The sequence below is a fragment of the Embiotoca jacksoni genome, unplaced genomic scaffold, assembly GCF_022577435.1.
Source record: "Embiotoca jacksoni isolate LCO1_2020_lvr unplaced genomic scaffold, fEmbJac1.0.p SCAF_11, whole genome shotgun sequence".
Classification (NCBI taxonomy): domain Eukaryota; kingdom Metazoa; phylum Chordata; class Actinopteri; family Embiotocidae; genus Embiotoca; species Embiotoca jacksoni.
This window is the reverse complement of record NW_027185241.1, coordinates 3,213,912-3,323,889: the sequence shown is the minus strand read 5'-3', so window position 1 is coordinate 3,323,889 and position 109,978 is coordinate 3,213,912. Positions and strand designations below refer to the sequence as shown.

The following is a 109,978-nucleotide window of genomic DNA, read 5'->3' as shown; positions in this document are numbered from 1 at the left end:
TATTTTCTGTGACAGGAGAGCCATGCAGTGACGGATTAGGGTCTTAGTGTGTCATAGATCACGTTTACAAATTTGATTTTTAGGTCCCGGGAGCAGCCAAGGTTTTACCCCAACATTGTCTTTTTCAGTAACAGCTATCTTGCTGCGGCAGACAATATTGTCACATCTTTCAGACTGTTCTATTGCTAACCCCTCTGTGTAGTATTTCATCACAATTGTGAACTGTCAGACAAATAGCTCGATGATCCAGATTGTTCACGTCCCTGCTGCCTTTTTTGTCTTGGTTCCCTTGCTACTTTCCTACGTGCCGTTTGAAACGAACCTCTGAAGAATCTTCCGTAAATGTATCATACTAAAATTAACTGTGATCATTAAAGCTGCTGTGGGCAGCGTTTTGAAGTGTATTATCTCTGTGAAATGTTTCTATTTTATTTGCAAATGCCCCTGATTGCACACAGTACATGGTTGCAGTTATTGTTTGCACATTTTGTTTTGCTCAATTTTTATTTATTTTTTAAGTTTCCCAAATCTGCATCTATCTGTTGCAAATTATGAACACACACACAGAGGTAAAATGAAAGTATGCAATTGAAGCCTTGCGCTGTGGTGGTCATCCACTTCCTATGATAGACAATAACAGGAAGTGGTTAACAAGGTGCCAGACAGGCATCTCCAGTACTGTAAGTTCCTTCCACAACAACATAGTTGTTTCCAGCTAAGAGAGCTTAGGGTCACAACTACAGGATACTCCTACAAACATTATGGTGTACAGGATACAAACTGCGGACGGCAGGAAAAGGTGAGGTCTCGCTTTGGCCCAAGACATCCATGTGACCAACCTCTGTGCAAATACATTTTGGGGTGTGTCTGCTTTACTAAGTTTATAGGATTTAGTTAGATAAAGGTTTGCTGAGCACATATTTGCTCATTAGAAACAAATACAAAGTTCGTCTAAGGATGATGGAAATGACATTTGTTTTTTATTTAAAAAAATTAGCTGATAGTGGTGCTTCATGAAAAGTCAATAAAGTTATTGAGATTCATTGACTGGAACCATGAATGTCTGTGATAAAACTGTTTGTAATAATCCATCTGGTAGATGTTGAGGTATTTTACTGGGAAAGCAAAAACTCTGACCTAGTACTGAAGCTAGTGGAAATGCCATGCCAGCAACAGTCGAGGCCAGAAGCATTATGTTTTTAGGTTGTCCATACATATGCATGTATGTCCCATGCTTGTGAACACAATATCTTGGGGAATTTAAGGAATTTCTTAAAAAGTTGGCACAAATGTTCCCTTGGTCCCAAGAGTGAACTGATTCGATTTTGATGGTTAAAAGGTCAAATGTCAAGGTTACTGTGACTTCACACCTGTCACAATTTTTGAGCGCTATATCTCAGGAACGCCTCAAGGGAATGTCTTTAAATTTGGCACAAATGTGCACAAGATCCCAGGGATGAACTAATTAGATTTTGGTTGTCAAATGGTCAAAGTCACTGTAACTTATACCATCTGTCCTATTTAGGTGAACACAATATCTCAGGAACGCCTTGAGGGAATTTCTTCAGATCTGTCACAAACGTTCACTTGGACTCAAGGATGAACTGATCAGTTCCTGATGTCTAACAGGATAAAATGATGGTCCAGTGACATTTTATATCCAAAAGGTCAAAGGTCATTGCATCAAAATGTTCTGCAAAACCATTTTTCTGGCCATTACTCAGCACCATAAAGGAGAGATTGTGACCATATTTCTCATTTATGTTGGACACTGGATTGGTGACACTAATCTTCGTTGTCCATCCTAAAACGGTGGGGATTTTATAGATCTTCTTTGCTGTCAGGTTGAATATGTGTGTGGAGCATCCACATTTGAGAAATTATAGATTTTTTGCAGGAACATGTATACGAAGCATTGTCTACTGTTGTAGTTACAACTTTATGTTCTGTCAGAATCAATTTAGGAAGGGAACACATGATGATTCCTTCAAAGTCTTCTCTGCATATTTATTTAAGTCTGGACATACACAGATGTATACAGCAAATCACTTGTTGGCAGAGCCATACAAGCGCAAGGCATTTATTCTCGTTTCTTGATAGCTCTTTCTTTCTAACTACACTTTGTCTTTCATCCCTATAATCCACAGCTGAATGCAACAGATACGACTTTTTCTTTGTCAAGAAGCAATCTAACAAAGAAGGAAATCTTCACTGGCAGTGGAAGTGGATGAAGACGACTAAAACCTTATCTGTCACCTTACATGTGTAGCATTGATATGTCAGCCGTCCCCTGTGGTTTTAAATCATGTCTAATTTAATTAAGAATCATTCTTAAAAACAGATGTATGAGTGAACCCTCATGCTTATTAAGCTTACCACTCTGAATCCTTTGCATGATCATAAATGGTACTGGAGCAAGTAAATTATCTACCATCGTTAATAAGCATTCATATGTGCAGCTACCAGCAAAGTGATGCTGCTTCTTTCCCTTTCTCAGTCTGTAATTAATGTTCTTCAGGGGATGTGTAAATATAGTTGCTCAGTCTTTTAGCCAATTACACAGAACAAAGACGGCGGATGTCAGCAGAATCCTCAGCGCTCTGGGAGCTCCCAGCACAACCAGGACTGACCTTCAGGCTTTCACTTCTTTGCTGCTCCTTATCAGCAAGCATTACTTTGTTATTGTCATCCAGGCTCACAGCAGTCTTCCAAGGACAGTTTGGGGTGTAAATCATGCCAGACACAAACTTTAATTTTAAAGTTTTTCAGCATAATTACCTCACCAAAAAAAGTCTAGAACCAATCACATCAATCCCTTTGCAATCTTCCTACTTTTGTGTGCACTTGATGATCATTATCAAAGACAGTCATCCCCCTGCTTGTCATTAAGTCAATTCAGTTTTATTCAAATATCGTAATTTGCCTGAAGGGGCTTTCAAATCTGTACCGAATACATCACTTTTTGTCCTTAGACCTTTGATTTGGAAAAAGGACAGAGGGTTCAATATACTGGCCCAATAAACTGGAGATTTTCACTGAATCACATCAACTAATTACCAGATAAAAAGTAAATTTCATTTTCTCTGGGTGCATGCTTTCTATTTCTCTCTGCTTCTCCTTTACTCTCTCTACCAAACTTTTTTCAGTCAGTCAACCGAAGGACATTAATATGGTAGGATTGAATCTATTTTCAAATCCTGTTAGCAATGCTGGGTCACCAATGCAAGTCAGTATCTGAGCTGTGTCCATCTCTGGTCAAGAGGAGGGTTTTGAAGCAGGTTGACCAATAGATTCCATGTCACTTGTATTTCACTCTTAGCCATCCATTAACACCCTGAAATTTGCACTAGTGTACTAAGACAATCAGGTTGAGGCTTGTCACTATGTGGGGACATACAGTTCTGACAATATGGAGAGGTATTTCTTCAACAGTTAATGTATTCATTCATTACTTGTATTAAATACCTTGGAAGTGAGCATGCTGGAACAGTGCACTGACTGCTAGGATTTATAGATGACTAGCTGCCGATCCTTGTCATTTGAAAGCTTGTGGTTCTTTCACGGATGAAAATAAATATTAGTCAACTGCTTTATAGAGCAGTTCTCTAACAGTGAATGTTTGTGTATGAATACTAAGCTCTTACAGTAAAACTATCAGTGCTATCACTTAAGCAGGATTTGTGCTCCGTCCAAATTGCATGACAGATGGTTATGCTGAGTTCACACTAAATGACTGTGGCCCTGATTTTCCTCTCGCCCACAGTTTTTGGAGATAACTGACAAAAGCCCCAGGTCAGAGGCAAATTGCCATTTGCTTAGCGCTTGAAAATCAGTGTTCGATCACTATTTGTAAACGATTAAAAATACGATCTTGAAAGACTCACTGATGCATCGCACACTTATTATTGAGCAGGCTAAATATCTGGACCTGTCGGGTCAAAATCCTGCATTGTGAAAGGTTTTCTGACCAGGTTGTGACTGTCAATGGCAATGCTGACAAAGAAATAGCCAGTGAGAGCGCAAGACATGGGGTGAGGAGTCATAAGACGGACATGGTGACTTATCCAAATTGGGTCCATTACTCCGCCTCGCGTCCTGGAGTATCTCTGGTCTTGTATTTCTTGGTTGCATAATTTTTTTTTGAAGTATTTTGCTTCTTTGTATGTATTTTGGTATTTGTTTAATTTCTGGATTTGGAGCGTATTTCCCTTTATGTTTGTGCTGTCACTGCTGCTTTGTCCTCAGGGGCCGCCATAATTTACAGCTGTCTAAGTAAATGGGTTACTGTCACCAAGCAGCAGCCTCCATGCATTTGTTTTTGTGTGATATGTTGTATGTGTTTTGCATTATTTACATGGAGTATTTAATTTAATTTGCCTAATAAGGATAACCCCACCACTTTTGTCCAGATACCACAAATATTAGATTTTTTTTTTTTCCGAACAAAAATGTATTCCATATGGCTAAGCAACACTGGATGCACATGGATCAGTTAAAATAAGACCCTCCATGAGAAAAGGTCATTGCATTGAAAAGGCAAAGGACACAAGGACCTTCTACTCTCCCTGTCACGACTTTACTCTACATTGATCCATTTCCAATTTATCTTGATGACTAAAGATGATCCTACCACAATGACAAGGAGTCAATGAGCAGTGGAACAGCTTTGGTCCTCAGTGCCCATAAAACAGCGCTGTGACCTGTAATGAAAAATCACACAAAGCAGCCAGAGGTGTGGCTCATTGCCTACAGGATGTCTGAAAAATGGGTCACACGTGTGGTAGGACTGATCCTTGTGTCTGAGTTGAAGGGGGGAAAAAGTGGAATCATACTTCCTACAGTATACACAGGGAGCGTGACTCCCTCAGTGTTGATGGAATAGGAGTGGGGGCAGGGAGCTTTAGTAGCCTTGTTTAATTAGATTTGGTCTTGGTTGCATTTAGCATGAGGGGGGATGAATGGGCTGTGCAAACAAAGTGGACATTCATCAGTGTTGCCAATCACACCGGACGTGATTAAGTTACACACCCTGTGGCCACAGCGCTGGGGCTAGCGTTACACCAGTCGCCAAGGCAAACATAAGCACGCTGCTCTCACTGGCTCAAAGGTCATGAGGTGTTGGACTCTGTTTTTACATGAATACCCAAAGAGGTCACATTAACATCTAAGTATTACACTCGGAGTAAATTATCATGACCGCATGTCATGACCAAATCTATGTTAAATGGAGAAACCAGTCGACAGAAGAGCTATGTAATGGCATAGTTATTTAGAGACACGAGTTAATAATGCATCACTGCACAGTCTCTAAGCTTTCTTCTGTGTCCAGTTTAAAAAAAATAAAACACATGGATTAATTTATACTGAAATGAAACTGCCTCTTATATAGCTCAATAAATTAATGTCCTTTTATTTGTAAAGATTACGAGAATGAACAAACACTGAACTGAAAACCTGAACTGTATTAAATGTTCTCCTCAAGAAATTAATTTCCATACGATGTAATTGCTCTGTCAATTTGCATGAGAAGATGTAAGCACGCGCTGAATTCCAGTCAAGCAGAGTTTGATTCATATCATTCAGTGAAACTCAAAAGCTCAATCATTAAAATCACTACTTAGCAGTAATAAAGCAATCATGTAAGAATTAATTGCAACCGATAAGGTGTGACTTCATTGTATTTCTATCATGTCGGTTTCTTGCGGTGTATGTCTTGAGGAAATTTGAGAAGCCAACCCCAAACAAACAAAAACAGTCCTCTCCTCCCCTCTTCCAGTCTATCAAGAGTAAACAGGAAGCGTGTGGCATGTTATAGGTGGGGGAGGGGAGGCAGGAGCTCAGAGGGGAAGCAAAAATGAGGGAAGAAAGAAAGAAAGAAAGAAAGAAAGAAAGAAAGAAAGAAAGAAAGAAAGAAAGAAAGAAAGAAAGAAAGAAAGAAAGAAAGAAAGAAAGAATCATTAGCATTTAAACACCAGTTACCGATCATTTTGTGATAGCTTTGGGCACTTCTGTGTTTTAAAAATAGTGCTCTCAAGAGGAAGAGAGAAACGTGACGAGGAACATTTTGTCGCTGATAGGTCTGACACGTGACACTGAAACAGCAGCTCACTTTGAGCAGAGTAGGAACACATCAACAACCTCCTGAGGATCAATATTAAGGATAATTGGAAAGATGACTGGCCGGCTGTGTATGTCTCTTCTAACAATGATAGTTGCAGTGTCACCGACCTGTCTGCAACTTGTTGGTTCCCACTTTAATGATCAACAGCTCACATTATGCAAAAAACCTAAAGAACCCAGGCTGCCAGCCTCTCATCACTTGGCACAGACACACCATGCAAATTTCATGACCACAGCATGTTACCGCTGCCAATTCTTTGCTTTGAATCGGATTCACTGGTACACCCACAAAGGCCTAGCATTCATCTTTTATAATGCTTTTTTTTTTTTTGTCTCTATTTGACAAACTCAATAAAAGATTTAGGGAGATGCTTAATCCTATGGGTCTAGTCAGGTAGACACTGCTACTGCTGCTTTTGTGGAGATGAGACCAGCAGTGGAGGGATGGAGGGAAGCAGGGTGCAGACTGACAAGCAGACAGACAACCATGGCTGCTAATATAGCAGAGAGGGAGGTGCTGATGGCCTGTTGCCAAGGTGACACGGGCCAGCCGGGTTCTGTCTCATTTGCAGATGCAAACGAGACCTCGCAGTTCCTACAAACGCATGCTAAGTCTCCTCTGGAAACACAAACTGAACCCTCCTCCTCCCCGGAGAACAGTTCCTGCATACACCTGAGCTGAGAAGAGAGGGGATGCGCAACTATTTATTTGCTTTTCACATTTGCTTGTGATGTGCCTCCTTTGTGCCCTGTCTGTCGTGGCTCCTTTGGGAAAGAAGGATTGGTTATAGTTTCTAAGTGTCCAACAACCCCCACATTGACATGTTCCCTCCTTGTCTTCTCTCTCATTCCATTGATTCTTCTGTGTTGAATTGGCCTTTTCAGTGAGGGGGATGGATAGCAGCGTGCACTGTTGAATAACAGCCCTCAGCCGACGCAGCACTCCACCCCAGCGACAACAAAAAGGCAGACTCCTTTGTTTGGCTGGAGGTAAACAGCTGGGAACAGATGATGCTGGCCGGGCTGATTTACGTGGCCACAGCTACAGTGGTGACAAGGTTTAGATGTGATAGGGAAAAACAGACGAAGGGAGGGGGAGGGAGAAGTGAAATGCGGAGACAGAGAGAGGGAGGAGGAGAAGTCAAAAGAAGAAATACAACAAATTCGGGGAGCAGTTTGGTCATTTGTTTGTGTGGGGCTAAAATCCCCTCCAGGGAGCACTTCCCTGAACACACCTGAGAACACAGAGCACCTAACAATGGAGGTATCAGTGTGATATCGCATAGGTTTGAACACAAACATCTAAACGGCGTCAATTTACAAGAAAAACACCAAAAAAAAAACCACACTATAGTTTCCACTCTTTAGTTGTGTTTTCTCTTTTCAGGAAGCAAATCCACTTTGTGTTGAATTATAATAACCAACAACTGGTCGACAGAACAGAATTATTGTGTGCTGTCTTATAATAATTTGGAGGTACGGGATACAAAACAAGCGTAATAAAACTGCCATTAACAAGTGTGGCTGACACACACTTATGAGAAACACCACATATGCCACGCAGACCAAATCCTGAATGGTTAAATGGTCATGAATAATTAGGGCATTCTCTCACTGAGCAGATGTCTCTTTCTGCGGAGCGCTTCTTCTCACAAGAATGAACGGCAGGGCAAGATAAGCCTGGTGGAGGAACAGGAGTGGGGGTCTCATTGGATAGAAAAGGACAAGGGGAGGAAGATTGGATGCTGTGGCCTGTAATACAATATAACATGTGTGCACAATCACACGCGTGTGCATATATAATGCCATGTCTCACAGTATGCACCATATAAGCGCTGATCAATGCCTCAAGCCCCCTGACCCTCCCCCAAAACACATAAGCACACTAACATTATTTACGAGCATTGCCACTTGAAGCCCTGAAGTCTGGAGAGACTACACTGGCAAGGCTTCCCTCAGCTACTCAGTCAACATGTCAATGAACCCATAAATTACCCACCTTACCCTTTAGATATTGATAGGGTAATCACCATCTCTCCAATTCACAGGGGATATATTTTTTCACATTATTGTTAAGATCAAAACATGTTGGTTTGTTTGTTTTTTTAACAGAAGATTGCACCTCTTTCTGTAATACTTGTTCTCAATTACAAAGATATCTCAGATTATTGGCTTTGCTCGTTTCCTCATGTGTTAAATTGTTGCATCACACTATTAAAGCTGTGTGGTCGTCTTTAGAAAAGAGGGGAGTACTTTCATCCACATCACAGAAAGTGGATAAACCCTAATTAACATGGAAATTAAGTGAAATGGACTGAGAGGCTAGAACAAATGAACTGAGTGAAAGTGCTCTCAGGGAGTTTTCATGGTGCTTACTTTCCCTTTTCTTTTTTTTTTCCTGTTCCCCAACTATCTTGTCTGATTTTCCTCTCTACTCTACAGTCAGTTGTCATTTTTGTCTTCACCTGATGCTACTCATTTCCACTACTCCAGATCTAGCATTCTCCTGAATAAACAACAATAAACATTTGAGGAAATCTGCTTATTCATTTTAGTTTCTGAGAGTGAGATCAGAAAAATAACACTGTTTGCATTTGTGCGCGCAAAATAGTGTGTCTATAGGCTACAGCAAGCAGTTGATTAGATTAGTTTAGCATAAAGACTGAACAGGAGGAAACAGTTAACCTCCCTGTAACCACAGAATTAACATCTTTTGCTTGTTTAATGCATATAAAAACTGAAAAATAAAAATGGCAAGCTGTGGCCCGGTGCAAGGAAGTCAATGCACCGAGCCAAGAACCAGGCCCTTCACACTTCTTATAATGACAAATTGCTGGTTTTCAGTTGGGCATTTTTTTTTTAACTTCCAAACCGAGACACGGTTCCAGTTTTTATGCTAGGCTAAACTAATTGGCTTTAGCATGGTTTTAATTCACCCCGTGAAGGATGAAGTCTAATCACTCAGGACCTTTATATCTCCCAGCTTTCACTGTATTGCACAGTGTATAACATTTCATCATGCAAATACATTATGTGTTATACAGAGTCTAACCTTCTCTTTTCATTAATCCCCCGTAGTTTAACTGAACAACGTCTCTTAAAACTGTGCTGCATTTCCGCAGCCATGGACCAGTGGTTTTATCATGTATAAATGTATTAACAGTATCTAAAGGTCATGTCATGCGAGGCAGAAGGGAGCGTATTCAGTGGTCTGGCACACTGATTTGACTTGACTGTCAATGCACAGTTATAGCTGTCAACAGCCAGAATCATGCCCGTGATGGCCAGCAGTAGTGACTCACGCCTGTTCACAGGTATCTTTCCACCATTCCTTTGTAAACAGTTATGTATTCAACCACACACCTGTATAGGTCTGCTGAGGAGGCATCAATATATAGATTTTTCTCTTTAGAATCAAATAAGCAAGGCCGACTTAAACGCTGGGATTGAAGCAGAGGAAACAATAATTGGTTGTTATTAGGCAGATTGAATTACAGAGATTTAGATTTTTCACAATCAATGGCGAGCAAACAATTTAGCACTTGAGGCTTATTGATTTCCACAGCTTCCCATACATGCCGCAGGGATTTTGAAAAGCCTTGAAGGCTCTAGGTATGGCTGTATTATAACAGGGGACAAAGAAATGTGCCAGACGGAGACACTGACAAAGACTTATCTGCTATACTGTGAGGAGTTGTTTTTCATTTCTGTTGAATTCAGTTCAACCAAGAGAGCTGTTGCCTCATTGCTGCAAAACCTCCTACAGAAACTGAATCCTCTGTCTGTTTTGGAGAAGAAATTGTTTGTCAGTGACACAGCTTAATGTCAAAGACATTCCTGTTTGTCATAGTAGAGTTGATGTGACTACATAAAGGAAAAGCGTTTTGCAGCTTCAGATTTCATTTTGTTTTCTGTCAAATGTTGTCTTCCTGTCATCTCAGTTGAGTACTGAAACTGTCACTTGATCAGTCACATAAAGCTTGTCTGAAAAGAGCTCACACACTAACTCAGCGCTTCTACCAAATAACTCACAGGTAGCATGTGAACCTAGACAACAATCACCGATTCGGAGCTGCCTTTCTCATGTTCATGACTCATATGTATCACAAGTCAAACAGACAAGCGGTCACGCCTTGATAACTGGTGGAAAGGGAGTCACATTTGTCAGCCTTGCTGAAGTAGAATAGAAGTCCATCAAAGCCCATCCAATAGGCAGTGGTATTTGGACATGTGTTGTGCGTGAGGAAGTGTGTGTCCTGGTCACCACATTGCCAGGAAATCCCGACAGGAGGCAGCTTGTGGCACCTAATCCCATTTCAGTGATAATGCCATCATTGTCCTTTTGGTAAGAAATGGAAATGAGCTATACTCTGCTCTTATGGTTGGCTTGCTGTCATAGTCAAATGAGGATGTCTTTGTCCTCTCTGGATCACCACACCTATTGTTGATTTTCCACTTTTTTTTTTTTTATCATGTATAATGATTTTTGGCATGGCAGCATGTTCATGAAAGATTAAAAGAGAACAGCAGCATTGTAGTAGGGCTTTTTTTTTCTCTTTTTTTCACAGCTCTAAACAGCAAAACATTTCAAACGTGTTTTTGAAATTGCTCCAACACATCAACAGTGTTGTTTGATAAGTGTAGGTGTTCCAGTTCCTCATGGCAAAATGGCACATCACAACAGGGTGATCATTTTTCTTTCTTTTTTTTATTTTAACAAGGAAATTGAGTTGCTAGAGCTGACTTGGGAATGGATTCTACTTGTATTCTTCCCCTTGGCAGAAATGGCAAACTGACCTCATGTCACCATTTTTGAATAAACTTCACACCTCCCAAAATGCACACAGAGGTGTGAAGTCATTTCATCTTCAGCTCCATTTTTTTTTTTTTTTTTTTGCTGAGCCAGCTGGAACAAAAAGTAAAACCGGGAAATTGTCAAGTGGAAAGTCTTTCATGGCTAGTTGCTGATGGCTGTCCATTTTTAGCTTTCAGTTATGTTTCCAATGCTCCAATAATCCAATACAGATCTTTGAAAATACTAGTGCATTCATGAAAGTTGTAGAGTTGAAGACTACAATATTGAAAATGTAAAAATAAATCTGTTGGTGTGGAGTTTGAAAGAATTGAGTTTACCAGACCTCTGAGGCAAGATGCTCGAGCCAAGAAGCCACCTCCAACTTTAACCCATCCATATCTCAAACCAAAACGTTGCCAGTCTACTTGCATTGTGTGTAGTGTCGTTTACAAGGAACAATAGTATGTCGAATAAAAAACACAGAATCTCAGGTTCTGCTGGATTGATTTTGATACTTTTTTGGGGGGATAGATCGCAACAGCGTGACCAGCCATATAACGGCGAAAGTCACGAAATGACAGACTGATAAAGATACAACATTGGTCAGCTGATTGAATTCTGAAAATTGCTTTTATACATGCACTGCCACCCTGAACATAGCTATGTGACCTAAAGGAATATGTCAGAATGCAAATGTCCAAATCAGTTGGACTGGATATTAAATGGACCTTTTAGTTTGTCAGCTCAAGAGTACAAAGTTTGTCTGATTGAGCACATATGCAAACAGAGAAGTTCATTGTCCAGAGAATTCACAGCCAGTGGGTGGGCGTGTTGACGACGTTTCTATCACGCCTCCTGCAGGATCTACCCAGGCCAATACCAAACAGAATATTTCCAGTGGGTGAGACTGTGACTGACATGCATTATCGCCTGTTGTGTGCTACATGCCTCAGAGGGCAACTCCCGACAATGTCTGGACATGATTCTCAGGACACTGTCTGCAGTTCAAATGAGAATATGGAGGAAGTCACAAATATCACAACTTCCTGTATCAGTTTCAAATTAAAAGCCAGATAGGTTTGACCTAATCTTGATTAAAGTGCCCATTGTGGTTCCAGTAATGATGTTGGAATACAATTATAGATCAGCAAAGTACTCTTTACAGGTGTCACTACGATTCAACTTAAGAGGTTACCAGACAGTTAAACATAATGTTCATGTGTTAAGTGCCATGAAATAACCTCTGTTGTGATTTGGCGCTACATAAATAAAATTGAATTGAATTGAATTGAATTAAACACCCCCTGAAACTCCTTCACCCCATGCCTTTCTGATGTCAGAGCAAACCAACGAGCATACTCACTTCTCACAGCTACACCCAGGTGTGCAGATCTAGGAAGAAAAGAAAAGACGTGGACTTTTAACTTTACCCTGTAGTTCTTTCCTTACAAAACTACAACTTTTCATTATTACAACAAAGTACAACATCATTAACGCTTTTCAGAAAGTCTGTCCCCTTATGAGACATGCCTTTTTCAAGCCAAGGTAATGCCCCCTGCTACAACCCCCCTCCCCAACCCCCCACATGAGCTGCTTACATTTTTATTGATCATTAACAGTTTTGAGGATCAACAAATAAAAAAGACCCAAGCTGAATTTGAATGAAATAAAGCAAATGACTCAGGTGAGCATCAGACAACGCTTGTTCATATTTTCCCTTTCATAATTTGGGGGTGGGTGGTGGAGGTGGAGGTGGAGGTGGGGGTGGGGGTGGGGGGATTTCCACATCAACAGTAAAGGTGACAATACGGTGCCTTATTTTTCTTTTTCTCATCATTAAATTACTCCATGATTTAATACAGTACAGAAAGTTGTTAGTATACTGACCATTGAACTATACACAAAACTAACAGATGTCAATATATCATAGACTCTTTTTGAGAAACCACAGAATGAAAGCTTTATGAACTCTCTGTTTCTGCAAGAGGAGTGCACTGGTGAATGTTTTTAACAGTGTTCACTTGTACTCGTTCCAGTCCCATGCTGTTTTATCCCCTGACTAACACCATGCAGCAGGGTGGAGGTCAAGACAGAGGCTGCAGATAAGAGGGACAGAGGAGAGGAGGGAGAGAGGAGGAGGGAAAGAGGAGGGCGTACTCCCTGACCGCAGAGCACAATGTCTTATCTTGTCCTCTGTCCTCCCTGTCGTTATCTCCAGCACATGGACGTGGAGCCTGTACACAGCTGACAGCAGAAATGGAAATAAGACTAAGAAAGTAATGCTTTATACAAATGAAAGTGTTGCATCAGTTATACTCAAACAGTCCTGGTTTGTTTGTCAAATAAAGTCACACAAAGGTAAGCCTACATATAGGCAACAAATATTTGAGCAAGCAGCTGCTCGTAAGTGAAAATCAAGATGTTACAGTGCCTCCAAATATTCCCTCTCATCCCCAAAGTGCAAAATGTGGGATTTGTTTTGGCCAACTGCCAAGATATGGAGGTTTTTCTTTTCAAAGCCAGATCTACAGTTGTACTGAGCGATCTTGTTTGATCAAAAGAAAAAAACGTACAGCTTTAGTGACCATTACTGGAAGCTTAGTGACTATAAGTTCACTCAGTTGGTAAATTGACCATTTGCATAACTTAAAGCTACAGTGTGGGATTTTTAAATACAGTAATAAAATACAGTATAAAAGTCTGTTATATCCAAGTCTTTGCCAAACGAATTCACACAATGGTGATGAAGCCTGTCAATGCTAAAACCTCTCTGTATTTCATAGTATAAAGAAGTCTTAGGTCTTCTGTCCAGTGTCACATTTCTCCGCTAGCCAGACGAATGCAAACTGAACATGCTCTATGGGCAGAGCTTACGCACCACATGCTGCGTGCAAATGGAACTTGTGAGCTCGTGGATAACATGGGAAGCCGTGTGCACCGTATGCTTGGTTTTCAAGTGGTTAAGTTGTAAAAACAATGTTGCAATGCAACAGCAACATGGACGGCGCCTAGAAGCCACAGAGGCTAACAATTTAGCAAGCTAACAGGGGGATAAAGTAATGAAGAGCAACATTTTCCCCAGACATAGGTTATTATCTAAGTTAAGAAGACAAATGCCACATGACTAAAATTACATTACATTAGCTTAACATTCAATCAAAAATGATCTTCACCATTCCTACTGCTATTTCTGTAAACGGCAGCAAAAACGTCAACTCGTGACCTCAAAGGATTTCAGAAAATGTTGAGTTCCGACCACAAGAAGAGGCCGTTCGTATGGACTCTTCTCGAGTACACGGTAAATACAGCTCCATTTATACACAGCAAGACAATTCCACCACTTCCGGTTTAGCCCTTATGCTAAATAAAATCACTCAATCACACCCTTCTTCTTGACTTTCCAAATATTATCGGACCAAATGGTTCAAATTCTGACCTCCCTGGGAATTGTGACGCTTTTTATTTCATGTATCCACAATTGATCCACTTTTTTACAGCCGCAACAGTAGCTTGAGTAGAGCCTCTGACATAAGCACCTGTCAACGTGTTTTTTTGTAATTACTCGCACTGACAGAAGTAGAAGACAGAAGTTGCAGGTTTAACCTCACAAAATGACATCTTTGGAAAAACACTGTTGGAAGTGTAGTTGGTAAAATACACTTTCTAAAATAACTAGCTGGGCATGCTAATCTTTGCATTTTACATTAGAGCAGACGAACAGGCAGTTTACACTCTTATTCCGTTTTTAAAGCAATTATTTTTTTTAAATGCACCACCTTCCAGATTTTTGGTAATGGAGGATTGCTCTTGTTAGAGCCCAGTGCGCACTCGTTTAGCACTTGTAGGTCCAAAGCTCATCAGGCTTTGGGCCAAGTAATGTTTGTTCCATTTGCTCACAACTGATTGTCAACACTTTCTAGAAGGGGATATACTCAAGGTGCAGTATACATTTGGAAAAAGCCAATATGACAGCGTCCTCCGTTTTGGTCTTCACTCTCTTAAAGTTCAGTATTGTCAAGATGGCTTGACCAATAAGCACAAATTCAAATCGACCAAATGGGAACGCAAAACTGCAAATTTATAAAGCCACTTACGACAGCAATTCCACTGAAATTAGGCCTCTTTCTGTTTCGGACTGCCGGTGTTTTGTGTATAAATCATACTTAAATCAGAAATGCAGTTTGTATAGTATAATATTCATATTGGCGAAATGTTTGCCTCTCAGTGGATGGATGTTATTATGGATGCAGTATATCACAACGGCATTCTTGGGCTCTATTCTGTATCTTCTGTTCTTGATTCATGGTTTCAAACAGCAATATCCAGGGATGAGCCTAGAGTGGATCTTGGATAAGCCTCTAGCCCTTGGCTTAGGTCCCCACCCCCATCTCACTAGTGCTTGCTCTCCCTCTCTTACTCTATCTTCCTCTCCCTCTCTCTCTCTCTCTCTCTCTGTCTGTCTCTCAAACACACACATACAGGGACTCCAAAAGCACTGCATCTCTTTGCCAATTTAATAAAGAGAGACTTTGTCATGCGTATCTCTCCCACAGCTTCCTGGCCAGAGTGACAACAGTGTGGGTGAGTGGAAAAACAGGAAGAGGACAGGCGGACTATAGGCAGCTTTAGTGGGCAGTGGGTTGGCCTGTGTGTGTGTGTGTGTGTATGTGTGAGTGTTTGTGCTTGCGCTGAAGCCTTGTGCATGTGTATACACAGCATATTGTGTAAACCCGCTAAGACATGTGCTCACCAGGACATTGCTCAACATTTAGAGGCAATGGTGGTGTAACACAGATAGGCTTCTCAGCCTGGAAGGAGAACTCCTTTCCTGACTTCTATTCTGTCAGCTCCCCTGTAGGAGTGGGATATGGCTCTACCATTATCAGACCTCATGATGGGAAGGCTACTGGACAAAGGCCACAAGGGGAACTTAAGCCAGGCACAGAGCTTTTGGGGGAACTCAATAATGCATGATTTGTGTTTTCTTGGTAGTACAGCATGAGTCCTGAATGGGCCTCTGGAGGATGAATATCTCTGAAAATGTACAGATCTCTCAACTATTATCAAATAGACTAGGAGTTGCAACATTGTGCTTTTTAGAAACTGGTTGTACTTTTACCACCATCCCTGGAGGCAGCCCATTCTACCTTGTTTTTATCATCTAACCAGTCCACCACTGTAATTCTGCTACATATATTCCCAATTCACTTTCCCTCCTAATTAGTTTGCTGCTGTCAGAGATGTTGTAACCAACTTCTTGAATACTAACTGTGTGTCCAAACAGATTTCTGCCGTGAGTGAGTCATTTGGTAAATATAGGGAATGACAGCACTGACTTTCAATTTGGGCTCAGCTGTTTAACAGTCTAGTTGGAACACACAAACACATGAACACGATGACAGGCACACACACACACACATACACAGCTGTCAGTGTTTTGGGTGTTCAGAGAAGACATTTGAATTCTGCAGTGCATACGTGTAGGAGATTAAATTGCAGTGGGCAAACATGGCGTGACATGAAACCCTGACTTGAAAATAGGTCATTTCATAGGTTGCACGGTGTATGAACTGCCTCAAGTCTTATTGCACCAATGTATCAGTAGATGATACCAGCTTTAGCTTGACAGCTAGAGAGGCTCCCCAGATGGTAAAGAGAAAAATGAAATTATGCCCAGAACAATCCAGATTCTAAGTGTCCACAAAAAGCTGTTAGTTTCTGGTGTTGCTGTGAGGCCGAGCTACAGTCAAAACTGACTTACAGCTCACTGTCACATTTATACCTTGAGATTTGGAGAAATAAATAAAGCCCACCCTAAATTCCCCTGACTGACACAGAGACATATTTGTTTACTGAGGAGGTCTGTGTGAAAGAAACAGAAGGTTAGGCCACAGGTACCTGTGCATGCAAGTGTGCAGGCATATGCACAACCTTTCCTCCTGTGCATCTTCTTTATGGGGCGTTGTGTTTGTTTTCGAAAGGGGGAAAAAAAAAAAAAAAAAGTGTCAGTGGGTGCTTTAGCCCCAACACAAACCCAATTCCTCCTGACATCTGTGAGTCAATTAGCTGACTGAAGAGAAAACATCCCTGCCCCCTCTCTCCCACACCCTCCCTTCCCTCCACCAAACAACTCCAACCAACCAGCCAGCCAGCCAGCCAGCCAGCCAGTTAGGTAGCACAGCAGCTCCTGTCTGCCCTGGCTGGTGTGAGGCACTGGGGGAGGGGTGCTAGTCAGGGCTGGGGGTGGGAGGGTAGTGGGGGGTGATGAGGTTGGATGTCAAGAATGTGGCTCATGGTCTGCTCTTTTGTGTGCTTTGTGCAAGATGAATAGGCCCATGGCAGGCCGGGGTGCTAGCCGGCCACAGTTCCCCACAGTTGACTTGTGTGTTAGAAAAGCCTGAAGGCCCTGGCCTGCCCCTCTTGAAATGAGACAGACAGATAATGATGGCTGCTGGGTGAACAACTTAACGCCCACTATATAGACATAACTATTTCAACGTGTTATTTCCCTACATGGCTAATTCTTGTCTCCATATTGCGCATAGCTTCATTACATCCCTTCTGCTCTGTCTAACTCTGTCTCTCTGTCCATGCTTCCCAGAGCCCCCTATCAGGACAGTTATTGTTTGCTAAGCTGGTGTGGGGGCTGTTCTTTTTTTGTGCCTGGTGCATCCCATATTCCTTTCCCCCACTGGTGTCCCCAATGCCCTCCACGTCCTCAGGCTACTGCTATGGAAATATGCTTCAGTCACATTGCTAATTATTTAAGAGTCGTCACCTCATTAACAGTGCTGGGAGATAATGAATGATTAATAGGTCATTCTTCACATCATCACTGTGCTCTCCCACTCCCCCCCTTCCGTAATAGCTACTTGTTTGACAGGTTGTACTGGCTCTTGTTGTCCATTTAGTTTGCGCATCCCCCCTGCACTTCTGCGCTGTATTCCTAGAGGTAACTGGAAACATCACCAGTTGCTGTAAGGCAGGAAGTGCAGTGAAGGGGACATGATTAGTGTTTGTATCAACAATGATCCCTCAGGCTAGTGCATGCTGAAGAATGGTGCTGCCTGGAAATGTAGGCAGTGAGCTTGTGGTGCTGACTGTAAATGACTGACATTGCTTGGGAACGAGCCAAGGCTGGATACATGAAACCAGGGAGAACTCCAGTTGTATTTGCATAGCTTGCATTAAGTCATCACCGGAGAGTACGCTATCATGATTAGTAAGCTGGGAATTCTCAGCTGCAGCAGGCATATTTTTTTTTTTTTTTTTAGTCATACCTTAAAAATTCAAATCTGTCCTCTGATTCAAGGCCCGTATAAAGTCGACATGTTGTCTGACCGCATCTAAAAGCAAAAGTGTTTATACATGTTCCGAATGGTCACTCATGTTGTCAGTAAATGGCCTGCTGCCACAGAGAGGGGCTGGGATCGAGATTGGAGGATACTGAGACAAATTGGGATAAACATGCACGTCTTTGGGCAGGCTCGAGTCTGGTATTTCCAGACCCAAATTTACTTTGTGAATTGATAGGGGCTGGCCACACTCCATTGGAGATTGTTTCCACTCATTGCATTCTAATGGGTGTTGACCTCAGGTTAATTTTTAAACTGTTGAAGCAGCCTATAACCAATTGGCATATGACTTCACCACGCTGTTCACAACAGAGACCCCCCTCCACAACGTGACTCTCTGTGCACCATTACCCTTAAAAAGTGGCTGTTCTGATGACCTTTAAACACTGTTGGCAGAAACATGATCTCATGAAGATAATATTGATATTGATTTCAGTTATATTGCCCAGTCATACAGGATTGGCCTAAATAGACAAATTATGAGTCCATTCTCTTTAACCCCATTCTTGGATAATTTTTTTTTGTTTCTTTAAAGTCAGATAATCCTACTAGTGCTTTTCAAGTGGGACAAAACAAGTGTGCAATAACAGACTAATCAAGGGTGTCACCATCAAACTGTGACAGAACAAAGCTCATAGGAAGGAAGTTGGGGCCATTCTTAAAGAGAAGACATGTTCTTTTAACTTCACATGGAACAATCACCAAAGTTGTTGGAGCTCCTTTAATGTGGTATGTTCCGAATGACTCCCCCCCGCCCCACTCAATCACTACTTTCACTCAAGCCTCACCCCCACTTGTGGCCTCAGGTCTTTGAATGGCAGTTACCAGGTTTCTCCCCCTCCCTCCCTTCCAAAGTCCCTCAACCACTTCTTTGCTACAGTCAGACCTTCCCCCACTCCTTCCCCCACTCTTTCCCCCTTAGCCTTGACTGAGGCTTATTGCCCTCGCTCAGCTGCTCAGCTGAACAGTGACTGTTGATTGGTGGTTGAGAGGTAGAAGGAAGCCTTGGGAGTATTTATAGAGACTCTCTCATTTACCAGAACAATAACAACCCTCCCCCACACCAAGTGAGAGAGAGACAAACTGACTTTTGGTTTCACATCTCAAGGGAAATGTACATACTAGGACACACAACACTCCTGTTGAATTAGGTTACTGTCCATTTGTGTTAGGGCTGTGACAAGGATCACAGCACAGACTGGAATTTTGATAAACTGGCTAATAGATTATAGACTTCCTAGATCATTTATGATTTGAAATTTGATTGAAAGAGCAAACTTCATGGATGCTTTGAAAAGTGAGTTATCAATATATATTTTGTGCCTCAGGCATTCATGCCAGTCCGGCTGACTCCAGTGAGTACAACTGAAAAGCTTAAAATTATAGATTACCACAATTAGGAGCAGTAAAAATAATTGGTATAAATCATTTATATTTCCATTACATGCTAGGACCCATGTGTACATTCTTTTCAAACACTTGGTCAGTTAATTTTCGGGTATTAAAACTCACAAAAAATAATCAATTTACCAACATGAGCCAACAGATTGTTCTATTTATCAAAAATGTTCCCAAGTAGTACCAGAAATTCAGTGATGGAAGTGAAAACAATTTATTTTGAGGTTGTGGCACTGTTTCCTGGGTACTCAGCAACAGCTTTATCAATAAACCCACAGGTCTGTACCAGATACAAGGCTCTATATAATTCTAAGATTGCCAATCATTACTGGCAGAGACACTGCAGGGAGGATTAGTCAGCTGGTTTTAGATCAGTAGCTATTAGTATATGGTGACAGAGATTAAAGATGACTCGGGTGATTGGTTCAATGTCCACTGCTTGATCACTACTGTAGCTACGTGCAAATGGGATCTGTCATTAGTCTGTCCATCTAATCTTCTAGTTCTCTAAAGTGATTCTACTTCACTCATGTGAGCCTGGAAATCCCAGAAAGTGGAATCACTATGCAGAATATGTTCAGCCACTAGTCTGCATTCAAATTTAGTAATGCTATGATAAACATACAGGATGTTGTTTAAAACATCGCAAGTAATTAAAAACAGTGATTAATTTATATAATTTTTAAGTTGATTGTATTGTATGTATTCAAAGTATACATATTAAATTGAAATACTGCGCAGAAGGGTCTGCATGCAATTCAATGCAATACAGTCAGCTGGCATTGAGCAGAATATGTAGCATAACTGTGGTTTTCCTGGCAACCAGAAAATAATTTCCTCCTAATATATTTGCTAACTATAATCAAAGGTGTAGGATATTGGTGTTGGTTTGAGCAATGTTTTTGGCAATGGCTTAAGACTGATTTAGACTCTATCTGGTATTCAAGAACTTGCTGACTAAAAAGGATTTCTTATTCCATAACTCAGTACTCAGTTTCCTTTTGCCCGTCAAACATTTAGAACCATGCATTGGTAGTCGGTGCATCACTTTGCAGGAAAAACCTTTTGTGTCGTCTTCACTTCACTACACTCCATGGGTGCCTTTGCTTCAAAGAGGGGTTGGAGCAAAGGCACCCATGGAGTTTGAGGAGCTATGGACATTGGCCTCTACAGTCAGTGTAAGGCTTCTTGAAGTCTAACATGGAGGGCATGGAAGAGGCAGCTAAATACTCCGTGATCTTGTTGGCCAACTCCATAACAGTTACAAAGTTTTAGGGTTTCCAAAATACAGGACTGTCACCTTAGATACACAGAGAGTCCCGAAACAGATGAGGCCCAGGTGTTGGCAGAGCAGAGCCCTTTTCAGGCATCGTATACGTAACATTTCCTTACAACTTTGAGTCATTCAAAAACAGGTGACTTATACATGAATATTAGTCAAGGTTTCATTCAGACATGACAATGACATGATGGACAAGAGGGAGCTGGGAGAGAGAAAGAAAGCGAGAGAGCGAGAGAGAGAGAGAGAGAGAGAGAGCGGTGACTGAAAGAAGTGATGACGAGGAAAACAACTTCTGTTGTCTCTAAGGAGAGGCACACCTTGCATTAACGACCTGTCCTCTGAACGGCAGTTCAAACTTGGCATTATCAGGCGACCCCGACTGACTGCTTGAGAGCCGATCTCACTTGCCCGCTCTATATGCAAATAAACCCATATCAAGAAAATATAGAAGTAAATAAGAACATGAACACATCCAGAAACGGGAGGAGAGGCGTTAAAGCAACAAGTGTTTAATACGATGAGACATCCTTGCTCACTGAAGCCTCATTTTAGTGCTCCGTCTATTTAAAATTTATGACATATTTCATGTTTGTAAATGTCTTAACACAGTTCAGTGAGTTTGTACTTTATAACGTGAACCGTCAGGACCTGATTGGTTCAGGTCAGATTATTTAATTGTTCCTGTGGGCTCTGAGCTGCTATGGATAAATAAGTCATGAGAGGGGGGCGAGTACGTACACATAATGCACACGGACATGCATGCGCTTCTATACATACGGTTTATCAGAGGTATGCGTATGTGGATCCGTTCCATATTGTATATACGCAAAACGATAGCAAAAAGAAGAGCTTCTTTGTTAAAGGCACTTGGTTGAACAACATGAAGAAGTAAAAAAAAAAAAAAAAAAAAAAAAAAAAAAAATCTGTGTGCCAGCGCTTACACATAGATTCCCCAGTCAGCCTGTTGACTGTCCAGGCAGTCTCACTCAATAATGAAAAGGGTTGCATGCCTGAAAGGGGCTTAGGTCGACTGCTACAGCAAAGCTCGGGTAGGTGAGGCAGAGTCTTCTGACAAAGCAATTATCTGTTATGTAGTAGACTGCTGTCACTGAGGGAGAGCCATTGAGGAATGGTGAGGCCTTTTGTGCTAAGCCTATCAAAAATTTAAACACCACATTGGCTGCTGATGAGAACATGTGAGTATAAATATGTGAAGCAAAGCGACTAATCCTTGAACCAGTCTGAGGGTAGATCCTGCGCGAAATCAAGCCTTCCTGCAACCGCAGCACTTTTATTGCATGTTTTGCAGTGTGGCAGAGGGGTGTGTCAAATCACTTACAGCCTATTGCTCCTATAAACACAGCCACATGAACACTCTCTGTCGCTCTTTCTCGTCTAAACGCAGGCACGCATGCACGCTCACAAATAAGCATAGAAATCAATAAATGGCTTAAGGCAAAGTGTGTGGAGGCTCCTCCCCTAAAACCACAGACCAAAGCCGGAGATGTGAGATAAATCTGTGAAACATACACACATCACAGAAAAAAACCCATTGTATAAGGGATTGTGACTGCAGTAGATCCTCTAATTACAAACAACGTATGCTAACTTGGATGCATAATTACAATGCATATCTTCCACCACAATCACGGCTGATTGGGATTTCATGCAAATATCTTGAGTTTTTAACAGATGCAGTGATATGATTGGTGAGCTCCAGAAGGTCTGGACACATTGTCTGTGCTCTCTAATGCAAATGACACCATCAGGAACCTGTGTCCCTGAGATAAAAAAAAAAAAATAGACCATTTTAATGCCTCTTAAAAAGCTTGTTTGTATATTTATTGCTATTGCTATATTACCAAAAGCTACTGCAAGCTTGCACACAAGTGTTCTGCTCAAAGATTATCCACCACGGCACAACGGAAACTTTATGTTGATTGTGTGTTTTGTTTGCACTGACTGGCTGGGTGAGTTTCTCAGAAAGAACCCCCACCTGGGAGTGGCTCATTAATTTCAATTTTAAAGTTGCCGGACAATGTCAAACAATGACAAACACCTTCCAATCATTGAGCATTTATGGACGAATCCCCTGGACAATAGATTGGCTTGTTTTCCCAAAGTGGTGCCAACCATTTGCAGGCAGCAGGTCATTGTTCTGAAGTAGGCAATCAAGACACAAGTGCATCTGAAAAGCGGATGCACATAGTCATGTAAACACGTAGATGAGACACATCCCATGCACAGCAGTAGGTCCACTGCTGCTGGAGCCCGAGAATTGCACAATCCCCTGCCCTCCCTCCACTGCCTCACTGCTGAGGCCAACAACACACAGCAGACTGCTGGGTCACATGGACCAACAGTGATCTCAGCGATCTTGGTGTAGATACACATACCAGGGCAACCTTCTTACAACACAGAAGCTAAAGAGATAAGTTGGTGCCAAAAACATGAGAAACTACATTTTCTACACCAATGTCATGCTGTCTGACCCATGACATGCATGCTCACTCTTACATAAATGCACAAATAGAGACAAGCAAACAAAAAATATCTATCTATCTGTCTATCTGTCTATCTATCTATCTATCTATCTATCTATCTATCTATCTATCTATCTATCTATCTATCTATCTATCTATCTATCTATCTATCTATCTATCTATCTATCTATCTATCTATCTATCTATGTCTATCTATCTATCTATCTATCTATCTATCCTCTTGTATTTTCTTTGTACAAACACAAAAGCAGCAGTTACTTATAAAGACAAACAAGATGTCTAAATAATCTTTCAAAAAGAAACAGTAGGGAGGAGGGTATTTAAATTGGCTACTGTGTCACAACTCTCCAACAGCCCCTTTTTTTTTTTTCTACGCCCATGCACAATTATATTAAGTAGGGCCAATAGGAACAAAGAAGAGGCAGGACCGAGGCTCCACCTCTCCCCGACTGCCTTCCTCTGAGCTTTTTAGATGTACATAATCCCTGAGTTGACCCAGAAAATAGGCAGTCGTTTCAAGATCTGATGCGGCAGTCTTTGTGCACACCGTCCCCGCTTGAGCATGAAGCGTAACCCTGTGGAATACATGCTGTAATTCCGAGGAGCTTCGCCTTGCAAAGGAAAACTGTTTAAAAAGACGGAGCCGAGGCAAAGTCGCGCAACTTTGTGAAAACGTAGCGGATACGGGTAAGTGCTTTTTTTTTTTTATCGGATTTATTTGTTGGGAGAAATTGGGGTTTCGGTCTGTAGTGGTCTCAGGGGCTGCTGCTGCTGCTCCATTGTTTGCATTCCCTTGTTTCAAAGTCGAGATTAACAAAATGGATAATATCAGGCGATAATGGGGAAGGGAGGCGGGGGGTGGGGGGGGGAATAATCGAGCACAAACATTTAAACAAACGTATCGGTGTAATCGGAGAAAACCCGAAGCCTATGTTTAATTTTATGGCTTGTTAGAATTGTGGTGATTCAGCTGTTGGGGAGATGTTGCATGATGTCAGTGTTCTTTGTTGCAACCTTACGTGCATAAAATGTAACAAGATTTTTCTGCTTCAGATGTCATGCAACATATATTTGATTTAAGCAGAGCATTGCGGGATGCACGCATTTTCCCTCTGTTTTGTCGATTCCGTCGTGCATGAATTATCCAGCGGAAAACAAAAAAAAAAAAAAAAAAAAAAAAAATGCACCCAAACAATGTATGTTAACCTGTAATTTCAACCTGGGCGTTCGTTCCTTGGCACAAAGAGGGGAGGTTTTAGGAAGACTAAACACACCAGGAAGGTTTTCAGTGTTCGCCAATAGGAAAAACAACCGTGCATATATATATTTTTTTTTTCCCGGAAGCGATTTCGGTGGTTTAACTTGAGATGGGAATTGTGACATTACGAGGAAACGTGTATCTTTGTTACTCTTCGGTTAATGTGACGCGTGTGGTCACTATGAATGAAGTCAATTGGTTGTGTATGGAATTTGGTTTGGACCACATGGTAACATTTAACAGTAGTGTTATTGATTATCAATAGCAGTTGATCATTCATAGCAGTTTGATACTGGTTCAAATGGACAGCTGAATGCATGCATGCTATGTCAGTAGTAACCCTGCTGCAGCTCCTCCTTAATGTTTTTCCTGTTTCCAAAGGTCTTGTCTGCCCCCTTACTTTGTCCTAACAGTGTCTCCTCTCTGTCCATAGACAGGAGACATGGCAGATCATCTGATGATGCCCATGAATCACAGCTCAGCGGGCGCCAGTCTCCACGGTTACAGGATGGGCATGAATGGCGGCCTGCAGGCAGGTCACCAGCAGCATGCCAACCAGCAGGGCATGAGGGTGCTGCCCAATGGCCAGATGATGCACTATGGTGGCACCCAGGCCAACATGGAGACCGCCATGAGGCAGCGGCAGGGCATGGTGGGCGGGCCCATGAATGGACAGCTGAACGGGGCCCAGATGGGTCACCACCCAATGACCTCTGGTAACATGATGTATAATGGCCAGCCTCAGCAGCAACAGCATCACCCTCAGCAGCAGCATCACATGCATCCACAGCAGCACCAGCAACAAGCCCAGCACCCGCAGCAGCAGCACCCGCAGCAGCAGCAGCAGCAGCACCCGCAGCAGCAGCAGCAGCACCCGCAGCAGCAGCAGCACCCGCAGCAGCAGCACCCGCAGCAGCAACAGCAACAGCAGCAACAACAGTTCATGAACGGAGGGTTAACATCTCAGCAGCTCATGGCCAGCATGCAGCTGCAGAAACTCAACACCCAGTACCATGGACACCCACTGGGTCCTATGGCTGGGAACCACATGGGACCCACGGCCCAGTACCGCATGAACCCGGCTCAGCTGGCTAACATGCAGCATATGGCCGGGCCGGCACTGGCCCTGAACGGCATGGATGCGGATATGATAGACGAGGACGTCCTGACCTCGCTGGTCATGGAGCTGGGCCTGGACCGGGTCCAGGAGCTGCCAGAACTCTTCCTGGGCCAGAATGAGTTTGACTTCATCTCAGACTTTGTCAGCAAACAGCAGCCCAGCACCGTTAGTTGCTGAGAGGACGTTACTTGCAAAGGGGCACAAATGGAGACGGAACAGTGAAAATTGTCCAGGATGGATGAAGAGGGCTCATCTCCTCGCTTTTTATTTTGTGAGCACCTCCCTGTACGACTAAGCCAAGTGGCAGTGCAGGGCACACAGAAGAGAACTCTGGATATCCACAGTGATCGCACAGGGCGCGAGTCTCACGTGTGCTAATGGCCAGAGGAAGGCTGGCTTTGAGGCCTGGTTCGACTTTTCCTATTTCCTGGACATGAATGTAATAATGAAATGCTGAAATTCTTAAAAGCCACTCTGAAAAATGCTATGACACTATGTAGCCTCCTAAGTCTAGGCCTCATGACAGTTTACCAGTAAAAAGGTGTATTTATTTATTCCTATCTGACAAAACTGATATAAAGAGCGACCACCTTCTCCAGTTTTGGATTCAAGTGGTTTTAATTAGCTTTTTTTGAAAGTTGGTTGAGGGAGGAGAATACAAATTTAAGTTCTCTATTCATGATTTTTTTCCCCCCCCATTCTATTTGGTATAGTACTAAAATAAGCTTGGGATGACAATGTCATCTAAAAGAGCCTGGATTTCCAATTGAAAAAGTACAATGTTGTCTCATTTGAATGAGTGTCATCCAGACTTTAAAAATGGTTCACTTTTGGTAAAGTGCTGCCTTTTTAGATGTGATGTTCTCATAAATCTACTGCTTGTACTGTATGAAGCTGTATAACTCCAACATGTCCACACTGTTGTGTTCTATTGGAGATGTAGAACCGCCTTAATCGCGCAGATTCTTATTTATTGGTTGTTTATATTGTCCCCTTTTTTTGTGGTCAAGATGGGGGGATGGTCTTTGTGAAAGGGGTTTTGAGGATCAATAAAAATGGCCTGGATAGAAGTGTGGCCTGCTTTTCCATTCATTGCATAGCTCTTCCCCCAGGCAGCGGAGAGCTAGCTAAGTGCTTAGGTTAACCTGTGGGTGAAGGAAAACCTCAGTTTTCTCTCAAGTCGGGTATGGAAATGTTTAAATGGATACAATATTCATGGTTGAGAAGGATATCTACTCCAGGTCTCCTGGGTATCCAGTTCTCTTTAATTTACCATTTTCTTTGCGAAACACTTGGGTGTCACTGATAAGAACACAATTGTCATATGGTGATAATTATGTTTCTTTGCTGGTTGGAAAAAGAGTGGCTGTGTTATGTCAGGGCACAGCTGATATCTGACATCTCAGCTAGTGATATTTAAATTGGATCTACTATTTAACATCTTTCTTGGTAATTACATTGCCATGCCGATAACATCAGAGGTGTTAAAAATGTTTACCATGATGATGAAATAGTCCATAGGTTGTAATGTTTACAAAGCAACATTTGACTAACACTGGCTTCTCAGGAGCACTCTAAACAGTTGTTAATATGCTGTGTGTAAAGAGTGGTGTGATTGGGGGAGGTGAAAATGACTGAAGACTGCTTACGCTGATGGGGGGGTTTAACTAACTTTGTACTTGTAAACCCTGATTCTAGGACAGTGCTACCTTTTTCCAGCTCACGCGGAGAATGGTCAAAGAAACCAACTATTGGCTGTAAACAGTAACTGAACAAACTTGCGCTACGTCAAAACAGTCCCTGTCTAGTCTGTGTTACTGCCAGTTGGAGGACTAAAACAATTTTCCTAATATATTTGCAATCATTATGAAATGAGGGTAAAGCGATTTTCTGCGGTGGCTGAGTTTGTTGAATTGTTTTGTCCCTCCGCGATATGAAAATACTTGATTGAGGTCATGTTGGGAATGTCATCACCACAGTTAGCTCCGCACATTGTCAACAAAGGCATTTTTAGCGGCATCATGAGTAACAAGGAGGAAATGAGTGCACTGTTGTAAAAATAGTGTCAGCTGATTGCTCACTTTTAAAGGCAGCTCCACTTTTAAAGGAGCCTCCTCCGTTCATTTGTCCAATTGTGTTAAAGGACGATGTGCTCAATTTGAAACATGGTATCATTGGGTGATCCAAACTGAAATATCTTGGCCTAGATGCAGGGCTTGTTTCAAATAACAGAGACTCGCTTAAGGGTGCATGAGTGTATGTGTACATTTTCCTGGCTTGACACTGGCAAGAGAATGGCTCGTAAGTAGGCCAACAGCCTTGGCACAGGGCTTAGTGACGGTTGCAGGTCCTTTGCCCGGTGCCAATCTGGTGAGATGGTCTTCTGGTGTGGGGCAAGCTGGCACACTGTCAGAACTATGTCTCCTCATATATCTCATAATTGTATGGTGCTCTGTGAGTTCCTGGTTTAGCCCCAATTAAATGCAGAGGTTTTTGTTTCTTGATTGTAACTCCATAGACGAATGGCTAACTACACCAAACAGCCCTGTTTGCTCTCCCAATCCCTTGTTATGACTGCCGCCTGCCTCACAGAGGCCAGTCTAGACGCAGGCTAAGCAGGGTGGGACACTCGGAGACGTTTACAGTTACTTCTGTTTTTCTCGCTCTTTCGATTTCAGCCCACCCACAGCAACTGCTCAACACAACACTGTCTTCCTGTGGCAGCTTGTTTTCTCAATATAAGTCAGAAACTAAAAGCCACATTCTGACAGACAGCCAAAGTGAAAGAGACAAAAGATAAGGTGAATAGAAAATGTAAGGATCTTTTGAGTTTACAATTCGAAATAAGGTGGAGGGATTTTTATTTTATTCTTGCTCTTGGGGATTTTCTTAGCTGGGATTTCCCACAGCACTTGTGATGATTCCATAGAGAACCCCACAATAATTATCACACGAGCCATGCTCAGTGCAATCCACTTTACATTCCTCCCTCCAGCCCCCAGATCTGTACATTACATGCATGTCTGCATTGAGAACGGTCTAGTTTTCTATTTCCAGGCTCTGGTCCAGCTGGTGCCAAGCCTGAGCTCATGTTAATCTCTGGCCCCAGCGCCAATGACGGATAGGTGGTCATTTGGCGTTGTCACGCATGGCCAGGTCTTCTCATGCACGCACAGACACAGCATCCACACACAACCTGATCAAACAGGCGAGCAGGGATACCTGGATATCCGTGTGGAGCCGGGGAAAGATAAAGGGTTTATGTCTCATGTCTGGTCACTGTGATCCTTAAACCTTCACCTGCAGTACGTGGGTAGATTATGGTGTAAATGAGGAAAATCCCACTGGTGAAAGAACAGCCAGAAAATGTACATGGTCGTGTAATTTTGAAAGGGCGTGACTAAACTGAGAATTATCTTTCATTTCAGTTTGAATTTTGAGTTACAAAAAAAGTTGCTCTTTTCCCACCAATGCAAATAACTGTAAAGTAAAGCGTGAATTACACAATGAAATGAAACGAAATGAGAAGTAAACTTAAGATTCCCCAGATGAGAGAATGAGTTATTTATCGTCATCAAGGGGAATGTTTGTGTGTGTTGTGTGCGTGTGTGAATATTGTGTGAAGAGGGCACATGCCTGAACCTGTCTGCTTTAACAGGAGTTTGGAGGTTTGTGGCATGCTTTGTGTTAACCTTGTGTGTGTGTGTTGGCAGGGGGTAAATAAACAGCAGATCCCTCAGGACCGGGGTTAAAACAGTGGACATGTTGCTCAAGCCGAACTTCCTGATTTTGTGGCTGAGCAGTCCCCTTGTGTCTCCACTTAGCACGTTAGTCTGATTGAACACTGTTCTTCCCGCCTCTTCCTTTTAGTTCCCCTCTTTAAAAAAAAAAAAAAAGCAAACATATCACAGATATCGCAATGCAACAGGCCTTATTTGGAAGGCATCAGTTGTTGCACAGTCAACCTCTGCATTTTATGTAAGCTACAAAAAAAAGTTCCTCTTTTCTACATGAGGGAAAAGCAATATAATCACATTATGCTTTCTTTCCTGGAGCCACAGAGTTTAGTTTTCCATACGAATCCTGCTGCGGAGGCTTTTAAATGTAGCCGTGTACCTCGTGCATGCAGCCTCCTGAGGTAAGTAGCTGATTCTGGCATGTCGGGGCAGGTGACATAGAGGTTGCCTAGTGACGAGCAACTCCTCCTCCGGCCCCCCTCCCCAAATCTGGGGTTGAATGGTTTGCCAGCTCTTTGAAGTCGAGGGAAGGGGTGTAAATAATTTATTTTCCTGCACACAGCTGACACGTCTCAGTCGAGCCGGCTAAATCACATCGAGGTGTCCCAACAATGTCTTAACAGTGGTAAACATTGTGATTTAAACAGTTGACCCAAACTGAGCGGAACTGCGGTTTCACAATAGTGACAGAATGTTATCCCCAATGTCAGCGTTTAGCCAGCAGAGCTGAATTTGTCACAAAAATTTAGCCTGAACCACTTTCCAAATTGTTGTTCTGCAAATTATGAAGAAGTACATTTAAGTGGGAGTTGATAGAGAAGCAGCAATACTTGTGCAATGTAATACAATCCAAGACAAAAGCGCTGCAAATAATATTCTTTTGGGTAAATATGTCAAATCTGTAGTTGAAACTTTCAGATTCAGCGCTTCGGTGTTTGTACAGTAAGATGTGATCCAGGAACACCTCCTGTCTCAACAAAGGTTGAACATTTTCAGCTTCACAAAGGTGCTATTTTGTTGTAAAAGATTCCTCAGCGGGTTCTTTAATATTGTTGTGTTCACCTCTTTGTACTTATAGTGTTAGGTCACCTGTTTAATGTCAGCTGAGAAATGATTTGGGCCAGCTCAGGAGAGTCACATATGCATTGGCTAGAATAGGGGAACAGTCCATGTTCTGTACACAGTGTCTTTGTGAGCAGGGCTTTAAGCCTGCGTGCTAATCTGGTGACAGTGGCAAGCACATGTTACCAAAGTCCGAGTAACAGGCTATAGGCTGGGGGTGGAATTACCACAACAGAGCAGTTCTTGTCGGGCTTGTTGGCCGATATCCTGCTGGTGAAATCACCCTATAATCTTAACAGCAGTGTGTTCAATTCCAGAAGAAAGCAGAATGTGCATTTTGATTATTAACGCCAATCAATATTGCATTACATCAATATTTTCTCCCATATAATTGTTGTATTTACAAATATCTGTACGTATTTTGTGATCTGTGCTTTCTTTGCACTCATGGATAATACACGCTCTGTCATGTGACCAACATTTTCCTCGCAGTAAAATCCTGCCATCAGATGACCCGCACACTCTGCAGGCAAAAAAGATGGCAGGGTGAGTGTTGGGATTGGGGCAGTGAAGTCAGATGTCCTTGCAGATATTATCTCCTTATCAATCAGGGTTATTCATAAAAACATAAAAATGGGGTTTAATAAAAAGGCTTTGGGAATTCTCCCTCTGAGGTGTGAACACATTTTCTGTTCTGTCCCTCATAAGCTGGTTACATAAACCGTTGGACTGACCAGTCACACATTGAAGTGTGTAATACTGTAGAGTGCTTTGTAGAATGCAAGAATTTCATTTCAAAATAAAATGATGAATCTTAAACTGTTAGTTTAGGCTGATTACCGGTGGAAGTGAAGTATGATCCTCGTAATTCTTTATAGTGGATTATAAAACAAGGAGTTTGCACAATGTGAAAAACATGATTCAAAGATCAACCTAACAAAGAAATTACTTTTTTTTTCTTTTTTTCTTTTATAACCGAGGCTTCATGGTTGCACACCAGGACCCTCACTGAAAGCACTTCAACTGACAGCCCAAAGGCATGCTGGGAATCCTGGTATCAACTAGTGAGAAGGTGGTGGACTGAGCACTTTATTTCGGTTTTGTTTCTCTGCAGCTGTGCCCACACTTATCTGCAGAGTGCATCATGCTAAGCTTGTTCTGTAGAAAACATGGCATCTCTATGCCCCAACATGACACCCAAAGCAAAGATCTGCGAACGTAGTTTTTTCTCAACAGTTATGACTGATCTGCAAGCCTGCAAAATTTCCTTTTATACATACTGAAACCCTCTCTGTATATTGTAAATGACTGTTGTGGTAATGACAGTCGAGGACTGAGGATCCCAGAGCATTATTGGTAAAGCAAGATTTCCCCAAATACCACGGTGTACCGTGTCATAACAAGGACCCAGCCAGTAATTCTGGACAGTCACCATAATATTCAAAGACCTCGGCCTGCTCACTTGTCAGCAAAACAAGAATGGCAGCTGATAAAAATCTCACTGAAGTGTTAGGACCTGAAGTAAAAACTGACTTCACAACCCTCACAAACACAATGTGCACAAGGAGCTGTTATTTTTTATAAATAGCACTGGCTTCATGCACAACACATTGGCTACTATTACACATCAACAAGCACAGGCATCAGCCACGAGCTCTGAGCCTGTCACATGTGCCTGAGCATAACACACAAACACAGCACAGATTGTTTGTCATATGCTCACACATACACACATAAATGCACTTAATGTAGAGGGCTTGGTCAATGTTTTCAACCTAGGTTTTCCTGTTTTCACTGGAAGGATGTGGTTAGACATTTCTGTGATGTGCCGTGTCGCTTCAGCAGAAGTATTTTTTCACCCGCATACCTAATAATCCAGTCACGTACGGATAGAAACAATGACAGCAATATTTACCAGAAAAAGAATGAACAATAGGTTCACATAATCACACAGGAGGGCTCAAAGTCCTTGGAAAAAAAGGTCTTTGGGGAAAAAAAAAGAGCTTTTTTTCTTTCGATTGCCTATGACTCTCCAAACATTTAAAATAAATGATTTCACAATAAAATATCAGGATCAAGCAGTGCAGATTTCAAATAACTGGCCGACCCAGTTGTTTTAGCCCCAGAGCAAATTGTTCGATGAGAAATTAAATCTAAAATATTTTCATGTCAGGATCTGCGGGTAACTCTTTGAAACACTGTTTCAAAGAGGACCAAATGTTTGCGTGTTCAATAACGTCAAAAAAGCCAACAACTGCCATAGGAATTACAGATTTGGTCAACAGTCTCTCGGTGTTGGCCCTGACCTGTCTGAGTTTTACTCACCAGCCTTATTTGTGACTTCACAACCAGACAAATAGACATCTTACACAAGTGTGATGTGGAAACCTGAAACCTGCATTACACAAACACAGAGAATGGACTTTCAGCGAAGCAGGAGGTGTCTTATTATATCCGTTAGAAACCTTTGTGGAATGAAAAAGATTTAGCATATTCACGGTTTTTGCATTTTTCAGCTAGCTGGGCACAGGTCTTATTTTAAGAACTTTCAAACAAAAATGTAAACAAACCAAAATATAATATCAGACAAATTATTGTTTTATACCGTTTATCTTCAAACATGCCTTTAAGCAATGGAGACTTAATTAAATAACTTTGCAGCAAGATAGAAAATAGCGACAACCATATGAAGTGGTCTTTACGTGGTATAAAAATATCACTGAGATTAACATGCTGAGTCGAACAGATGGAGATGTGGCCACCCATGGTAGTGCATGTCAGTAAGTCCCAAGGAGAAAGAGCAAAGAGACAGGACTGATGAAAGGTGCACAGGTTTGTGCTGCCCTCTGTTGGTGAACTTCAGATAATGGATTCAGTAAATGGAACTAATTGTTATTTAAAATGACAAAAAGGAATCAATTCAAGAAAATGTAATTAATCTATATCTGTGTACAATTTTAAAGTTTCTAACTTTGCTACCCAGATAAAAGATATACTTTTACAGCATAAAAAGGCCAGGCTTCTCAACCCTACATTTGTTCGGTATTTAGTTTTTGTGGAAAGGTCAAGCAGATTAAAAGGAAGAAATATTGTAATTCTCATACATTTTACAAACTGTGAACACAGAATAATGTAAACGAGTTGCAATTGGAAATTGTTTAGACATAAAAAAAACAAAAAAAAAAACAGTTTAATTCTTATATATTTATTGAACAATGTAAAGAATGATAGGGCTTTCCATGTAGGAACTCTAATAATATAGTATAAAAAAATTAAAAAAGTACAAATAACAAAGACAAGACAAGGCATTGTAAACAACATCCAGAATAAGAGAAAACAAACACATTTCCTCATGGCAGTATTTTCAGAATAAAGTTTTTTTTCCTTTCATAAAACAAGTTTTTCTAACCATAACTGATATTGTAGTTGCAAAATCATGTCTCAAACAGAGACTAATCAGAACAATTCCCAACCTTTGGGATGAAGGTAGTGTTCTCTTTTCTTCCTTTTAGGCTTTTCTTTCTTTGAGCATATCCCAACACAATAATGGCAAAAATACAAGTCCTTAAATTTATGAAGTAGAAAATATGAAATGTACAGATTCAATGTAACAATAAAAGCAGGCCAAAAAGCCTTTTACAGTTAAAATAGCCACATATGCTTCTTCAAGTTATATTAAAATGCAAAACAGTTGACGGACAAGTGGGTGATCCTACGTATCCCATGCTGCCTTAGGGCTGGATTGTGCTACACAAAAATAAACGTTCCTCATTGGATGAGGTCAGGACAGTACGTATATAAAGATATGGTTGATGGATGTTGCTACATGTCAATGGACAGTATATGTCCATTATGAAGTGCATGTTATACTGATCCTAGAACAGGGAGGTGGGGGTGGAGTTAAGTCCTTTGGAAGGCTGCGGCTGGTTAGCTGACCTCCTCAAGCCCGTTTGAGCTTATCGATGTGGAAGGTGAGTTTGAGGGCAGGGCCGAGCTTCAAGCCCATGTATTTCATCATCATGTCGCTACGTAGCAACAAGAGGGCTTTACCATCAATCTCCTGGAGCAGACGGAGGGAGGGAAAAATTAAAGATTACGTTGGACAAAAGTACCAGACAAGACTGGAGCCAGTTTCAAAGAAAATATAAAGTTTATATTCCCTCATGTAGAATACAGTTATTTCAAGTGTATACACCACTATGAATAAATACATACATGTTTTCTGAAAAGGTCAGCATGTGGGGCCAATACTGGGTCGATATCTCTGATATACTGCATGACTTCCTCTACTGTCCACAGGTTGGGATCCTGACCGCTGGGCCTGGGACTCTCCCGGAAACTGCCTGAGACAACAAAAGCACAAACTCAGATCCATAAAGATAAAGTCAATCATTGGGTTTAGCTGGCGATACCAAAAGACATAAAAAAAAAAAATAAAAAAAAACCCACAAGATGTTGATCAAATCGCAGCGGTTGGAGCTGTCCGAGCACACGGCCCTGGGAAACAGTTTGGACACCTGTCAGTCAGGGCGCACTGTGCTGATAAGATGCACCTGCACATCCTTATTTGTACTTTTTGCCCCCACATAAGTGTAGTGGTAGGTGTGATGTCTTACATTAAAATGAATCATAATTTAACAGTTGTTTGAATTACTCCTAAAGCCATCACTGCATACATATGAAACCGTTAACACGTGAAAAAGCGCAAATGTGTTCTGATACTAGTCACATATTTGTGCATACCAAAATAATCACATTATAGAGACAGAAAAACGTCTCCAAAGTAATAACTTGATAATTCACCCATTTTCGCACTCCCACTTCTCGGTTATTAAGCCACAAAGTCCCGATTGCTTCACATCGTACCACGCGTCAAAAATAAACAGCAGAACTTACCCTTTCTGATGAAGCTAGTGGTTTCTCCCTGTGACAAATTGTTGTCGAGTAATCCGGCTTTGAAATCAAAGCAAATTTCTGCTCTGTCTCCAACAGAGGGCTGACATTCCAACCCATTTTAAAATGTTATAAAATATTGTCTTTGCTTGGTGACCCGACAGCAGAGTGGTGAGGGCACATACACCCTGAGCTGCGAGTCCCTGGTTCGGGTTCCAGCTGGCCGGACCTTTGTTGCATGTTATTACCCTACTCTCTTTCTCCTCATTTCCTGTCAATCCCTCTTGTCAATATCAAAGAAAAGCATGAAATACCTATAGAAATCATTGTTAAACAGATCAATGCATAATGTATTTGCTTTTCATGGCAATGATTCAAAGGGTGTGGTAAAAAGATGTGTAAGACTTCAGTGAATAAAATCTCACTATTGGTCTGATGTTGCAAGATTGTAGGCAATCTTCCCCGACACAGTTATGAAACGATGCCCGTGATGAGCGTAGGGTATAATATCTGTAAAATCCAACAATTTCCAAAAGGTGCAATCATTTTTTTTCTTAGATGTAAAGTGTTTTTGCATCACAGAATAAGATACAGCTTCTAATGACAGAGATCTTGAACATAAAGGTGTTAAAATTACACTGAAAACAGCCTCGGGTTCATCGGGTAAAACGCGGATGCTGCCTCAAACATTGCCTTCTAATTCATTTGAATGGGGCCGTTCCATTGAAACAGCAGAGAAAGCAACGCAGCGGTAAAAGAAATGCAGAGCTGTCATCTGTCAAAGTGCTACAATGGTCAAACAAAATTGTGAAAGGAATTACTTTGAGACAAGAACACCATATTCCCACCGTTTACCTTTGTGATACTCTCCGTCTTACCATCTTCAGAACATTTGAAAAAAAAGATTGCCTCTGTGATAACTCTGCAGAATGACACAGACTTGAGTGTTATAAGTGGCTGCGCAGCTTTTCGGTGTCTCGATAAGCCTTCAAACTCGCTCTGTTCCGAGCCGTTTTTTTTTGATACGATCATCCATTTAGGAGCTTTTACAATCACCACACGGAAGCGGTGAAATGAGCAAGTGTCGACAGTTACGACGTTTTCAGTCTCAGCGACTCTCCCAGCCCGTAGAGATCTTACCTGTAGAGTTGTTATGATGCAGCAGTTTGGAGGGAGACCTCAGGCCAGGCGTCAGTCCCGTCGAGTTCGGGCTCTTCTTTAAATGCTCTGTTGCGGCAACACCGTTCTCGATGAAGGACTCACCTGAGGACAGAGCAGAAGACTCACTGATGAGATAAAGTAATCACATAGATGATGAAACGATCCCAAAATAAAAAAAAAAAACTTAGGCTGGCAACTAAAACAAAAATCCAACATACAATGCTGAGTGTAAAAAAGCAGCACAAAAGCGACGTAACCGGCTGACTTATTCTCTTGATATAGTTCACTGATAATATGGCTGCAACCCTCAGAGAATACCACAGTGATTTGAGTGTGTGTTATGGCCTTCTGTAAAAGTACAAGGGCTTTTTAAGGGGGCATATAACCCTTTTATATAAATCTCTTCAAATATTCCATTAACTTAATTAAAATCTAAGGAAATTGAAAGATGATTAAATGATTAACTTCCTGCCCCAAAACTTAATAACACTTGCTCCTGAGCCAGGAGCGTGTCTGTTTAACTACTTCCTATTATATGATGATATGATGAAGCTTAAGTCAGAGCTGTCACTTATTTGTTAAACATTTAACTTGTAGTTAAATGTTTTATAGAAAATGTGGTGCAGCATTACAGTTGAGGGCCACCGATTCTATAAATAAAGACTATGCATAGGAGTGGAAGCCATATTTAATCAGTGGAATCCTTTAAACTAATTTCTGATACATTTTTTCACACCAAAAAAATAACAAATTAAAATACAATCCAAAGGCAATTTACACAACTGAAAAAAACTCTGGCCCTCTGCAGCACATCAGTGCAAATCTCAGGGTACACAGAAGAAGTTAATTATTACTGATAAATGTAAATAATTTATCAGGGTTGAGCAAACTGGGTGGGATCATAAGATAATAATTCCCCGATTTGAGATTACCATACTTGAGTGCTGATTTAATATTTTTTTGGCAAATTTGAACTGTTGATAATCCTACAAGTATCGCACCGGTCGAACAGAAACAGTCAGTTGTTAGCAGTTTGCAGAAAGTGAAACGGTTACAGATTAGCAGGAAAACTTCAGGATTTATGCTTTGTAGAGAAAAAAAAACAAAAACGGTGATTTTCAGCCACTGTTTGAAAAAACTAACAGCGCTCCGGTAGAATTTGTTCACGCACCAATGTTATCAGGCTACCGGTAACTGGCTAGCTCCCAGGCTAACTGTGAGCTGCTAGCATTTATCACCCTGGCTCAGTGTGAACAGAAAGTTAAATATTGATTCAGCCTATTGATAAAAAAAAAAAAAAAAGAAAAGAAAAAAAGGGGGGAACTGTGAAATTTAAGAAGAGAATTTAATGTTTTTCTTACCCATACTAAAATACCTACATCAATGATTTTTACTAGCTGTAAATATAAGCAAAAGATAGTTAAGTATTTTTTTTTTAATTCAAAAAAGAAACATGAATTATTCTATAACTTGGGATAAAAGTATGTATAAAGTAGCATACCATCAGTGGAGTGCCGGGAGATTTTTGCCAGTTTCTGAGACAGGGGACTGTTGAAGTCCTGAAGGAAGCGTTTGGTGCCTCGGCCCGGGCCTGTCGTCAGGCTGTCTCCAAAACCTCTCCTCTCTAAAAATCAACATAAATGGAGGAGAGAACAACAGTTACTACAGCTGGAGGTTTCAAAGTGAAGCAAAAAGGAAGAAACAGTGCATGACAACGGTACGGATAAGAACGTCATCGTTTAAGGTCCATAAAACATGTTGAATTGACATTGCTCAACATGAACACAATACTGCTAGAATATTTTGGGACTTGTCACTCTTCTTCTATTCACGACTCCAGCCATGCAACGTCTTGTTTCCTACATTAAAACAAAGTTATTTGCTGTTTGAACAAAAGTGTAAAACATACAGTACAGATGGGGAAACACGTGGTGCGCCTCCGTGGAGTATTTATGAGATTTGTTTCACAGAAGATTACTGCCAGCATCTCCACATGAATTAAGCAAACAGATTTCCTTCTGCTGTTTGGAGTTTTTTTTCCCCCTCCTGAACGACTTACAAAAAAACAAAAACAGGACCGATGCCAGTGCTGCCTAAATGCCCAAATTCAACTGAATGTACACATGCAATCTAACTGCGATCTAAAAATGTACATTGTGATCACAGCTTCAGGAGACAGATAGACATATCCAGGTATCAGATGTATTTCTAATAAGGACAAAGGCATGTTTCCTCACTGGACACAATATTAGAGCCTCAAAAACATTATCAAGTCCCTCCACGATTTCACGATGTTTCTTTACTTAACTTATAATTGTTGTTAAAAAAAAATACCACATCATTTTGTGGTAGCTTGTTTTCGAAAACAGTTGGGATGTAATTTACAGCGTTTGAGGGGATTTTATTTTCAGTAAAATGGAGAAAAAAAATTATGGAATTTTTTTTTGTAACTATTATCTAATAAAGAAAGAGCCGTATGTAATCACTTGCTACGATAATAAACATTCTGCACATCACAAAGAGCTGGAAATATTTCAGTTCTCGTCTTTTTTTTCTTATCTTCTGAACTCAATGAACCATCGTCTCACAGTTACTAAAGAATTCCTGAGTCATAAAGACTCATCTTTACCGAAAAAATAAGCAACATCTTCTGTAAAAGTAAGTACTTTCTGTTTTACTGGACAAATACTGTGGCGATCAGTTGAATTCGCATCAATTTTCCTAAAGGGGCTCATTATCCAACTGTAGATGTACTTGTGAACCCACGCTGAGAGAGCAGTGGCCCTGACCTGTGCTGTATGTGTGACTGTCGTAGTGTAAACCTCCTCTGGCTACGGGCTGGCTGCCAAACAGAGGATCGCAGTGAAGATTGTGGCACAGTTTTTCCAGGAAGCGGAGGACGTAGGTGACGCTGCTGACTGTAGGCAAGGTCAGGGTGCGCTGCTGCTGGTCAAAAAAGGCTGGATGAGAGAAAAAAAAAAAAAAAGGGGGGGAAAAGGATGGTAAAGGTGAACCCTGCATTCTATGTAACAATAAAATAAAATGACAGAATTTAACATTAACAAGGTCAAATCCTAATCCGTTAAAAAGCATTAAAACAGAGAGAAGAGGCATAGAGTGAGAAAGCATATTCCCTTTCAAATGTCTTTACTCCACACCTGAAATGACTTCACCCCCCTGTCCAGACTTGAGGCGGGAGAAGACCGAGCCCTGGTTGTGGGCCGAGTCCACGCACGCCTGGACACACTGCTGAAGCACTGAGGAGGCTCGGCCCGGTCCGAAGTGGTCTGGGAGCTGCTGAATACGCCGCTGGTCCAAATGGGGTCCCACCTTGCCGTACTTGTTTAGGTACACGCAAACTGCACGGCAGAAAAACAAGCCGAGGTTTATGAGGCTTATTATTCAATCCATTAGGTCCCCCACCGTGCTGCCTTTAAACCATGTCTTCATGTATTAATCTCAGAGGCAGACAATCTTGATCATTTCCAATAAATGCCAAGTTTCTCAGCATCACATAGGCAGCTCAGCAGACAGACGTGTGTGGTGTTTTGGCTCGACTTTACTGCCAATGTGAAACGAAACCAAGCTCCTTTACTTTTCAAAGGTAGCGCAGAGTCAGTGACCGTGTGTGTGACAGCATGAGACTAAAATGTACTCAACATCCCACACCCACACACGGAGAAAAAGCAGATAATAAAGTGCGTTGCGCTGAGGCCTGTGCATGTTGTGTACCTGTGGGAGCCTGTAGTGCAGAGTTGGGGATGGTGGCATTGTCCAGGGGCACAGTGCTGGTGTCTGGCTCTGGGGTGCTGCTGGTGGGAGACGTGGGGACTGGATTAGGTACCACTCGTGGTTTTCTCTGTATACAAACACACACATTCAGATTTTACATTATTTGTCTCTTCGCTCGTTAACTATCATCAGTACATCTAATGCAGAAAAGTTTTCAATGTAGCAACGAAAGTGACTCTCGTGTTGCTCTATTTTTTTTCATATTTAAAGTAAATCAAACAAACTAACTTCCTGTAAATGAAACATGATGTTACATTGGGACACAAAACAAACATCAAAAAGGTAAATTCGTGAGTCTGCCAAGTGTTTTCATTAATCTCCTCTCAGGACATTATTGGGACCTGATGAGTGCAGCTACCTGCTTTGCCAGCAGACAAACTGGATGCTGCCCAACATTTGTTGTGGACGACCACTGTGCTTTTTGTATCCATGCCTTTGAAATTGAAACCAGCTCAATCTACCACACTTGGAAAAACTGTCAACTAACAGGAGGGTATTCATTTACAAATTTTAACCCCAGACACACCTTACATGATGAAGCAAATGGCTTTTAAAAAAAATGTGGAAGTACTTAAAATGGGACAGTATCCATGTTTCCGCAGGTGCTGTCAAACACAATTGGCAGGGTAAGTAAAGACAACAGAGATGAGAGCGGGCTGTAACAGAACATACTGTTTCATTTCTGACTAATCAACTTGTCCAAGTAAAGTAGAAGAGCACTGGGCAAATCACCAATCAACAGTGTATTATGCGCTCAAAGAGACGTACTGGATAAGTTACTCATTTGAAAGATTACATCATTGTGCCTCTTGCATCCAGCTGCTGAAATGTGCCGATAATGGCAGTGTTTATACTGCATGTGTGTAGATGGTCGTCTACCTTGCTGCCAGGCTTGGGCCCCCTTTTCTTTGGGATCTTGATGGGTTCTGCCGGAGTCTGTGCCTGCTGCAGAGCTATCCTCTGTGCCCAGTTGGCAGGCAGTCTGCCCCGGGTTCGCCCTGGGCCCGACACCGGCCGTCCAGGGCCAGCCATGGCATCCTCCAGCCAGCCAGCTCTCTTTGCCCAGCCCAGCTGCAAACAAAGGGCGAAGGAGACACGGAGTCAAGGGTTTTGTCTGTGGTGATAACAGCATGGAACAAATCAGCATGTCTTTCCAGAAACACTATTCAAGTTACTCGGCAGAATCCTGAAAACTCACTGTGAAAAGAAACGGTCTCCATAAAGCCTAATAGTTGTTTCTACACCAACAGTCTGAAGGAAGATGCAGCGAAATCTTAAAAGCTGGCCGAATAAAACCAAAACTATCTAAACTTTTTGACATCTCTAGATCTAAATAAGAAAATGTGTTTTTGTCATTTGAGGGAATAAACTCCGATGGGATCTCTAAGCCACGTCATGCCTACCTTACTGCCAGGCTTGGGCCCTCGTTTCTTTGGGATCTTAATGGGCTCCAGGCCTTTGCTTGGCTGGATGCTCTGTGGTCCCAACGCTGAGCCCTTCTGACTCCAGGGCCCTGTCACTTTGGTTTTCCTGCGGCCTGGCTTACGTCCTCTCTGACCTGGAGGTCTGCCCACCGTGGGGGTGGGGTGCATGGCTGGACTCTCCACACTTCCGTCTGTGAGTGTCCCGAGGCTCTTGGGCAACACTACTGAAAGGGAAAAGATGGACAGGCACACAAGAAAAGAGGAGTTGAGGAAACAGTTGCAGCATCACAGTATAAAAGAACAAATTAAGAATTACAGCTTCTGGGTCATTTGTGCAAACATTTAGTGTTTAGTTTGAGGTTAGAAACATATTTCTCCACTGATGCACGTATTCTTTCAATATGAAATCTAGACCTCTGTATGCAGTTACATCATCTGAATGAAAGGAGCAACAGACATTTGTTCAATCAAAATCCCAAGTCAACCTCGCCACACATCTGCCATGTAACATGCACATGACATTCCCACAGAGCAGAATTATTCATGTGCCCGACATCACACACAAGCTGCAGTGTCCTCGACTGCCTCCAGCTGCAGCCAACCAAGAAGAAAATTGAGGCATAAATGTTTTACACACACAAGTGGCACATCAGGAATTTCCACCTATGCTATAAGTACATTTCTCAAATGCTTAACAACAAGTAATGTACCGCAATTCAACCATTCGGTGCAGAACAAACTCCAGCTGTTCATAACACCTCAGCAAACATTCTTCGCCGTGAAACATCTCTCAGACTGTAATGTGCTTCAAATTGAGAGTGAACACGTAGAGAGAAAAGAAAAAGGGTAAAAGGTTACATCAAAGACGTGTATGCTTCAGTTTCCTTTGTACAACTGCTCACTCAGTAAATCGGAACCTTTCAGTGAACTCTGAAGCTTCAGTTGCCTTTTTGTCTGCACAAATAAGGTCACAAGCCTCAGATTCCTGGGAAAATCACTGCAATATGACGTGTCTACATGGTAGGCAGATTAAAGGGGGGAAAAAAAATAATGGATGCTGCAATTAATCGGGATATGTTGTCTTGAAGTGTGACACAGATATGCCACCTCTGGTAGCCATGTTTTCTCTTTAGAATGAAAGCACAGCTGTGGTTATATGGAATTTTGTTTGTGGCGCTCAAGCACTGATAAAATCTATTTCAATTAATAAACAGCGACGTGCCTTCCCAGATATACAAGAGGCAATCAAAAAGTTCAGACTGTTCCTGTTGTGTGACAGGGTGCAGCATAGTGATGTGGACGAGCACGGCGGGAGCAGTAGTGTTCATGAGTAAGTACAGTATGTCAGGTTACATCACTTCATCAAATTCACATCTGCAATTTGAACATTGACCTAAAATTTCACCAAAGAACGCACATCAAATCTTTTGTAAAATCTTTGGGGAACAGATCTCTGTGTTGAGAGTATGACATCCACAGGGTTGTTTACCGGGAATTCATCCCTATGATCGAGTTGCATCATTGCTGTCGATTTTCTGAAGCTTTTCAAGGATCTTCGTTGCCGATTCCACAAGTTTGACACAAAATTTGATGTGTGCATTCTCTGCTTAAGTGCATGTTAAAATCGCAAATGCGCATTTATCAGTGGTCACATAAACACCTGTAACACAGGGGCTGATGTTGATGAAGCGACTTGGCGACTTGGAATACTTACTCACAAAGCTTCCTCCTGCTCCATGTACATCATGCGCCCTGTTCGCATGCAACAGTCTCTCTATTCTTTGTTAAGTCCCTCGTAGTAATAGTTCCTATTATTCTGCAAAATCTATAAAGCACAGCTTCTTGAATATTTCTTCAGGAGCAAGTAATTCCAGTGAAAACCCCAAATCATTTGTGCGGCAACTAAAAGTATGAGAAAAATTGTGGTTTGGGCAGAGTATATAACTACAGTATGACATCACACAAACAGGCATCACCTGCATAAACTGTGATCTATTACAAACAACACAAGATGAAGGTGAATCAGAAGAAAAACAAGGGCTGAAAGATTTAGGCAAGAGGTGAAGGAAAAAAAAAAAAAAAAAAGAGCCATAACTCTTTAAAACAAAGGACAGTTAATCAAAGGTGATTTTATTTCACTGTATCTTTCCATGCCTGCTGGCTAGAATAAAAAGAAGGAATGTGCGAACACCTTAAAAGCCAGGGGATTAAACCCAAATAAAGAAGCGAGCTGCTGACAGCTGCGAGACAGACTTAAAATTTATCTTGCGAACTCCCACCCATGAACACACACACACCCTTCATTTCTTGATGGGAAGCATTTCAGAACTCGCATAAACCACAGAGGGAACAAGCACATGGTATAAACATTAAGAGAGGGCCTATATTAAATACATAAAAACAACCAAGCAAACCGTCTACTTTACATAAGCCATCACAGTTGGCAAAACCTCAAGAATGTGTGCATGCAAAAACAACCATGGAGAAAAAAGAACCACGGTATAGTCAGGATTTCTGACTTCAAATACACCTGCAAGGCCGCCACTCACGCGCGCACACACACACATGCGCACACACACGCACACACACACACACACACACCACACGCACACCACACACACACACACACACACACACACACACACACACACACACACACACACACACACTACACAAACTAAAATGCACTGGTATTCATCCGGGATCAACCCAAGACAGATTTGCGAGAGGAGCGGCCACATTCATTAGCACAGGTCTTGGCCCGTGAGGGTCTATTTATTAAACCCACTTTCACACTTTCACACCAATCAATGCAAAACTCAATCTGCATGCTACTGCTACTTTTCAAAGGGGAGTCACAGCAGGGCAAAGGAAAAGGAAAAAAAAAAACAAGGCACCTGATTGATCCTAAACAGGCTGGACAAATCCTAGATAATATGTTTAAAGGTTAAAAGACCTCGAGGTTACAATCAATTGCACTGCTTGTAAATACAGCCAAACAAATGCGTAACAAGCAAAGCCTTGTTTTTTCTCTCTCCCCTGAGTGAGTTCATCGAGTTCACAAAGCCACCACTGCCAGCTTCATATTACAGCAACACAACTTTCTCAAGAGCTTCTAATCTATCACTCTACAACTGCATTTCTTTAATTTCATTCAGTTTACTCACCCCCTCGCTCAATCAAAAGTCAAAAGTGTGTGGTTATCTGCACAGCTGTCCTCAGATTCACCCTCTCCTCATGCCCTGTCCTCCTCTCCCACTCTTCCTCTGCGTTGCTCCTCCTCCGTCTTTCTTTTTTCCTCCCTTCTCCTCTTCTCTCCTCCCACCATCTGCTGACAATGTAAACAGTCCACCGTTCACAGCAAACGCCGGTCTTTTTCTCTTCGTTCCTGTCTCCTCTCTTAACTCCAGTCTTTCCAAGGTGTCTAATCAGACTCTGGTCGTCAGGGTGCCAACGAGAGGCCTGTGGAGGGGCCCCCATCCGGGCTTGCTCCAACCACGTCAGGGCCCGACTCTGCCAGCTGGGTGAGTGCCAGGCCTTCATAAAACACTAGCAGGCTACAAAGACATGTCCTGCCACCACATTTCCCTCCTTCCTTCCACTCCTTCAAACGCTGTGGATCCAACACACGAGGACTGTTGACCTTGTGGCTGATAACCCTTCTGTCCACTTTTTTTCTTTTATGTCTCTTGTATTAAAAAAAAAACTAAATAAAATCGCCTGCTCAGTGTCTGACTTTTATTCCTGATTTTGAAAAAGCTGAAAAATTTCTGAAATGCTTTAAGAAAGCAGTGACTACCAGTAATTTGTTTGTTGAATGGAAAAGGAAAGAAATAATGTCTCATGGAGAATTGCTAACTGTCAAGATGAGCTGTAAACACAGTCTTTTCGAAGAAAAGCAAAACCACAGGTATGCTTACTTTAACATTCTACAAAGTCGACTGGGTGTTCGTGGCTACTGGAAGCAAACTCAACCGAACGCAACATGTGATCTCGAGTACGATTTTAACCTCTACATTATGTTCTTACATCACACTGCACCAACACTCACAATCGTCACAAAAAACAAACAAAAGTACACTTAATCTCTAGCAGAGTATGTTGATGAAATTAGCTCATTTTTGAGGTAAACAATGTATTTTTCCATATCATTGCCTGGATTTAAATGCTAAAGTAAATATACAAGTATTTGTTCTTGAAATGGGTCTCAGATTCTATTAGGAGGAGTGTGAAAGTACAGCGGATGGACAATGAAAAAAAAACCTGTTATTACGTAATGTAATCTAATAGATTGATTTAGGTTTTGTTCAGATTCAGTGGTGGCAGTAGTAATTAAACTCCATATAACCTAATTATTACAATTCACTGCCCTACAAAATAACATAAAATAAATGTGTATTTCCGGCCCTGTAAAAGTTTAGGCTCTGCACAGCCACACAGATGTGTTCAGTCTTTCTCAACGATCAGACCTATGATCAGGTTGAAGATAAGACGGAGCTACGACGTGAATTTTGTGAGATCACCAATCTCGCACAATAAACTAAATTTACCTCCAGAAAAATTCACAAATAAAACTGTTGGGCTACAGATAATGTGCCGACCTTTGGTGCCAGGCGGCTGAAGGTTGTCTCCAGTGAGGGCGCACCAGCCAACAGGGAAGATGTCCCGCGAGTCGTAGCGGCAGTAGTAGTCGAAGGCTCCCCGCCAGCCATCGAAGGTGACCAGCACCTCGACACCGCGCAGTGCACCTACTGTGGCTGGGCAGATGAAGTGGGGGTTTTTCCTGTCCACCGCCTCCAGCTTCATGCCCATGTGGAAGGAGTTCTGCTCTGGGGCGGGAGGCTCCTGCTGGGGAATATGGAGAAAGAGAGAGAAATGGGGTCAGGTATGGAAGTTGGCGTGCCCGAGTGCATTCATTTGTAGGTTAGAAACACAGTAAAATGCTGATCATGTTTTGCTAAGTGATACATTTTTCTTGTTGTACCAAACAAAGTTCCCTCCTAATGTCTCGTATAAATAAGTAATTATGACTCATTTTCCATAGCATGGTGAGTTCGTGAGCTTTTTACAGGTACCTTGTGAAAAATGCGAGAAGGAGCCATCTCAGCTCCATTTAGTGTTTTCAGGAGGAACATGGGCCAGGAGGACGCATTGAGACGGAAACCTGAAAAAAAGGAGTCATTTTTGCCATAAGTACACCAGCTTTAAGAGGCGAGGGTTAAATGATGATTGTTTTAGACATTTCTGAAGCTAAAACGCCTCTTTGTCCCTTGTTTCAGCTTTTCAAATGTGAATATTTGCCTGCCTTTCTTTACTTTTGGAATAATGTGAACTGAAAATCTTGAGTTTTGGGCTGTTGGTCAGACAAAAGATGACATTTGAAGATATCACCTTCACTCTGAGCTTGAGTAGCATATTGTTTACTATTTTTTTTTTATATTTCACGGACCAGACAATGAATGATGAAATGAATCTTAAAATAAATCAATGATGAAAAGAATCACACGTTTTCAAGAATAAAAACAATCAACAACACTGTGTGGTACCAGTGAAAACAGCCAGACAACACAGTGCTCTTTCCCAACGGTCATTTAATATAAAAATGTGCTGTGTAGGTGGCTTTCTAAGCTGTGCAACAAAGTTAACAAGCCTTAATGTGACAAACTAACATTCTGTACTGTCAGTCGCTGACATCTAGTGGACAACAGTCTTTTTAAATCCTCCGAGATGCAAAGGAAAAACTGTACTCTAAAGTCGATGAGTTTTTTTTTTCTTCTTCATGACAATATGTTAAACGTTTAAGAGTTCCTGTTTTTGCGTCCTTACCAAGAGGTGGCTGCAGCATGCCTCCGTTCTTTTCACAGTTACCAATAGGCTGGATCTCCGAGGAGTCCACCAGGCGCCAGAAGTCGTTCTTGTTGTCAGACCCATCCAAGCGCAGCCGCAGCCGCGAGCCCGTCAGGCCCACCACCGTGGCGATGCAGGTGGACGTCGTGTTCCGCGGGTCCTGGGCCTCCAGCTTCATGCCCGCCTTGAACTCGTTTACCGGAGGCGTGACGCTCTACGATTTGTGAGACGAGTGTTAGTTGGAGAGTCAAAAGTCGCGAAACAACAGCAGAGGGGGGGGGGAAAGACATTTTCCCGGTGAAATGAAGATGGGTCAGAAAGAAAGCTCACTTGTCTGAAACACGAAGCAGGCGCAGCAGTAGCACCCGTCTCTTTCAGGTATTTCTCCCAACTGAAGTGCCCTGCAGAACAAGCAGCGTTACCAAATTAAGATTCAGATGTGTTTCGGCAAACCATGTATAATCTGATAAATGTTCAAGTCTCTGAAAACAGTAGGTTAAATAATATGTATGACATTTTGTTTATTGTTTTGTCAAACAAAGGCAACGGGCTGAAAAACTATTATCGACAGCAAAGTTTGTATTCACGATTAAAGAAAACCCCGAGGTAAATCCTTGGGCACCGTTTCCGCTTTAAATTGGCTAAGCGTACTTCATATATCTCTGGCTGCTGTAGGTCATTTACCTTGGTACTGTGAGGGCACCCGGGAGGGCCGTCCACTCCGGGCGTGCTTGATCCTTCGGACATCTTTCCACTCTATAGCTAGAGGAGCCAAGAGAGAAAGAATAAGCCTTCAGCTGAGGGTACTTTTCTCATCAGTCAGTAGCTTGCAATACCCGCTACAATCACCGCTCCAAACATCGGCCATGATTACATGATTATTACAGGACAATAAATGAATCTGCCTGCACGGGGAAAAACAGAGATGGGCTGGAGTTGACTGGAACTAAAATGTGTTTTATATTTCTCATTTCTAGCTTTACCTACAAGCTACTATGAAAATTACTGTTATTGTAGTGAGGATGGTAAAACAATATCGTACCTTTCTGTGGTACGGGTTTCCTCATGCTCCAACAATACTGACCAACTGACAACACAAGGGTGGCCTCCACTCTAAAGACAAGAGAACATACACACAAACTAGCTATGTTACAGTTGTGTAAACCGGGCATAGCCGTCTTAAAACTTGGTGACTCTCGTTTGTGGCAGCTGATTTGAAAATACTGATCTCTTCTTTGTTAATTGTTTTCGTCACGATAAAAACATTTTGAAAATCACCACGTAACTTTGACGTTTGGAGAAAGGTGCAGTACAGCCCTCAAAAAGCAAGCAACATATAACTTACTGAATATTTAATGCGCCATGAACCCCTTTAAACTCATTCACTGACCAGCTGGTATGTTGGTCATTGCAGGGTTGCTCTTGTACAGACAAATATTATTTATAATCTTTAAACTTTATTATTTTATCAGAAAATGTAGTGGACATCCCAAAGTTTTCCAAAATACCAAATGACTTAATTTTTGGGGTCGAAAGTTAAAACTGATGCATGAGAGAGAGAGTATTTTCCACTGGATTTATTTTGCCAGACAGTGTAAATGGCTCAAAATTTAAACCTAGTTCAGGTTATAAAAAGGAAAAGAAATGATGTTGAGTTAAAACAGGGTGATGAAGAGTACAAGACCTTTTATTAACTCAAAGAACTAATTAATACAAAATCTCAAGTACAGACAAAGGTTGGGCTACCACATATGAATTGCTGTGTTTCAAAGGCAAACCAGAGACTTGAGCTTGTTATATCTATTGCAGCTTGCTGGCTTTTTCCTCCTGATGGCAAGCAGGGGATTGTTATGCCAAATATGCATGCACTCCATGTGGATTTCATTCACTCAATTGTACAATCATTTTACAATCAGGTTACATTAGAGCTCCATGATCTACTGATTGTATACATAAGATAGTAACTGACACAAGCAGATGAGGTCAAATCAGATAATAATGCAGTAATGAATACAGCCTGCAATAAACTCAAATTGTTGCTATTGCCTTTCCTCACAACTTTAATTCAATGATTTTAAGCATTTAAAAAAAAAAAAAAAAAAAAAAAAAATACTACCTGCTGATCACAGAAAAAGGAGTATTGCCTGTGTTTACTCAATTTCTCACCATGTTCAGGAAACAGAAGTTTAGAAAAGTGTTTTGATGCTCAGTGACCCCTGTTACCCCCCCCAAAAAAACCCGGATCACAAACATTACCAGCCAGACACAACATACAGGTCAACAGGTCAGACCGATATAAACAAGTGCTTCAAGTGGCTGCTGTTTCTCCAGACCCACGGGCATCACAATCCGTTTATAACATACAATACGTTGTTGTACTAGTTTGGGATCCAGTTACACAGCATATGGATAGAAAAATAGGCAAAAGCTTCTGAAGAAACATGTCCAGACTAATATAAACGTCACGGAGTTACTTGGGAAAAAAAACAACAACAACAACAAAAAACACCATCGCTTTATTCTGAAAGTTTGTCAGAAAAAGTAAGCTTGCGTGGATAATTTAGCAAAAAGAGGACCAACAGAGGACCGAGTGGGCTGTTCGCAGAAACATGCCTACCTTAAAACTTCATAACCGTTTCGCAGCGTCTCTCCTTCGTCTCCGGATGAGTTCCCTTTCAATAGAAGTGCGCCTTTTTTTTTTTTTTTTTTTTTTCTCCTCCGCCAAAGGGGGGGGTGTAGGGGGGGAGGAGGAGGAGGAGGAGGAGGAGGAGGGGGGGAAGAGGAGGATGGCGTCCGAATTAAAGCGACCCCGCTCCTTGGTAGTTTCAGCCCTGGGGGGGGGGGGAGTGACAGGAGGAGGACAAGACAAGACAAGACTGGCATGAGATGCAGGTACATACACACTCTCTCCTCCCTGTTGCTCCGGGTCGTAACGACCACGTTTTACGCGGTGGGGGGGGGGACGGGACGGGACGGGACGGGGGGACGGGACGGGACGCTTTATGTTTCCGTTTTCCAGACGAAATTAACGCGGCTCGTGTTTTGCCGAAATTTAGTTGCGGTCCATTCAAAACACAAAGCAAACACATGGGACCCCCCTCCCCTCCACCTCCTCCTCCTCCACCCACCACCCTTTACGTGAAGCGCTACATGTTCATAAATTATGTCAATCGGGAGTTCACGCTGCAATAGCGGCGGCCGCAAACGGTATGAATCTGGCACAAAAACAACAACAACAACAACAACAACAACAACAAAAAAACGCCAAAGCGTGCAAGACGAAGCCCGTCCAGCATGCTATGCTACACGCGACAGCTACACACAAGACATGCCCGCCCGCCCCGGGGACCGCTAGCCTTTAGCGTGCTAGGTAGCTCGCTTGACCTGATTATAAATATTAGCATTAGCAAAAACGGTAGCATACCAGCGCAGTGAGATCAGCTTTGCGGTAATTTAAGGTTTCAGCGCCTTGAAGCCGAGAAGCCTGAAACGGGAGGACGTCGCTCGGTTGTATCCGAGGATGTTCACCTCGCTTTGCAACGTGTGTTATTTTGTTTCTGATGTGGGTTTTTTTTTTTTAGCGCTTGTCCGCCATTTTTTCTCTCTCTCCCTTTACACGATGAGGAGGGGGGTGTTTTGCCAACATTTCTTGTTGGGCAGTCAGTCAGACAGTCGAGGCGGGCAAGACGAGCCAAGCTGGAGGATGGTGGGGGGGGAGAGGGAGAATGACGACCACTGGCGGCCAAACGGCGGTACTTCAGGAAGGGCAGACAAATAATATTAAATGTTAAATAAAACGTATCAATTTATATTTTATGTTGTCCCAGATTAACCCCAGAGGAAACTTCACAATTATCTGTTGTTATTATTATTATTATTTTTTTAAACTGTAATATTTGACTATGATAATACAAAATGCGCAATATTAAATACGGCAGGCTTGTATGTTATATATTATTACCAATCATTTTCACTGCTGTAAATCCACGGAAAAACCATGGTAACTGATATATATTAAAAAAAAATACTGTGCATGAGTACCTATGAGAATTGTTGCTATTTAAAAGGCAAAAGGTTTACGCACCAAATATTGATATAGTTTTTTTTCTTCTTAATAAATCAAATCAGTAGTTTAAAACAACCATTTTCATGTGACTCCGTATAGATAGTAAACACACCGGTACTGTAGATACAATTTCTTGTTACATATTTCCTGGCATGAACATTGACAACATCAACCTGTGTGCAATAAGGTAATACCAATAAACGAATGTAAATATTGATACACGCACAGTTTACAGTGACACCGTCACAAAGACGTGTATGTGAACAATGTATGCAGTTCTCCAACTGTTTGCATAAAGAGTATTTATCTTTGTACACGTACCATACTAATTATATATGTATACCAATACACAGTTAATATTTATTCTAACAGTGGCAGGGCATTTCACTGCTGCATTATGTAGACTTTTAAAATCCTTTTGTGAACCATTAAATCTTTATTTTCAGAGATTTTCTGATATGCAGTAAATCTAGGTGTAAAATAATTAATAAAAATCAGTTCTTCATATGAATTTCATGAAGTGTGCGAGTAAACACTTTTACCAAAAGTACACACCAATATACTGTGGATTTACTCTTTCCAACAAACAATTTACATGCACAGCTGAGGCTGCTGTATTTCTATAAAAAAAAATGCTACAGTTTTTATGTATTTTTTTTTTGTTTGACACTGAGAATCTTATTAATAGTCAGCAGTCACTTTATCACCATGATAATTAATTGATCACAAGAATATTAAAGGAAAACAAACAAGAAAGGAATTTTAGTAAATGTTGTTGCCACAGCGGTAAAGAGCTCTGCTCTAGTTTCATTTAAACTGTGCTCTAGTTTTGCATGTTTGACTAAAAATGTGGGCTATTTGCCTTGAGCATAGCATGAATAAAATTAGATAATCAGTGCACACAAAGCTTAACTTATTAACCACTATTTGTTCCAGTTACGATTATTATAACATTCAGGAATAGATTTAATGCATCAAAATGTACTACAAATTGAGAAATTATATTTGACAAACATAACAAAAACACACACAGAATTTTGAGCAAAAATATCACTAAAATACAGTACTCCTGCAGCGGAACATCTAAAAAGATATTCCAGATAAATATGTAGGTGTGAAAATTAGAAATAACGGCCATTTGGTAACGCCATGCCCATTAGGTCTGGGTAGCGACTGTAACTATGTGATTTGAAGAAACACCCAGCAGTTCAATTGTGTGTAATGGTCACCTGGCAGCAGTGCTAATGCCCATTTCAGCCTACGCTGGGCAGGCCATGGGCTAGTGGCCCCCTGCACCCCAGGCAATTATGTTTGGTTTCACACGGTGAAAAGGGTTAATTGGCAGCGCCCACGTGCCTGATTGGACCTGTTTCACGCTTGTCAGCCTTCATTGCATCAAAGGAAGCCCGAGTCCACCAGGCACCATTATTAGAACACACAAACACGCATGCACGCACACCGCACGGACGTGCACTGTACAAAGAGTCTGTACTTAAATTGAACGCTCACACCAATGGACATTTATGGAGGAATAACCCACACACACACACACACACACACACGCATAGAAAGGCACTGATACAAAAATACTGTAGCACACATTAGTATTCACCAAGCTCATACAAAGACATAAGCGGGTCCACACTTGCATGGAATCAGGCATTATGCAAATCTCTCTGTGGCTGATCCTATCTAGCATCACTAGGGGTCAGTGTTGTTTTATACAAAGCAGGGCCTGATAATGCTGTAACTCTTGTTCCTCTTCAGCATGACGTATCTCAACTTTTCTCTGACCACAGCACGGTACCACTTTTCATTATCTTTGCCACTCATCTGTCCTTTTAGAACTCTCGAACATTCTGACAATTATGTGCATTTTTCTCTTTTCAAAAATATGTTTTCTCATTTATTTTTTTATTATTTATGATGTAAAATTCTATTTGGTTTCCGTTTCACAAAAAAAATAAAAATATCAGTATTGGCCACATTTTAAAACTCATCGTATTCTAAAATCTCGGCCTGTGTCACTGTAACGACAGACAAACCAAGCGTTGTCAAGCCTACTCTGTTCTGTGTCCTCATCTGTTTGTCAGGATCTCCATGTGGTTCTGTTTTTTTTTTAATTTATAAGGCTTCAACCACTGAGCCATCCGCAGTCTATGAAAGTCCATCAGCCATTACACAAGCTAGTTTGACTGTCAAATAACAACAGTCCCTATATTCCCCATGCAACTGTTTGCTCGCTATGAATCACAAGTTCTCGGTTTAACAAACTGGACTCACATGTCAAGCTAGTTGTGCAAAGAGGGTGAGGGGGGGGGGGGGGCTACAGGTTGTTTTTTTTAGAGTAAAGTTGACTTTGGGCAGGTTAAAATATCTTTTAAACATGAAGAACCAAAATGTACATCATTGACCTAATTACATCACTGTGAACACAAAGAAGAGCCGCATAAAAGGAAAAGACAAGGAAAACTTAAGGAGACAGTATGCGAATCAATAACCCCATGAGAAAGACAATCATTTCATGTCATCATAGGAAATTTCATCAGTAATGTCCTCTTATCCATAGTTAAATAATATTCAAAGAACCTTCACATTTATAAATTCAAGACAGACCCATTGTGTCAATGCGAATGTAAACTCTTACATTAGTCTTTGCTCTTTTCTTTTGGCAGCGGTATCAGTTTTTGGTCTGTTTAGAATATCGTACTTATGCTCTTTTCATTTTATCGCCCTAATTGAATCTGGCTCTCGTAGCTGGCAGTGTGTTTTTTTGGATTTTCAAACATGTTGCTGTAGGTGTCCGCTAGCCAATGGCATGGCTCCACCGCCGTGGTCTGTTTCTGCACCGACAGTACAGCAAGGATCTTCTCCCACTGTGCCTCCTTGTCACTTTCAGCACTCTGGCACTCTCCAACAAAGTCGCCCTCTCACACATAGACATAGACACACACACACACGCACGCACACACACGCACACACACACACACACACGCACACACACACACACACACACACACACACACACACAGAGACAGACACACACACAGTGAGAGTCAGAATGCGTGTGTTCCTTCCCAACCGTGCCTCAGAGGACTCTGCACTTTTTCCACAGACGAGGACATGCGTGCGCGCACACACACACACACACACACACACACACACACACACACACACACACATGCAGAGTTCTGATACACACTTCCCATCTCTGCTGGCATCCTGGGAGGGACGTGCAAGAGAGAGAGAGAGCATATGTTGGATAGACGTTTGTTGAGGGGGGATATTTCTCTTTGGATGTTGTCTTACAAGCTCTGACGGCGTGGCGCAGAAAGAAGGCATTTTTTCGTCCAATTTATTAATCCTTTTAGGCAATGTTCTCTGTTCAGAAATGCAAATTGAATCAATCTGAGGCTGACTTTAAGACTTTTCAAGTGGGATTTAATTAGAAGCCAGGGCCTGCAGATTTTAATGAGAGAGGGGGTGGAGAGATGGAGAAAGAGAGAGAGAGAGAGAGACAGAAAGAGAGGCATGGGGAGGGAGAGTGGGTTGCGGTTTTGATCTGGGGGTCCTGCTGGAGAAAGGAAACACAAACACCCACAACACAACACAACACACACACACACACACACACACACACACACACACACGAACGAACGCATGCACACATATGCACCCCGTAGAGCCGAGTATAAGGCGGATGCCCGCTGTTTGGTTTTTCTTCACTTCCCTCATCTCGGTCTTGTGAGAGTTCAGCCAGAGATTTAGTACAGATTTTCGTATACATCTCAAACCCTCACAAAAACCAGGCCTGTATGAGTATTGATGGAGCATAGCATCATGCTGCTGTTCTGTGTTGGAGCTGATCAATGTAAAAGTATAAGTTAATACCGGACAGCTCCCAGGTGTGACAGCATGGAAAGCCATAAATGTGAAAATTGATTTGTGCAGAAGAAACATAAAATTAATAGAATAGGTCAAAGGGTTGATAGATAGTCCAGGTTACAATACTCAGTCGTAGATTACTCATAAGGAGATACGAACCACTGTACTATTCATTATTCACCTGTAATAGTTCAAAGCAAAAAAAAACGGCACTATTACTAATCTTCATGAAGTGACATGATGTCATCATCATATTGTTTTCAGTAGAAGTTTTCAACCAACAGCAGCACCTTAAGTTACAAATGTTACTGAAAATGACAAACTATGTTGAGTGTGTGGCTGCCACAGACAAGCAGGTGGCCTTCTGTGTGTTTATGCTCATCTCATAATCCATCCACGTCATTGCTGCTGTAATTCACAACGTTTTTGGATTTTGTGACAAATATCTACTTGAAAACCCACATAAGACCGAGTTGAGAGCAAGTTAACCAAAAAGAGATTTTAGCATCTCTGATTGTTTCATTTGAGTAATTTGTTGGAGGCCTGAAGAGGTCTATGTAAAAAAGGACCACGATTTCATCTACCAGAAATGTATTTTTCTTTTTCTGTCCTGTTAATCAACCTTTCAGATTTTTCTTTTCACACATTTTAGGTTCCTGATTTACGTGTTGGGAACCAATGCTGTAGCTGATTTTCTTCTTGCCTTTAACTGTCGATCAAAGTGTGTGTGCCTGCATGCGTGTATGCACACGTGTATGTGGCTGAGCATGTACAGTATGAAGTGATGCCAGCATGAGTTATTTTTACTTCTTATGATGATTTGAAGGGTTAGAGATCATGCAGTCACTCCCTCATAAATGATTCTAGCAGACAGCACTTCCCTCCAGGGTAAAACTTTTATCAGAGATTTCACTGCCATTTGGCGATTCACATGCTCCATCTGATACATTTTGGGGAAATTTGGTGCTGTTAAAAAGGGTGAAGTCGGCCTGTGGTGTCAGGATGTGGTTTGAGAGCTCACGCTCACGCTCTCCTAAGCCTCGTTTCCTGTCAGCCGCTCAAAATTGGGGCTGGAGAGCACTGACTGGTGGGGTTTTTTTTAGGGAATGTGTGATGTCTTCACGGCCACCGTGTCTAATCTTTCTCTTACCATCACTTTTGTATTGCCAATCACCGGGACGGGGAAGGAAAGGGTTTGTTCTAAGTGTTTCTAACTTGACCGTTTTCACTTTGAGAGTTTTCTCTGTGCTGCTATCTCTGCTATATGTAGTGGTTTGTCCGTGTACTAAAAAGGAAGCTGACGATAAATGTCAAGCAGATTATGTCTAGCTTGTGAATCATAAACGTAAAATGATATGCACAAAAACAACAATTTCGGATGCCAGAGTTGATGTACAGTATTGAAGGAGCAGTGAAAGGAGGGGAAAAAAATGTAAAGAGATGACTTTTAGGCTGCCATCATGAGACATGAGTTTACCCATTAAAGCCAGAACTCTAGTGTGTCTCATAAAATGCTTGACAACTAGTTGATACTGTCAATGTTTAAATAATACTAATTAATCTCCATTATTGAAACATGTAATTAATCTCTCTCTCACCCTCTCTGGCTGTCTCTCTGTCTCCTTCTCGCTCACATTTAATGGAACATGAAAGGGAAACCCAAAGAGCAAATGCTGTGTTGTGGTCCTTGCGGGGAGCTCATTGAGGGACTCACATCAGAGAAGATAACAGGCAAAGAGACAGACGGGTGGACATGTTTTGACAAACAGACAGTTGGTCCAAAACTCCTCCCTATCTTCCCGCTCCCTGCCTGCTCTCCCCCTCTCTCTTAGTGTTGTGTGTCTTTGAACTCAGGCCTTCATTAACAATCTGCTGATTAACAGGCTTGGGATCACGGGAGGAGGGGGGGGGGGGGTAGATAGATCAGAAGTAGAGAGAGAGTAGACGGATGACAGAGAGACAGAGAGGAAGAATAAAGGGGGATACAAGTTAGAATGCGTCCACACTATATTCAGACTCCAAAAAAATTGGAAGCCCTTCATTGCCTTGAGATAATTGTGCTACCAAAGTGGGAGCAGAGGCAAATAAAAAAAACAACAACCCTGCAAAGCAAGGCAAGTGTGTCCGCCAGTATGTGTAAGCACACTTTCTCCTTTGATTATATTGAAACAAGGTGTTTCTAGTGTTTACCGATTAGAGGATAAAAATAATGTCTTGTGATGACTTTCCAGTTATGATATCCATCCTCACAGTAGTATAAACCACTGTGAAGTGTACTCCAAAGCCCTAAAACTCATCCATCTTTCACACAAACCAGGCTTCCGGGATCATACGAGGGTGGATCAAAAAATGTTGAGACTGCACAAACGAAGCGCAGCACAGTAAATGTGCATGGAGGAAGGGGAAGCGATAACTTTAAATGAGGAAATATTCCAAGTTACAGCATAGCTCGATTAACATCACCAATTGTATTGCATGCGTCTTTGGGAGCACTCGTATGTGTGCATTTAGGACTTTATCACAGCAAGAGCAGAAACTAAACATCAGACTTTGTGTCAACCTTTGGAAACCAGCAACTGAGACACTTTCAATGATTCAGGACATTTATATGGTAATGAAGCAATGAGTCAGGTGAGGTGTTTTGGAGGGGCAGAACTCCACCCCCCCCCTCCAGCACCATACTTTTTCTCACCAGCACCTAAACACAACAGCACAACTACAAATCCAGGCTGATGTGTTATTTTTGAAGAAGTTTCGGCCCTCAGTTTTGAGAATCAAACTTTACACAGACAGTCTCCAGAGTGGACAAATCTGAAAAATCTAGCCTCAAGTTTTAGTGTGGATGAAGAAAATGGAGCTTTCGGCAAAACAAATCCATACTGCATACTGATATAGGTACAACTTCAGATGGCAATCAAACTACAACATTTGACACGTCACTGAAAATACATATAGACAGCAAAATGCCTTTTCTCTCTCTTCTGGAACTGCTTTCCCAGCTGTGAGCAGTTCCTCCATTATTTAGTAGTCAATGCATACAGTCTGGTTTTATAATACTTCATTTGTCACTTTTCCAGTGAACACAATACAAAGAATACAGCTTAAATTCATGCGTGAACTCTTAATGATTTAAACATGGTTGGGGCAGTAAAGTGAAGAACAATAGTCGTGATTTAGCTGTCATCTCACCACAGCGAGACACAAACTGGTCATCAGCTTAACAGGTCGCATTTATGAGGAATAAAAGAATAAATGCTAAATGAAAACAACTGATAATGTACTGAGTTTGGCTTTATTATATAACAGTATAGAAGAGGAAAATAACTGAACTATGTTTTTGGTCAGCGGGAGATCTTCATGAAAACAACTTGAAAATGCTGGTATGGAGTTGCACACGTATCTTTTTTGGACATAATTAGTCTGCTATAGTTTGGACAAAGTCTTGTTGCAGAATAAAGGGAATTCATTGCTGGGCAACTCAGAAAGGGAGACACAGATTGACTGAGAATGCGTGAGACTGGAAAACAGAGAAGGAAAGACAGACTGACACAGAGGGGGAGACAGAGGCAGAAAGTCAGACTGATGGGCAGAGACAGAGAGCGAGAGCCCGTCTGATGGAAAGAGAGAAAGAGACAGACTGACAAAGGAAGAGAACGAGGGATGGGCCTGTTCTGAATTAATGACTGCTCTCATCAGAAGATGAATGTTCTCCCGCTCTCCCCTCGGAACAGAGCTTGCAAATAAAAAGAGAGTCGGTCCGACGAATAATGAATACACAAATAAATAAGACAATAAATAAATGACCAAACGTGAAAGACAGATTATGATCAATGCATACTCAGTCGTGTGCATTTGTGTGAGTTCTGGTGAATATATTTTTACTATTTTGTGTGTGATGCATAGCTATGTATCCACCCTGCATGATATCTGAGGACATAAACACTCATGTTATCATTGTGTGTTTCTTGCTGTGCACATATATGTAATTAATAAGTGTGTGTTTACTGGTATATCTATGCGTGTGCGTGCATATACCCGTGCATGTTCTTCGAGTGAGTTTGTGGTTTTGAGTTTTTGTTTGTGTGTGTGTGTGTGTGTGTTGGTATTTACTTGCATGTGGGTTTGTCAATGTGGCTTTGTGATGGTGTGTGTGTGTGTGTGCGCGCGTGTATTCATTTTTATGAGTGTGAGTTTGGGTGTGTGTATCTTGTGTGTGAGAGAGTGGGGGGGGGGCTCTCTGGTGAGTCTCCTTAACATCAAACAGCTGGAAGTAATAAAATATTTAGGAAGCGCTGGGAGTCTGTGAATATTAATACTGCCTTTTGCTTCTGTCTCTCAAATCTCCCTCTCTTTTTCCCTTCTTTCTGTTTCTCTTTTTTTCCTCCCAGTTTCTCCCTCCCTCCCTCCCTCCGCTCAGACTCATCCAGACTCTCTCTCTCTTGCTCCGCTGCCACATCTCAGTGCTCGCCCCCTCCGCTTTTGCTTCTTTAGTCCAAACTCTTACTCTGACTAACTCTCTGATTCCAGACTCTTTGACCTTGCTTATCAGGGAATCACAGTCCTTTAATTGGGGGTGCACTCTGCCCACTGGCACTCAGTGTGATGGAGGGAGAAGAGAGGAGTTGACCTATGCCATCCTGTCATGCTAGTGGCGTCAGCATCTCGCTGTGTGGGGGATAAGCAGTGTCACAAGTCCTCTGCGCCACAGGCAGTAGAGTTCACCACACTGCGCCCCGCCATGTCAAACATGAAAGTCGACCAACAGGCAAACGGAGGCACTGGCTCCTGAACAAGGAGGACCACTGGACCTTCTGGCCCCGTTCACAATAGATGTCTGCGGCTGTAATTTCTCCGGATTATGTTCAGTTCAAAGTTTTGCATCTTTAATGATATTTTCAGTGACACTAAATCAATGTCTTTGCATGAACTTCGGTATAATCAATAGAACAGAGTGCTAGAACAGTATAAAGGGATTTTGAAACAGTCAACTCTACGTCTGTATTTGTTCAAAATAATTTTAAATAAATCAACTTTCACCCACTAACTACTAAATATTTTAAGTGGTATGTCAAACCAGCAAAGCAATCATGAATTGGCTAAAAAGGCATCGGCAAAGGAACTGGGTGCTACAATGTGTGGCTGCCCACTGCTCCTCTTGTGTGAGTACAGGATGAGTCGAAATGCAGAGGATCAATGTCCCCTCTGGGATCAATAAAGTCTTAAAAAAAAAAAAAAAGTTAGAAAAAGATAATTAAAAAAAAAAAAGCCTGTTAATAATTCAGTTTTCTTAATTCTGCTTTTAAATGTTGGATTAAAAAAATATATAAATATAATTGAAAATATAAAAAGGCATTTTTAACTTCAATGTCTGCCTATTACTGTATATTCAATCTCATAATTAATCTTATACTTTGCAGTTAACATGACAAACAAGAAAATGTCTGTACTTTGTCTTGAATATCTATAGTATTCAATATTAAATAAAGAAGACATTATAAAATAAATAACCACATTAATGAATACAGAGAATAGAAAATTGTGAACTGAGGCCACAATAATTTTAAAACTCATTTTTCTTTCTTTCTTTGCCCTTACAACATTGCATGTTATTTTGTTCCAGCAGTTTTAAATGTAAAATGTCCTCTTCCTCAAGTGTTATTTTATGTGTATTGATTTATGAGAATAATTGTTTTATAATGTTATTTTGGATCATACAATTTTTAATACTTTGGTTCTACCTAAATGGCAGAAGGAGCTCAAATTAGCCACATTGCCTTCTTTTTTATATATTCATTTTATCCATGTTTTGCTGTTTGTTTGTTTGTTTTTTATTTTTATTTTGTAAAATTTGGAATGCTTCCCGTAATCAAAGTTCAAAGAAAACTCACAGGAAAACACTATCATGTCATTCCTGTATGTATCTTAGCACAAAGATCTATCTGTCGATATGTTGATTTAGCTTTGATTACATTGGTATTAAATCTGTCTGAAAAAAATAAATAAAAAGAATAGAAAGCCTGCCTTCGCTACAGCCTTTCTGCTAAAGCATCTGCCTTTACAATGAAGTTAAATGCCGATGATAATAATAATAAACTTTATTTGTATAGCACCTTTCATACAAGAAATGCAACTCAAAGTGTTTCACAGCGAGAGAATTACATGCAGTGTTTAAATAGTTGAACCTGAATTAATTTGTCTTTTTCTTAACTCTGACACAGACTGTGCTGGGAATGGCTAGAGCTTAGCGCCACAGGCAGACTCACAGGCAGATGTTGTAAAGAGGAAGTTTTGCGATGCACAAGGTCACTCATTACAACAGACAGTGTATTCATACAAGGTAAGACAGGAACGCAAACATAGTGACAGCAAACACACAGACAAGGAGCAGGACAAACAGACTCGAGCAGACAGTTGTGATTCGCACCAAGGTCATCTGTTCTGAGTCACCATTCCAAGGATAGTCCACTTTAGCAAAAGGCATTTGTATATGGATCACAGAGAAATGTACAGGGCCAAAATTATTTTTTTAAAGAAATTAAAAGAAACAGCTCTTAGAAAATGTTCTTTTAAACAAAATTATTCCTCCTGAGAGCCAGGCGGACAGAAGGCACGTAGCAGGAACAGAGGAACACTGAAAGGCAGAGTGAGACACCGTCCAACTGACAGTGAGACAGGCTTCGAGCAGGAGACAAAGAGATATAGTCACACTGAAGGACAGGCAGATAGGAGGGCTGGCTGTTGTCAGCATCAGTGACAACAACAGCAGCAATGTAATTATAGGCTCTCTGATTAAAATCAATCTCATTTCTGCCATTCACAACTCATTTTGTCTGCTGAAAACATCTCAGGCTCCCTGACACCTCAGCTGGTTAGAGAAAAAGAGAAGATGTCAAGGTGGACTGATGGGCTAGAACTAAGAACAGATAACATTAGTGCCCTTTAAGGTGAAGTTGCATTGCTGCAGTGAGCTGCACTTCTCGAAGATAGTTTCTTCAGTGGTACCACTATGTTTTTTTTTTACCTTGGACTATCACTTCGAAAATAGTGAGCTCAGCTAGGTGATGCTATTGTTTAGTTCAGCCATGAGGGCATTGGCTGCTCATGCTAGCTGGCAACTTAATTCTCTGTATCTAGTGCTGAGTACCAACCAAGTTGCTTTGGTATCTTCTGCTATCTATAAAAAAAAAAAAAAAAAAAAAAAAGCCTTGTCATTTTGACACATACCATAACTTTTGCTACATTTACGCAGGAGTACATCTCTACAGCTTCAGTGAGCCACAGCATTTACATAACCTCTTATTGGCCAGCCTTCCCATGAAAAAACAATCACTTAGTTTCAATTTAGGTCAGTAAATCTAACATCAGAATACCTTATTTCACTCTTTTCAAACACATTTTTGGACACATACTTGAGTTGTGTGCGATGCCCAGTTGAGGTTTCTCTGTGCACAGCTGGCTAACTAACATCTAGTGATAGAATATAAGGCTTTTAAGGGAACACTGGTAAATAGTAGCATCTAGAGATGGTGTCCATGTGAAGCATTAGGTAACATTGGTAAATTATAGGAGATATTTGTTCATTTGAGCTACAAAAAACAACCTGGAATACACTCCTCCCTTCTAAACTGCATTAAAATAAATTACAGTGACATGTAATTTAATTTAATTTTTTCTTAAAATGAATTTTAGAAAATTGGTATTGCAAAAAGTATCATTCAAGAACGGGTATCAAAGTCAAGGTATCGGTACCACTCTAGACAATTCAAATTCAGAGGATTACAGTCGCACACAAATAGTTTTCTCCAGTCTTTCCTGTTGTTCTCTATCATGACCTCTATATATTTGTACATGTAGTGGGTTCTAAAGGATTGCCTGCACATTGAGCCACTTCTTAGTAAAAGCTGCTCAAAGTAATTAAAAACTTAAATCTGTTAAATACACAGCACTGTTACTGTGTAAGTTTACATCTGAGATGCCACTTCAGTGCATTCGTCTTATTTCCTCCCGTACCTCTCTGAATTAGCCCACGAGCCCATTCTCAGAACCCAAGAGGGTTGCAAGTTGTTAACTTGATAGACTTGTGGTTTTTGAATATTTCACAAATAAAAACTCCCTTCCCCCAGCTAAGAAGACAAAGACGACATGCAAAGCAAGGGAATGAGACTACACAGAGAAACACACATACACAGTGGAGAAAAGAGAAAAGACAGAGTGATCAAGACAGACAGACAGAGAGAGAGAGACAGAGGGGGAAGGCGTCAGTGTGGAGAGGATTTACGAGTGGGGCCTGTCTCTTGGCTATGGGCCTGGTCCCTCTGTGGTCCACTCCTCTGTAATATTCACCGCTCCTCAGGCTCCCATGTGTCTGCCTGTGGGTGCAATGTACACACACGCACGCTCTTACATGCACACGTATACTGTACAAATACTGTATGTACACAGTTTGCGTGTACATACAGACCACTCGCTCCAGAGGAATCCAGTGACTACAATTACCCCTCTTCTGTGTCACTGGGCAGTTAGCATCTGTTTCCCCTTTAATCCTTACCTCATTTCCCCACCTCTTTCTATCTGTTCATCAGGGATGGTACATCATCCCAAATTTCTACCTGACCTGACACCTGACACGCAGACTTCAGTGGAAAGACATCACAAACCAAAAGTCAAAGCATTTAACCCTGAATGCATTTAACTTTCAAGATTTCAAAGACACTTGGCTTTGTTTCAGCGTGTGCTGTGATTGGCTGGAGACGATTTCAGGACAACAAAGTAGAAAAAGTATTTCACAATTCAGTCAGAGACACATTAGGAAATTGATGTTTTATAGGAAATAGATGGCTTGATGTGGCAGAGATCTCCTTGAGACATAAATATGAACGTAAGACTGGTAAAGTCAACAACTACCAAACGCTAAACAATTGAAGAGGACATTGTGGTGGAAGAGGGATCAACATGAACGCATCAGCTGAGTAATCAGGGAGAAGACTGCTGTATGCACTTCAATATGAATATTATGTATAGTAATGTGGTACCATGACAGCTTGTGTTTGAACTGCTGATTGTGAAGCACTAAAACAATTTCTGTTTAGCCACAAGTATCAACACACGTCTAAACAGGAAATGATAACTGCGGGTTATACACCTTTCAAAATTGTAGGAATGTGTTGCGTGACCTGTGCTTCAAGTAAGCCGACTGCTTGATCTAACTCTTGTTTGGAGTTAAAAACAGAAATAGCCATGAGAACAACATGCAACCATGCGAATTTTCTATCGCCCAAGACTGTATTTAAAAATGGACGTAGACTTGGGGTCTGAAAAGTGAAGCCAATGATAGAACTACCTCAAAATGCAATACCACTGAGAGGCCACTAAGGGCTGGCTCCAAAAAAACCTCTGGCTCCACAGTTTTGGCAGTTCACAAAACCTATGGGTGACATCACAGTGGGTTGCCACTTGGCTATTGTGCAGCCCAGAGGAGCAAGTTTCAGCCCTGAGGGTCTAAACCTTACGAGGCAGAGCTGAAAGCAAATCATGATTTGTATGTTTCAAAGATTTAAAATCTTGAGGTGCAGCTCGACTGCAGTTGACTTACATTGGGGTGACTGCTTGCTGTCACAGTTGCAAACACATTGTCAAAACAGAATACATAGTATTTGAAAGCTTGTATATACAGTAGAAGGTAATGCCTATGTTCACATGCTCTAAGGATAGCGCACTTGTATACATGTACACTGCCACATATGTGTACACCAATTCAAAAGAAAATCAATGGACTGTATTATATATAAATGTTTAAGTGCTGCAGACCTCCACTGCAGGAAAGACCTTGGATGTGATATTTTTCTTTTTCTTGGCTGTATGGATGTCAGAGCGAGTCAAGCTTTTGCCGTTAGTAACCGAGGCAGTATAGAGGACATGTCCATGTTGAACTGCAGAGGGAGGGGGGTGAATGGGGATTCCTCTGCTGTGACCCCGGTCAATAGACCCATAGCCCATAGCAGGCTGGAGTTAGTGAGGGACGAGGGAAAGACGTGAGCGAGGAAGAGGAGGACATAAAGATGGAAAGGACAGGCAAGTGGATGAAACCGTGTCGGGAGGAATAGGTGCATCTCAGTGGTCGTTGCAACGGCAATTAAATCAAACAATAAGGGAAAGTTGTAAATAGAAAATAAGGAAGAGATATTTTACAAAAGAGAACAAAGACAATGAACTAATGGAGGAAAGAAAAGCTGATGAATGAGAGAATGGGAAAAGACAAAGAGAAGGGGGATTCATGCAGGGGTGGGGAAGAGAAGGGGGTTTACGATGTGTGCTTGTGATTGTGAGTGCGCATCCACACATTCAAAGAGAGAGCACGAGGGATTTGTCAGTAAGAAAGACATCGGAAAAAAAGGACAAGAAATATAAAAACATTGGTGGCATCAAAGCAACCAAAAAAACGGAGCAGAGGATGAAAAACTTTGGAAAAAACCCATAAAAAAGTGTGTGTTTGTGTGTAGGCCTCAGTAATGTGTGTCCCATGCAGCTGCCAGTGCTGCAGCTCTCTCTGCCCAGGACAATTTTAGAGGACACTGAAAGACAAACAGATCATGAGCAGATTCATATAGCTGACTCATTTGTATACAAATCGGATGCAATGCAGGGTTTCCCACAGTGTCCTGTCGCCTGAAAATAGAGCCTCTACCGATAACACAAGAAAAATATACATTTCTATTAAGTGGGGAAACATTAATATTCAGGGTAAAGTACGAGATGCTTAATTGTACACAGAAAATACTGTATATTCAAGAAGCACATAATGTTTAGGCCATCATAACACGAGATTAATTAAGATTTCAGAGAGTCCATCTCCTGGAGGACACCCAGAAATTGCTGAGAGATAAATCATATTTCCAACCTCATCGCAATATGATCAAGGGTTAGGTTATATATACGATATATACACGCGATCAATAAGAAAATCTTTACACATGCCATGTATTCACACTCCGAATATAAATATTTGACCAGTTAGATGGAGCCCTGGATACATGGGTCATGCCAATAATGTTGTGTTTAATTGGTTAGGTACTCATGTGCAGGTTGTTCAATAAAAACATGCTAGAAAAAATACATTTCATCTTTTTTTTTATTCAGTGGGCAAAGGCTATTCGGTGTTTGGGGTAGCATATCAAATATTTTATGTGTTTATGAGACACATCTTTCATCACTTCATTTCTGGGTAAATGCATATATCCTGGTTAATCATGGTTTATTTGTATATCCTGCTATCCTAAGAGTTTAAATACGATCTGAGATGCATTGCAATCCTGCATGGTAAAAATAGTTAATCCTTGTAATTCCTATGCAGGAAAGTGGTCAAATATTCAGCTGCTGAATATTGGCAGGAGTAAATGCTTTAAGCCTAAATCTATCAAATATTGGTACTTCACATAATCATCACAAAACCGCTAAAGCTTCACAGAGGTGCCGTGGATGTTGTGTAGGTGTGGAGACATAGTACTTGTAATACTCGTGTTGTGGGGAAATAAATAAATTTGTATATTCACATTGTGGGGGCCCTCTTTGCTTTTGGGGACAAAAAGCAAATGATGTTCATAAAGTAAATAATGAGAGAAGACTTGTTTCAAGGTTATAAGAGTTTAGGCTTAGGCAACAATATGGTTCTGGTTAAGATACAACTAAATTAAATTAATCTAAGTAAATGAATGTAATGTCATCTCAAGTGATGGAAACAACTGTGTGTGTGTGTGTGTGTGCGTGTGTGTGTGTGTGTGTGTGTGTGTGTGTGTGTGTGTGTGTTCGTGTGCGCGCCAGTGTGTGTGTGCGTGTGTTGCAGGGTTCACTTATGTAACAGCCACAAGACACAGACAGTGGGAGGTTGAATTCAAATTCCAAATTAAGGAAGAGGGCAAAAATAAAAGAGAGACAATGAGACAAAGGGGAACCACAGACAAAGCATTTTATACTGAGACAGCTGAAGTAAGAGAAAACATGAAGATAGTCCATCATTTTAAATAATAAGCATACTTACCATTAATAAAAGAAATGACATTTGGTGCTGACAAGTACCAAATCACGAGAAAAAACGGGCGATGTTGCCTCTGATAACTGAGCTGAATTACAAGAGGTAGATTCACTCTACGCTCAGAGAGTGAGACAGACAGAGAGACCTCGCAGAGAGTCAGCGCTCAGAAGTGGCCTTCTGTGATCCCTGCCACATCCCAACAGCATCAGGACAGAGTGTTGATGCGGTCGCCAGCCGGGCTGTCGCCATAAGGACCCAATTCAAAGAACCCCCAGCCCAAACCATTTGAAAGATGTGGGAGGGGAGGATTGAAGATGCTAAGACCCAGTAGTGTGGAATCAATGCTGAAACAGCCGATGCACTGCTATCATCTGGCCAACGAATGAAAGCCCCCAGTTTCTCTTTACTTCTGAGTTTTTTTGTCTACGTCTCTTTTTCTATTATCTCTATTTCTTTCTTTCTGTTGCTGTCTTTGAAGTCGTTCAAAGTGAGCTGAGAATCCCAAATTTTCTCTTCTAGTTGACGTCCGTCTCCGTCTCTCTCTCCGTGCGTCTCGTTTCCCCCCTTTAGCTTAGAGAGAAGAATTCAAAGTGTACTCTTGATGGCTTACATGTGTTTCGATTAAGAAGCTGGCATGCACTTCCAATTTTAATGGGCTTTCTGCACTCTTAGTTCACTGCTGGCCTCGGCTATGTGGTGGGGATTTGGAGGTAACGGCTTTTATTTTGCCAGGCTATGGCAGGAATGTGGTTAGTCAGATGGCAGGAATGTGGCGGGGCACACACTATTTTTCGGACTTTCTGACACATCCGTGGGCACAGATGATCAAACAACATGGGTACCACATACAGAGCAAAACATATGCTTAACAAAATAATGTGAGGTTTAGCTAGGTAAGAGAGAATCCACGCATAGTTTAAAGTTGTGTGGTTTAATGTTATCAAGAACATAAAAAAAAAAGTCTGTCCTTCGTCGATTGAGGTGAAGGATTTTTTTAATTAGCGGGATGAGCAGTACCGCTGCTGTTATGCTGCCAAGCATTTGGACGCAGAACCTTGAGAATGAGTAGAGGCATCTTCTGAGAGGAATTCAGTACTTTCAAGCAATAAGTGACACCTGTACAGCAAGTGTACAGTCCTCAGTGTGCAAATCACACATCGCAAACCATTTATTAGACTGCTTCGATACTTGGGTGTCATTTGGATGATATCTTATTTTATGTGATTTTGTATGGTAAGAATTTTTTTTTTTTTTTATCCAAGTACAGGCTAATGTGTGCAGTGTAAGAAATATTGGAAAAGGTGTTTGAAAAGGTATTTACTTGGAAAATTCACTCATTCACTGTCACTCTGTTTTTCTCTCTCCCTCAGCAAAATACTTTGCAAGCCCAAACCACCCGGCGGTTAAAGAAAAAAGAAAAAAACCCACACAGGGTGTAAAATGATCCCAGCCCGGTAAAATTAGAAAAAGGGGAAGAAGAAAAGTGAGCGCACCCAATGTGGCGTGTGAGCTAATGACGGGTTGGTGGGGTGTTGGTTTCGGTGGAGGAGCGAGCTGAGCAGCGACGCGTTTGATGCAATAGTCACCTTTCGTCCAGCGTATGGTTAAAGAGGGCTGTGCCCCGGCAGTTTGTGGTGTGCCCACAGGGTCATGCCAGTGCATGTGTGTCGGTTGACGGACGCAGGATGAGGCCGGAACAGGGCGGAGAGAAGTTAGAGCGACGTTGAAGAGGAGGAGGACATGCGACAGGGGAAGGGACATTATTGAGATGAGTGTAAGCGCAGGTGAGATGGGGACAGACGAGATTGGACAGATAAATGGAGGGAGAAAATGGAAGGAGCTGATATGCACCTAAACACATGCGCCCAGACACACACAAACACACTCACACACTCACAACCACTTCAAGTCACCCTATTATTATCATTATGCAAGTGTGACTGCAAATGGTCCCCCTGAGCAACAACAGGACTGAGCAATGAGCCCATAAACAGATATGTGTAGCAGTGTTGGCATTTTTGATGAGGCAGCAGCCACACACAGACATTTATACACACACACACACACACACACACACACACACACACACACACACACTCCTCTTTCCCTTCGACCTCTGCTCTCTAAGGGAAGGCAATGCGAGCACACAGCCTGCCGTAGGGACTGAGCGACAGTGTGCCCAGCTGCATGCCAACTGTGCCCGCGGGCTGCCCTAACCCATGCACCCACGGGAGCAAACAGCCTCTACTACTCTCTATCACCATCCCTCCTTTTCCTTCCCTTGTCTTCCCTCGGAGCCTCTCCCTGTCCTTCTCCCCCCCCCCTACCCCCCCCCCTACCCCCCCCCCCCCCAATCGTTAATCTCTCTTCTTTCTCCGGCTGCACCATCTCCCTTTCTTTCTCTTTCTTTCTCTCTCCACCCCATCTTTTTCTTTCCCTCTCACTCTTACTTCCAGTCCTAGAGAGTGACTGACAGGCTGTGAATTGCTCTGAGGCTATACCCAGATAAAAGGCTAGGAATGCACAAGTACACACATACACAGACAAGCGCGCGCGCGCGCGCACACACACACACACACACACACACACACACACACACACACACACACACACACACACTTCATTGGGAATCACATCCACTGTCACATAGATAGACACAAGTCCTGCCATTGTAGTGTTAGTGAGAGCAATACACACTCCATATACCGAATGTGGAGTGACAATCTCTTTGTCCAGTCTCCCCCTCTGTGATGCCTGTGTGCTTGGTCATTCACTGTAATGGTACCCAGCATTCATCTGTGTGTGTGTGTGTGTGTGTGTGTGTGTGTGTGTGTGTGTGTGTGTGTGTGTGTGTGTGTGTGTGTGTGTGTGTGTGTGTGTGTGTGTGTGTGTGCGTGTGTTGTGTGTGTGTTTGTGAGAAAGAGGGAGAGAAAGCGTGGGTGTGAGACCGATCAGACAGACACGGGGAGCCAGAGAGACAGATTGAGAAAAAGAGTGTGTGTGTGTGTGTGTGTGTGTGTGTGTGTGTGTGTGTGTGTGTGTGTGTGTGTGTGCGTGCGTGCGTGCATGATGTGCATATGTGTCCTCGCATGCGTGTGAGAGGGAGAGCTATTGCGTCTCACAGTGTGCGGTGTCAGGTCTGGCTGTGTGAGCTGACACTGATTATAGTTTTCACAGCTCACTCCCATCACAGGCAACTATAGCCACGGCCAAAGCCCTATATTTCAAAAAGTTGCCTCACTGTGCAGGAGCCAGAATTGCTTTCATGCCTCGAGCTGTTTGGCCGTTGGCTTCAAGGAGTGGAAATTTAGAAGCCATACTGTCCGACTGCCTGACATCAACAGAAGGCCTTCAGACCTAATGAGACCTATATGAACTAAATGGTATATGACAAGGCTGAGCAGAGCATACAATACTGTGGAATAGACCATTATAGGCTTAATTTTAATGCTTAATTCTAAACATCAATAGCTGTCCCACAAAAAATGTGTTGTAGCATCAAGTACCAGGTGAGATTCATAAAATTGTCGATTGAAAATTGATCAGACAGTTCTGGATTTGGATGATAATTTGACCCATTTTAGACTCTTGAACTCTGAGAAGTTTCTTGTACATAGTGCCCATGAAAATAAGTAAAATCAATCAACAGTGTAAGTTTTTGTTGGTCATTTCAATTGGAATAAGGTTTCCAAAAAGCATTGATTTGGTATAAAAACTCAGATCATAGAAATTATTTACATGATTACAATCTTATAATATAAATTGGTCCAGACTGTACGTATGGATATATCTGGAGTGCTACATCCACCCAAACAGTTTTTACTTACAAAAGTTCAGGCCTGCTCTTGTTGAGAAACATGCTCCTGTCTTTTGTGCCAAATGATAGGCCATACTGCAGAGTATATAATTATTGTAACAAGCCCTCTGTCTTCCCCTGTATACACCAATGACGAGGAAGCATTCAGAAAAACAAACAGTGACACTGATGACTGATGCCTACTCTTAGATGCTCACATTTGAAGGCTACCAAACCATGAGACTCCCTTTCTCTGTGTGGACTTTTTTTTAATTTAATTTTTTTTTTTTATTAAATGTGCTCTCTTTTTTCAGTGTCATTGGCTGCTTTATGCCAGATATGAAATGCGATGCATGGCCAATGAAGCGCATAATGGGCAGATTTGACTAACATGTCAGTGCAGAGGAGTAAAGAAAAGAGGAGGGAGTGAGGGAGTCGAAGAGGGAGGAAGGTGGGAGGAGCGGGGAGACTGAGGGAGAGGTAAAAGGAGGAAAAAAAAAAAAAAAAAAAAAGAGGAAGAGAGCCAGAGCCAGAGAGGTGATGACCTGTGGTCTACCCTACAACAGAGGTAGCTGTCCCGGCATCTGCAGGCCCAGCGGGCATCAGATGACATGCTACACGACTTGCAGGCTGTGACGGAAGTAGAATGGGCGGGCACGTTCATGCTGGGTCGTGGTGGAGAGACTCTGCTGTCAGTGATACTCTGTCAAATGCAAACAGACGATAAACCGAGTGGACGTCCAGTCCCAATCACAACTGAAGCAACTATGAGCTAAATCCGGGCAGGCGCTGCGGTGAACTGGGACCAGCTTTGAGTCAAAACCCGTGCGGGCTCGACGAGAGATCGAACGGAACGAGCATTGAGAGTCCGACCATGCATCACCGTCGCAACCTGACTCACCCAGATTCGATTGAAGCTGACGTGACCGGCGCCGCGGACCCCATTGAGAATCTAATTCTCCACTCTGTCATGTGAATCACGTACACCATGAGCATAGTTGACTCCAGCTGATGTGTGCTGACATGTAAGTGCCCATAGTGTGAATGTTAAATCCAGCACTGTGCCTCCACCATCCATGTGTAAACTCCATGCTGTGTGTCTGTACAGCACATTAATCCCTACTGGAGATGATGTAACTGGAATTCAACACGGGTCAAGCGCTGTCCATTGCTAACAGGCCTCCAGATACTGTAATGAATGCATTTGTTGCATCACCAAGTCTTTACAATGTCTTCCAGATATCAACGCCTGAAGCTTGATGATGCTACAGCAGAATATGAACATCGTATACATGGTCGCTTTGATGTATTCGCATCGATCGCCATCTGTTAATAAATGCAGCTATCACCAGTTTATTAAACATGAAAAGGCTCAATATAGTAAGCTTCATAAAAGCTTAATGAAAACATGTAACAGAGGCCGTCATGGAATATCATCGAAATTATCGATAAACAGACTGCAGGAACTGAAATATTAAATCTACAGGTAACAGACGGGTAGCTCCTGTCTCTTATTATCTGTTTAATATTAAATGCAAGAGTTTTATTCAAGGTGAACAAAGAATCAGTTGGATCATATCTGTCACAGCTGTTGTTCAGAACTTGTTTCGACATTCACTCACTTTCCTCCTCATTTCTCTGAAAGTGCAACAGCCCCATTGCAGCCAACACACTAAATAAGACTGGAGCTCAGCCTAATTTCACACCTTTCCACACCTGGCCGATAACTCTGGAAAAGTGTTAAATTTTTCTGTTTTTTGAAAGTAAAATCTAGTAAAAAAAGTAGACAGTAAAAAGATTGGCCAAAAATCTTCTAAGCAATGCCTTTCTTTTTTTTGGTCCCGACATCACGTCTGAAGGACTGAATAACCAGCTTTACAGGTGTCAGGCTGATAATGAGGAAAGTCTTGTCAGGTCAGATGTCCAAAAGGCAACACGTCTGTTTCATGCAGGTGATATTTGTTCCATGAGGACAACGAATCTGTGAATGACTGAATGACTCCACTTCATCCTTTTTGGGTGAATTTAACATCGGAGTCCCTAAATCTTCCCTTTGTTGGGGTCAGCGGATCAATACTGATGAAACATTCTGATTTCCAGCTTAAAAATAATTGCTGTGTCATAATCACTGATTGGCTTTTGCCATGAGCATAATGCATCTTAATGTGTGCACTGGTATTCCCCTTTCACTGCTGAGAAACCTTTGTGGTCTCGATTGGCTCCAGATGTCTGCCTTGTTGCCGTGTTCCATGGGTGGCCACTGCCTGCGCTCCGTGAACGCGTAGTGGAGGAACACTGGTTTGTGAGCAGACAGACCTGCAAAGAGCAGGTGTATGCCTTAGTGGTGCAGTCCTAGTCCACCCCCCACCCCCCACCCCAGCCCACCCCCAGCCCTCCGCTTTTTAATGACTGTGGTACAGCCCTCCACTGTGGCTTTGCCCCACCCCTCCTGCCTTTCTGAGCGTTTGAAATGTGCCAGCCAGATGTTCGGGGCTTACACCTGTAGGAGACGCAGTCTTTGACATGGTCTCTGTGGATCCGTGATGGAACACACACACACACACACACACACACACACACACACACACACACACACACACACACACACACACACACACACACACACACACACACACACACACACGCACATATATAAGCACATAAGCGAGGCCGTGGACCTGAATCCTGATGTAAATACGTCCATGTGCCCAGCAGAAGTGCAGGCTCACAGACAAGCCAACAGATGGATCGGCAGACACGAACCAACATGTGGACATACCAGCAGACAAGAATCAGTCACACTGCAAACTGCTCCGTCTTTAACTCCTCATTTATCACCTACAGCTTGGCTCCAACATTAATTTCAGGGCACCGGTGGGCTAGCGGGGGCATCCAGTACATGCCACCCTTGTGCTACACGCATCTCTCCCACGTCTCGCCCAACATCCGCCTCCTTTTTCCTCTTTCGATATTGTGTGCCACTACGTGTTAGCGTTTTGTAACTGGAGACTGACTGTCTGGCTGGTATAAGCTAATGGAGAGGAGCGAGTGTATGGAGAGACTATAAGACAGACAGTCTTGCTTCCTCGCATGCTGCTGTCAGAAAGCATACGGGCCTGATTAACGACAACAGCCACAATAGCTCTTTATGCATTCTCTCCTCACTGCTGGCCTGCTGCCAACTCACCCTCAGGGAAGGAGAGGTATACACAGTGTGAGGAGTGTGTGTGTGTGTGTGTGTGTGTGTGTGTGTGTGTGTGTGTGTGCGTGTGCGTGCGCAACAGAGACAGAGCGAGGAAGGTGAGGTATGTAATATGTGCAGATTTTGTGTGCGTGAGGGAGGAAGGTGCGAGAGGGACCATTCAAAACGTGCTAAAGAGAACAATCAGTCGCTGCAAATCCAATTCACAACTCTCCGATCTCCAGTCCTCTTTGTGAAATAACATATAAATAAAGAGCTGTGTCTATAAACTAATCTCAAATGAACTAAATGTAACCCTCGTTTTAAGCAATAAACGAGCCAGGACTGTGGTACCACATGTAACTGAAAGCCGGATGAAAATAGCCCTAAAACTTTCTATCTCTTTTAGCTCGTGTTTTGGGTCTCAAGACTCTACAAATGCTGAATACTTGCGGGTGAGTGTTTGCGTGTGTGCGCGTTTGTGCGTGTTTGTGTGTGCATATGCATGTGTATTAATGTGTGTGTATGTGTGTGTGTGTGTGTGTGTGTGTGTGTGTGGCTAGCTGGCAGCTATCTCCCCTCGCTCCTAACACAGAAAGGTTGAGAAGAGCCATCTTTCATCTCCTCTGCATCATCACAGCGTCTGCATTATTAATGGCCCTGATTACTGTAATCAAAAATTCTTATTTATTTGGAGGAGTCGGAGGAGGGGGAGGAGGCAGCGAGGCCTGGGCTTCTCTCTCCAGACAAAAAACCTTTGGTCTCCAGCTTTAATTTTTCAGAAACAGAGATGCTGCAGTGCCCTATCTTCCCCCAAGTTCAGAGCTAAGCTAGTTAGGCGCACATAAACATGCAAATACCGAGATACAGGCGTTCAAACTTTTTCTTTCTCGGTCTTTGAGCATTGCATACATTTACAGACACAAACAACGCAGTTGCACTGAGATGCACATGTACGCACACACAGAGAAGCAAACTGTCAATAGCAGCATCTTAACGAAGACAATCATCTCGACCTCCAGACAGCCAAAACGATAAAAAGAAGAATGCACTCATCCCTGCCTTTCATCTGGTTTTGAGCTTCTTTTCCACCTCCTTTCCCCTCCTTCAGTAAAGTCTGTCTGTCTCCTTGCTTTCTTCGTTCTCCACCTCCCTTGCTTCCTCCACCATCCACTCCACCCTGTCTAATCTTTCCAGGCACTGCCATTTGCATGCAAATAGTCCATTACCCAGTGGCAGGGAGACACAGCCAGGAGCTCACTACTAGGTAATCAAGGACAAAAGAAGTGCAGGAGAGATGCAAGGAAGAGAGAGAGAGAGGAAAAAAAGGGGGGAGAAAGAGAGAAAGACAGCGGGGAGAGAGCAGTGAAAGATCACAGGTGAATTAACATTAAGAAAGAAAGGCATCAAGCCATGTGGCAGAATGAAGGAAAGGAGGAAAGAAAGCAGAGGTGAGGCAAGGGGAAGCGAAAGACATTGCAAATAAGGGAGAGATATCATGTTTGAAGGGGCAATTGGAGCCAAGGATTTTTGTGATGTAAAAGTTACAAGTTAAGTTGAAGACTAGAGTGAGTGCAGTTTTGAGTGTGAGACGGATCAAAGACCACTTTACTGCAGCTTGTCAGCCTGTCAATCTACTGCAGGTTTAAGATATACAGTAAAAGACTGTTACCCTGAAGTAAGCAAAGGTTTCGTCTGCATTTCAAAGAACAGCGTAACGAACAGTTCGACACTATGGCACTGCCCATAAAAGGGCAAATTTGTAGCTTTTGAAAAAGGTACATTACAAATCAATTAAAGGCAGCCCTTAACATTTTGAATGTACTCTATTTGGTTATTTTTTTTTTGCAGCAGCAGATATTTGTCACAACCATCCTGCCGTTCTTGTAAATAGTTTTCACATTGTTAACATTCCTCACAAGTCCTTCTCTCACTGTGTTGTGAGGATCATCAAGGACAAATGTTGGGACATTTATCTATGTTGTGACAACTGTTGATGAAAATGGCTGTCTGAAATGTCAATGTCAAATAATGTCAGTGCATCCCTTTAAAGTACAAATATGTCATGAGGTATAGTAAGTGCCTCTAACGATAACAGTGAAAATTACATATCCTTACTCTGAATACAACACGGAGTCCAATCTGAGGATGGAAGGAGTGCTGAAGCAATAAACTGAATTATTGATTCGTTGAACAACAGAAAATTACCTGACAATAATTTTGATAAATAATTAAATGGTTATTTACTGGTCTGACCAACATTCTATTATAAATGACAAGGAAAAGCACAGATTCCTTGGCATTATTTAATCAAAATCTAATAGAAATAGTAGCAGATTAATTTTCTGCTGATCGATGAATCCGTTAATCCCATTTTTCCAGCTCTGTTTTTGAGACCGAAGACTAATCGCTGCCTAAGACTTTAGGTGTACAGTTGAGATAGCAACTCAGGGAGGCTGCATGTAAGTACTTCGAGCAGAATGCCAGCGTTAGCGTGCTAATATACGAACAATGATGATGCAAGCATGTTGGCATTTCGCAGGTGTAATGTTTACCGTGTTTAACCAGTTAGTTTTAATGTCAGTCCGCATTAAAGTAGACTGACTGACAAACCGATATTGCCATTCCTTGAGCCACGCAGCTAATATGGCTAAAAATGCCAGATACTCATGAGTTCCAGTGCCTTAAATATGACGATTTGCCGCCTTTCTCTTTAGAAATCTTTTTTTGTATATTGAGTATCTTTCGGGGTTTGACTTTTAATTGGACAAAAGCAAACTTTGATAGTGGTTTTTTTTTTTTTCTATATTTTGTCACATTTTACAGATTAAATGCTTGACTGGTTAATGGAAAACTCACCAGATTAATTGATATTGGGAAAAAAAAAAAAAATATTCAGTAGCTCTTTTAATTTCTTCTAAGTGTATGAAATGTATCTTCATGTCACTGAAATTCCCGCCCCTGCATCTACTCTGAATTAACATAAGAAGTCCCCCCCCCCCCACCAAACGGCCTCTCTTGAGGGTTGAAAAATCTGTGAAGGAGCATTGCAAGAGATGTTTGTATGTAAAAGTCTATTTTGTCACTTGCACGGAAAATAAGATTGCCTCCTAATTATGAAAAGACAGCAAACAGATGATGACATCTGAGGGAAATATTTTAAAAAAAAGTTAAGGATTTCACTCTGCCACCCTGAATTGTCCATCCTCCTGTCCTTCTTAAATGACCTGTCAACGCAACATAACGTCCCCCACAGAACCTCTTGCAGCTTTTGTTCCACCTCCGCATGTCTTCATCACCACCGAATGCCTCACAATTTAGTGGCTCTCTTTCTCTCAATAGATGCTTGAAGTAGCTCAACTTCTTCTTATGGGAGAAGAAGTGCATGAACGTCAAAGGAAAATGAGCCCCTTCTCCCCCCCACCACTGCCGCCGCCACCTTCGAGCACCTCCGCCCCCCCCCCCCCCCCCCCCCACCACCACCCATGCCCTCCTCTCTGCGAAGCGGTTGATTGCGGCCCGTTTGATGTCCTAAACGCGGCGTGCTAAGATTTGCTCTCTGTTCCTCGCCGAGCCCGTTTGAAGCTCTGCGTGAGCGACACACATATTCGACATTACACTCTGCTAAAACGGGCAATTATTCCCCCCCCCCCCTTTTTTTATGTTCAGCCTTGGAATCGCAGCGCATAAGGAGGTGGTAGAGGAGAGAGACAGGGAGCGATGACTTGCACCCACACATTCCTCTAACTAAGACGTAAATATGCATGGTGCAAAAGACCTTTCTTCTCAGACAGGCACTTTACCGTTTTCGAAACTTTTTTGCTTCTTTTTTTTCTGTCACGAACATTTACTGAAATTACACCTCCTGCAGATATCACCAGCATGCACCTATTAAGACCCATATATTACTGTCAGTAGTGCTTGGTTGAACCTTCCTCAATCACTTCTCAGCATCTCTAAGCTCTTTCATAAGCTTCCTGTGTCGCTCGTGGGAATATAAAAGAGTCTTCCGTGATACAAGTTGTTGTAAAGGGGTTTATTCAATGTACGAAGCGCCACTGAGCCCCAGGCTCGCTTCTTTCGACACCCACCACAGCAGCTCCAAGACAGTGGGTTGGAAAAAAAAAAAAAAGCTCTAGCCTTGGACCTGCTCCTCACCCACCCACTCATCTCTATGTGAAGCAAGGTTACCACTTATGTAGCTTTATCATTTTGCAGACTTGTATTTAACACAGTTGATCCACAGCTTTCTCAAACTGTGATATCTGTTGGCTGCAGGTTCAGCTTGATGTGCTGCGGCCCATTGGTAACATATGCCAACACACACATGTGCTCCCATGCAAACCCAAGCATACATACACTGAGAGCCAAGCATACATACACTGACACACACGATTCTCTCAGCGCTTGGCCCGTGCCCAGCATTGCACTCCCCTTTTATGACCCTTGCTTTATGGTTTATTTAAAAAGTAACAGTCGCTTTATAGGTCATTAAAGCAGAAATAAAAGACAGCAGACGGCCTGCAGTGGATAGAGGAGTGAGCAGACGCCAGCCAGATTGGCCTGAAACGCACTCACACACACACACACACACACACACACACACACACACACACGCGCACACACAAAAACAACTGTGTGCAAGGGTGCATCCAAGGCCAAGGGGTTGTGACCCTCCTGGTGAGAGTGAGTGGTTGTACATCATCAGTTTACGCATCATTAGCCTGGTCGTATATCGTGCCCTGAAACAAACACATGTATATTACATGTGCATATATGCAGCAATACATACATACCTACATTTAATACACATTTGCAAATGGATAAATACAGAAAACACACGGCTAATCCTAAACGCACGAGCACACAGATGTAGCGGAGAGGCTCCTCACAGCAGACATCCAGGCAGGCATGATTCACATGTAATTTCATCCTTTTAGGTTGTCTCTCTCCCCCTCTCTCTCACACTTACCCTCTTCTCATTCACACACACTTTGACCTGTGCGTGATGGCAAAATGGGCATGATTAACTGTACAGAAATGTCAGCCGAGAATAATGGCTGAAATGTAATTACTGAGCAAATGCGGTCCAGGGAGAGATGAGTAAGCCGGAGAGGAAAGGACAGGCAGAGAGCAGGAGAAATACGCAGAAAAATAAAATATGATTGCATCCATTGAGCATATTGGTTCCGTGTCTCTCTCTTTGTTAAAACAACGTTTTTGATACATAGTAAAACATGGGTTTGTGCATATTTTTGCATCAGTAGAAGTTTATGTACTGAAATACTTGTATTGACTGGATGTGTCCATGTATTTATGTTCATACACACTAGTGTTTTGCATGTTTCCAAACAAGCATGCACACCATTTTCAAACGATTTACAGCGATATGGCTGAACTGCTTCATAGTTCCAATCAACGACATGATGGATTGGGACTCTACAGTGCTTGTGTTTCTTTCTGGCATCATTTGTCTTAATGCATGTGCTGTGAAATACATATATAATGGAAAGATCTGCTGCTTAGATTGTGATCCGCAGTGCAATTGTGATATAGTAGTGAGAACAGCTGAGTGTTAGTTTGTTTATTGAGCGTTAGTTGTGCCTCAGATATCTTTGTGACTGTAAATAAATCTCTGTCTCATTTCGTGTAATGTCCTTGGACTGATGTGTGAAGAATGGTGTTGTGAATAAATGTTTACCTGCGTATGAGACAAAGACATGGGAAGACACATTGACAGTGAGTGGGTGTGTACTACATGTTACATTTAATATTGTAAGTTGGTACATATATGTGTGGCAGAAAGGGTAAAAATGAAAAGAGATAGAAAGAATAGAAGGCTTAAATGCAGAGATGATGTATTGAAAAGGAGTAAATATACATGAGAATGAACTACAGATTCCAGACTGGGACCGTTAGTCTCCTTTTGGGAAGTTTTTTTTTTTAGAGATAATGCCTCTTCTACTTAGGAGGGACATTTCAAGCAAAAATACTCTGATATTTGTTGGGAACTATTCGACTATTATGAGCTCAACAAATGCCATCAAATTTAAAAAAAAAAATAAAAATGCTCGTATTTCACCAAGCTGATGAGAAACATGTCTTCAACTATCATCTCTGAGATTTGGGCCGCTGTTTGCCCTCTAACATCAAACGTACAACACCTGGTCACAAAGCTATTGATTGTTGATTTGTGGATGAACCATCTGCTCAGTGCTTTGCTCTGTAATAACTGCGCATAGCTGTGGTAGACTTATGATGTGCTAGTAGATATGCTAGCTTTACCTGGCACCTGCACCTTATTTTCTTTTCTTTCTTTTTTTTTTTTTTTTTTTAACGCGTTCCACACAGAATGTTTGATGGCTGTCGTTGTCTTAAATGTTTCTGCTGTCTTGGAGCATCAAACAGTTCCACACATTTTGATTGGTGCTTCGCAGTAAAGTGTTCTTGTTCCCGTCCTTTTGTTGTTTAGTAGCAAACAGCTTTTAGGTGCATTGCTGCCACCTTCTGGCAGCACTGATACATACAAGGGTACAAGGGTAAGACAATAGTCCCAAAAAGTATTGTATTTTTTAATAGCTGCTTTGCAATTGTGTACGTGTGTGTCATCACGTGCACATGTGGACCATTGAGAAAACGTTTGCTTTCAGGAGCAGAGTTGCAGTGGCCCTCCTCTCTCTCTCTCTCTATCTCTCTCTTTCTCTCTCTCTCATCTAGCCGACCATAGAGGGAGAGAGGAGGAGAGAGAGGCAGCAGGGAGCAAGACCATCGTCTTATTAGTGATAATGAGAAAGAGCCACTTTGCCAATTTACATCCATAATCTGATATTAGCTCCTGCCACCCGCACTAAGGGAGCGCACGTGCACAAACGCGCGCATACACACACACACACACACACACACACACACACACACACACACAGATGTAGACAGGCGTGCACACACTTTTGGAGGCAGACATAGAGGCACACAGGCTCAAACGTTAGAAATTAGTTATTCATAGTCATCAAAAAGAGCAGAACTGCTTTTGGTGGAAAGCTACGGTGCCCCCTGGGGACAAAGGAAGTATGCTCCAAATTCAGATACACCCGAAACCACACATGACGGCGGGTATAGCTCACTGATGCTTGCAAATCCGACAAGCTAACAAGTTACCATCACCTTTCAGAGCCACAAGAGAGTATTCCTGCAGATGCTTTTACTCTATAGCTCCTGTATAATTTCAGTATTTGCAGCAGTTTAAGAGTACATTTCCTTAATTTTTGTGTTTACATTCTTGCACGCATTCTGTCTTTCTGCACAACACAAGAATGCATGCAAACCAACTGTTAATTTATCACCAAAAATATAAAAGACGCTTGTTTTTAGCTATATGACACAAAACTTTTGATGGTAACATTTTTCAAAGGGAGGGTCTGTGGTTCTCATGCACGTAATTTTCTAACTGAAAATAAGGAAATCAACCAACCAAAACCAGGATGGGCACAAGTGTGAGCAGGCCAATTCTTTCATATAAAACTTCACACTATGTGCACATACAGCAACATACTCACACATGCTCCCACAGACAAATATTCATGAGAAACAACACATGTAAGCTCACACACAATCTCAGCATGCTGTATGATGAAATATAGATATACAGCAACACACATCTTCTGTTTATCTAGCAACTAATGGATCCAGGAAACCGATGGATACAGTAGATTCTCTCAGGCAAACACTGAGGTATTTTGTTTGATAAGTCCAGGCAACATGTTAATGAATATTCCATCTACACTAGAGAGGCATACTATTCAATCACACTCAATCCCCTGTGTTTCAATTAAATCCAAACCACCCAGAATCGGCTAATTGTCGTAAGCACTTGAGCATGTATTGCAGGATCCCCACCGCTTGTCCGCGGGCTACATTGTGGGTTTCATCTATGAGGGTGACAGAACATTATGCAAGCCAGAGGGAGAACCTTTTAGCTGTAATATCACACACTTTAACATACTGTCATGTGTAGCAGCAACTCTCAGATCACGACAAGCTGTGGTTACACTTCTCAATATCCGCATGATTTCAGTAGAAATTTCATCATCCAGTCATGCCTGGCAGTCTGCTTTCAGTGCCATATGGATCTAGAAGTGGCACTGCACAGCATTATCTAATAACAGCACATCTTTCTCTAATCTAATCTACTCAGTTCTCCTGCCTTAAAAGCACATTTTTCTTAATGCAAACAAAGTGGAATGATGATTGTCATATATAAGTGTGCAGTGGTTGCTGCAGTATGTTAATCAACACACTGTCACCTGCATGCAGTCCTTAAGAAACACGCAAACGAGGCGACAAATAAACAATTCAATTATGATTCAGTATAACATTTAGCCACTTATAATGCAGAAAGGTATGAAGGAAAGTCTAAAACTTTTAAATGCAGATAACAATTAATTAACAGTAAGTATCTGTAATGCGTGCGAGAGCTGCTTGCCATTTGTGCTCGGTATACTGTATATCTTCTTGATGTTGTGCATCTGCGTATTTGAACCTAAAAACAATACAGCCACTTTGTAATCGAAAATATGTATGTCTGGTCTGCTCATTACTGTGCTGATCTTTATCACCTGTCAGTATAGGAGAGTGGGCTTCACTGTTTAAAGAGTGTAAATTAAACATATTTGTATTTATCCATGTGTAAATTGTGGCTCATAAGTTCTAATTATTATGTAGATCTTCAGCCCCCAAATATGCTGATGAGAAGCCTGTTGCTCTATGAATTATGACTTTCAGGTGTGAAAAAGAGTTGATCGCATTAAAGTAAGAAAGAAAGGCTCTGCCTGTGATTGGCTGTTACGTTCGAGGGTGGATTCATGTTAATGATCGGGTTGATTAGACAGTAAATTAGCCAATCACAGCAGCGTGGCTTTAAGAGCGAGCTTCCCTTCAATCAATGTAATCTAGCACCAATCGAGCTCTTGCTCTTACTTGCTGCATTCCTCTGTCAGTGTCAGCTAACATTAGCGCCACTCCTAGCAGCGACGTGCCAGCCGATCTAGCGTTACCATCAACAAAAACACGTGCAGCTACAACTAAGTTTGTATGTGAACATTCTATTCAGCATGAATGACAGCGTCGTTTGTCCTCCCAAACATGTAAAGGGCTTGCTGAATTTATGCCACCATCAAATATTCAATTACATTATACAACTTAACTGTCAGTTTCATATGAACCATGGAGTTCATATGAGAAAACGGTTTAAGTCACCATTGGTCGGTCAAATGCTGCAACTTCCTGTATTCATTTCAAATTAAAAGCCCTCATTTCAAAGCCCTAAAAGTCAAGTTTGTCTCCTTGACAAAATAAAGTTTCTTTAGGTTTTCAGTTGTAGTTTGGACAAAATAAGCAATTTGAGGGTATCATAGTTTTAAGAAATTAAAAATGTAATAGGCAAATTTTATAACATTTTATATTAAAAAACAAAATGTTTCCCAAAGTTAAAAACTCATTTGCTTTGTATGTTTCTTGTTCATGTAATGATACATTTAACTGTTTGCCAAATGAATAGTCTGTAGATAATCTTGAAAAAGAAAAGCATAAGCAGTTGTTATTTGTTCCATTATAAAAAGAAAAATAGGGATATGAAGGTGATATTGCTATAGCTAAAGAAAAACCCTTTTCATCTAAAAGAGCACAACTCTTGGAGGTATTCCAGGGTCCTGTCAGCTTTCATATCACTGCATTTATTTTGAACCATATGTAAATATGATGTATGTGGATAAAGAGGTCTAGTCTTCTGTCAGCATGCTGAGTCAGAGTCTGGCTCCAAATTGGGGAATCCATCATGTAAGAGAGAAAAACAGATTAATTGGATTTAAAACAAATATAGTGTAGTTTGGGGGACGGTACATAACTCAAAAGGCTCTCGCTTGAGCAAAAGACAACAACCAGCTGAACTTTAATTACATCCATACTATTCCAGCAGTGACTTTTCCTCTAAAATGCAGACATTACCATTTTGGAATAATCACATGGTCCTTCAAGGTATTCGGTCTTCCCTCTCTCGAAGTAAACCTGTGACCACAAAATCTGCCTTAATCTAACACTCTTCATTCAATAGCTCCCTTTTAGCTTTGACTCTTTAGCTGCGTTAACATTACTTAGTGCCTAAACCCTCTTGCCTTTCAGTGTGGAGAAAAATACAACCAGCCCGAGCATTGTGCCGGTGTGCGCGCTGCATTTTCTGTTTGACTGAGAGTGACTTCTACTTCTCCCTTTCAATATTGTGTGCGCGGTCTCCCCTGCACACTGTCAATGTACTGTACTGCACTCTTTCTCACCAATTACCTGTCTGTATCTCTCCGTCTGTGCTGTGTGATTGAGAGAGGGTGTGAGAGGTGGGGAAAGTGGGAATGTGTATGTGTATTCTTATGTGTACATGTGTGTGTGCGCGTGTTCACGTGCACACGCGTGTGCGTGAATGTCTAAGTGTGTGAGGATGTGTGTCCGCGTCTCATTCTCCTGCCTCTGTTTCCCCTCCGGATCTCATGTATAATTTATGGGACCTCTCATGAATATGCTAATTAGCCGACGTGCAGGGAGAGGTGAGAGGGCTTCCCCTGTTCTATTCTTACATTCGTCTGATGAGAGAGGGAAAAGGAGAGGGATGGAAAAGAGGGAAAGAGAGAGGGGGGAGATGGAGGAGAAACGAAGGGAAGTGTGTGCTGCTGCCGTAGAGGAAAGGCAATAAGTGAAAGAGGGGAAAAGATGAAGGGCAGAGAAGGAAAATGCTGGAAGGAGAGAGTGTGGAAATACATTTATGAAATCCCCGGCGTTCAACAAATAAGTATTGTGGCAATATGGACGGTGGCGAGCCCATGTTGTGCTATATTGTGTTGGAGACAAATAAATCACCCATGCTGAGGGGACGTGGAGAGGCGAGATTGGAAGAGGTAGTGAGAGATGCGGGGAGATGAAAGGGGGGGGGGAAAAGGGAGAAATAGTTGTCATTGTTCCATCAGCATTTCAGTCGTGTTTTTGAAAGGCTAGACAGGCAGGCAAATAGGACCGTTATTCCAGTTTCAATTGCTTCACCCATAAATAGATGATAGGTGCCAAGTTTCTCAAGAGACACTGAAAAACACCCTTCTGAGTATCGTTCTAGACAAAAGGCAAAAAGAGGGTGATGCAAGCTCCTCGCCGCTAATCAGATAAATTGAAGAGAAAGAGCGGTAAAAGGTAGAGAGATTAATCCAATAGCTAACAAACTAGCAAACTAAACATCAAACGCTTCGTCTTCAAAGTTGCGTAACATGAAAAACCTTTTAAAGCACATCAAAACAGCCGCAGACAGCTGAGGGAAGATCTCACTCTCCTTTCTTCTCTCTCTCTCGTTCTCTTGAACTCTCCTTTTTTAGTCTCACACTCAGCCCCTCTCTCTCTCTCTCTCTCTCTTCTGCTATCTCCCCTCTGGAGTTCAATCATGAGGACTGAGTCTCATGTGAAATAGTGCATGACAACACAATGTGTGTGTTCGTACATGCATGCCAGTGTGTGCACAATGTTTGCATGGATGCATACAGTTACAGAGTGTGTGTGTGTGTGTGTGTGTGTGTGTGTGTGTGTGTGTGTGTGTGTGTGTGTGTGTGTGTGTGTGTGTGTGTGTGTTTGCGTGTGTGCGCGTGTGTGAGTGTTGCCTTTCCTCCTGGCACCCTCTGGGTAGAGAGAGCATTCCAGCGGGCAGCTGATGATTCAGCATCTGTCACCCTGCTTATGTAAGAGAGCAGACACGGCCCCGGACGGCTGACTGGCTGAGTTAACTGACTGACTGGATGAATGGCTCAGTTACTGACTGACTGACCGACTGACTCAGTAGATATGCTGACGGATTTACTGACTGACAGACCGACTTAAAAAACTGACTGACGACGTAAACTGTCAGCCCGCCTGGTTTGGGATGGCAATAAACCTCAGCAAGGTCTTATATACATCTCCATCAAGACACGCATATTTTTTTTTTAGTCTTAACAGTCAGATGGAAACACGTAGGTAAATACAGGCAACATTCACAAAGTGAGAAGCTAATTTTACTGGCAACGCAATAATGTGTAAACCACTAGATGCTAACGCACCCAGGCAGGGCAGTGTCCAGGAGAGAGGTGAAAATGTTTTACAGTGAGAGAGAAAAATATGTGAGACTCTGGAGACCGGTGGGAACTAATAGAAAGACATCAGTCAGAGGCCGAGCCGAAAACAAGCACACAAGCACACAAATAAGCACAAGCAGACAGTAATCCACTCGTGCAAATGACGAGAGGCGAAGTTCTCTTCATTTTCTGTCCGATCACCTTTAGCGTTACCTGGCTGGGCTGTCCTGGTAGCCTCTTGGCTAAGGCACACTGTATGTGACTCGGGCAACAACTATCAAGTGTTCAATTCATCTGCCATCATGTTTTAACTAGCTGGCTATTGTTTTGTCTAATGACACAAAACAGTAAAAAAAAATGCCTGTTATAATTTCACCACAGACCAAGGCGCCATCTTAAACTGTTTTAGTTTGACTGATTAGCAGTTGCAAATCTAAAGATGTTCAGTCTACTGTCGCGTGTGACAAAGAAGAGCATACAAACCACACACTGGAGAAAACAGGAAGAGCATGTTTATTTGGCATTTCTGTTTGGGAAATGATTAAAATAATCAGCAACTATTTTAAAGATCTATTATTAAAATCATTGCAGATTAATCTGATCAATTAATCGAGTATTTGTTGCAGTTCTACGTACAACGACAACATCTGTGTTTCAGTTGCAGCAGGGACCGTTGCTGCATGTTATTCCCCTCTCTCTTTTGCTGCTTTTCTTGTCTATACACTGTCAACTATCAAATAAAAAACATAAAAAATAATCCTGTATCCATGAAAATTGTGAATCCATGAATTCTAATGTGTTCCTGTACAAAAACAGATATGGACATCTAGTGTATATATATATAAAAAAAAACTGTCTTTAGGTTTATGCTGGTATTTGCAAGCAAAAGGATAGAAAGTGAAGAACTCTGCAAAGAGCTGTAGCAGAGAGAAGGACTTCATACAGTAAGTCATTGCAGATGAACTTAAGTGATGGCTCTGCAGTGAAATCCTTACCTGATTAAAAAATAATACCCAACAATATTTTGCAGTTTTCTTTTGGGACTTTATTTTCTCCCGCTGTCCCAGCTCCAGAACTAAAAATTTAATTCAGAAAACTGACTCAGTGAGGAGAATTAATTACAGACTCACAGGATGTAGTATTTTATCTCCCTACAGTCAACACCAAATCCAAGACAGGAACTTAGTCGAACTTGATCTCCTTAGTTCAATATAAATTATTCATCAGTTGCACTGTTTGTCCTGTAGTGACTGTCTAGTTGGCAAACCCACCTTGGTGATGCTGACCAACTAACCAGTTATTCTGTTGGCCTAACAGCTCACTAACTGACTCACTGGCTGTCTGACTGGAGCTTAACGGACACACTGGTTGCCCAGGTGTCTGATTAAGCATCTGATTGGCCGGCTGCCGGGCTGGCTGGAGTCAGGCAAGCAGTAAGAGAGAGAGAGAGAGAGAGAGAAGGGGGAAGCACAGAGGCAAACCTGAGTTCATTACTGTAAAGTTGGAGAGGCAGTGGTGACAGGCTGAGAGAGCGTGTGGAGATACAGGAAGAAATTGAGAGTGACATGAATACTTCGAGCCCCTATGCAAATAGATGCAGTTACCTCGATGGCCTGGTCTAAGTCAAATCACACACACACACACACACACACACACACACACACACACACACACACACACACACACACACACACACACACACACACACAGAGAGACAATGTAAAGCAGTCTGCAAACAAACATGCAGAAAAACATTCACAGTGCAGGTGCACATGTGCACTGTGTGTTAGGCTTGTTTCTCAGGTTGAAGGTTTTCCGTGGCCGCGAACACAGAGGACAGTCTGGACAGAGGTGGAGGGTATGGCAGTGTGTGTGTTTAGGGATGAGGTAACAAAAAAAAATTTAAATAAAAAGATCAACAAGAAATGGGAGGAAAATGAAAAAGAGGGGACGCTTCAGCAATGTGACCTTCAGTGTTGGGCTGTGGGGAGGATCAACCTCTGGGAGACATGGGCTGCTTGGCAAAGTCACTCCTACACAAGGCTCAGTGGCAGACGGGGTCAGGCCAAACAAACACACACACACACACACACACACACACGCACGCACGCACGCACGCGCACACGCGCACACGCGCACACGCACACACGCAATCTCACAGACACACCTCACACCCAGCTCCAGCTTGTAGCTCAGCCAATAGATATGAGGTGCAATAACACCCGATGCCGAGTGGGTTTATAAAAGAACGCACCTCCAACAACACCATGCACACATGTACACATTGTGCTCTCCAATTCACACATCTCTCACTTTAGTGGCCACAGACAGAGCGGAGAAAGAGGACTAAAAGTAGAGAAGGAGGAGGTGGAAGGGGGAAGGGAGAGGGGGAGGGGAGGGGGCAGCGGGAGTGAGAGAGAGAGAAAAAGCAAGAGAGGTGTCGCCTCCCAACACTGATCCCTTATGCTAAGAGGGATTTGCATACATTTTTAATCAAAGCAAATTAGATCATAACCAAATTAAATCACGCTTTCCAGCCGCCCCCTTCTCTGTCTGCCTCCTGTTCCGTCCACCCACCTATTCCTCATCATTTAATTATAGTCACTAATAGGTATGGTTCGACCAAAAAAAAAAAAAAAAAAATCAACCTCCAGACACATATGGAACTACCTGACAAAAATATATATGTGGAACGTGTCTTTGCAGCAACTTAATTAAATAACATGGAAGCCTTTACGTCTGCCTTGGCCAACATTCAACAGCTTTGCTACTGTAACTGTCAAACATGTTCCGACAAACACACGGCAATAAATCAAATTAAAACACGGAGAAGTTAGATAACAAAACAGTCTCCCACCATCGAAACTAGACACCTCCTCCTACATTCCTCTCCACACCCTATGCTGCTAAACAGATTGGTATCAGCCCCCATTGCATGCTATTGCCCATTACACAATGACCACCTACTGCTGTCCGATAACTCAATCACAACCCTATTATCATGAGGTCCACCTCTTCACTGGCCCAAACACACAATGTCACAAACACAATTTATCTTGATTTCATCCCGGACGAAAAATAAATCTTCGCACAGCCGATTGCACACGCACGTGCCACTACATACCTCCATGTGCACACAAACATACTCAACATTCACAGATGAACATTCATGTGCGTGCTGAAGTGCATTCTGCTTCTTTCTGTCACACACACACACACACACGCACACGCACACGCACACACACACACACGCACACACGCACACGGGCACAGAAAGGTGCCTGTAGGCCTATTTGAGATGCAGACTTCCATGTCACAGTAAATGATATTAAAAGTCATATCATGAATAAATCAGCAGGCAGGGCCCTAACGTCTCCACAGTCACATACAGTAGACAGTCGAAGGAGAAGAAGCTAGAGGAGGGACGAGGAAGACATAGAGCATAAACCATAGCAACACATAAATAAACACAGAATATACTCAAAATGTAAATTAGGGCTGAAAGTTGGTCTGTGTTGCCATTTCAGATTTGTCTTTAAATGCTATATTTAATGTTATTTAAAAAAGAAACATGCTTTTCCTAAAAAAAAAAAAAATAATGCAACAATAGAGGTTTAAGCAATAGCCAACGGTTTTAATTATTTCAACTTTCAACAGAAATCACGTTTTGTCGGTTATTTTGACATGGCAGACAAGCCCAAATACGGCAATGCCCATGAGCCTCGGGCACTGTTACTATGGAGAAGAAGCCAGACAGGCGTAAATCAAAACAGCAGGTAATTCAAAATGCTTTATCGTTGCTGTTGTTAACAACTTGGACTCTATAGTTTCAGTGGGCATTTCAAGAAATAGACAGAGTCACACTAATAGCACACATGCTTTCAACAATATGGATGCTGCACATACATCCGGCTGGATTAGCTGGAGATAGCACATTGCCTGAGGTTTTCTGTTTTCATCTTGAGTAGGTTCATTCTTACAGGATGAATAACTATCCACCGTTACTGTGAATTATGCAGAGGAAGCGTGATGCATTACCATTTCAATTAATGCTTAATGTGAAATGTGACTAAAGCCAAGCTGTAATATTTGTTAGGTGATAAAACAGAACTTAAAGCAGCTATGTCGAGAGACTATAGCTGCCTTGCATTCCTTGACGTGGCAGATTTAAACAGGGAGGCCGCTATCTCCACTGAGATTAATAACGGAGACGCAGGCATAAAGCAGCATCATGACAAACTAATAGGTTGCAAATAAACCAGCAAAATATAGCTTAAACCACATTAAAAAAAAAAAAAAAAAAGAAGAGCAAAGTGGCATTTTATATGTACATGTTAACTGGCAGTCGTCTAATAATAAACACAAAACTTGTTTATATCTGAACTGAACACAGCAAGAGCAGCCCGTTGTGTAGTCCTTCATTAACAGGTTAAACTCACCTGGAGACCAGCTCCTGCTGCTTCAAGCCATTTCTGTTCCATTAAGATGAAGCACAGTTCACGGAGGCACTTTTGGCCCATTTCAGTTCTGACCTGAGGGGAGGAATGAGAGACACAATTCCTCAGGGTATAAACAGTAATTTCCACAGCATATTTAAAGACGCACAAACACTTAGAAGACTTTTTAGATTTTTTTTTTTTTTTTTTTTTTTTTTTTTTTTTTTTTTTTTTTAATGCTTAAGTCTTGGCATTTTAAATGTGAGCATGCAACTGCTGACTCTTATGCTTAAAGGTGTGGCTAGTCAAATGTTTTTCCCTCAGTATCTCACAGCAGTTGGAGGTAGATTACTTGAAGCTTCACATACCGATGTATAGTCCGAGGTTTACTACATTCATCCGTGACAGTCTGAGGCACAGTGCTCGAGCAACGATCTGCCAATTCGCTGGCATGCTGGAGGCTAACCGGCAGACCTCTAAGTTAAGTATTTCTGTGTTAAATGACAACTGATAAAAACAATGAGTTATGTTCTATATTTGAAATGCGAACCTACTGAGAGTTCATGTTTGCTACGTTGTGTGTCAACAGTGAAGACTTTCTGGCTTGCTAATATGGCTAACATTAGGCACATGTCGTTTCTTACCTGTCCATTTTTAGCCTCTCAATTTCGCTGCGCCGAACTTCCACCTCCTCTTTCTCCGTTGGTATGGCTGGCGGATAGCTCAAGTGGGCTGAGAAAATGGAGTATTCCCAGAAAATACACAGACTCACATCCACTCAACTTGTTTTAATGGCTTTAAATCTGCATTAGGGCGGAATAACTGGATTTAATCAGCACCTATTGTTTACAGCATAGACTGCATATAAATAGTGGACGAGGCCAAGGCAGAAGTGCCTTCAACTGCAATGCCACAAAGTCAACCTATTGTCCATAAGTCATAATGGTTTCATATGCCAAAGTCACTCCTTCTTATTAGTTTTCTGGTCGTCCATCTGAAAATAATCGAATGGTTGTAAATTGGTTGTGAAGCTTATGCTGCTGGTTGGTTGATTCACCATCAATCGAGTGGTCCCTAAATTTATCCATAATCCTGATCCTGACCTCAACCCTCCGGCAACATAACAACCAATCACAGGCAGAGCTTCCCATCAGACATTTTGTAGTGCTGTTCGAAATCTCAACGGTAAATTTGGTTCACTATATAGGGCACTTAAAGTACCCCACAATGCATCATGAAAAGAATCTCCATCAACAGGCCAAGGTGGAATCTGAACCATTAATAGCAACCTTGGTGAAGTAGTATCTTTTACCTGTTGAGTTAACCAGACTGTCGGTTGAGTCACTGGAAAGCCCTGAGTGGACTCCGTGAAGCACTTTCTCCTGCCTGTCTTCCGGCGGCGAAGATAGTGTGATAGGTGAGTCCCCCCTACGGCGAGTCCCTCTAAGGGTAAGCCACACAGGTTCGGGCTTATACATGCAGTCATACTAATACCAAACCAAAAGTCAACAACAATACTCAAACAAAAAAAAAGTCCAAAAGAGACTTTTTTTTTTTTTTCGTTGTGCACTGGCCTCACATTGAGAAGTAACTTGAGGAAGTAAACCTGACTTGCATGTCAGTTCTTGGTGAAGTAGAATATTTTAACTGTTGAGTTAACCAGACTGTCGGTTCAGTCACTGGAAAGCTCTGAATGAACTCCGTGAAGCTGGAAACGACCTCATCGTTCGAGTTCGAGGTTCGAGGCCCAAGTTCGGGTTCGAGGCCCGCTCAAGGTAATCCACACAGTTCACAGAAGGCGAGTAAGCCACACAGTTCACGGAGGGCATGTCCCCCTAAGGGTAAGCCACATGGTTGCGGGTTGGCCTGTTTGCCGGTTTTGGGTTTGTGTTGTAAATGCAGTCATACTAATATCAAACCAAAGGTCAACAATAATAAAAAACAAAATCCTAATACAAAATACAAAACAAAAAAACTCAAACAAAAAGACAATAACAAAAAATAAAGGGTGTGTCTTCTTGGATTTCTGTCCAAACTACCACAAACTTTACCCCCCAAAACCCCATTAATACATGTTAATGCTATAATATGACATTTTTTTTCTCTCTCTTTTTTTTTTAATCATATTTTGGACGACATGCTACAGTATAATTTTTTTTTCATAATTTTATTTAGAAAACAAAAATGTTTTGCAGCTTCTCAAATATTCTGCTTTTCTTTATTTTATGTGATCATAAATGCAATCTTTCAGTCCTGGATTGTTTTCAAGCAAATTAAAAGTCAATTTAAAAAAAAATAATAATAATTTCATAGATCAAGCAACTATGAGGAAAGTGTCAGCAGAGTAGTCACTCATGAAAATAATCATTATCAGCAGCACTAATCTTCAGATTATCAGCCTTTGACGAAGCAGACAGAATGGCATTGATCACGAGCACCTCAAAACCCCAACTAATACATTGCGGAATACCTTGCTCACAGAGAAATTACTGTTTAAGTCGATGACTGGACAAACCATGCAGCCTGAGATGTTTTGCAGCTAACACACACTGTTCAGTTGAACATGTTCATTTAAACATTATAAAGTACCGGTGTTTTACAAAGAGGCTACCAAATTATTTTTAGCTGCAAAAGAAAACCTGGCTAGTGCCTAAATATAGTTCTGGTTTCATCTTTAATATCTGCAGGTGCTGAACATGAGAAGAAATGAGAAAAGTCTTGCTCTATTGAAATTACTAAAAGCTTTAAGATTTAGGGGACGCAAAATATATTAGGCAGCTGGTGGCTGTAGGTGGATGTTAAATGTGGGGGAAATGTGTAACAAGAAGTGTAAGTTTTTCAGAGATAATTCAGGAGGAGTTGTGGACCCATAGTTCAACAAAACATCTGATAGGAAAATATTCTGAACATGTGTACCTGCATAATAGAGTTTTTCTAGGTGAACCAGTTTTGATTTAAGTACTTACAGGATTTTTTGGAATACTAATAGCAAACCTGATTACTTTGGAAATAGAGATCAAATTGCTTGAACTACTGACTGAAGTCTTGCACATAGAGCTCTCAGGGATTTCTCTCATTTTTATGATAGCACAATTTGTTCCTGAGGTGTTGTAGCTGTCAAGGACAAACGTATTGTTGAGATATAACAGTATCCGAGCCACTGCAAGCCGGTCTTATGAAGATAATTTGTAAAAAATACATTTGCTGGTTAGCCGTTATAGTAGAGACTGGCTCTTCGGGTGATAAATCAGGAGAAATGACACACAAGAGACTCATGAATTCACTGCAGCGCTCCTTATTCACTTTGCATATCATACCGTGCTTCATATGAACTGTGAAGCTCTTAATGTGCCACCGTGGTGTGGACAGTGTGTGCAACAGGCATCTCATGGGCTCTTGACTAGAACTCTTTTATTTATTTTTATGAAATTATTTAGTTCCTCTGTCACCATGTTGTTGTTTTTTTTTTCAAATTTGTGTTCTATATAGTATATGTCCAAGGAAATATTGTTTGTTTCCATTTGTATATTAAGGTCATTAACCAAGTATTGGTAAAAGTACAGCACGTTCTAGGTCAGTTTTTACATGTAACAGTTACAGAATCTTGCGGCAAATATCGGAGAGGTTTCACAATGAGTTTGAGAGAAGAAGTGGAGGAGTCCATTGGGAGATATGTGTACTGTATGCTAAGGTGTGTGTGGTTGTGTGTGTAAAAGAGAGTGTGTTGAGTGGCGCAGAGAGCAGGGAGTTGGCTGATGGGCAAAGGCATGCAGCCTGCAGGTTCAATCTGCCCGCGAGTCAGGCATCAAACTTTCACATCCACACATCAATTATTCAGCGCCCTGCATTGTCAGAGTGTTAGCTTGCCACAGTGGCAGACGACAAACCTGGATGAGGAGGGAGAAGAGAGTCGGAGGACAGAGGGGGAGAGATGGAGAAAGGAGAAAGACATGGGTAGTTTGAGAAATGGAGGGATAGACAGTGGTCCAGGTGAAAGAAGACACAAGACAAGGCTCTGAAAAACATCCGGGATCATGAGAAGTCAAAGAAGATAGAGGAAAGCGGAGAGGAGTAGCTTTTGGAAGTATACATTCACGTTCATGGTAATAGTCATAACTGCAACTGTGACTCGCTCAAGTTTACAAAAATGTAAATTATCCTAATATTTTTCAGTTATAACAATAGTTGTTTTTTTTTTACAAATTCATCTGTTTTCACCTTTTATTCCACTAACTTTGCCGTCTTGTCTTCTTTCATTATCCAACACTCATCTTTTCAACATAGGGCCGAGCATAATACATTCAATATACCGTATATGTGCTGAACGACAGAAAGAAAATCAATATGTGTGCGATTATGCAAGAGATGTGGGACTGTGTTTCTCTTAAAGTCTTCGTGGATCGAAAACATTGTATCTTGCGAAATCTTGTGATATGTTCAAGCAACAAAGCGCACCAAAGTTTGACTGGAAGTGAATTAAAACCAGGGCTGTCAAGGAGGAACAAGGCCAAACAACTCACCCAACACACGAGCTAGCTACCAGGAGCCGTATATATGACTAGGATGTGTGTTCCTCGTGAAAATGCCAGCGAAGGGTGTGAATCTGTCAGACAACGCAATGATCTTCAGCGCATGTAACATGATTCTCCTAAGCAGCAGGTGAAAAGGACAGAGTAATAATAGAGCTTATTAGCGTTACAAATGGGATTCTCCCGGTGCGAAAAGGAAACGAGTCCGCCGGCAATGGGCAATAGAAAGAAAACCTGTTGCACATCGCGAATTGGGAGGAAAACATTGAAACATGGAAGGCCATTTGCTTCTAAAATTAGCAACAAAGCTCTGTTAAAACGTTCACACCTGTTAAAACGGAGTATTTTAGGCTCTTTTGAATTTAATCAAACATTATTACCAACATGCCAACTACCACTCCAACCTACCTGCACCATATAATGTGCCCGTTTACCAACTTATATTGTATTAAAAGCAGCTATATATCTCAATCTCGGGGAATCTACAGGAATGTTTGGCTCATGTTTAAACATGCATGAGCGACATAGCAAGTGGTAAGGTAAGTGCTGTGTGTGGTAGCTAAACAGATGTAGCCAGTTAAAAGGTAATTAGTTAATCTGATTTATTTGGTCTAAACATAGTTCCTTCTTAGCAACTTGGATGCTGTTTAATTAGGCTTCTGATGGCCTTAGTTGACAACTTGCGCTCTTATTTTTATGCACCTGTTGAGGACGGACGACTTATGCTGTTTAATTGCGATTGGTTCACAGAGTTCTTTGCGTGTAAAGTTTTTTTTCCAGCGTAGATCCACCAAGCTTTAACCTGATGAGACTTCTAATCAATCACAGTAATTGAAAATACCTGCGTGGGTGTGCAGGGCCTTCAGCACAGTTCTCTACACACTAAATTCTCCACCCTAAGCATGTCCAGGCTCTAAATACAGTAAATGTGGACAATTAGTTAATGAGATGTTAATTAACCTCAATAAGATAAGAGTTCTCACATATTTCAACATATAAAAGAGACAACAAAAATAGATTTTAGGGAAAAGAGGAAAAGCAAACAAGAATATTTCAGTGTGAACTTGCAGCAGTCTACTGTTCATCTATCTAAATGAGGCATTAAATATGAAAGGTGAAGGTACACAATGAAAGATAAAGAGGAGTAAGTATTGTAGGCTAATGGTGCGTTCATGAGCAGCTAGAAAGTGGGAAAATACACCTGAATGCCTGTCAAACAGAACCCAGAGGTACCCAGGCAAAAAAAATATATACTTTTTTGTACTTCAAATATACAGAATTTTTCAAGAATGTATTGCAACTATACTGACAACAAATTGTACTATTGGCAAATATATAAAAAGTATACTAAAATCATGCTTGTACCAATTTTGTCGAACCAAATACAACTTTTAACACACTTTAGACACTTTCTAGAAATATATTATTCGAAAAATGTACTTCAAGTGAAAGTTTAGTGTAATTACTAAAGCGTATTTATTTTAACTTTATTTTAAAATATATTTTTAGTGTAATTACTGAGTATATATTTTTTTATATTTTTAAATGTATGCTGAAAATTATCATTGTACCAATGCACTGAGGTTTCAGTATATATTAAGTTATATTTGAGTGTAATTATCCATTTATATCAGTATATTACTTGTACTTTTTTTTTTTTTTAGAAAGTATTAAAATGTATTACTGTGATAATGCACTGAAAGCATATTTAAAAAAAATACATATTTTCATATCATGGCATTTTAGTACCTATATTTGAGGTTACATTTGATTGAAATATTGAGTGAACATGCATGTTTATATTTCAGTACATTATTTGTACATTTCTTTGGGAAAGTTTTTCAATGCATGACTACAATAATGCACAGCAAGCCTTTTTATAAAAATGTTCAAGTATTAACATGATAAAAATTGTATAAAGTGCACAAATAGCTATACTTGTAATTGTGATGTAGCTCATATTTAATAAGTCCAGGTTGCCAAACAGGTATCAACATACGTCCTAGTAATTGGCAGACAGTTTCATCACACATCTTAGACATCTTAAATTTTCGCTGTGAAGTCATGATGACTTCATAGACTGCATAAAACAGTCTGTTGTATGTTTTGAATAAATTGGCGCCAAGTCTCTGACCAATCAAATGCAGCCATTTTGTTGCTCACTTCCAGCCAATCAGAGCCGTCGACAGTTCTCGCTAATTGCTTAATTCTTTTATTTTGTAGTAACAATGTGTAACGTATGCTTAAATTTTTAAACTCTTGTCTTTATGTCAGTTTTGAAGTCTCAAAGAGGAATTTATTCATTCTTGTTAAAGACGTGGGCAGAGAAGGAAGTCGGGAGTGTCTGAATTAAAAAAGGGAAATGGTGGAGGCCAAAAAAAAAAAAAAAAGCCATGCTGGTGAGCGAATATTGTCTTGTAAGAGCTCTTTTTCGACATGACAGTCGAATCTTTCTTTATGTTTTAATGTTAAACACGTAGCCTGCATGTTAATACACTAGCTCAAATACTCGGGTAGCAAGCCGGACTTGCAGCTGCTCTCTTGTATGGCAGAGGACTGAACGTTGTGTGCTATGCAGACAGCGGTGGAATATGTATTCAGATCTTTTAGCCAAGTAAATGCAGCTATACAGTAATGTAAAAACACTCCAATAGAAAAGTCCTGCAGGAAAAGTCCCACTTAAGTAAAAGAACATCAGCATTAGCAGCAACATGTAGATCCATAAATATTAAAAAAATAAAAGTTCCAGTTTGGTCCCTCTTACTGATATGATGTCAGCAGCCTCTTTCTGTTGTAGCCGCTGCAGGTGGAGCTGGTTTGAACTACTTATTTCCAGTTTTCTATCCAGGGACAGCAGATACATGTGAGGGGTCATCAGACGATTACTGGGAAAAGAAAGAAGAAGAAAAAAGTTTCTGATTCACACTTTCTGCATTTTTTTCTCTCGTGTGTTTGATTTTTACGGACATATTGTTTATTTCAAAACATTTTTTAAATGAAATCATGAGAAGTTTGAAGGGAAAAATCCCTGTTCGTTGGTGCTGTTAACAATTCATAGAGATCTGAAATGTGACCCGTGACGACACACGGTGTTTGTAAGACATCAGAAGACAAATAGGTGGAAAATCCCTAGTTTAATCATTAAAAATCATATTGCAAAATATTAATCTTAACAGTCAGATGAATTTAGATGAGTTTTTAAAGTTCTGAGCAAATTTTTATTATTGATTGTAGTCATTAAACTTTCTGTTAACTGAATGGAGGCTGTGTCTGTCACCACTGCCACTGTACCCCTACTTCCATAATCTTCTAAGAAAACTGATGAAATGATTTAATATTGTTTTCTCTTGTATAAATGTATCCTGGATTTAATAAAGCTTAGTATGCCAATGAAAATTTGACATTTTGAGGATATTGTTGCAAATCTTTTATCTTTGTTCCTATCTTCTACACAATTTGCCAGGCAAAGCAAGCCAAGATTAAAGAGGCTGCCGGGACCAGGTGTTACAAAACCTGCAGACTTCCCAGGACGTCTCAGGAGACGGCCCTCGACACCAGTTCTGAGGATGGATCTCCACAACGTGTTCAGCACGTAAGACATACTCTTTTTTCTTGGGTAGTTGGCTACGTTGTTGCATGTTACTTATTGTTAGTTGTTAAACTAGTTTGTCAATTGCTTTGGTGATTAATTGTTCTGTAATAAATATTCTCGTCAGGGGTAAAATGTGAAGTTCACATTTTTAGAACGCGACTCTGATGAAGACTTAGGTTTGTCATCAACCCACAGAACGGCAAGTACAATTAATATAGAGCGTTGAATGACAAGTTCATCCTTGATCGATCCTACACCGAACTGAGGAAAACTTTGTCACATAATCACAAGTGTTTCACTCAGGCCATAACTCAACCTCACCTGTAGACTCTAATGTAATGTTGTCACTAATACAACATTTAGATTCTTTTCATTCTGAAGGTTTATGTCACTCTAACAATACATGCAGACCCGATAATGTCGAGTTGAAAAATGTTCCATGTTGGGAAATATCAGACCTATGATAGTATCACACATCAGTTGTCGGTACATATCTGTTGTACATGAGAAGGACACGCGGTTTAATGTGACTCGAATCAATTATTTTGTTTTGTGGTTTATATTCCATTCTTTCATGTAGTAGCAGATGGATGATAATACTGGTCACGGCATGGATCCCCATATAGATGACATCATGGCATCCCTTCATGGTAGGTGTTCAGATTAGGACTGGAGGGGTTGACATTTCAGAAGACATTATGTTTAAACTATGATTTAGCTTGTTCACACAATATTGCTCTGTACTGAAATATAGTGCTATTGTCCATCTACTATTGGCCAACTTTCACATTTAATCCTTCTGTCTTGTGCCATGTACACATGGTACATGTTCATACTAATCAAACAGACCTACATTTTTCCACTTATTATTACATTCACCTAGACCTCTAGATTAAACGAATGAGGCAGCTTGTCCGGGCAATGATGCCCTCGGCTGAGAAGGCCCCTTCGTCCGTGATGTCATTGTCATCTTTTTCTGTGGACAGCGAAATGGAAATGGTACGTAATAAAAGTGGAAACAACTTTTTTTGCTTTAACTTGTCATTATGAAGTAAGTGTTGATTGCACAGTGTAAGGGCTTTAGAAAACTGACACCATGTAACTTCCACCGCAGTTCAACCAAGAGAAAGGAACATAATGTGGAGCATCTTTGTGTTTCAATTTAGTGAGCAAGAGTAGGCAGTGGTGCAATAAAAAGGAATCTTGTTGTATTTTTTGATGGTTCAGTGTTTTTCTGTGTTCTTTTAATCTGAAACATGGTCTTTCCGTTTTGTTTAGTAATACATGTACCATGTAAACTTAAATCAGAAAATGTTTTGCTCTGTATTAAGTATATTTTCTTATATTTCAAGAAAATGCACTATATTACTATTATTTGAAAGTGTGTTTAAAGTTTTAATGTGAAAATTGTCAGAAGTATGATGTTAGTAAATTTTATATATTTGCAGATAGTACAATTCTTGGCAGTATATTTGCGATATACAATAAAAAATGTGAATGTATTTGAAGTTCAATAAAGTATTTTTGATTACTATCTAAGTGCATTTAGGATACTGATGATACATTTATAATACGGTAATGTGTAAGAGTATGTAGTGTACACAATAATATAGCATAGTAATAAGAAAGTGGTTCATCAGTAATTGGAATAAGCCAAAAGTATAACTTTTGGTATACTATTACCACAATATCAATGTATTAATATGGTAATGTTTACATATTTGTAACACCCTCATAATGTATTTCAAATGTACTTAAAAGACAAATAAGGCATAATTAAAATTTGCTATCAGGCATGCATATTAGCACATACACAGTCTTATACTTAAATTGTACAAAGTATATTTTTTAATTGTATACAATTTAATTACAACTAAAATATATTTAGTACAAAATTAGATATTCCAAAATAGCACTCTTGAAGTATACTGATGATTAATAGGGCTTCAAGTATACTTTATTTTTCACCTGATGTTTGATATCATTGGACATGGCAGCGTTTGTGGTCAAAGGAAGAAATGTTTTTGCTCTGAAATAGCCAGATTTGGTTAGTCTAGCCTGTTTGCCAGCTACATTCAATGTTAAAAAACAACATCAAAGCGTATAGAAACATACAGGACTTCCTGAGCTCCATTTTTTAGAACACAATTTCGGGGGCTGACATGTTGCCTGCTCGTGAAGGATCTCAACTAGGAATTGCGACGTTCCCAAATGGCAACTTTCCCAATTCCCAGCTGCCAGAATGCATGACAAGAAAGCACAATGACGGAAAACCTTCTCATTTGTCCTTCTCTCGCAGTTTTTTCCGTTGTATCACATCCTGACTTTCTCCCGTGGCTCACTTCATCGATTTTCTCCCACTCACCTGGAAAGAAAAGTACGGCTGATTTAGAATCTCAAATTATAATGTGACATTTGGTGGAAAATGCATTGCAGATGCCGATGAGGGAGATAATGAGATTTAAAGGGGCTTAACACCGCTGGAGTGGCCCCACAATGGTTTTCCACAGCTCCAAAATTGACTGCATGGCTGACCCTAATGTCAGCTTATGTCACTTATCATCTGTAAAAGGGCAAAATTGAGCATGGGTAGTCCATCAAAAGTAAGATCTCTTATTTCCAGACAGAGTGCGCTCCCTCTCTCAGCCACCTCCAGTGTTGCTCCGCTGCACGGTTTGGGGACGATGCTTTTCAGCTGATCATGCACAAACACACATGCGCTCCTACAGTCGAGTATATCTGCACAAGAGCCCAGAAACACACAACATGCAATCGCACACACTTGCACAAAGACACGATTTCCCACTTGTGTGTGAGCCAGCCGTCGGAGAGAGCTGGGAGACGACTGACAGACGAGGCAAAGTGCTGATGGTAAGCAACTTCTCCTGGAATTCTCGAAAGCCGGGAGAGGAGGGTGCACGTGTCTGTGTGTCTGTGTGTCTGTGCCAGAGATACACACACTTTGGAAGAGCTTTACAAGTCTAATACTTAATTTTTTTTTTATTGCTTTTTAAGATATTTCTTTTATAATGTTCACATCAAATTTATCAAAATAGTTGCCTTAGTTCAGTTGAATTAAATGAACTCAACAGAATTTATTTGAAGTGAATTGAATTTAACTGATTGAGCAGCAGAAGCAAAAAAATAAAAACCCAAATGAGACCACAAGATGAACAAATTACTCAAATTTAGAAGAAGGAAGAAAGAAATGAGAGAGACTGAAAGAGAAACCGAGAGGACAAAACAGTTTAGGTTTGAGGTTATATTGTAATTCCCCTGCGAATATGGTCTTGGTGGTCTTGGTGGAGAGCCCCTTAAAATAACCACAGTGGAAGTGGGCCTCAATCCGTCCTCTACCCTTGACCTTAAACATCTCTGCAGCTGCAGGGGAAGTGAGTGACCTCTCCATCCTTGTGCTCCTTTTAAAGACAAACACACAAACATGAAAACATGTTTGTATAATTACACTTGTGAAGACCTTCACTGACTAACCTCTAACCCTAACCTCCACCCACGACACTACACACACAGCTGTAAGGCCAAGCGCCCACCAAACGGCCGACTTAGAGTCAGTATGTTGCTGACTTTAGAGGATCAGTGTGGCCTCTCTTGTGCTTCTGACCCTGATTGGATGACGCAATTGGCATCAAACTTGCTCCCTGTTTCTCAAATATGATAAATTAGCATTCGAGCAAAAGGGAAGACAGAAATTTGTCTGAGAAAAAGATGTTCACATAAAACAGCATCTTTTGGGATCCTGGCCCAAGACTGACCGTACAATAAGTATGATACTACAGATAGGAGCAGTTTAAGCTGGCTCCACACTGGGTGATACGATTTTGGGTTTGATTCACCCATCCTGACACTCCCGAGGTTGTTTTACTGTCAAGGCTGGTCTGAACTGAATAACTGTTATCAACTGGATGGAAGTGTCCTTGATTTCAAATCATGAATATCAAACAATTTTGATATTTACAATTTGAAATCCTGTAGTGTGAAAGGAACAATGAGGGAATATTAGCCAGAACCCTGTAACAGCCAATAACAGCGAGCTGACTGGGAAGCATCACCAACCTACATACAAGCCAAACATAGAGTACTATTATAGTAATATAGAACAGCATATCCATGGAAGAGGGTCAGAGAAGGTATAACAGTGACTACATTTCTAAGAAATCTCCCCTCCACCTGTGTATGAATAACGTTAGCTCGTAGCAGTAGCTTGAACTACCCACATTTGAGACAAATTATAAAACTTCCAAATTCACCTCCAGCTCAAGCTGTAAAATAAATGCATTTTAAGATTGGATGTGAATCCCAAATTGATGATTAATCAAATATGAACATAATTTCTATGGATGTAGGAGCACTATCATATGCAAAATGCCAAATTCGGTACCAAAACAATGTGGTTAATTTGATTTCAACTGAGGCTGGCACAGGAAACATTTTCCCACAGCCTTGTTTGCCACCCACTTGTACAGTGTCAACAAACTTTGTCAGCAACATTGTGAGAACTGTGAGCTCGTCCTTTAGGTTGTATGATGCTGGTTATTCCTCCTCCTCCTGTCACGTTCTTGCCTGCCGTGATGCCAGACCATCAAGATGCCCTTCTGATGTGGACAATGTGAAAGAGAGAAACCAAAAAACAACAACCACAACCTAAACCTAAAACTAAAATAGTGCCCAAGTGAGGGGAATTTTGATTTGATCTTTTTCTCATGTTGAGATTACAAGAATACAAATACAGAAAACTAAGCAAGAACACAAGTGCTTAATTATTCTCTCCTTTGCTCATGTTCTTTAACACCGGTCATTACAATTCTACCCATGCTTCTTTGCATACTGTCTCTTTCTCTCTCTCACACATACTGACCGACTGGGCTGGCCGATCGTGTCCGCTGGACCATCCCTGATATACCTACCTAGTGTGCAGTGGGGCATGCGCATGCCAACACGGCGTCTGCATGCAATCTTGATCTCGAGTCACTCGGGCAGGCAGACGGAGGACGTGAGGAACAGTGGAGCAGAGAGGGAGAGTGAGGGGAGGCCACCGCAGAGATCATCTATATTTTATGGAGCTCTCAATTAGTGTCAGTGTTCACGGGTGGGAGGTTGAGGAGCAGTCCCTGTCTACTTGGCCTGCTCGTCTTCTCATGCTTGGCCCGTACTATCGACCCCCTTACCTTTTCCCCCTTCCCCTCCTCCCCTGTACACAATAGGATGTATGATTTAAGGTCACCTGTGGGCTTTTCAAATCCTAATGAACGACACGCCAGCGAGGATTCCTGACAGCCGTTTGATCTGATGTAATTTCTTAATGCGATAATGGTGTTACCCTAAATGTGTGAACAAAGAAAATAAATAAAGATCCCACGGGATGCCACATTTAATTCAGGTGTTTACATTTATACTGGAATCCCACATAAATCGCTCTGCACTATTCTTACTACTAATTTCAAGTCTCATTATCTTCAGACATAAATGATGTATAAATTTATAGATCAAGGTATAAGAAGCTGCTTATTTTTCAGGATGAGAATAGTTACAGAATTTCACTCAGAGCCAGACTGTTCGACCCGTTTGTTGGTTCAATCCTTCATGATCTTATTAGACTCTGAACAACATCTATTATTACTCATGAATATAATATTTTTACTGTCTGTGAAACAATTATACAGTCCAAGTGACAGCTTTAGTCTACAGTGAGATACAGACAAGTACTATCATCCTCAAGTTAATAGCTTTTTGTGATTACAAATTCAGCCGTGCCGTAGATGTCTTTCAAATTAAAGTAGTAGTAGGAGTAGTACCAAGATAACATGTGGCTTTATGAAATTGCATCTGTCAGACATGTCATCAGATCAGCTTTGATTTCTATAAGGTAGGAGACACAAGGAGAACCCATATTACGTAAAATGAAGGTGGGCAGAAGTTGAAATTTGGTTTGAGAAGTGTATTATTTGGATCTTGTAGCAATATGGTTGCATACATACATCAGATGTTTCATGCAAGCTGTATGTAGGATGATGTAGGAATTATGAGAAAAGAAAGATTTGGAAAATAAACAGCACAAACAAATGGAAAAGAGTATATGGTTTGTGACATACTATAAAATGCAACGCAAAACAAACACATTTGACTTTAAGCATCAGGATCTATCCTGGTAAGCCCTGCTTCACTTGCTCTCTCCTCAAGGAGAAGGTAATCTGTCTCTCTTTCTGTCTTTCTCTTTCTAACCCAGCTGGAAGCTCCAGCTGCTAGGTTAAGGCTTGTCTGATGCTCCCCTGTGGCTCATTTAACCAGGGAAGAAGGCAAAGGATAGGATAGGATAGGAGAGGAGAGGAGAGGAGAGGAGAGGAGAGGAGAGGAGAGGAGAGGAGAGGAGAGGAGAGGAGGAGATTGAAGCTGAAGTAATAGACAAATTATGAAAGTGGATGAGGTTCTGCCAGTGAAATAAAAATAATTTAACCAACCACAGCACAATTGTCAAAAGTGAGCAAGACAGAAAGAGCAGGGTTTGGTCAAAAGGAGAGAATGACTACATTTACATGCACAAAAGAAACCCAATTACCGAGTGAAATCTGTTTTTGGCGCACATTTGGCTGGATGTTACAAACAGTTTACTGTTCAGCAACAGAAAGAAACTTCCTTCAACTTTTCAGTTTTAGTCAGACTTTGGTTCCAAGGACGCATATGGGTAATGATATTTCCTTTCCTCCCACTGCGCCGCTGCACACTAATATTCTCTACGTCTTTGTGATACATAAAAAGTCAAGTACAGATGCATGCATGGTCTAAAAATCAGGTGTCCCCTGTGTGTTAACCATGTTTGTCTTTATCCTTTAGCCCAACTTAGGAAAGCAGTCTTTTTTTATGACATGGCATTTAAGATAATTAGGTTACTGCACAAAGCTGAGAATCTCCATGTAACTAAAGTGCACTCACTGACAGAGAGAGGCCAAGTGGTCTCTAAAGGGAGAGATAAACATTGAGAGTGTGGAGTACGATATAGGATTTGCTCTGTGGCCCAGTTGGTGGCCATGGGGGTTAAAGGTCAAACCTAAAGGCCAATAGTGATTAGTTCTCCTGGGAAGGCCACAATACACATCTGGCCTTGAGCTCATCCATGCATTCCCCCCCAAAGCCCCCCAACCCACCCACCCACCCACCCACCCACACACACACACACACACACACACACACACACACACACACACACACACACACACACACACACACACACACACACACACACACACACACACACACACACACCTCCTCTGTCTCTTTTACACACACTGTGGAGCGACCTTGAGAATGTCTGTAGAATTCCTGGCTTTTTCTTTTTTTCTTGTCATACCATGCTTCCTCAAACTCACTGAACAATTACTGCTATAGGAAGCACCGAAATAGAGGAATCTCAGTTTCTGCCAAAGGAAGAAACTCTGTGCTCTGGGGTATAAGAGAGAGTGTGTGTGTGCGTGTGTGTGTGTGTGTGTGTGTGTGTATGTGTGTGTGAGAGAGAGAGAGAGAGAGACTGTGGGTAGATGATGGTAAACCTTGGGTCAGGGCCCCTTTCCTCTGTTCTTGATGCATTAGGTAGCGAGTAGAAAACGCTTCGGTGAGCACTTTAGGCCATGCCTTGGGCTAGGATTACCATGGGCCGGAATTAGGGAGGAAGGCAAAGGTCGGAGGGCTAAGTGTGTCTTTGGGGTGTGTGCATGTTTGTGTATGTGTTTAGGTGCTGATATAAGCAGAGATTACATGTATCTTGCTTATTATAACTTGGGTCTTATTTTCAGTTTTGGCCATCATTTTTATAAACTGTCATAACATTTTACTTACTAAGTTAACTGCTAAAATCTGAGAACGCAACAAGAAGCAAATAAATGATTAGACAGGCTGTACAAAAGCCTTGAGTTTAGTTTAAGTCTCTCTACCACCTCATTTCGATGAAAAAATTAACAACCAAAAATGTCAATAACAGAGAAAAATGTGTTCACAAAGTAAATCGAAGTTGGGTAAATATGTATGCATTTTATAAGCATTTAGGTCAACTTTTGCTCTCCTTTTCTCCAGTTTGAACTTTTTCTTTTGAAAGTGAAACAGTCTGAGGAGAAAAAAAAAATCACTGCTCACCAATCAAGCTTGCAATAAAAAGGTCACGAGGACCCACTGATGTATTCAACGGACAGTTTGGGCAATAATTGTACTGTTTGCCTTGATTATTTTTCCTCCAGTTTGCCTTACCTGTAGAAGTGTTTATTTAATCATGTGACTGTTTTTAACATTGTCTCTGAATTTCCAGGTTTTATTAACTTGTTCAATAAAACCTTGGTTAAACTAGAAATATATTACAATAAACCAAAATTATTCTCTTATGCCCATATTTTGTTGCCTTAATTTTTAACTAAGCCAACTTAAGAGGCATTCTGTAAAAGTTTGTTCTTTGTGTAATTTGTTTGGATTTCTCTGAATCAACACGGGCAACCAAAAGACATAAAAGTCACGCAGTGGTTTGCGGTTATGGAAGAAAACTATCCGATTTGAGCGCTGGCCATTTGACTTTGCCACACACTGAGGAGAGCACATCAGCTGACCTCCGTAAAGCTGATAGCCTAACAGTGACTTATGAAATTGAAACTGATCTAAGTGTAGATCTATACCTCGTGGCAATGTCACGGCGTAGGCCTACCTTCAGCACTGATTTGAAGCCAAACGCTGTACAAGCAGAGATGAGCTGCTGTAGCTGCGAGGCAATGGGAGCGCTGATCTGAGAGCAGTCTCGGAGGCCGGCTGAGGAGAGCTGCAGCTCTGGGCTCTGGTGAGTAGTGAGAAATTAATTAAGAGTGAAACAGCAGCAGGAGGAAAGATAGGAGGCAGGGCAGTGGCGGGACTGAAGGAGAGAAAGAGCACGAGAGAGAAAGAGAGGAAGAACAGGAGCCTCTGGGAGTGGCCCTCTTGGAGGATCAAGACTATTATTGCTATTATCATTGTCTAATTTTCCCTCCTTTGCTCCCTCCTCCATCTGCCTCTCTCCCTCTTCTTTCTGTCTCGCATTTTTTTCTTCCCGACTCCTTGCTTCTCTCTCTGTCTCTCCTACCTTTCGTCTCCTCCATCGTCTTTCTCCTTCTTTCTCTTTCCTTTCCTCTCTATTCTGGCCTTCAGAGTGAGGACAGGCTGCTAGCCAGCGGGTGCTGTAGAGGAGGAAGAGCAAGCGAGAGCCTAATGAGATGTCTATCGCCTCCGTCTAGACTGGACCGCTCCTCTCAGCAAAGAATCACCACCACCACCACCACCACCACACTGCACTGAACTACACACTGTATCCTGTCTGCCTGCCTGCTGCTGCTGCTGCTGCTGCTGCTCAGGGGATAGCGAAAGGCAAGGTTTGTGTGTGTGTAGAGTGTGTGACTGAAGGGTGTGTGTGAGGCAGTGTGTCTAGGTGGTGTGTAGTAGCAGTATGTGAAGGCACTGGTGTGGCCATGTGTGTGTGTGTGTGTGTGTGTGTGTGTGTTTCTGAGGGGTGCTCTGGCAGAGCTGTATTTTGTGGGGAATTACTGTGTGTTTGTCTTGTTTGTGTGTATTGTGCACAGACATTTCTGAGTGACAGTGTGTGCTACTGTCAGTGTACTATCTCTATAATTCGAGTGTGTGAGAAACTGGCCCTTGGGTTGACAGTATTATGATGGATGCCCTCACACACACCCTCCTCACTGTGATTGCCTGTTGGGGCTCTACTCTCAGAGGCTGACAAAAAAAACCAAAAAAATCTGCCCTCCAAATCCACCATCATACACACTCTGCTTGCACAGGCCCCCTTTTATTTCCTGATAGGCAGGCCCCGTGGCAGAGCTCCACCACAGGGACCTCTGCTAACACCAGAGGGACCTCTCTTGTTCTCAGGAGACCTCTCTACTGGCAAAGTCACCAGAAGTACTCAGTTACACATGTTTCCTAGTATCCCTCTCCATTATGTTTTAGGAAGCCCACTAGGCTGCTTCAGCATTTCACAAAACCTACTGCCACTAAATCCACCAAAGACATATAGATATACTTATGTCCAGGAGTGTGGTGCGTTGTTTAAGTACCGTAGTGCACCTGTAATGCGCATGGATACTGTTTAATTGTGGCCATTATATAAATAGGGTTGTGGCTCATTTAAGGTTGTGTAACAACTGTTACTACGGTTGCAATTTTACATACAAATAGTCAACCATGTATATTTCCTTCGCTTTAACAATATAATCACGCTCTTGTCAACTGTTGTTCTAGATGTAAATGTTTTACAATAAAAGCTTTGTTCAAAAATTAATTTCTGTCTATTGGGCTTTAAAATTTAAATGGGTACAGTGTCAGGGATTTTACGTATAGTGTAACGCTGTAACTTTGACAGGGCAAATGGGAGCAGATGAAGAAAACTGCGAACGTTTGATTTGAGAAAAAAAAAAGTGGAGGAGCATCATTCCAGTGCGCTCCAGCAGCACTGCACCGATACCTATCTCTGATCCCACGTGTTGCCAAGATGCAAAATTTAAATTTTTTTTTCCCCAAGAATTTAGTGTCTGATTTGTGAAATAAGT

General features: G+C 41.5%; 2 protein-coding genes across 7 annotated transcripts; one reads left to right on the top strand and one right to left on the bottom strand.

The window, feature by feature from the left end:
• Nucleotides 1-12,270: 12,270 nt before the first annotated feature.
• Nucleotides 12,271-51,416, bottom strand: LOC138193964 (polycomb protein SCMH1-like). Of its 6 annotated transcripts, none has more exons than XM_069142303.1 (17): nt 51,173-51,416; nt 50,366-50,579; nt 48,791-48,861; nt 48,433-48,510; nt 48,079-48,149; nt 47,728-47,962; nt 46,977-47,065; nt 46,503-46,749; nt 41,881-42,125; nt 41,357-41,548; nt 40,418-40,544; nt 39,844-40,044; nt 39,475-39,645; nt 38,187-38,309; nt 36,665-36,787; nt 34,847-34,974; nt 33,816-34,691 (listed from the first exon to the last, which is right to left on the bottom strand). In XM_069142303.1, the coding sequence occupies exons 3-17, from the start codon at nt 48,813-48,815 to the stop codon at nt 34,572-34,574; spliced, it is 2,175 nt and encodes a 724-aa protein (XP_068998404.1). In that variant the 5' UTR covers nt 48,816-48,861; nt 50,366-50,579; nt 51,173-51,416; the 3' UTR covers nt 33,816-34,571. The 6 variants fall into 6 exon arrangements, with proteins under 6 accessions (XP_068998415.1, XP_068998404.1, XP_068998413.1 ...); XM_069142312.1 differs by having other exon boundaries at nt 41,881-42,122; XM_069142313.1 differs by having other exon boundaries at nt 46,503-46,746.
• Nucleotides 23,923-26,902, top strand: cited4b (Cbp/p300-interacting transactivator, with Glu/Asp-rich carboxy-terminal domain, 4b). The gene is made up of 2 exons (XM_069142316.1): nt 23,923-24,141; nt 25,146-26,902. Exon 2 carries the CDS (start codon nt 25,155-25,157, stop codon nt 26,007-26,009), a length of 855 nt encoding a protein of 284 aa, XP_068998417.1. The 5' UTR covers nt 23,923-24,141; nt 25,146-25,154; the 3' UTR covers nt 26,010-26,902.
• Nucleotides 51,417-109,978: the final 58,562 nt, after the last annotated feature.

Bases quoted from the DNA above. Each gene is read 5' to 3' on its own strand.
- cited4b (XM_069142316.1), top strand. From the start codon at position 25,155: ATGGCAGATCATCTGATGATGCCCATGAATCACAGCTCAGCGGGCGCC.
- LOC138193964 (XM_069142303.1), bottom strand. From the start codon at position 48,815: ATGAGGAAACCCGTACCACAGAAAG. The intron at 47,963-48,078 runs GTGAGCTTTCTT...CACAAATCGTAG, and splicing joins CTGCTTCGTGTTTCAGACAA to AGCGTCACGCCTCCGGTAAA. The intron at 46,750-46,976 runs GTACCTGTAAAA...CATATTCCCCAG, and splicing joins CTTCTCGCATTTTTCACAAG to CAGGAGCCTCCCGCCCCAGA.